The 144179-nt window shown below is 43.2% G+C and overlaps 3 protein-coding genes across 4 annotated transcripts; 1 reads left to right on the forward strand and 2 right to left on the reverse strand.

The window, feature by feature from the left end:
• Positions 1-6030: 6030 nt before the first annotated feature.
• LOC142209671 (P43 5S RNA-binding protein-like) lies at positions 6031-11591 on the reverse strand. The gene is made up of 9 exons (XM_075278699.1): positions 11441-11591; positions 10507-10607; positions 10336-10429; positions 9385-9473; positions 8977-9050; positions 8796-8876; positions 7683-7912; positions 7551-7604; positions 6031-6308 (listed from the first exon to the last, which is right to left on the reverse strand). The coding sequence occupies exons 1-9, from the start codon at positions 11564-11566 to the stop codon at positions 6060-6062; spliced, it is 1098 nt and encodes a 365-aa protein (XP_075134800.1). The 5' UTR covers positions 11567-11591; the 3' UTR covers positions 6031-6059.
• Positions 11592-31740: 20149 nt separating this feature from the next.
• RPL19 (ribosomal protein L19) lies at positions 31741-37810 on the reverse strand. Its single transcript, XM_075278391.1, has 6 exons — positions 37684-37810; positions 35126-35232; positions 34923-35045; positions 33987-34107; positions 32296-32406; positions 31741-31937 (listed from the first exon to the last, which is right to left on the reverse strand). Exons 1-6 carry the CDS (start codon positions 37686-37688, stop codon positions 31811-31813), a joined length of 594 nt encoding a protein of 197 aa, XP_075134492.1. The 5' UTR covers positions 37689-37810; the 3' UTR covers positions 31741-31810.
• Positions 37811-57222: 19412 nt separating this feature from the next.
• CACNB1 (calcium voltage-gated channel auxiliary subunit beta 1) lies at positions 57223-121390 on the forward strand. 2 transcript variants are annotated; one of them, XM_075278300.1, is made up of 13 exons: positions 57223-57420; positions 58524-58607; positions 94157-94276; positions 94365-94487; positions 95252-95388; positions 95869-95942; positions 96671-96825; positions 99619-99699; positions 104561-104619; positions 116591-116700; positions 117465-117616; positions 120031-120126; positions 120475-121390. In XM_075278300.1, exons 1-13 carry the CDS (start codon positions 57334-57336, stop codon positions 120754-120756), a joined length of 1560 nt encoding a protein of 519 aa, XP_075134401.1. In that variant the 5' UTR covers positions 57223-57333; the 3' UTR covers positions 120757-121390. The 2 variants fall into 2 exon arrangements, with proteins under 2 accessions (XP_075134401.1, XP_075134402.1); XM_075278301.1 differs by lacking the exons at positions 57223-57420; positions 58524-58607 and adding an exon at positions 68968-69097.
• Positions 121391-144179: the final 22789 nt, after the last annotated feature.

Consider the following 144179-nt stretch of genomic DNA (forward strand, 5'->3'; position numbering starts at 1 on the left):
GAGCTCTGAGGATGCGATGGTGAGCCTTACAATCCCGCTCTTGTGTGTTCTGAGAGAATCCCTGATTGACATCAGGGATAACTCAGATCACACAGAGGAGTTAGGGATAGCATCCGATCCGTCACAGCTGGAGAGTAGGTCCACACATCTGTCCGCTTCACTGCGTTTAATGGAGGAGGAGGAGGAGGAGGAGGAGGAAGAAGAGTTGTCCGATGATGTGATGGTGATACAGGAGGCTTCCGGGCAACTTCGAATCGTCCCATTGTTGCAGCGCGGATGGGTAGACATGGAGGATGAAGAGGAAATGGAGATTGAACTTTCCGGTGGGGCCAGAGGAGTCATGCCAACTAACACTGTGGCAGACATGGCTGAGTTCATGTTGGGGTGCTTTACAACCGACAAGCGTATTGTCAAAATCATGGAGGACAACCAGTACTGGATCTTTGCTATCCTTGACCCCCGGTATAAAAACAACATCTCGTCTTTTATTCCGGTAGAGGGGAGGGCCAATCGCATCAATGCTTGCCACAGGCAATTGGTGCAGAATATGATGGAGATGTTTCCAGCATGTGACGTTGGCGGCAGGGAGGGCAGTTCCTCCAGTAGGCAACCAAGTTCTCACCGGTCCACACAAACGAGGGGCACACTGTCTAAGGTCTGGGACACCTTGATGGCACCCCCTCGCCAAAGTGCCGCCACGGAGGGTCCTAGTGTCACCAGGCGTGAGAAGTATAGGCGCATGTTGCGGGAATACCTTTCCGACCACAGCCCTGTCCTCTCCGACCCCTCTGCGCCCTACACGTATTGGGTGTCGAAGTTGGACCTGTGGCTTGAACTTGCCCTATATGCCTTGGAAGTGCTGTCCTGTCCTGCCGCCAGCGTCCTATCTGAGAGGGTGTTCAGTGCAGCCGGTGGCATCATCACTGACAAGCGCACCCGTCTGTCAGCTGAGAGTGCCGACCGGCTCACTTTGATAAAAATGAACCACCACTGGGTAGAGCCGTCATTTTTGTGCCCACCTGTGTAAAGCACCCCAACATGAAACTCCATGTCTGTACTCAACCTCTCCAATTCCTCCGCATCCTCATACTCATCCACCATAAGCGTTGCACAATTCTGCTAATACTAGGCTCCCTCCACCCTGATTTCCCCCAACTCTGCTGGTTAGAGGCTCCCTCCACCCTGATTTCCACCAACTCTGCTGGTTAGAGGCTCCCTCCACCATGAATTTGCCCAAACTGGGCTGTTTAGAGGCTCCCTCCACCATGAATTGGTCCAAACTGGGGTTTTTAGAGGCTCCCTCCACCATGAATTGGTCCAAACTGGGCTGTTTAGCGGCTCCCTCCACCATTAATTGGTCCAAACTGGGCTGGTTAGAGGCTCCCTCCACCATGAATTTACCCAAACTGGGCTGTTTAGAGGCTCCCTCCACCATGAATTTGCCCAAACTGGGCTGGTTAGAGGCTCCCTCCACCATGAATTGGTCCAAACTGGGGTTTTTAGAGGCTCCCTCCACCATGAATTGGTCCAAACTTGGCTGTTTAGAGGCTCCCTCCACCATTAATTGGTCCAAACTGGGCTGGTTAGAGGCTCCCTCCACCATGAATTGGTCCAAACTGGGTTTTTTAGAGGCTCCCTCCACCATGAATTGGTCCAAACTGGGGTCTTTAGAGGCTCCCTCCACCATGAATTGGTCCAAACTGGGCTGTTTAGCGGCTCCCTCCACCATTAATTGGTCCAAACTGGGCTGGTTAGAGGCTCCCTCCACCATGAATTTGCCCAAACTGGGCTGTTTAGAGGCTCCCTCCACCATGAATTTGCCCAAACTGGGCTGGTTAGAGGCTCCCTCCACCATGAATTGGTCCAAACTGGGGTTTTTAGAGGCTCCCTCCACCATGAATTGGTCCAAACTTGGCTGTTTAGAGGCTCCCTCCACCATTAATTGGTCCAAACTGGGCTGGTTAGAGGCTCCCTCCACCATGAATTGGTCCAAACTGGGTTTTTTAGAGGCTCCCTCCACCATGAATTTGCCCAAACTGGGCTGTTTAGAGGCTCCCTCCACCATGAATTGGTCCAAACTGGGCTGGTTAGAGGCTCCCTCCACCATGAATTTCCCAAAACTTGGCTGTTTAGAGGCTCCCTCCACCATTAATTGGTCCAAACTGGGCTGGTTAGAGGCTCCCTCCACCATGAATTTGCCCAAACTGGGCTGGTTAGAGGCTCCCTCCACCATGAATTGGTCCAAACTGGGGTTTTTAGAGGCTCCCTCCACCATGAATTGGTCCAAACTTGGCTGTTTAGAGGCTCCCTCCACCATTAATTGGTCCAAACTGGGCTGGTTAGAGGCTCCCTCCACCATGAATTGGTCCAAACTGGGTTTTTTAGAGGCTCCCTCCACCATGAATTGGTCCAAACTGGGGTTTTTAGAGGCTCCCTCCACCATGAATTGGTCCAAACTGGGCTGTTTAGCGGCTCCCTCCACCATTAATTGGTCCAAACTGGGCTGGTTAGAGGCTCCCTCCACCATGAATTTGCCCAAACTGGGCTGTTTAGAGGCTCCCTCCACCATGAATTTGCCCAAACTGGGCTGTTTAGAGGCTCCCTCCACCATGAATTTGCCCAAACTGGGCTGGTTAGAGGCTCCCTCCACCATGAATTGGTCCAAACTGGGTTTTTTAGAGGCTCCCTCCACCATGAATTTGCCCAAACTGGGCTGGTTAGAGGCTCCCTCCACCATGAATTGGTCCAAACTGGGTTTTTTAGAGGCTCCCTCCACCATGAATTTGCCCAAACTGGGCTGGTTAGAGGCTCCCTCCACCATGAATTGGTCCAAACTGGGTTTTTTAGAGGCTCCCTCCACCATGAATTTGCCCACACTGGGCTGGTTAGAGGCTCCCTCCACCATGAATTGGTCCAAACTGGGGTTTTTAGAGGCTCCCTCCACCATGAATTTGCCCAAACTGGGGTGTTTAGAGGCTCCCTCCACCATGAATTTGCCCAAACTCTGCTGGTTAGAGGCTCAATCCACCCTGATTTTCAAAACAAATGTTGGTGCCAACCTCAACTTACTACAAGGGCCAAATTCACTGCTGGTGACAAGCTCTCCTCACTGCAAGTGCCAAATACACATGTTTCAAGGTGTTTTCCTACTGTCAGAGAGGTGGTATTGAGTGTGTAAAGTGTGTAGTTGTTAGGCTGTGATGTTGGGGTAATAGAGGGTCTTTGGTGTGTTAGATGCCCCCAGACATGCTTCCCCTGCTGTCCCAGTGTCATTCCAGAGGTGTTGGCATCATTTCCTGGGGTGTCATAGTGGACTTGGTGACCCTCCAGACACGGATTTGGGTTTCCCCCTTAACGAGTATCTGTTCCCCATAGACTATAATGGGGTTCGAAACCCATTCGAACACACGAACATTGAGCGGCTGTTCGAATCGAATTTCGAACCTCGAACATTTTAGTGTTCGCTCATCTCTAGTGCCCAGTATTAAAATATTTTCTATATGTAATAGGGTTATTAGCAAGGTTAACCAACATCTAAATGTTATATAGACGGTGATGTTGATGCATTACAGTAGGTTCACAGTAGTGTTTGGGTTTTCATCCTTCAAGTTCAGCGATTTTATACTGAAAGTGTGAAGCCAAAATTAAAAACACTAGATAGAGACATAGAAAGTGGCATGTGGATAAATACACTGGGTATTAACAAATGACCCGCTCTGTTGTCTCTGTGGCATAAGAGTTTAAATATCCAGAACATTGTGCCAATGTAATTTACCAAATCTATTATACACTGCTCCAAAAAATAAAGGGGACACTCAAACACGTCCTAGATCTGAATGAATGAAATATTCTCATTGAAATCAAATTAACCAATGGAGGCCTGGATTTGGAGTCCCCTCCAAAAAAAAAATTAAAGTGGAAAAAACACACTACAGGTTGATCCAACTTTGATGTAACATTCTTAAAACATTAAAATGAGGCTCAGTAGTGTGTGTGGCCTCCACGTGCCTGTATGACCTCCCTACAATTCCTGGGCATGATCCTGCAGATGGTCTGAGGGATCTCCTCACAGACCTGGACTAAAGCATCTACCAACTCCTGGACAGTCTGTGGTGCAACGTGACACACTGGAGGCGCTACCAGGAGACAGGCCAATACACCATGAGACGTGGAGGGGGCCGTAGGAGGGCAACAACCCAGCAGCAGGACCGCTACCTCCGCCTTTGTCAAAGGAGAAACAGGAGGAGCACTGCCAGAGACCTGCAAAATGACCTCCAGCAGGCCACAAATGTGCAGGTGTCTGCACAAACAGTTAGAAACAGTTAGAAACCTGTGTTCCTCCTAATGCAGGACAATGCCAGACCTCATGTAGCTGGAGCGAATCAGCAGTTCCTGCAAGATGAAGGCATTGAAGCTATGGACTGGTTCGCCCGTTCTACAGACCTGAATCTGACTGAGCACATCTGGGACATCATGTCTCGCTCCATCCACCAACGTCACACCACAGACTGTCCAGGAGTTGGCAGATACTTTAGTTCAGGTCTGGGAGGAGATCCCTCAGGAGACCATCCACAACCTCATCATGAGCATGCCCAGGTGTTGTAGGGAGGTCATACAGGCACGTGGAGGACACACACACACACGCCTCATTTTGATATGTTTTAAAGGACATTACATCAAAGTTGGATCAGCCTGTAGTGTGTTTTTCCACTTTAATTTTGGAGGGTGATGCCAAATCAAGGCCTCCATTGGTTAATAAATTTAATTTCCATTGATGTTTGATTTTGTTGTCATTACATTCAACTTTGTATAGAACAAAGTATTCAATGAGTATTTCATTCATTCAGATCTAGGATGTGTTATATAGTGTTCTTTATTTTTTTTTGAGCAGTGTATATTTTGATAGGCATTTGCATGTCAAGGTTTTGAAATCCCAATTCTGATTTGGAGGAGCAAGCCTTGAGATACATTGCTTTAAATATCCTCTAGAGACCTTAGACCTGAGAGTGTTAATTCTTATTAAAATGAAGTGTGGCGTGACTCACGTATTGAAGGCCACATGTATTATATTATAATTGGATTCACAATTCTATGACTGGCATGTCTGGAGTGTGAGGAAACCCACACACACAGGGGAGGACAAAGTCCTTGCATTAAATAAACCCCCTGTCCAACCACTCAGGATGAACTTTTTCAACCTTAGATCAGAAACTTTCTGTAGGAAATATGCATGTTCTACCAAAGAAGAAAATTGGTAGCATGCTATAAGCTATGGCAGTCTAATGTAATAGCCAGGGCCTCTTTAACCATAGGCCAAACAGAGCACTTGCACCAGGCACTATGGTAGTGGAGGTTTCCTTGAGACAGGCTATCATTTAGAGTGCGGTCCTGGGCAGCTCAGAGACATGTAATGAGTCCCACCCCCACAGTGACTAAGCTTGCAGGTCTTGTCCTACAACAATTCCATCCAGACACTAAAGCTTCTAGATTTCGATCCCATGCACATGACCAAGTGTGCAGCAGAATGCATCGTGCATTACATTATACAGTCACATCAATGGGGCCTCCGAATTATACTGTTCCAAAGTCACGGACAACTCTAGATCTAGTCCTGCTCCAAGTCATCAGAATGAATCCAAAGCCCCCTGTCCACTTGTAGATGTGAAGGTACTGGGATGAAACAGCGAGTGCATTCCATTGCAAACATGTCTGTTCGAAGACCCTATGCACACAACAACAGCACCACCTGTTGGGTGGCTGATAAAGCAGTCACAATATGTGATTTTTTTTTTTGGTAATTTATTGTTTTTACAAAGGACAGTATAATCAATTAAATGTAGCATTTTTTGCTATAATTCAGAAAATAAAACACTTGCCCAAAAATGTTAAACTGATAAAACTATATATTATCTATATAAACACAAAGACACTTCCAGTAGGAAGATACTGTCCAATATACTTAAGAGTCAGTTATCCATAAAGTTGCAAGAATCTATTGCAGACCTCCACATAATGGCAAATGAGAACCGAATGTATATCGCCCCCAGACCTGTGTCTGGTCAGACAGCTTTTTCAGCCCTGGCACGGGCAGAAGGCAAGTAAAAGAGGCCACTCAGGTTGACCTCAGGTTCAGCAGGATCACGGAGCTGTCGTTCATTGAATAGGCCTGAAAGGTTACTCTCCAACACAGTCTTGTTCCGGAACACAAGTTTCTGGTTAAAGAGGCGACTTAGATTTTGCTCCACAACAGGCAGTGGACGATGGCCTCTCCTCATTCGCTTTCTTGAGGGTTTCAAGTTGAATTTAAGCTGTGAAAGACATACATTGTAAAATGGAGACATCCAAGAAATAAGCTAAGACTATATAGCAAGTTTGGCCACAATCAAAAGTCACCAGGTTAATGAAACTCCTACACTTCGGTTACGGTGCTGTGACTTCAAGGTCAGCATTTTACTTTTTTTGAGGCCAAGTCACAGCACCCTCAGGGTTGCAATACAATGTCACTCATTTTAGTAAATGAGGAGTTGCAGCGATCTTTGGTCACATGATTGACCCTAGTGTAGCCCTAGCCTTAAATCAGTCACCCTTTACCTCCAGGACCTTTGCCTGACTATGCTGATTGTGTACCGACAACCCGATGGACATACAGAACCATATAGGAGAAAGCATGTTGACTAAGTGGTTTGCATAAGGATCCAGAATTCAAGTCTGATTAGAAACATCTGTAGAATCTCATCTGCATTTCCCGGTTTCTCAACCACTCAATAAGGCTCCCTGCACTCCACTTTGTGCCTAGTCTATAATCTAGCTTTATTTTTAATGGCTAGTACACTGACTTTTGTTATGGCCCCATACACATGCCCGTATGTGATCACTGATCCGTATAGGGGCTTTAGAGCAAGGGAGCAACATACACAATAGGTCTAGTGCCTGTATTTTGCAGCCCAGGCTCATTGATGAAATAGTGGGTCCGTGGAGGGCGCATGAACATCCATGTGTGTTACATCAGAAAACTGGCACGCTCTCTTTAAAGTGGTATACACATTTGTCCCAAATAGAAATAGAATATATATATATATATATATATATATATATATATATATATATATATATATATATATATATATGGATCAGAGACCTCAGCCCAGAGGATTTTTCTGGTGGATTATAGCTGAATTAACCATGGAATCCCAAACATTGACCAAGTATTGAATTGAAGCACTACAACTACAATACTAGCATGAAAGTCAGAGCTCAGCAAAATTTGCCGGTTTCAAATGTTTTGGGTCCTTTAAAGATGCACAATGACACTACAGATGGTTTACTGGATTCTTCGGTCTGTACTCATTACCAGGATATACAGGGAATATGACAGCTAAGAGACCAACTTGTCATACCCACCAATATATCATCACCATTACCAGATGTCACGTCAAGAAAAATTGTGCCAAGTTTGTCACAAATCATGGCAACATCTGCTGGAGGTACGGCACAGGCAACTCTGCTACATCTTAAGAGGAGCCGAAGAGTTAGCTTCTATTTGTTCCTACCTTCAGCTTTTTCTTTTCTGGATCATGCACAACAAGATGACGGAGTAAACTTTCCTAAAGGAAGGAGGGAGAATTTTAATGTAGCTTATACTGCAAAGGCAGCTATTCTATAAGCCATTGTTAACTACATACCCTCATTGCAAAGGTGCGGGTGCAGCCAGCATGATAGCAGTGGTAGGGCTGCAGACAAAGATGGATCTTGCGGACATGATGAGTCAAATTGAAGACTGTGGTAAAGGTTTGCTTACAGTCCTCACGGGGACAGGTATAGATGGTAGGTTTGTATGTATGCCTTAGTTTGTGTCTCCGCAGAGCTCCCCTGTTCTTAAAGGGCTTGTTACACTTGGCACACTTCAAGTCCACTAGAGGAATTAAGAGATTGAAATAAGTTAGACCCTTCAGCACTGGGAGTCTAATCTTCAATATACATAGAAATCTAAACTATAAATACGGTCATAGTCTGTCTACCTCAACCCTTGTACTGGAATCGCCCATGATCATGTTTGCATTGGTGCTAATATTTACTACAGGGAGCCACCTCCTAATGCCACTTAGATGCCGTAGTCCCTATTAACTGCACCACCTAAGCGGTTATGGGGGTAGTGAGACAACACTGGAATTGCAGACTGCAGAGACGGTGGTTAATATTGTGTACACTGGAAGTAGAGATCCTATGTGCCAAAGTTGAGTCTACACAAGTCCGGAACTGGTATGAGTTTCGGATATAACTCATGGAAGTTTTCTGGTGTGAGCTATAGTAGGTCTATCAGGATGAGTCTTCCACAGCCACTCTTGCACCAGATAACTGGTGTGGAAGTATCTAGAAGCTTCCCCACTGACTTGTCATGGAAACCATGACCAATTCCTTCCAAAGCCCCACACTTGAATTGACTGTGGTATTGTAACCCATTCAATTTAATAACAGTAAGACAATCCATGTATAGGAGCAGAGTTTTTTTTGTTTTGTATTTTATTATTGCACTGTGTATAGGTCTCTTACAACATACATTTTTGCAAGACTACATGTTTGTATGTTGGTGGTTCTTCTTGAGAAGTAAGCTTCTGCTCAAAATTGCCCTTTCTTTTGCAGTTTGGGACAATGATATATAGTCCATCACTTGAACACTAACCAACATCTACACAGTTGTACCTGTATCTAGTAGACTCCCCTCAGCACCACCAAAATATTTAGAACCATATATAAACATGCAAAACCTTTCATAAGCAGTTGTGTACAGCACTTACATGGATGAGTATTACGATGTTTCTGCAGGGAAGACCAGGTAGGAGATGTAGTTTGACATCCTTGGAAAGGGCATCTGTACCCTAAAGATTTCCAGTTATAGATTTCCTGCCAACCAAGGCCTTTACCTAGTAAAACCTTTTTTTTTTTTTTTTTTTTTTTTAGTAGCCTAGCGTTCCTTACCTCCATGGCGTCGGATGTGACCTGTAAGACTGGCTTTAGAGTTGGTTTTCCAGTCACAGCCAGGTTGGTCACAACTGAAATTCATAAAAAGAGCAGATAACTTACTAGATGTTAGACATACTGCCAGATGTGTTATAGCTCAGGTTAGTTCACTAAAAGGGCATTGACCTAGGACTAAGTCATTGAACGATGTCTATGGCAAGTAGACAGCAGATGGCAAGATTAACAGTATGAAGGAAAGGTTAATGTATTCATTGACACCAGTCTGAGGCAGGTGTAGGTGAGCAATAAGCATATGCCATGGTTCACACAAGGTCACTTTTGCTTCAGTTAACAACCCAAATCATTCCGGCACCAATATTTATGGTACATGCCAAAGAGGAAGGCTAGCCATCATCAAGTACTCACTGAAAATGAGGTTCCCCACTATGTTCTGAGAGGTGCTTCTTTAAGGCCTTCTTCTTTCTGAAGGTCTTAGAACATCCTTCCACTGAGCACTGTGTTAGAAACATTCGTAGTCAACAAGGGATTAAATCACATGATCTGAAGACACGCAATACTGTCACACCCCCTGTTACTTTGGCCACTTTCTTGACAAGTACAATATCCTTGTAGACATTATGGTAAAACAAGTGAACACCTAAAAATGGTATTTTCAGTAAGACAACTAGTTTCCAGATTGAAGTTGGACCAGAGCTCAGCAAGCCCAAATGATCACCAGAAGAAACTGAGGTCTGCACCACATTAACCCTGCAGGTGCTCTTGTAGCATTATATAAGACATGTGGGGGTCTTGATATTAAATACTTGGGTCTACCAGAACCCAAAGAGTCAAGAGCTGGATTCTCCAGGGTTGGCCATCCATATGCAACAACCTCATCTAATGGTCGCCAGTTTTCCAAAAAAATTTGCTTATACTATATAGTCAAATAGAAGTGTTTTAATATATGCCAGAGGGGAAGAAAAAAAAAAAAAAAAAAAAAAATTCATCCCTTTCCACTTCCCCATCCTCACCACCCCCCTCCCAGTTAAACTGAGTTTCACGTGAAATCTTTGCTCAATTTGGTCATGTATTACACGATCAGTCAATGTTGGACCGAGCCTGAACCCTTACCCGATTGGAGTACTTTGTCTAAGAGTTGCTGCATCTCCTTCCAGTGTTCAGAGGTAGTTACCTGTGGTATGGGCACTTTACTATTACAATGCTCTAGTCTACTCAGGTACTAGTTCCAGTCACATAACCTGGTGGTCCAAACCTCTGGATTAGTTGCCAAAACTTACCATAAGTAGTAAGTGATCACAGAATACCTGGTGAATAAGATCAGCCAGTCTAGTTACCTAGCACTGTACCTGCACTCACCTTAAGGGGGTCTGCTGTTGCATGTTTATACTTTTGATGACGTTTCAGTGTCTCCTTGGCCACAAAAGCAGCCCGGCAATCAGCCGAGGGACATCTGAAAATATTCAAGTAAATACAAGTTTACGCCACGCACTTTATAACATGTACTGTACAGTAGAGAATAGGACTTACATGTACTTCTTCAGTCCCAAGTGTTTACGCCAGTGCTGCTGGAGTTGGGTTTTCCGGAAAAAGGCTTTCCCACACCCTGGTTTATCACAACGCCATGGTTTCTAGATTCAGAAAGGGGGGGGGGGGGGGTTATAAAAAAAAAAAAAAAAAAAGTTTATGTAGTGAGAGCAAAGCATCAGGAATGATGAGAATTCTAGCATAAATTACAAAAAAAAAAAAAAAAAAAATTAATACACTTCGCCCCACATTTATGAAGCATTGCCATCAAAAGGTCACAATGTGCCAAATTTTTTACAAACTAAGCCAACTATTAGTTGGTATAAAGAGAGTAGACAGCCCAATATAAGAGATTTATCAAACACTTCAATAAGTCTGGTGCAGTTTAAGACCTTATGCACAAACCTATAGAGCTGGTCTGGTGAAAGACTTTTCCATATAACAGTGACCAGCGGTCATCACACAGCAGTTTAATTACATAAAGGCTTATGGGTCCAGGTCTTTCAAAACAGACAAAGATAGAGCAGACACACTTAAATATTTACCCCCTTGTCGTAGTCAGAATATGTAGTATGCTCTTAGAGAAGGGTTTAGGGAAGTTTCTGCAACAAACTATAATCCCATGTATCAGAAATCCATGTACTTGCTACCAAGACGACCCCACTCACAGTAATAGAACCAATTTTCAGTGGTAGACAACTCTGCAACATGTTACAGCACCCAAAGTAAGGAGCCATATCGAGGCAGAGTTTAGATTGAGAGCCCTTTATGGCACAGTGACTGGCAAAGGCTGTAAAGCCGTGCAGGCTACACTGGCCCTATCCAAGCACTGCAGGCTACACTGGCCCTATGTAAGCAAATTTAATAAACAAGTACACGATCTCTTTAACAAACTAACATTGAGCACAAGAAAACTAGACACTCTCCCAATTCTTACCTGCCCTGTGTGTTTAGCCACATGCTCCTGCAGCCTCACTTGTTTCCTAAACAGAGCCTTACACCCCACAGAAGGACACGTGAGAAGCGGCTTCTTCCCCAGCTTACTAGCCACTTGGTTCTGCATTTCAGCTCCTACTGAGTCCTCTGCTCTGTCCCCTCACAGCTGAGATCCTGCATGTTATAAGCCCTTCTCCTGCCCCAGGTGATCCAACTAATACAAGCTAGGCACTCACATCATCCATGAAGGAGGAGCTGGAATAAAACCTACTTCAAGCACAACATAGCAGATAGCACATTTAACTTTAGGACCCTGTACACCAGTGAGCTATTCAGACTGAGGACTTGTTCAGATTTGTGTTATTCATGGATATGTGCTGTCCATGTTCTTTATAGGTTTGCATTGGCACTATTTTAGATTAGGTGCCACATGACAACTTTAGTGAATGGAGTCATATTATGACCAGAGGGTGTTGTGACTGTTGCAAAAAGGTTGAGCAGTGTTTGACTTTTTTTGTGACTTAGGCTAAAGCCCCACGTTGTGGAAATGCAGCTTTTATTGTTGCAGATTTTTTTGCGTTTTTTTGAGCCAAAGCCAGGAGTGGCTACAAATGGAATCAGAAATATATAGAAAGCTCTTATACTTCTACCTTCTGCTCAATCCATTCTTGGCTTTGGCTCAGAAAAACGGCAACAAAATCTGCAACAAAAAAAAGCTGTGTTTCTGCAACGTGAAGCCCCAGCCTAAAAGCTACAATACTGTAGAATTGTGCGGGCAGTGCGCTGCAAGCACACAGAACCCATTATAGTCTATGGGGTCCATGTGTTTTGACAGCACATCACTTGCAATTGTATTCCGTCTGGGGGGGTCTCCATGCGGACTCTAACTGGACAGAATACATATGCTAGTGTGAACCAACCCTAAGGGCTCTTGCCACAACGTCATGGTTCTCAGACACTAGAAGGTAAGAACATGTCATAACATGAATCCTCATAGCTCTAAAAAAGTTTCAGATCTTTGTCCATATACAGTAAGCATGGCTTTTATCTTGCAATATAAGTTGCAGGTGTTAGAGTTAAGTCCTCCATATTTGTATTTTGGCAGCCATCTTATACTCTTTCACATATAAACTGATTTTTCTGCTTAAGTCAAGGAGGCCCTTTGTTAGACTTTAAGGAATGTGATAATGAACGTTAATGCAGAGGTTGCTAATCCTTATCTCTCAAGGGCCTCATTTTGAGAAGATGCAGCTGACTTTGTATATCTCTTACCTCCTTTACATGATGTATGGACACATAACCGACAAAAGTATTAATTTTATGGTATCTGGGCACTTTGTCATATTTTATGGTTTATGAAGGTCACTTAGAGTTTGTATAGACAGGATCTATGTAGCTTATTGTTAATTAAGTTGGAACATGTCATCTTATCTCTTTTGCCATGATATACACATATAGACAGTCTGGGATGTTAGCTCACACATAAGTAGTTCAAATCCTTCTTTGTTTCATGGGAAAGTCCATCCCAGTGTGGAAAATTATAATGAGCCTCAGCCAATAGCCATGTGCCAGGCTTGTCTTATATCTCTATAACCAATTATGTTGTACCTGATTAGAATAGCCAAGCCAGCTCTTTGTCTGTAATGTATTTAAACTACCTTTTTCTTATAATAAAGCAGAACTCTTTTGATACACTACCATCTTGTGTCTTTAATTAGTTCTCCAGGCTTAAAGAAAATGGCTGCAGGCCATCTAGGCCTGTTAATTAATTATCTAATTTGGAACTCTGCAACATACTCTTATGAGGACACTTTACTGTCCCTAACACAGGCATAGCCAGGGGTCAAACCAGAGGCGTAACTCTGAGGGTCAGCACAGGGGGGTGAACACATCTAAGTGGGCCCCCAACTCAGATATACCGATATCAGGGGCCACACGGTGGCTCAGTGGTTAGCACTGCAGCCTTGCAGCGCTGGAGTCCTGGTGTTCAAATCCCGCCAAGGGCAAAAAAAAAACATCTGCAAGGAGTTTGTATTTTCTCCCCGTGTTTGCATGGATTTCCATCCCATATTCCAAAAAAAAGACATACTGATAGGGAAAAAATGTACATTGTGAGCTCTATGTGGGGCTCACAATCTACATTTAAAAAAAAAAAAAAAGATATACCGATATCATCATTATACGATGACAATATAGTGTTGTATACCGGCTCTATACAGATCTGTAAAGACCTTTTAGGCAAATAAAGTACAAGTACAATGTAGCTGTTTATAGGTGACGTTACTAACTGTGATTGCTCACATTTCTTGTCTCTCCCATCTGGAACGCCAGGTACACTTCTTCCAGCTGTGAATTGTCTCTGTAAAGTTTGTAGCACAGACATCTTTGGCGTCTCCATTTTCTAGGCACCCAACCCATATTGTCCTCACGTACACAACATCCCAATCTTGCTGCTACCCAAGTTGTAAGATTTGCATTATAAAAATTCCCAAGATATTAATAATACCCCCAAGTGCCCTCTTTACATAATAGTGCCCCTCAATGAATAATTACTCTAATTAATAATGCCCTGTGTGCCCCCTTAAATCATTAATGTCTGAATGCCACTTAAAATTAAAGGGGATGTCTGGGATAACCACTTTCTTAATAAGAGGCTGGGGAAGGTGAAAAAAACATACTCACCTGTCCTCCATGCTCTGGTGTTTCCCAGCGCAGTCCAGTCCTGCGGAAGTCCCTGCCGCTCGTGACCACTGAGGTCAATCAATGGCCTGCGCTGGGAGACACCGGAGCATTGGAGACAGGTGTATATTCATATTACAATTATTAATGTGCATTGCTGTCATCCTGTGATGGATGAACGCAACGTACATTAAATATTGGTAGTGTAAATCTACCATATGGGTATTGTCACACTGTCTAGCAATTGCATCTGTCTCCTTGGTTGCTTGCAGTGGACAGTGACTGAAGGAATATGACATGGTATTACCTTCAACTCATGTTGACAGTGGCCACCGTGGACAAATGGATATTAAGTCACACGTGGCTACAGAAGTGTGTGACCATATCCTAAGGACTCATTGAAAGCTAGAACCAGGTGTGCAATATAAAGTGTTGTGATCCACAGGAAAATCATCCCTTCCTGACTTTAAGATATTAGTATCATGAATTTTTTGGAATATCCAAAATCTCCATACAGTCCACTATACTCGATATTCCTTGCCTTTACCTATTGTTCAATTACATGTAGGTTATGAGAACAGAGACGGGAATGTGGTTTCCGCTACAATGTCAAAAAAACAAGGAAGGGTAAAATAGATTTGAGTCATTGGAAAGAAGGATCAGACATGTTGAATTTCAACTTGCCCAGTGCTTTGTTCTCACAGGAGGTAAAATACGTCCTGTAAGCTTTACTACATTGTGCATTCACCTTGTACCAGTCCTTGGTTTTTGGAATATTAATCTTCAGTACAATGACATTATATCTTTAATCCTCAAATATATGTATTTCTAGAGAGCAACTATGCTGAGCAGAAACCCCAGTTACGTCGTCCACTGACAGCTTCTTCAGCAGTTTGTTCGACATGAGATCACCTGTCACCAGGTATATACTATATACTATTGTTAGCAGAACTAACCTGCTTATTTTAACATCATTTTAACAAATTGTGATTGCAAAAGCCAGAGGGTTTAAAGCAACTGGCCCACATTCAGATTGTATTTACGCTTTATTACTGTCTTTTTATTTTTGGACCATATCTATTAACTATTTACACTACAATTTAGAGGCATTTGCTCCTGTATTTCAGTCTGTATAATCAAATTATACAGTCCATAATGTAATATTTTTGGGCTATCTCTTTTATTAATACATTTACTAGATATCATACCACCACTAGTTTTTAGCCCTAGGAAGCCATAGTTGTAAAGTAAACCAAGATGTCCACTTGGGTTTGCAGTCGTGTCTAATGATGTATACAGTATAATCTGCTTATTCTTACCCCAGGCCACAGGAACTATATGGGATGGGAAGATAAGTCCACATGGTACAACCATCCTGTACTTACATGCTTCTCAGAAAGACTTGTCAGATTTCCATCAAGGCCTTGCGTAAGTTGTTCAGATGTTTTCACCTTTTCTCCAGTAACATAATATTTTGTGTATAATCTTTTATAGGACATCTGTAGTTCCATCTATCAAGGTCATGGCAATGTCAATCTTAGCATTGTTCACTATTAGGCTAGGTTATCAGATGAAGCCAAGATGCAGCCAAAATTGTGTAAACTATGGTAAAAGAAACGTAAAGATGTTACTGCCCAAATAGGACATTTTAGAGATGTGTATCTAGACCCAGCTGTGTCTCATAGTGATGTGTATCCTCTTGGTGGACTGAAAGGCTGCATTTGTCAGGTTGACCACTAGTACCATAATCTGTATATGACAATATATCACTGGAAGGCATATATAACTACAATGCTAGTAGTCCCTATATTGGCATACTGTTCGTCCGGTAAATCTGGCCATCACACGGACCAAGTTTTGCGGGTAAGATAGTGGCTATTAAACTGTAAACCAGAGGTTTGCTCACAGCTTAAATGTATATTTATATGTGCATGGAAAGAACTGGACATGTAAATACACCCTAAGCTTATATAGTATCCCCTCCACAGTAAAATGCCCCACTAGTGCCTCCTAAACAGAAATTTTGCATTAAAAAATATTTAAATTGTTATGCACTCGCCATGGAGAAAGTCCCACTGGTCTGTGCTGTCTCTGGCTTGGATTGCCAGGCACAATGATACTAAGTCACAGACAGTAGCAACTGCAGTGTGAATGGTAGAGCAGAGAACTGACGGCTTCCTGCTCTACTATTTGTACTGAGCTCTATCTACAATAATATGTGTATGAGCCATCATTATCAATTATCTAACATTTTCTGTGTGCTTCTCTTGCTTTGATCTTTATGTCCGTTTCTGCATCTTATCACATATTAACTATTATGTATTCATGTCATTTCAGCATATAGTAAGTTATATCAGAGCCTGGAGTTCAGCAGTAGCTGCTTGCTTCATCATATAACAAGTATTGAATACCTGTGGGTGCAAGGACGGCTACAAGATGAGCAGGTATTGTTGGGGGAAGGGTGTTTGTTTTAAGACGTGGACTGGGCATCTACTGAGGAGATGAGGAAGCTGTTTGTAGAACCATCTTGCCACATCTTTGTGTATGCTCTGTGGCACACATCTGTTGTTTGGCATGAACAGCTTTTGAAGTATTGCAAGTGACTGCGCAAGACGATACGGACATTCAGTGGGAAGTGATCTTTGAGGAATTTTATTTTATCTAAGTCTAGATTCACACTAGTGCTCAGTTTCAAACCAATGGACATATCTGTCACCCATAGGCATACTGTATGTTATTCTCACCATGGTGCTAATTCTTCCAAATACAGAGTGCTGATACAGATGTATAAGACCAAGGCGTTCAGAGAGCTGTGCTCCTCTACTCCCAGTCTACCAGACAGAGTGATCGAGGCCATGAAGGGAAAATCCTTTTGTAACAAGTACCAGACTTTTGGAAAGGAGACTACATTGGAAATTTTGTTGATCGATCTCTTCTTGATTGTACCGGCCAACCAGAACCCGACTCTGTAGTGATCAGTAGGGGTGTCTACAAATGGGTGACTCTGGTTTGGCTAATACCCCTAGTCGTGTTTTATACTCTTTAATGGTCAGACATTGACTTGCAGGGCAGCTACATATAGGTTGGTACTAGAGAGATAGTTTTCTTGGAGATATAATTTGCATGGACTGAGATTTTTTTTGATAAATTGCATGAAATATTTCATATTTTTGTTAAAGAGGACCTTTCACCACTTTGCAACCTGTGCAGCTTTCTGCCCCATGTTATAGATGCAGCTGCATATACTGTAGTGCACTTTGAATTACCTCCCTAGCCCCCCTCGTTTTGGAGCTGTGAGCCCCGTAAATTCTGGCGCCCTGTATGGTAATTAAGGCTTTAGTGTCAGAAGGGCGTTTCTGACGATAAAGAGAAAAGCTACGTCAGTCTGACACTGTCCAATTAGCAGTGGACAGTGTCGGAGCTGCTTCTCCTGCCTAATCTCGTGAGTTCTCGTGAGATCAGGCAAACGTCTCTTCACAGGGCTGCACAGAAGACCCGGAGAAGCGATCCAGGCTGAGCACTGAAGTGGATGAAGGAGAACTTCAGTGACATCTTCACAGGTAAGTGAAGAAACCCCTAAGCAATGAGCATAACTGCCCTGTACACCCTGTGGTCCTAGGTCTAGCCCCTATACAACGAGCATTAACCCCTATAGCTCCTATACAATGAGCATTAACCCCTATAGCCCCTATACAACGAGCATTAACCCCTATAGCCCCTAGCAATGAGCATTAACCCCTATAGCCCCTAGCAACGAGCATTAACCCCTATAGCCCCTATACATGAGTCCCCCTTTGACAACAATAACAAAGGATTATGTCCCGCCCTTCCTATTTCCGGTCGAAGATCTCTTTCCGGTTTTGAGAGTTTGCCATGTCTAGCAGGGGTATAGGCATACTGTTTTGTGGTTACGACGAGCCTGCTGCAGAACCTCATTTGCTGAATGCTATACAGTATATATATTCATTTGCCAAATGCTATATATATGTATAGCATTCGGCAAATGAACACTGATTCTGCAGCAGGCACGTCCTTGCTACAGGCAGGCAAGAGTTTTTCTCATTGGAATGAATAGTCCGATGTTAGACTCCGCCTCCTCAGACGAGCCTCTGGCAGAACCAGCGTTGATTGGCCAAATCACTGGCAACTGGCCAATCAACGCTGGTCTATTCATTTCAATGAGAAAAAGTCAACTGCTAACAGCATACTTACCTGCTCGTAGCAAGGACGAGCCTGCTACACAATCAGCCTTCATTTGCCGAATGCTATACACTGTATAGCATTCAGAAAATGAGGTTCTGCAGCAGGCTCGTCGTAACCCGAGGACCATACCCTGAAGTACATACCCAGCCCTGGTTAATTCACTAAGGAACCGGAAGTTTTCTTGCCGCCCTTCCATTGCGCATGCGTCAACCGGAAGTTCGCAGGGGGACTCATGTATACAACGAGCATTAACCCCTATAGCCCCTATACAACGAGCATTAACCCCTATAGCCCCCTATACAACGAGCATTAACCCCTATAGCCCCTATACAATGAGCATTAACCCCTATAGCCCCTATACAACGAGCATTAACCCCTATAGCCCCTATACAATGAGCATTAACCCCTATAGCCCCTAGCAACGAGCATTAACTCCTATAGCCCCTATACAACGAGCATTAACCCCTATAGCCCCTATACAATGCTAGGGGCTATAGGGGTTAATGCTCATTGCTAGGGGCTATAGGGGTTAATGCTCGTTGCTAGGGGGCTATAGGGGTTAATGCTCATTGTATAGGGGCTATAGGGGTTAATGCTCGTTGTATAGGGGTTAATGCTCATTGCTAGGGGCTATAGGGGTTAATGCTCATTGTATAGGGGCTATAGGGGTTAATGCTCGTTGTATAGGGGTTAATGCTCATTGCTAGGGGCTATAGGGGTTAATGCTCGTTGTATAGGGGTTAATGCTCGTTGCTAGGGGCTATAGGGGTTAATGCTCGTTGTATAGGGGGCTATAGGGGTTAATGCTCGTTGCTAGGGGCTATAGGGGTTAATGCTCATTGTATAGGGGTTAATGCTCGTTGTATAGGGGCTATAGGGGTTAATGCTCATTGTATAGGAGCTATAGGGGTTAATGCTCGTTGTATAGGGGCTATAGGGGTTAATGCTCGTTGTATAGGGGTTAATGCTCGTTGTATAGGGGCTATAGGGGTTAATGCTCATTGTATAGGAGCTATAGGGGTTAATGCTCGTTGTATAGGGGCTATAGGGGTTAATGCTCGTTGTATAGGGGCTATAGGGGTTAATGCTCATTGCCAGGGGGCTATAGGGGTTAATGCTCGTTGTATAGGGGCTATAGGGGTTAATGCTCGTTGTATAGGGGCTAGACCTAGGACCACAGGGTGTACAGGGCAGTTATGCTCATTGCTTAGGGGTTTCTTCACTTACCTGTGAAGATGTCACTGAAGTTCTCCTTCATCCACTTCAGTGCTCAGCCTGGATCGCTTCTCCGGGTCTTCTGTGCAGCCCTGTGAAGAGACGTTTGCCTGATCTCACGAGAACTCACGAGATTAGGCAGGAGAAGCAGCTCCGACACTGTCCACTGCTAATTGGACAGTGTCAGACTGACGTAGCTCTTGTCTTTATAGTCAGAAACGCCCTTCTGACACTAAAGCCTTAATTACCATACAGGGCGCCAGAATTTACGGGGCTCACAGCTCCAAAACGAGGGGGGCTAGGGAGGTAATTCAAAGTGCACTACAGTATATGCAGCTGCATCTATAACATGGGGCAGAAAGCTGCACAGGTTGCAAAGTGGTGAAAGGTCCTCTTTAAGGCTTCTGCAGAGGAACTGAGCAGAGGACAGCTCTCATATTCAAAGGGATTATTTGTAATGATGTGCGAACATCCCTTCAACCTCTTGCTGACTGCCCGTTGACTACATACAGGGTGGCCATAATATAACCTCAGGTGTTTGGAGTCCTGTGCAGGCTGACCCAATGGACAGAACTGCCTGAAAATTTGTATGCGTGCTAATCAAGGCATGGGGAAACGGACGGCATGAAAAAAAAACAAAAAAAAACAAACCTAAAAATCATCACCAACTGCTTCCTCGTGACAATGACACCCGCAGAACATTTGTATTAATGTTTCTGGCCAGAGTGGAAGTGGATACCAATTGGCCATGGAATATCTTGTGGAGCGACGAAGCGCAATGTACCTGAATGGAACAGTCAACACACAGAACTGTTGCATATGGGCCACCGAAAACCCGCGTGTGCTCGAGGCGGTTCTGCTGGATTCGCCCAAGGTGACTGTTTGGTGTGGGTTCACCTCATCTTTCATGATCGGACCGTTCTTTTTCGAAGATTTGGACCTAACTGGGGTTGCCACCTGTTCCGTCACAGCAGCGAGGTACCGGACAATGCTGGAAACAGTGGTCGTTCCCCAACAGCAGCAGTGTCTGCAGACGATCCCCTTCATGCAGGATGGAGCCCCTCCTCACATCGCAAATCCTGTGAAGAACGCTCTTCGTGCACATTTTCCCGATGACAGGATTTTGAGCCGCTCATTCCATCGTGGCCACCGCGCTCTCCAGATCTCACTCCTTGTGATTTCTGGTTGTGGGGACACTTGAAGGAGCGTGTTTATCGGGGGAATGTCGAAACCCTGCCTGACCTCAAAGACCGCATCACATTGGAAGTGCGCAGCATCTCACCAGAGATGTTACACGCAAGTGTCGAGCACGTTCTGCATAGGATGACCATGCTCACCATGCATGATGGTGGCCACATTGAACAGTCATGCTAGTCGGTGGTCCAAATAGGACATCCCCAAGTATCGACAGACGGGTTTTGCGCCGCGCGCTCACTGTACAGCGCCACATTATCCCCTGGTGGGGAGTTCTCGTATTAAATATACATTTTTTTTTTTGTCATGCTGTCCGTTTCCCCATGCCTTGATTTGAACACATACGAATTTTCAGGCAATTCCGTCCATTGGGTCAGCCTGCACACGACTCCAAACACCTGAGGTTATATTATGGCCACCCTGGATGTCGTGATGATGGATGTTTAATTCTACAAGAAAGTACCTAAACATCCCTGGAAAATGAGTCCCTGCAGTAGATTGTATAGCTTTAGGGGGAGTTCACATGGAGGAAAGTGGAGCGCAATCTGGCGCGTATACACGTGCCGGCAGATGACGCGCTCAAAATGCTCCCATTCATTTCAATGGGAGTTCGGATCGTAAACGCTGCGTTATTTTGTGGCCGTGATTTTGCATCCACAAAATACCATCACTGTACTCTGTATAGTATATAGCTCCTATGGCCATACCATCACTGTACTCTGTATAGTATATAGCTCCTATGGCCATACCATCACTGTACTCTGTATAGTAAATAGCTCCTATGGCCATACCATCACTGTACTCTATATAGTACATAGCTCCTATGGCCATATCATCACTGTACTCTGTATAGTATATAGCTCCTATCGCCATACCATCACTGTACTCTGTATAGTAAATAGCTCCTATGGCCATACCATCACTGTACTCTATATAGTACATAGCTCCTATGGCCATATCATCACTGTACTCTGTATAGTATATAGCTCCTATCGCCATACCATCACTGCACACTTTATAGTAAATTGTTTATCGGAATGACCTGCTTACTTCTGCGTGCAGGCAGAGGTTAAAGAGGTTGTGCAGAAATCGATCATGTTTTCGGGGCCACTTCAGACACCTGTACTATGCACTGCACAGAACCAGAGGGATCTGTTCCTTGTATAGTGACCCTGCAGCTTTACTGCAGATCTATTAACAATTCACTTCAATGGAAACTGATCTGCAGTACCAGCGCCTTTCAATTATACAGGGCACAGACACATCGGCTTCTGGCTCCCGGGAGTATATAGTAGGGGTATTGGAAGTGGCTATGCACAGATGATCCATGCCGGGCGCAGCTATTCTAGGACAACCACTTTAATATGCTAATTGGCAGTCAGGGGATTAGGGATAAAAGGGGATTATTTGTGTTCCCCATATAGAGGCATGGAGGTAACTCTGACACTAGTGGAGTGGGGGGCATTATGAGGGGCACATTGTACAATAAAAGGAGCTACATGTGGATTATACCATGTGGGTATGGGGAATTCTGTTTCATAGTAAAGGATTGTCATGGCACTATTGGGCCGTGATAGTTAATAACTTTATATGTGTATAAATAATTTTTTGTGCTGGGGAGGACATTTGCCTTGTTGCTTGTGCCAATGATCTTAAAGCCCCGAGGAATGCCCCTGAAAGCGCCAAAGATCAGCGGAACAACCCACTGAATTGACAGTGCTATGTCAGTCCAGGTAGCTGCAACGGGGCTAAGGGATAGCAGTAGGGAATCTCGCCCTGCACTACTCCCACTAGCTATCCCGGTCCCTGCCTCACGGGTGTGGGTCGGCTGTACTCAGGCTAAGCCTGACCCCGACAGCTCCTCTCTCACTGATTCCGTAGGCCTAGAGGGAAGTGGGAGAAGGAATGCCCTATAAGAACTCTAGGGACTGGAGACTAAAGGGGGTCACCCCTAACAAACAAGTGAAGCTGCTACTGACAGGGACTGAAAAGGGTGTGCGCTGACTAACAACACAAGCAGCACACAGGAAAAATGTGGGAAAGGATTCCCCAAACCAATATGGGAAGGAACCATACACTAGGAAACAAACACAGGGAAACTGAGTAGAAATCAAAGGATAAGGCAATTCACTCACACAGTCAATTATACACAGAGGGAGGATTGGTGAACACAGAAAGGAAAACACACAAACCAACTCGTTCACCCAAACCTCCCAAAAATCAACCACGGAACTTCCTCTATCCCAGAACACCACCTACTCCTCCTGCTAAGGCCTAGCTCTGTAAAGAGACACTCAGCACAGAACCATGGGAGGCATGGGTTTAAATACAGAGTAGAGACCACTCCTCCCAGGTGCAAATGGGAGGACAGACTAATCAACCAGGAGATAAAGCTGCCTACCATCAGTGCGCACGTGCAAGTCAGAAGGTGTGCACCAATACTCACGACCGGACAACCCCGCAGCGCCAGGATGCCACCCCAGACACTGCGCAGCCAAAAACTCCCCAGGTAAGAAAAATAGAAATTAAAGAACCTAAATACTCCTAACAGACAGAATGTGACAGTGTTGTAAGTGCAAAATGTTAGCATTTGGGGTCCCACTTTTTAATTTTGCCCAGGGCCACACTTCATCTAAAACCATCTCTTGGCACGGTTTCTTGCCTGTGCCTGGGGCCCATAGTACCCTCACAGGGGTTTTCCAGGCAATTTTTATTTTTTTAGAAAAAGGTCTCTTAGTGCTATTATTGGGTTAATAAGTGCAGCCAAATACCTGTAGGATTATTTTGAGTGATTTCTGTGTTTCTCTGGGAGCTCCTGGCATCTTCTGTATTTGTTTACCTGGTGTCGCTTCCTGTACTTCTATCCTACCATAATGCTTTGCTCCCCCCTCCCTCACAGCCCCTCCCTGTCTCCCTACCTAGCCCGCCCATTATTAGCCCTTCCATCTGGATTTTTTACTTTCCTGATGGAAGAATGCATGCAAAAGTAACACACATGACAGAAGAAAGCGTCTGCCGTGTTGTTTCCATTATAGTCAATGAGAAGAGGCCCACAAGGAAGGGGCTCCACCTGAGTCCGCCACAATATCGCTGTTAGAGTCTGTTACTTTCATCCTATGACGAATGTCAGTAATGAGCATTGACAACAGTAGTGTGAACATCCCCTTATTAATGTGTGTAGTGAGCAGTCCTGCAGGTGGTGTCACCATCACAGTCACTTTCCTCTGGATTTCAGACCACATTGAGGAAATGTACTCATTTATTAGACCACCACATGAACATCCCATAGCAATAAAGACATGGACACAAAGATATAAGGGGGAAATTAACATTTTATTTTTAGCTAATACTGGGGCATACAGGGAATTTACCTAATGTACCTAATGTAGTTTTACTTTTTTTTTTCTTTTATATATATATAAACTAAATTACTATATTTATGTGTACAATATAAAATGTGCTAAACAAAACCTATTTTTTAATGTATTTATATTATTTACGGGTGTCGTTAGCAAAAGTCAGTATCTATCCTATGTATTTTTTTTATTTTCTTTATAAATATTAGTTTTTATTTTTTTTTTCTTTTATAAATGTATACTATATTACTGTGTATATGTGTATGATATAAATTGTGTCAAACTAAACCTATTTATAGACTGTGTTGATCCAGAGGAAGGCGAAAACCCCCCTTGAGGAAAGAGCCAATTGTCCTCATGTAAGGGGGGAAATTCCTTCCTGACCCCAAATATGGCGATCAGAGCAAGTCCCAGGACCAAAAGCCAGTCTGGTGTAAACAAAAAAGTTTAATATTAGTATATAAGCTTTACATTATATGAAATTAAAACTAGTTTTTCTTTTTTTTTATTTTTATATTCTGTTATATGAATTATTACTTATTACCGTAGGATCTATTACACTAAACCTATTTAAGGCTGAGTTGATCAAGAGGAAGGCAAAAACCTTTTTGAGGAGTGAGCCAATTGTCCTCAAGGGGAAAAATTCCTTCCTGACCCCAAATATGGCGATCGGATCATGTCCCAGGCTCAAAGCCGATATCTAAATCTAACATCTATCTATCTATCTATCTATCTATCTATCTATCTATCTATCTATCTATCTGCCTACTTGTATCTGTGTGTATCTATACATATCCATCTACCTATCTATATGTCTATAAGTGTATCTATATGCCTATACTTGTATCTATGTTTGTCTACTAATAGCTAGGTGTGTGTAACCTATGTGTAATGTATGAGTGCTGTGTATAACTTACCTGGCCTGTGCTGAGATGTATACATGCACAGGCCACTCCTGGGGTCGCGGGCAGTCTTCAGGAGGGGGTGATGCCTGATGCCAGCCAGATATTAAAGGATGTGGTCGAGGTCCAGGACAACAGCTTGATGGAAGATCTGCAGCATTGAAATGGCTAGAGAGGATGTTGCAGGCAGCCGAGGTCTCTTCCAGCAGCAGAGGTATGGGTCAGGAGGCACAACGTTCTGGGCATTAGGCACGGTTGATCCGGGTCCAGCTTGGTGACATATACGAGAAATTGGACGCATGGTGATGGGTCTGTTTCTCCGGCCACAGAAGATGTTGATTCTCCAGAACTGCCTTGGGTGGTATAAATGGCGGCTGTGCTCTCCTCTTCTCCAGATCCTCCCAGCAGATGATGTTAAAGAAGGGATGGTATCTGATGTTCCCGGTCACACCCAGCCGCTTCTTAGGATTTCTTTGCAGCAGTCCGGTGAGCAGGTGTTGTAAATTGGTGTCCAGCAATGTTGAATTTTCTGGTTTGATGGATAATTTCACCACGGGGAAGCATCCTGATGACATTCTGTGCACAATAATTCCCAGGCTCCACCAGTCCACTGCTGCGTCATAATCCTCTCTTAGAAGGATCTCTGGGGCCGTATAACGTAATGTGCCCGCCGCTCCACGGATCTTTTTGGAGGAGGTGACATCATCTCGGGCAAGCCCCAGGTCTATGATGTGGATGTGACCATTCCCGTCCAGCATGATGTTGGCTGGCTTCATATCTCTGCAATAAAAGAAGACAGATGAAGTGTAAATGAAAGAGAATGGGAAATCTGTCCAAGGTTGTAGTGATATAAAAGACATGGCATATACCTCAGCAAAACCAAGCATCATTCAGGACTCTGGGAAAACTGGGTACATGATTCCACCATTACAAATGACATCTGCTTACCTGTGGATGATGTTCTGTCCATGGAGGAACTGGAGGCCGCATACCATCTCTGCCGTGTAGAATCTGAGAGAGAGGACAGTGTAGTATCAATGACATGAAATCATTCTCTAGTCATCCCCTAATATCCTGCTATTATCTAAACGTCACCAGCAGCAGCAGACGCTGTGTATGGTCGTCTGTATTCCCTCCAGTCTCTTCTACATCTGACCTGACATGTCACCATATATTTTCCACCCTTCAGTCCACTGTCACTCGTTTCCCACGTCATTCACGTACCTTGTAGTTTCGATGTTCAGACTGCCGCACTTTCTTAGTAAATCCTCCAGTCTGCCACCGGACAGATACTCCATGATGAAGTAGGCTCTGTCCTGAGACTGATGTGCGGCATTTAGATGGCAGAGGAATGGACAGTCTCGGACCTTGTGGAGTATCCGTCGCTCTCTCATTATAATTGCTGCATTGTCCCTTGTTTTGTTGACCATCTTGACAGCCATGAAGATGTTTTGGCTGGGGACTGATGCCAGGACCACCTGAAGAAAAAGATGGAAAAGTTATTGAAAGTGGTCACAGGGGAAATTCTTACATATGTATTACATGGGGGATTTTATCTGCGGGGTCTCTGGCTATTCTGCCGCCAGTGACAGAGGAGTGGACCGAGTGGTCGCTCAGTCAGCTGGATCCAGACCCTACAGATCAGAAGAATATAATGTACCATATACATAGGCATAACTAGAGGAAACTGTAGATAGGAAGAGTGAAATAATGGTCAAGTATATTTACAGATCTAGTGGACATTGGTTGTAATACATGTACAGACGTCAGTATATACATTGTGTTCTTACTGCAACCTACACAGACCAAGGGCAGGTAAATAACAATGCACATTTCTCAATCTCTTCAGTCCCTGAGACCAGCACCCCATCACACGGGATATCCCTTTCTATGAGAATAGACTATGTGGAGGCTTATTACACTGCAGCTCTATAGAAGGAGTCACACATATATATAGAAAGTTATTGGAGGTCCTCAGCACTAGAGATATACAGGACTTATCATGGAGGATGGGAACTTTCTGGACATCCTGGAGAAAGAGTGTATCCAAGAGGAAGCATCTTGCCTTTGCCAAGTGCAGGATCTCGCTACCCGATTCCTGTGAATACAGGTTTTGCCAGGGGTGCAGAGCTCCTCCCTCTGAAGCCACCCCCATCCGAGAGGTAGTGTCGTGGGTCAAAGACTTTGTGTCGCATTCCATGAGAAAGGTGGAAGACACCGTTTCCCACCTGACGAAGAGGCCCCGCCTGCAGTCAACTGAGCCCTCTCTTCCCCCCCTGGAGAAGCTTCAGATCAGGGAGGTGGATTCTTCCTCTGAGGACCCGGAGGATGCTGAGAAGGAAATTTTCCCACTAGAGAGGATGCCTAGGCTATTTAAAATTATCAGGCCTAGAGACCGAGAGGCGGGCGAGGGGCCGAGCCACAGGTCGAAGACCTTCAAAGGCAGCTCGGACCTAATCCGGACCATGGAGGGAGAGTGGAGACGAGAGGGCGTTCATCCCATCTAACAGATTCAGAGCGCTATTCCCTACCTCGGAATCCCATCTGGGGGCCTGGGCTCCACCTCCTAAGGTGGATATCACAGTTGCGAAGCTCTCCCGATGCACGGTGCTCCCTGCGGAAGACAGGTCGGGTCTACGAGATCCTATCGACCGCCGGGCAGAAGGGTCCCTGAGGCGTACATACGCAGCCTCCTCCGCTCAGACCTTTGTGGCCATCGCGGCTAATGAAGCAGTCTCGGGCCTCCAGTCGGAGTTGCGATCCCTTAGCAGGGACATTGATGCAGGAGTTAATCGGGACAATCTCCTGTCAGCGGTGAAGGACATCAACCTGCTGGTTGACCATCTGTCGGAAGCTACGCGGTTCCAGGCAAGGCTGGCGGCTAGAGCAATGGCTCTCTCTACTGCAGCCAGACGTCCCTTATGGCTGAAGCCTTGGCGGGTGGACAACTCATCTAAGTTCAGCCTCTGCTCCCTCCCCTTCGAACCAGGTAGGCTCTTCGGTATGGAGCTGGACAGAATAATGGAGGGCCTCGCTGACTCTAAGGGGAAAAATCTTCCCCAACCTGCTGAGAGGCGAAGATCCTTTCGAGGACGTGGATCTTCCCAGAGAGGCTCCAGAGGTCAGAGGCACGCTGGACCTCAGTCCAGAGGTAGAGGACGTGGTACCTGCCGTGAGCGCAGGAAGACCCTCTGACGGTGTTAACTCCTGCCCCCCAATTCCCTCCGGAGTAGGCGGCCGGCTCTCCTACCATGCGGCTGCCTGGCGCCTGCACACCCAGGATCCCTGGGTCATCCAAACAGTGCAGGAGGGCTACAGGATAGTCTTCACATCTCGTCCTGTAGACAAATTTGTAACAACTCGCCCTCTTCAGGGCCCCAAACAACTTCATCTGGAGAAATCCGTTCAGGAATACGTGGACAAAGCAGCGCTGGAACTTGTTCCTCGAGCTTGAAAAGTCGGACATCTTTACATGCGGACAGTGAAGGAAGGGCACGGAGTGCAAATGAACGCACCTGATCGTCATTTAAATAAATGACAAGTGTCACAGACACAGCTAGTGTCTGCTCCTAATGTCCGCGCCAGATTTTGAGCGGACACTACCTGTCGGACACAGACGGTAGTGTGAACGCCCCATAAGGCCACACATAGTGAGTGGGCTGCAGAAGTATTTAAAAAAAACAAAAAACAAAAAAAACCTGCAGCAACAACTTATTGTGGGGACCTTCTGCTTCCATTATACCAATACTAAAAAGGAGCAGCATTTCTGAGTGCAAGTTTGGTAAATTTATGTCATCAAATGTGTTTCAAATGTAAAAGCCACAAACGTTTCTGATGTGATTTCGTTTTGTAACGTGACTGCAGTTTTCTGGCATACATGTGTGTGATTGTTACATCCTTTCCTGCATCATATCCCTCGTTCTGTGCTTCACTCATTGCTTTTTCTGAAAGTGGGTGATGAACATGAGGACCTGGGCGAGGATCCCTCAGCCTGGCATAACTCATGCCAGGACACTGGGGTTACATAGGAAAGCTACACCAGCTCCTGACTGGCGTATATTTTCATTCTGGTGAGTAGACCCTAAAGACAGAAGAGGTTGAAATCCTGTAAATACTGACTAGAACATGCAGATTTTGCATCAGATTCTCCCAGAATACAAACTTCTGTTATGTGTAAATCTAGGTAGTCTGAATTTAGCTATTTCAGTCAATGAGGTGTAAGTAATAGGTAAAAAAAAAAAAAAAAAGCCTCCCATTGAGTTCAATGGGTAACGCACGTAAGCAGGCACCCATTGAAGTCAATGGAATTCTGTTTTACTGTACTCACTCTGACACGTGTTTGTGTCAGAATGAGCGGTGCGTTACTCATGTGAACATAGCCTTAGACAGAATTAGTGACTCTAATGTGCATGGCAAGATTGACCAAATTTGGTTCATCATTTGCCATTTGGCGCAAACTCAAAAATGTATTGTTCCTGCCCCCAGAATGGTCTCACTATGGCTATGCTGATGAGACCATTTATAAGAAAATTCCAACCAATCCATTGGCGGTATTGTTATCAAGTTATCTTGTATATGACTAGCTGCCAACTCAAAGTTTCTGCTTCTTAAAATTCGTAGACAGCTGCAAGCAAAGTGCAGAACGGAGGATGCAATATAACGGTCGCAAGAAAGGGACGTTCGACAAAGATGCATCACATTAGCACTCACCTACATCAGAAACCAGATGTAGAGGAGGTGGATAAATGCTACCCAACGGTTTCTCAAGTTACCTTATTTACACCTCTAATAAAGAGAAAAGGCAGGGGTATTTACACATCTGACATCTAAAAAGTCAAAAATAGGAATCCCTACTTTTATCCATTTCACAGATACCTCAATACATCAAGAATAGCCATAAATCCAACTTGTAGACGAGAAATGATAGTGCATAACTGGCTTCAGGTTGCCAAAAACAGCTTGGCCATTCTGGAAATTTGCAGACGTTTGGCATGGGCTGGTCAAAAGTAACCTGTTTGTGCAAAATACTTTAACTAAACAGCGGACTCTCTGATCAGCAGGTTTACCCCTCGTTCACATCTGCGTTTGGTAATCCATTTGGGGAGTCCGCATGGGGACCCACATATGGACTACTGAACACCTATGTAAGCAGTGTTCAGTAAAAGCACACGGACCTCATAGACTATAATGAGGTCCATGTGCTTGCCACGAGATCTCTGCACGAGTCATAGGGAAAGGAGAGTAGATTGTGAAGTACCTTCCTGTCCGCATGTTCTGTGCGGAGATCTCACAGCAAGCACACAGACCTCATTATAGTCTAAGGGGATCCATGTGCTTTCACTGCACACCGCTTGTAAATATGTTTGGTATTCTGTTCAAGCGGTCCCCATGCGGACTTCCCTGAACGGAATACCAACAGATGTGAATGAGGCCTTAGTTGTTGGTGTCAATGGTACAAAAATCGCAGACTGCTACATCACAGCTGTCCAAGATTTCAATGTATATGGCCGGCTTTAGGCTTTCAGAAAACCTGCGCCGATACACTAACAAAAACCTGCACATTTCTGTAAGGATTTCACTGTTCCATTTGGTGTTACTTGTAACTGCAGATTCCACCATTTGCAGGACATTCTAGTCTGAAGACCTTTTGGTGTAAGAGAAAAGAGTTTCTTGGACATTCAATTCAGATACTAATGTGAACTGAAGTCTACATTTACAAAGCAGTTTATTTTTTTCAAAAATATTTGTCAACATAAATTAGGAGGGACTTAAAAAAAAAAAAAAAAAAATATATATATATATATATATATATATATATATATATATATATAAAAATCCATTATGAACTCTCAAGGGAGATTCAGTGAAAATGAATGCAAATAGGTTGGCTTCACTGAAAAGGAGTAATACATTGCAGGGCAAGTTTTCAGCAGAAAAGGCATTAGCTTCTGATTTCTGCCATAAATCTCCAAAATCAGTGCCATAAATCAGTGTCTGATTTCTCAGATAGGAGGGTCAAAAAAAAAAAAAAGTTTCAGCTGTCTGAAATTATCATTGAAGAAAGAATCAGTCAGCAGCTTTTCTTCAGGGTATAACCTATTGATAAAATGTGCCAACTCGTGGCCTGGTACTACATAAGATGTTCTCACTGCCACAAACAAATTAGGAAGAAAAAATAAATAAATGCTGAGTGAAAGATCGTCACCTATTAATACTACAGACAACCCAACTAAGATAAAAATGCAGCTTTTTTGCACCAAGTTCACACTGAGTAAACGCTAGCTTATTTTGTAGAGTAAAATTATACTTGTAAATTTTGCTATCCCATTGACTTCAATGATATTTTTTTTACACGTGTAAAAATACGCCTGTAAAATGTCATTGAAGACAATGGGAGTCTTATTTTTACACGTGTATTTTGCAAAAATACACGCGCGTTTACTCAGTATGAATGCACCCTAAGGTAGTAGATTTTGCTGCAGTTTTGAGTTTATGCTTTCTTTACATAATTCCTTTTAAAGCCAAAGCAAGCACTTATACTTTTCCTTTGCTAGATACAATCCTGCGTAGCCTAGGGCATGTGAGAACATATGTTACACAAGAAATCAAAACCATTGTGGAGTTAATATATCTGGGCAGTGTTGCACGTAGTTGTCTATATTCCCTTTCTTTCTAATACACATCAAGATACTCCTTGTATAGTAGACTGATGGCAGAGATGGAGCTATGTAAACCACATGCAGACAACACACTGGAGGGTTGAGGATGTTTATTGAGCTTGCACAGGGCAGTACTCTATATACATGTCATGGGGTGCACAATTTATTTCTTGCTGGACTCCTCTTCCTTTGAGAGTGTCTTGATTATCTCCTCTTTCTTGGCCTGAAGTCTTTCCTCACGGCGCTTCCTTGCCTCCTTTGTCTTGGATCTGCGAGCTTCTGCCTGGTCACTATATAGGAAATAGACAACATAAGGCATTAGAACTGCTGGGGCAACTTTTGCCTAAAAACAAAATCTCAATTTTTTTTTCTCAAGCTTGGGCGATTCTTGATGTTAATCTTAAGAAGTTAAAATCCAGTAAGCTGGCACGGTCATATATAAGATGCAGGCTTCCTCCTCCTACCACCAAACTACTGACTACAGAGAAGATGTTCATCATAGCTTACAGCAGGAAGACAATGCTGAGGCTGAGCTAAGAGCAATTTAACAATTCTAGTGAAAAATCACAATTACTGTTCTCTGAAACGGCAAATTAATATTTGGAATAACCACACGTCCGTAAAAACTATAACACTACAGATACTTACGCCAACAGCTTCTTGCGAGCTTTGTCTGCCTTCAGTTTGTGGATGTGCTCCATGAGAATACGCTTGTTCTTAAACACGTTACCCTTGACCTTCAGGTACAGACTGTGGTACCTGTATAAAAAAAACAAAACAAAAAAAACCGCACCATTAATAAACGCCACTACCACATTGGGATATATTTACACAGCATGAGTTCCACAGTTTTGACATTACACGTTTTCAGCATCAACAAACTGGTTTGCTATAGAAACACAATATGGAACACGTCCGCAGCAAAGCAATAAATATACTCCCAGCAGTGGATTTTACAGTCTACTCTGCATACTGTAAATGAACATGTGGCGCATTAGTAAAAATACCCAAGATGTGGGGACTGATAACCGTAATAATGTCAGGTACCTCTATTACACTAATAGGAGCTAATACAATATTTTAAGATGTTAAGAGAGTTTCACAGCTAGTCCTTCAATCTTAGAAGAGAATCTCTACTTTATGATAGCAGTATCGTATTCTAGATGGTATAAAACCAGAGATACAGCCATCTGAAATAACCATCCTCCTTTTGTAAATGCCTCAGCTCTACATCCGCATTGAGTACAAGTGTATAGACACAGTCTCCCAGGTAGTGCTTAGTTACAGCATTGCTAATAGGAACTTTACAGACTATTCTATTAAAAGGAAATTTGATAAATTAATAAAGTTTATTATAAAAATGCCCCCCCCCCATATAAAAAGGGAGTCATACTGTAAGGCTAAGGCCCCACGGGACATCCCGCAGCAATAAAGCGCTGCGGGAAACATTGAGGTTCTGCCACAGAGCTTTAACAAGAAATTCTGTGGAGTTTTCCTCCATGGACTATGTTACAATTATACCGATGGGGAAACTGCCGGCATTTATGTAGGTATAATTGACATGCTGCGATTTCCAAAACTGCGCCTGCACAGCAGTTTTTACTGCAAAGTGGGCATGGGATTCGCTAGAATCCCATCCAATTTGCCCATACTGTAAAATGCAGCAATTTTTCCCATGGCGGCAAATCGTGGCCCCAACAACGCCTATAGGCAACAACCACTAGTTTAGTGGTAGTTTTAGAAATGTGTGAAAAGGAGGCAGTTATGTCACATCAACAGGACTTTAGCCAATATCCTATCTCCCTCCATTATAATGGAGAGACCACACCTCTCCCCAATCTTATTTTTAGTAGGGGTCCCAGAAGTCACAGTTATTGCACATTCATAACATATCCAATTCAAGCAAGAAGGGGTTACACCTAAATTCTGCCTTAATAGTGGAAAATTTCAAAGGACAGTCCAAGTTAAATGATGAATGAACTCTAAAATGATCTCCAGATCAAGAACAGTTGTGAATTTCTATTTACTAAAACTGTCTTTGGTGTCTACGTGCAGGTGTATTTTTTTTTTTTTACATTCAGCAAAGTCTAAACAGTCCCAAAGCTTACAAATATTTCACTCTGGGGGTCCAACCAGAGCCCAAGATTACAATGAAGACCATTAGTGAATGGGACTGGTGTTACTTTGCACCCAAAAATGCAGACAATCAAAAACGTAGAGTCTGATACTCATCTGTACTAAAAATTTATGCTACTCTTCTAGTGTTTGTTTTTTTTATGCCACAGTCACCATGCATATCATTATATAAACAAAAAAGTAAGAAGATACTGGAGTCTTACATATGCCTGTCGATCTTCTTGGACTCACGATAACGACGGAGCAGGCGGCGAAGAATTCTCATCCTCCTCATCCAGGACACCTTCTCGGGCATACGAGCATTGGCAGTACCCTTTCTCTTACCTGTAAGAAAACAGGGATGTTTAGTCAGCAGGTAAGAATACACCTAGCAAACAGCTTCTCTATTAAAATCTACATCTAAAGTCATCTCCTAACGTGGTGCTGCTTCCAGTCATATGAAACCTTTAAGCTGAAGACATGTACAATATGAACGTAAAGGATAAAAGCCACATCTGCACTTTTAACACTGAAAACCTTACACTTTGTTGACAGCGAAATTAGATCTCCCCAACTCAACATAAGGATTCTCATAATTCATGATCATGCAGAGAAGGAATGGCTTTTTGAAGCAGTTTTACAATTGAGCAGTCTCTATGCCAACCATAGTCATAAAAGATGGCTTGCTTATTTAGGCAAGACAGGTTGCCATTTATGAGCCCTCTGATAAATGATACCAGCTAGGGAAAGATCTGCCATGAGAAATCTTATATTGCACAATACTTTGTGGAGGTGTGACTGGATAGGTTTGGCAGGGGCTCTCTCTCCTCTCCCTACTTAAAACACATATGCTTGGATGAACTGAGCATACATAATATGAATAAATCTGTTGGAAACCCAATAAATTCCTATTGTAAACCAAATCAGTTCTCTCTATGCTGCGCTGATGACGTCCAAAGAGACAGAAACGGTGCCGTCCGTAGCTGAGGAACTGATTTGGTTATAACCTCGCATCATGCAGTGAAGGCTTCTGGGAAGTCAGGCATGTTGTTCAGGGTGCTTGCTATAGAGGGCAGCATAACAGAGGCACTGTCTCCCTGTTTACACCTTGGGAGACAGATTTGCATATTCTTCCCATATTGTATTTATGTAATACTCACCAATGCCCATATGTCTGCCCTTTCTGCGTGCAAGAGTGTTCTTACGGCAACGGGCACGAGAGTGGACAGTCACTGGTTTACGGATAATCAAACCATCCTTAACCAGCTTCCTGATTTGCTGGCCTAGAGGGAAAGCAGAACCAGAGTTAGGTAAGCCGTGCAAAAAATATAACAGCATAAAAGGCATAAGGAAGGACACTTACGGGAGTTGGCATTGGCAATCTCATTGGTTTCATTTGGATCCAGCCATACTTTCTTCTTGCCGCAGCGCAGCACGCTGGAGGCAAGCCTCTTTTGAAGTCTGAGCATACTATTAAAAAAAGAAAAAGAGAAACAATTTAAATTTCTTAAAGCAGACATTGACACAACCAAAATGACTGCACCATTCCTATTACTTCAATAGGAGCTGCGCTGCATGCCCACTAGTAAGTTCCGGCACTTGGAGGCTGCTGTAACAGTTGGTCTGTGAGGGTTCTGGCTGTCAGACCCCACAGAAGAACACATACTGAATCAATTTGAAGCTGGAAAACCCCCTTTAAATCTTCTGAACAAGGCCAAGTAGTGCCAGCTTGCCAATGCAAAACAGGCAATTTTAAGGAAACTAATCCATATTAATTTCACCAAACAGGACATATACCTGCGCTACCGAGAAGTGCTAGACTAGACATAAGAAACTGTAGATGTAAGCTAACTATGGGTAAACGGGACATGTTATTCTTACTGAACCGATTACTAGAACAAACATGGAAACAAACTAAGGTTATGTTCACACCTGCACTGGACTCTCCTTGGGAGACTGTCGCAGTGTCTTCCAAAAACCAGGGGAGGAAATAGTCCTGAACAGAAGAATTTTCCCTCGCTTACAGTTTAAAAATGCTGGATATCCCACAGACCCCAGTGTATAAACGCCATTTTAGCAGTCCACCTTTCCATTGTTTGGGTCCCCTATATGAACCTAGTGTAACTTGTGGCTAACTGTTGCAACTACAACTTCCAGCATGCCCTGACACCCAGTACACACACACAGATATCCCTGAGCTACATGCTCACTATAAACCCCATAAAACACTGAGGTAAATACCTAAAGACACCTCTTACACATTAGATTTTTCTGTCATTGTACACTTTACATGAGAATGATCTAATATCTATCTGGGCTGATTCATGACCCCAACATCTGACAGTATGGTTTCCATAGTGACACTGAAGATAAGGGGCAGCACATGCAAGTGGCAGCCACTTCTCTCTACTTTGCCCAGGAAAACGTCTGCATGTAATAATTTGGCTGGCAGCCATATTTCCTCTCCACAACAACTGAATAATATGATCATCAGGTCAGGAGAGCTGTACAAGTCCAGGCAAGTCTGACAATAAGAAATGCCCACATTGTGAAAGAGGTTAAAAAGCAAAGACCAGCACAGGGGACCTGCATCATGACCCAAACAAGCAGGCCCATCTGGTTTATTGAAAGGTCTACAGTAGGTGACTAGTGGGTTACAACTTGCAGGGACAACTCCCAGCATGTCATGAAAACCCGTGTTACATTTTTTTGCAAGAGCAGGAACATTTATTTAATCCTATATGCAAGTTTTCTGGCATAAAAAATAATTTTGCATATGCAGGTCTTCTGTCAATTATACCAGAAACTAGTTGCTAGATGGGGTAGATTTTAATCCCGGCACCAGTGGAGCACAGGCTAAGACTACCGTCCAAAACTTTGGTCTTAACACATGCCATCCAAGACACATCTACAAATCCTGATCAGAGATGAAGGATACAAGTTAACAAAATTACAATCACATGAACTTCGATGAGAAGGGGAAATTTGTAGTAAATTATAATCTGATGTGGAACCCCCAAATCCAGTCCAAGCTTATATACAAGATTAAAGGGGATCTAGATACCCAAGGCCTATTAGTGGAGGTTTGCTACACTGGCATATTATAGTCTATTGACTCTGAGGATATATTGCTGTCCATTTCACAGTAAATTTATTCTGGTCCTGCAACAGATCAGAAGACCAGATAGGACAATGGAAGTGTGAACCCAGCGTAGTTAGAAAGCCATACACGGTCTCATAGAGGAATGAAGAGGCTGCTGCAGTTATATCAGTATTTGGCCTCTTTACCCAGCCAACTAGTGGGGTACAGCTAGCCGGACCCTGATTAATGTGATACTGACAGGCCAGCCTATGGATAAGTCATCAGTATTCTGATCCTAGTAAACTTATTCAGCTGTGCCCGTTACTAAGATCCGCAATAGAAGACTCTGCTGCAGTCCAGTAGGTCCATGTGCCGCCTCTTCAGTAGTGATCAGCCTATGGAGCTAGATAATAAACATTCACTGCCAACAAGCAATAGGATCAGAATAGTAGAAAGCAGAACTCATAGGACCAGGCTTTATTTAGGTACAGCTTAGGCTTACACAGACATGTCCACGAAGCAGAGGCCTAGTTATAAGGACTGTGTATAGAGAGTATAAGAACCCCCGCCATAGTGTGATCACAGTGCGGCCTATACACAGCAGTGTGACTGAGGGGCACGATGCAGGTCTAGGAGCCCCCCGGCCTCTCACACGTCAGCGGCCTACACCGGGGAGCCGGGACTGCTGAGTCCACACGCAGAACACAGCATGTAACATCACCGCCATCCCCCACCAGCTTCACCACTGACTATGAGCCACATTTACCACTTCACTAGCCCATTTCAGTGTCCCAAAAGCAAACTAGCCGCTATAATATTCAGGTCCCCCGGCCCCTCACCTCATGGCGGCTGCTCTGCTCCAGCTCGGAAAGGAAAGGAAGTAGCTCTGCCAGTACCATTATCACCAGGGGGTGAACCCACTATGCATAAGGGGAGGTGCTAAATTCAGGATGAAGTCGCTATGTTCTGAATTACAGCCGTGAGGAATATAATAATAAAAGCTAACATTTTAGAATAGAAATATGTATTAATAAGCGCGCCATAATAAAGAATTTGTTGCGTATGAGTGCCCCTATGTATTTAAAATGGTTTAGCCCTAGAGGTGCGCATGCGTATTGCGGTGTCTGCGGGTCCCGATCACGTGGGAGGGTAAAGAAAAGCATAAAATGGCGACCAGATGACATGAAATAGAAAAGGGCGGGGCTTGTGTGAGCAGTGGGAGGTAACGCAGTTATAATTTGGTGCTTTATATAGTCCCGTAGTTTACGTCCGGCGGTCCTGGTCTCTGAAGACAGCTAATTGTAAAAATACGGCTGTTCTTCAGAGACCCCCTTGACGCCTCCGTAACGTTTTAACCCCTTGGATGCCGACAGCGGGATCCAAGGGGTTTCGCCAAGTAAGTGCGCCCCGCCTCGCAAAAAAAAAAAAAAAAAAAAAAAAGACGTCCTATTTATCCCCGTACACGGAAGTATAAAGAAAATTACAGGTGTCAGAAAAAATTCACACAGTTTTGGATTTTTGTTAGTGGGTTAAAATGTAAATAAAATCATATAAGGCTGGGTCCCAATGGGTCGGAAACGCTGTGATTTCCGCGGAAAAATCGCGGCATTTTACAGTACTTTGCGGAAAAAATCACAGTGTGGACACGTTGCGGTTTCAGAAAGTCTGCAGAGGAAAACCTTCTGTTCAAAACGCTGCGGGAAGAACTGCAGTGCATTCACGCTGTGGTTGTTCCCGTAGCGCTTTAGCGCTGTGTTTCTGGCCCATGGGGCCTTAGCCTAAACTAGGTATCCCTGGAATCTTACCGAAACCTAGAATACAGGTGACATGTCATTTTGGCTGCTCAATGAACACCGTAAAACCGAAGCCCGTAAGAAAGTCTCATAAATGCATTTTTTCTTCAAATCCCCCCCCTTCTGAATTTTTTTCCTGCTTCCCAGTACATTATACAGAACAATTAATGTGGCATCATAAAGAAAAAATTGTCTTGCAAAGATTAAGACCTCATATGGCTCTGAGAGCGGCAAAATAAAAAAAAGTTATGGGGTTTGGAAGGAGAGGAGTCAAAAATGAAAATCGAAATATGCCGTCGGCAGGAAGGGGTTAATTATACCTAATTATACAACGGCAGTTTCCCTATAGATATAATTGAAACGGAAAGTTGGCACTGGAAATCTCTGCCAACTTTCTGTCTAAAGCGGTGCGGGAAGACCTGCGATATGTTGCTGCCGCGTTTTTCTGCAGCACTTTTTTGCTGCGGAACATTCCGTGGGGCCTTAGCCTCAATGATCTGGACATTTTCAGATGTGGCCATACTAAATATACTTATTTTTATTGTTTTGGGTTTATTACAATTTTTGCATTGCATTTTTTACTTTTATACTTTTTTTTATTTTTTATATTGAATAAAAATGACTTTTTTCCCCCCTTTTTTGTTTATTACCCCTGCAGGATTTGACCATGGAATTTGCATTGAAAAGTACTGTACTTGAGGTACTCTGCTATAGCATTTTTCAGTCCCCCAGGTGTTTTTTTTTGTACTGATGACCTATCTACAGGAAAGGTAGAAACCATAGAAGTGAATGGAGCTGCAGCACATACACAACAAGACGCTTCATTCATTTTTGGGTAAAAGGAACCCCCTTTCTCAGACTCATGAGGGTCCCAGCAGTTGGACCCCACCAATCTGCAAAGTTAACCTCAATCCTATGCTTAGGAGTAAGGGAGGGTTCACACCTGCGCCCAGTCTCCGCTTTGTGGGTTTCCGTCTTCTGCCCAATAACTGGACAGGAGACGGAAACCCGGCAGTCAGTGTCAGCCCGTGAGCGTCTTGTACCTCTCTGCGGCAAAACCATTTTTTTTAACCGGACACAAAGTCCTGCATGTCCAACTTTGTGTTGGGCACAAAACGGGTGGTCACTTTGCAAACCCATTCAAGTGAATGGGTTTGAAAACGGATTGCCGGTCTCCGTCTCCTGCCAATTTCTTGGGCAGAAGGCGGAAACCTGCAAAGCGGAGACCGGGCGCAGGTGTGAACCCGCCCTAACTTGAAACAACTAGAATATCCTTTTAAATGACTACCGACCTGTAGCACTGACATCTCACCTGATGAAGGTCCTAGAGAGACTGGTCCTGACACACCTACGCCCCCTAGTGAGCTCCGCTCTGGACCCCCTCCAGTTTGCCTATCGGCCAGAAATTGGGGTAGATGACGCCATCATCCACCTTCTTCATAGAGCTCTCTCTCACCTGGAGAAACCCGGGAACACTGTGAGGATAATATTCTTTGATTTCTCCAGTGCATTCAACACCATTCAGCCAGGGCTACTGAGGGAGAAGCTGAACCTTGGTGGAGTGGACCATCACCTGCCCAACTGGATCCTAGACTACCTGACCAACCGCCCTCAGTATGTGAGAGCCCGGGACTGTGTGTCTGACACTGTGATCTGTAGTACGGGGGCACCACAAGGTACAGTTCTTGCCCCTTTCCTCTTCACACTGTAAACTGCTGACTTTAGGCACAACTCTATAGGGAATACAGAGACTTAAACCGGGATTTTGTTGAATGGTGCCAGCAGAACCACCTCAGGATTAATGCTGAGAAGACCAAGAAGATGGTGGTGGACTTTAGTAAACAGTGAAGTGCTCCGACCCCAGTGGAGATCCAAGGAACATGCATTGAGATAGTCAGGACCTATACGTATCTGGGTGTGCTCCTCAATAATAAACTAGACTGGGCCGATCACCTGGAGGCGCTGCACAGAAAAGGTCACAGCAGACTCTACCTGCTCAGGAGGCTGAGGGCCTTCAGAGTCCAGGGTCCACTTCTTAGGGCCTTTTTCAACTCTGTGGTTGCTTCAGCCATCTTTTATGGTGTGGCCTGCTGGGGGTGCAGTGTATCAACCAGGGACAGAAATTGACTTCACAGGCTGATCAGGAGGGCCAGCTCTGACCTGGGGAGCCCCCTGGACCCAGTACAGGTGGTGGGTGACAGAAGGATACTGTCCGTGGTGAGCTCCATGCGGGAGAATAAATCCCACCCCATGTATGGGACCTTGATGGGACTTGGCAGCACTGTCAGTGACCGTCTGCTTCACCCCAAGTGTGAGAAGGAGTGCTGTCGCAGGTCCTTCCTTCCAACCGCGACCAGGCTGTATAATCTACATCAGACCAAAATCACTCCATACAGGAAAATAATGATTATGACTATGATGTCTTCCTTCTTTCTTCTTCTGTTCCTTAGCTGCTATGGACTCCTAGTATATCTTCTCTTCTCAGCATATGTGTGTCTACGTCTGTAATATATTACTGTGTATTATCCTGTATCTGTATTATCATTCTGCTGTAACATACTGAAATTTCCCCACTGTGGGACTATTAATGGATTATCTTATTTTATTTTAAAATGCATTCATAGGCCAGTTTTGTCAGTGATGTGTCATTATGCCTTTCTATGCAATATATTTTATAGAGTCTCAATCTTCATCTTCGTCTGCAAACATGGGTTTCCCTCAGGCCCTCCTTTTGCCACTCCAAAAACGTGCAGAAAGGTAACCGACTTCCTGTGAAATTGTTAGCTACGGAGTTTCTGTGTGTGGCAATCCTACAAGTTTCCACTAGGTGGCAGCATTATTAACCAATTACATACAGTACAGACCAAAAGTTTGGACACACCTTCTCATTCAATGAGTTTTCTGTATTTTCATGACTATGAAAATTGTAGTTTCACACTGGACAGCAAAACTGAATTGTCACATGTGGAATTATATAATTAACAAAAAAGTGTGAAACAACTGAAAATATGTCTTTTATTCTCGGTTCTTCAAAGTAGCCACCTTTTGCTTTGATTACTGCTTTGCACACTCTAGTTAGCTGTGTTTGACCAACTTATAAAACTGACCTTATTTGTGTACTATTAGCTGCATCGGGAGCACGCATACAAGGCCAGCGACATAGAAGCGACATCATCTCGCCACTGGCTTTGCATATGAAACCCCGCCCACCAATTGACACAAGAAAACCAGGAAGAAAGAAGAATTTACAGCAGCGAAGACTGGTGAGTAAGGGACATGGGAATACCCCTTTAAGGGCCTCGCGCTTCTAACCCATACTTCCCAACTTTTGGAGATTAGAAAGAGGGATAAAATGTGCGGCGTGCACAGCGTGCCATGGCAAATTTGGCTCTGCCACTTTTATGTTGACTCCGCCTATTCTCATTCATTCTTCATGTGCTCCCACACAGTATAATCCTCCTACAGTCACCCGTAAATTATATGTCCCCCCCTCCATCTCTCCCCCAGTTTCATATACACCCTTCATCTTCCCCTAGTTTTATGTCGTCGTCCCCCTCCATCTCTGTCCCTCTGTTCCCCTAGTTTCATGCCTCCCCGATTCTGCCCAGTTTCATGCCATTCTCCCCCCCTTCATCTGCCCACAGTTTCATGTTCCCCCGTCTTTGCCCCAGTATCATGCCGTTTTCCCCCCCCTTCATTTGCCCCAGTGTCATGCTGTTCTCTCCCCCTTCATCTGCTCCAGTGTCATGCCGTTCTCCCCCCCCTTCATTTGCCCCAGTGTCATGCTGTTCTCTCCCCCTTCATCTGCTCCAGTGTCATGCCGTTCTCCCCCCCCTTCATTTGCCCCAGTGTCATGCTGTTCTCTCCCCCTTCATCTGCTCCAGTGTCATGCCGTTCTCCTCCCCTTCATCTGCCCCAGTGTCATGCCGTTCTCCTCCCCTTCATCTGCCCCAGTGTCATGCCGTTCTCCCGCCCTTCATCTGCCCCAGTGTTATACCATTTCCCCCCCCCCTCATCTGCCCCCAGCTTCATGGGCCCCCTACATTATGTTCCACCTTAATGTTTAACACAAAAAAACACTTACACTCACCTTCCAACGCTCCCCCGCCGCTCTCTCACTCATTTACATAGTTGTAGGCGCGATGAGACGTCATCACATCGTGGCTACAAATGCAGGAGTGCAGCCGTTCTCTCCACCCCCTTCATTTGCCCCAGTGTCATGCTGTTCTCTCCCCCTTCATCTTCCCCAGTGTCATGCCGTTCTCCCCCCCACTTCATCTGCCCCAGTGTCATGCCATTCTCCCGCCCTTCATCTGCCCCAGTGTCATGCTGTTCTCCCCCCGCCCTTCATCTTCCCCAGTGTCATTCCGTTCTCCCTCCCTTCATCTGCCCCAGTGTCTTACCGTTCTCCCCCCCTTCATCTGCCCCAGTGTCTTACCGTTCTCCCCCCTTCATCTGCCCCAGTGTCTTGCCGTCCCCCCCCCCTCATCTGCCCCCAGTTTCATGGGCCCCCTACATTATGTTCCACCTTAATGTTTAACACAAAATACACTTACACTCACCTTCCAACACTCCCCTGCTGCTCTCTCACTCATACACATAGTTGTAGGCGCGATGTGATGTCATCACGTCGTGGCTACAAATGCAGGAGCGCAGCATTAAAGCAGGAGCTGAGCTGTGACAGCTCCTGCTTTAAACGCCTATGTATTCAGCACCTGGCGCCAATAGCGCTGTACTGTGGAGCGGGGAGGAACGCTTCCTCCCTCTGTTCACAGTGCTCGTCCATAGACGAGTATTATCAGGAGGAGAGGGAGGCGTTCCTCCCCGGTCTCACAGTACAGCGCTATTGGCGCTGCTGTGGAGAAGGACGTTCCTGACAGACTGTGAGGAACGCCTTTCTGACTGTGAAGAGCTACGGTACCGGCACCGATAGCTCTTCACCCGGGGCACAGAACAGGAAAGCCTCCAGTGCGCTGAATTCAGCGCACTGTTGACTTTCCAGCAGTATATAGAACTGCCTGTGCCCAAACCCATGAAAGGTCCTCTTTAAGCCCCTAATAAAATAAAATTAAAAAAAACACACAGTTTCCAATTCTTGGCAAACTTTTGTGGCACGCAAGCGATACAGCCAATCAAAGGCTGAGCATTGATCCTCTGTTTGAATCCTGCAGTTTTCATGCTGGCCACTAAGCTTAACCAGAGTGTGCCAGGTTCAAAATGCCTTCCAAACCAATAATTGTGCTATGTAGGGCTTTTAACCCATTCCTGACATCCACTATAATAGTATGGTAGATTTGGGATATTTAAATATGGCAGCCACTCAGGAGCTGAACAGACACCCAGTAACAATGCTTGCAATCAGTGCCTGCACTGATCGTGAGCATTAAGCCCCCCTGATACCTAGGTCTAAGCTGATCGAAACTCCATTTACCAGGCACCGCCATTTTGGGATGGGTCACCAGCCCCCCAGAATGAGTTTCAGGGCTGGCGATCCATTACCATGGCAGCCCTGAGCCTATTAAAGGCTCCCAGACTTGCCTGCCATAGACTTGTATTACAGGCTGCTGTAGGCGGAAATAAAAATATAAAGAACCAAACTGCAGGTTTTTTTTGCTGTTTTGCCACTGGATAAAAAGCAATCACAGCAATAGACATACGCCAAGTTGGTATAAGTAAAAATACATCTGGCCCCACAAAGAAAGATTCCGTATGCATCCCAGTACACAGAAATATTTTAAAAATGATAGGTGTCATAACATGGCTACTCCAAGAATACAGGTAACGTCATTTTGGCTGCACAGTGAACACCATAAAGACAAAGCCTGTAAGACAGTTGCGCAAATGCAGTTATTTTCAAATTCCGCCCCATTCTGAATTTTTTTCTAGTTTTCCAGTACAACATATGGATCATCAAATGGTGCCACTATGAAGTAAAATGTGTCCCTCAAAAATTATAGACCTCTGTGAATGGAAAAAAAAAAAAAGTTATGGCTTATAGAAGTCAAAATAAAAAATTTTCCTGCGGTGGGAAGGGGTTAATTTTAGCAGAAATATACCTTTGGTGGCACAAACTGGTGAAGCAAAGCAGACATAATTTCTATATAGGTATAAAAATCAGTCTGCAAGTGCAACATGGCGGCCCTGCTTTGCAGAATTATTGCTTTGGAAGGTTTTTTGGTTTGACAGACTCTCTTTGATAATTTCCTGACAGTTCTTGTTCTGTCGGAGCTTTCTTTGCAGCAGTCACCTGATTATCAGCTCAGGCAGGATTACAATGACAGGTTGTACTTCTCAACACTGAAATTGCAACACCACGAAGGAAAAGTCTAGGATTTATGGAAATCACAGAATCGATAGACATGTTAATGATATGCAAATGATAAAAAAGGGAAACAAAATATTCAAAACCTCTCAATATATTCAGTAGCGAGTATGAGCTCCACGTGCAGAAATACTCGCACTTCCACACTTTGGTATGTTATTATTGAGGTTATTAACGGTTGACTGAGGACCATTATGCCACGCTGAACGCACTTGGGCACAAGAACAGCTTCTGCCAGCTCCCTTAGCAATTGTGGATTAATGATATCCCAGATGTGCTCATTGGGAAGCAATTCTGGAGACACTGCAGTCCATGGTAGCATCTTCGGGTCATGTAGACTGCGCACAGTAGCACGAGCAACATGTGAGATGGTGCTGTTGTGTCAAAAAACAGTTCCCGGGACACTTTCAAAAATGGCTGTAGTACTGTTTTCGCAACCAATTCAATGTAGTGCCAACTTGTAGTGCACCTCAAATGAAGACTAGAGGGGTCTGACTACTATCCATTATACTACCCCATACCATAATCCTAGGAGTACTGGTGTGATGTTCTCTGGTTAAGTCCCTTCATGCTGATTCCAGATAAGTGTAATAGTACAATAGGAGTTTCACAGTAGGATGTTGTATGAGCCAGATAAAGGTTACTCAGCAGGGGATGCCTCAGCCCCTCCGTAAGCAGTATGAGTTCTATAGTGCAGCGCCGCACCTCCGTCGCATCACCTGAGGTGATGTGACGGCCTCAGGTGGCATTCCGGAGGAGGCGGCAGCCACGGCAATTTTATTTTATTTTATTTTTTTTTTTACTTTTTTCCCCTAAACTAATGCAGGAGAGGGGCCACTCTTAAAACAACCTGAGCAACCCCTCTCCTGCGCTGGTTTAGACCTCTGCATCTTAGCGCAGGCGGCATCATCACGCCACCTACGCTAAGAGGCAGACGTCTTACTGCCAGATGAAGAGAAGGTGACACCGGCAGCAGTAGTGCGGTCGGTAAGTAAAATAACTTTTTTTGTTGTTGTTTTATAATAGGCTGCTACCTGCTGGTGTATCCGCAGCAGGTAGCAGCCAATTTACCTACCTCCCCTTGCCCTCACTTACCCTTGTACTATAGGCTGCGGAGGGCGGCAGTGAGCAGGCCTGGGCCAAGGCCGCGATCCCACTTCCACTATTATTATACTCGGGGGTATTTTCAGACTCCTGAGTATAATAATCAGAGCACCAGGGGAGGTGAGAGAACATAATAAACAATGTTACTTACCTCTCCAGGATCCGATGTTAATCCTAGCAGGCTTTGGGCCTATATGGTAATTTCCCAGACATCACGTAGTCTGGGATATTACTATATAGGCCCAAAGCCTGTGCTAGCAGTACCATATAGGCCCGAAGCCTGTGCTAGTAGTAATAGCTTATTACTGCTAGCACAGGTTTTTGGCCTGTATGGCAACAGGCTGGTACTGCTACCACAGGCTTTGGGCCTATATGGTACTGCTAGCACAGGCTTTGGGCCTATATGGTAATATCCCAGACCACATGACATCTGGGACATTATTATACAGGCCCAAAGCCTGCTAGGCTTAACAATGGATCCCGGAGAGGTGAGTAACACTGTTTATTATGTTCCCTCACCTCCACTGGGGCTCTGAATATTATACTTGGAGTTCTGAAAAGACCCCTGAGTATAGTAATAGTTCATGGGTGTGCAACTGTGGGGCATAATAGTTGGGTGGGCAGCTGTGGGGCATAATAGAGCTTGAAGTGTCCACTGTGGCTCCTGTAACCTCTGTTATGCCCCACAGAGGTCCCCCTGCAACCTCTGTTATGCCCCAGAGTCTATTGTGCCACTGTGGGGCATAGTATAGGCTGCAGGGGCACCTGTGGGACATACATACATATATATATATATATATATATATATATATATATATATATATATATATATATATATTATATATAAGGGTTGGGTGCGTGGAGAAGTGAGAAGTCAAAGATGTCTGTGTTGCAAACTTTACAGTCAAGTCACAGGTGGAAAAAGTGGTCAGGGCGATCCAAAGGGAAGAGACGGGAAATGTGGGAAAACATCTCCTGTGAGTATTACTGCACAAAATATAACTGCATTGTATTTATTGTAATGTTACCGCTAGCACCCCCAACACTCCCACTGCCTGAGGCGGACGATCGAAAGATGAACACACACACCCCCTTTCCTGGACTCAATACCGGGAAGGGGGGGGGGTGTCTTTTGATCATCTGCCTCAGGCAGCAGAGAGACTAGGTTCACCACCGCTATAGTGAGCTACAAGAAAATGGCGCTCGGACATGCGCAGTAGCGCTTCAGAATGGAGTGTTACTGTGCATGACTGGGATTTGAAAGCACAGGAGTGAGACTGGATGGAGGATGGAGGCGGTTACAGCAAGTGAAGAGGAGGGAATAACAGACCACAAGCAACGGAGGGGGCGTGACGGGAATGATGCAGGGGGGTGCTCGCTGGCCCTGGGGAACGCCCAGGGTGCTCAGCGAGCATCATTAGCATATCAGTTTTACCAATATTTAAGAAAAACAGGTTGGGATGGTCTTTTGAAAAACTAGTGGCAGCACCTGATAGAGCCCCTTTAAGAAGAAACATCTGCCTCTCATTGCACAATACTGCCCACCAAAGGAACAACTAATTTTGCCTCTTGTAGTATATAGTATATTAGGGTATATTCTGATGTTGAACTAACCCTCAAACAAAACAGGATTGTTCAAGCTTAAAAAGGACTTTCACCTCTTGGGGCAAATGCGGTGTAATACACCGCTAGAAAGCGGATTTCACGTTCTGTGCCCCCGGTGAAAAGATATCGGTGCTAGTACCATAGCTCTTCACTGTCAGAAGGGCGTTTCTGACAGTCAGTCAGGAACGCTCTTCCTCACAGTAGCATCTATTGTGCTGTACTGTGAGAGCAGGGAGGAACGCCTCCCTACCCTCCTGATAGTACTCGTCCATAGACTTATACTGGAGGGGGCATTCCTCACCACTCAGCGTCATCATGGGGCTCACGTACAGCGCAATAGATGCTATTGTAGCTCTTCACCGGGTGCACAGAACGTGAAAACCAATAGTGCGCTGAATTCAGCGCACTGTTGGCTTTCTATCAGTGTATTACACCACATGTGCCCCAGGAGGTGAAAGGTCCTCTTTAACAACACCTTTAAAGGAGCTCTATCATTGAGAAAAGTCATTTTTAGCTAGGCACATACTTGCATAGGCTTTAGAAAGGCTATTTCACACATACCTTTTGTATGTAAATTGCCTCAGTAGTTTTTGAATAAGTCCGTTTTTATTCATATGCTAATTAGCCTCCTCAGTGCACTCCGGAAGTGTCTGTGATCACAGTCTGCTATTGTCTATGTGTGCAAGAGCACAGAGGCTGCTGCTGCTGATGACTCATCTCCTGCTCTCACACACATAGAGAATAGCAGGGAGTGCACGGAGGAGGCTAAGGGTGGGTTCATACCTTGCGCCCAGTCTCCAGTTTTGGGTTTCCGTCTTCTGCTGAGAGAAATTGGACAGGAGACGGAAACTCGGCGGTCAGTTTTTAAATCCATTCACTTGAATGGGTTTGCAAAGTGACCGCCCGTGAGCGTCTTCTGCCTCTCCGCGGCAAAACAGTTTTTGTTTTTTCTAACCGGACACCAAGTTCAACATGCAGGACTTTGTGTCTGGTTAAAAAAAAAAAAAAACTTTCTGTGAAAAGTACTGTGGAAAAAAATGCAATGCATTGCCGCTGCAGTTTCTCCTGCATCACTTTTTTGCTGGGGTCTGATACATGGGGCCTTAGCCTAAAGGGAGATGGTCACCAGGGAGAAGCAGACCACAGAGTATAAATCAGAGACCCAGGGGAGGATAAAAACATAAAAATCACTGTTAGGGCGGGTTCACACCTGCACCCGGCCTCCAATGTAGCCATCCCATCGGGTTTCTGTCTTCTGTCCTCAGAAACTGCAGAGAGAAACTGGACAGGAGACGGAAACCGGGTGGTCAGTTTTCAAACTCATTCACTTGAATGGGTTTGCAAAGTGACTGCCCATGTGCGTCTTCTGCCTCTCTGCAGCAAAACCGTTATTTTTAACTGGACACAAAGTCCTGCATGTCCGACTTTGTGTCTGCGGACAGGCAGAAGACGCACATGGGTGGTCACATTGCAAACCCATTCAAGTGAATGGGTTTGAAGACTGACTTCCTGGTTTCCTTCCATCCCTTGTACAGTTTCTCGTGGCAGAAAACAGAAACCCGGATTGGCTAAAGCGGAGACCAAGCGCAGTTGTGAACCCGCCCCTACTTACCTCTCCCAGGCTTCAGAGCACTCCCCGCTGATTTCGGCTATCTTCAATGTTGGCACCGATGTCACATGAGCCAGGTCTGCGTCACAATGCATAATGACACAGGACTGGCCCACGTGGCGTTTGGGACGTCACCAAACAGACCCACAGACTGTCGGAGTCCAAGAGAAGTAATTAAGGGCTCGTTCACATGGGGCAAGAGGGGGCGGATTTTGGCTCTGAATCCATGTCAGAACCCACCCCCTCACAATAGAGGTCTATGTAGACCTCTAGCTTATTTTTTCCATGAGCGGCATGTTCCTGCTCACGGAAAAAAGAAGCGAGTTGTCCTTTCTTTAGGCAGATTCTGCAGCTGATTCAGCCCCGGTGTCCGCCTTGCGGCAGCACCGTACTGATTAGGCCCATTCATTTGAGCCTACTCCGGAAGAGGTAGCCGTGATTGTCGAAAGCCGCGACAGTCGTATTTTGGTCCAATTCTGATGCGGCTTCCCGCATCAGAATCAGGACCAAAATACACCATTCCATGCCCTGTGTGAACTAGCCCTAACAGTGGTTTTTATGTTCCCTCACCTCTCCTAGGTATCCAATCATTATGCTCAGGGGCATTATGCTGAGTATAATGATAGCAGTGTCTGTTGGGGTTCGCAGGCCTCAATTACCGACCCCCGCTCCTGATCACAGCTGCATCCGCAGAAGGGGTAGTGCAGGCAGGAGTGAGCAAGAGTGAGGATTGGTAAGTAAATAGGTCCCATTACCTGCTGGAGTTACTCTAGCAGGTAATGGCCTATTGAAAAAAAACCCATCAAGTGTCTGCTGGCCCCTGTGGCAGCCACTACCGCTACTACTATGGTAGCTACGTCAATGTGTGGGGCATAGCAGCTTAGAGCAACAGAACCTCCCTCAATGCTCCAGACTTATTTGCATATCGTGATATAAATGACTCAGCAAAGGAGACAGGAATTTTCAAGGAAACAAAGGCATTACATTCAGGTGAGCCAGCCCTATCTAACTGTACTTCTGGTTTAATATGCTTTACCCTGGTGACAGACTCATTTTAAAAATGCAAATACTGTTTTGTATTTTTTAAAGGGATCCTACCATTTAAACTCAATTTTTTCTGCCTATCACATAGGAATAAAGGCTATTCTTCTCCTACCTTTAGATGTCTTCTCCGGGTTGGTTCGGTTAAAATCCCGTTTTTCGCCGGTATGCAAGTGAGTTCTCTCGCAGCACTGGGGGTGGGCCCCATCGCTCAAACAGCACTGGGAGCGTCCACAATGCTACGAGAGATCTCTCCAGCACCGCCTCCATTTTTTTCATGAACGGGTCTTCACGCGTCTTCTTCCGGGAGTCGTAAGCTGCCATTTTCTTGTGGCCGGCGGGCATGCGCAGTCAGCTCTGCCCTAGGCCTAGAAGTTTGAAGCCAACCCCCAGAAGAAGACACGTAAAGGTATGCTCAGCGGTAGCAGCAGCGGGCCCAGACAGTCAAAGACGGACACCAAAATCAGGTTCAACAGGGTTTTAAACCTGTGCATTTATTTTGCCACAAAAATTTTTTAAAAAATTGGCAGACAAAATAAACAGGCCTTAACTTCAGGCAAAAATAGTAACACAACCACCTGCCCGGCTGGGCGACTAACTAAACAAATGCACTCTAGCTATACGTTTAGCTCGCTTCAGCCACACGGAAAAAATAAACAAAAACAGAGGCAGAAGCTGTGGTGCACACTGGTCTCACCAGATATCAGGTTGTATGAACAGGACCTGGCTCCACCACTCTCCCCCAGGATCGAGGTCTTAAGGGCCCCTTCACACGGAGTTTACGCTCCGTGTATTCTGTATATGCTCCGCTCATTTTGTTCATTTTACACGTGTAAAAATACACGTGTAAAATGTGGTTAGCCATTGAGTTCAATGGCATGTTCGTATAACGCGCGTCTTTTTGCGCTTGCAAAAAGACGCGCGTTATACGAACATGTCATTGAACTCAATGGCTAACTACATTTTACACGTGTATTTTTACACGTGTAAAATGTACAGAATACACGGAGCTTAAACGCCATGTGAAGGGGCCCTGAGAGGCTTATAGACCTGTAATGAGGCCCAGCTTCCACCTGTGCACGAAAGCTCCTTCCTGTGGTAAGATAACAAGAGGTTAAACTCACAGGTGAGGTTTTGCTAAAGCTATGTGATGTCCTAACTCACCACACAAAAGAGAGGTATCTGTCCTTCCAGAACTTTCCCTGACACTTTCTCACATATGAAAGAAGACAGCAACGGACATTAACAATGCTAGTGTAAACCCAGCCTATCCACTCTGCTCAGCTTAGATGGAACATTGCCAAAGCCTCTTAATAAATCAACCATGCCCTGTTCCTGACGGGAACTTTATAAAGATTGGTGTGCAAAACTTCAGTCTTCATAAATCTGCCCCAATGTGTTCCTGTATTTCGTATCTATTTGTGAAACCTCAAAAACTACAGATTATGGCGATGATAGGAACTACTGAGAGTTCCAAAATAAAAAACCGGGACTCTTGCTCCTCACAAACACACTGTGTGTACCGTAATACAAAGTATAAAAGGTTTTATTGGAGATAACATGTTTCGGGGTGTTAATTTCTTAAGAATAGCATACCCCTTCATCAAATCTATACAAACAAATAACATAAACATAGACATGTAAGCGTCCATTCACATGGAGGAAAATGGTGAGGAATTTGGTGTGGAATTTCAGCGTTGAAAAAAAGGCCTCCCATTGACTTCAATGGATTCCTTTTTCTGCTAGCAGATTGAAGTCAATGGGAGGCTTTTTTTCAGCGCTGAAATTCCACACCAAATTCCTCACCATTTTCCTCCGTGTAGATGGACCTTAACTGTATCCATATTAAAAAGAACATTTTCGCCAGAATAAAACATGCTAAAAAATGTATTATCCAAACATATTCCAATCGTATTAGTAAATATATTGATAACTAGCTGGTACCCGCGACTTCGTCTGCGGTGATTGTAGCAGTGGGTATATACAGGCGTGGGTAAGGTTTTCATACTGTGTATAAGGGATGGGATATGAAATGTAACTTTGTATCTTGTTTTTGCTGTAATTCTGAGAATACGTGAGACTTTTGTGTTGAATGTAATTTGTAGTTCAGTTGCTATACGGTGTTGGTATAGGACAGAAGTATTTCAGGTTAATATACCTCGATATACGACATTGTATGATTTGTTATTTTCCGCCAGTACATGTACATTTTGGGCACAGGATACTCTTGAGCAAGCAACATAAAGTCTGGCCCTGTGCATGACTGTTTAGTAACTCCATGTGCCTCTTATTAATAGCAATTAACCCCATAATGTCCCTCACATTAACCCCTGTGTAAGAGTTACTGATATGTGAGAGACTTGGAGGTAATAATTAAGTATCTTCATTATTGAGGTCTTTTATTAGTACCTCCATATGTCTCACATAGTAGTAACCTTTATATGAGGCACACAGGGGTTAATACGAGGGACATGATGGGGGTTATTCCTATCAATGTGAGGCACACGGGTTAATATGAGGGACATGATGGGGTTTATTCCTATCAATGTGAGGCACACTGGTTAATATGAGGGACATGATGGGGTTTATTCCTATCAATGTGAGGCACACAGGGGTGAATATGAGGGACATGATGGGGTTTATTCCTATTAATGTGAGGCACATGGAGTTACTAAGACTAAACTAATAACCCCAAATGCCGGACATTAATGAGAATAGTAATCCTATGTACCTGTGTGTTTTTCAGTTTCACTTTGCTAGCAGCTTCCTCTCCTCCTCGGGGAATCTTTGCAGGATGCAGACCACTACAGCAGGCAGAGACCTGAGTAATTAAGCTCCACCCCCTGGGTTTCCTGCACCCCTCTCAAAGGGGAGTGTCCTTATGCCTCAGCTCTAGCACAGCACTGAAGACTCGGACTTCATTTAACTCTTGCAGGTCCTGTGCTGCTGGCGTGCCAGTCAGTGGCGTAACTAGGAATGGCGGGGCCCCGTGGCGAACTTTTGACATGGGGCCCCCCCCCCCATCCCAACTGACGCCGAAGACCTCGACTGACCCCCTCCTCCGCACTCTATTATGTCCCTTACTTACTTGCCCCTGCACACAGTATTAACCCCAATAGTGTCCCTGCACACACAGTATTAACCCCAATAGTGTCCCCTGCACACACAGTGTTAACCCCTATAGTGTCCCCTGCACACACAGTGTTAACCCCTATAGTGTCCCCTGCACACACAGTGTTAACCCCTATAGTGTCCCCTGCACACACAGTATTAACCCCTATAGTGTCCCCTGCACACACAGTGTTAACCCCTATAGTGTCCCCTGCACACACAGTGTTAACCCCTATAGTGTCCCCTGCACACACAGTGTTAACCCCTATAGTGTCCCCTGCACACACAGTGTTAACCCCTATAGTGTCCCCTGCACACACAGTGTTAACCCCTATAGTGTCCCCTGCACACACAGTGTTAACCCCTATAGTGTCCCATGCACACACAGTGTTAACCCCTATAGTGTCCCCTGCACACACAGTGTTAACCCCTATAGTGTCCCCTGCACACAGTGTTAACCCCAATAGTGTCCCTCTGTGGACACCCATAAACAATTATTATACTCTGAGGTCTTTTCAGACCCCAGAGTATAATAATCGGAGACTAAATCGGGAATAAAAACATTAAAAAAAACCCCACTGTTGCTTCTTACCTGTTCCCCGGCTCCTGTGCTGTGCTGTCCTCCTCTCGCGTCCTTCGTTAATGACGTCGGACGTCACATGACCTGGGAAGCATGCCGGGTTCATGTGACGTCAGAGACGTCAGACAGCAGTAGGACGGAGGCCTGGCAGGATCGCGGAGAGGTAAGTAACAGTGTTTTATGTTTATTACCTCTCCCGATTCGCCGGTCATTATACTCGGGGGTCTGCAAAGACCCCCGAGTATAATGATAGCCTCTGTGGGGCCCGCGGTGTCACTTGCCGATCCCGGCCCAGCCAGGATCGGCAAGTGAATAGGGCCCGTAACTGCCTATTGAAAAAAACCGCAGCGGTAGCGGCTGTCACCAGGCCCCCTAATGGCCCGGGCCCTGTGGCAGCTGCTACTGCTGCTACCACGGTAGTTGCGCCCCTGGTGCCAGTGAAATATGGCAGAAGTGCCACTCTTGGCACGTGTGCCAGGGGTTGCTGACCTCTGCTGTAGAGGGTAATATGAATTTTGTGGCTTGCTATGGTCCAAAGTGTGTGAGATTGCAGAGATGGTGGTGTGAGTTGGGGTTTTGTGGATGTCCTGGGAAAAACGTATGTGTGCTATTGTGACGAAAAATAGCCTATTGCGCAATCCAGTGTAGTAACTATGTTTGTGGAAAATTTCAGCCAAATCGGTGGAGCGGGTTTTGCGTGATTGAGGAACAAACATCCGAACATCCAAACCCACAAACATCCAAACTCACAAACTTTCACCTTTATAATATTAATAGGATACGCATAGTAATAATTTGAATAATACTTTGCATAATAAGAAGACTGTAATAACTAATAACCACATAGTAGGTATTGGTACAACTAGTGACCGACATAAAATCAAAACGTAAATGGTATCATTGTATTAAAACACAACTCATGTCGGTCACTAGTCGTACCAATAACTGGACACAAAGTTAGTAAATGGAGTTGTATTGTAACTTCTTGGGCGCTCCTACTGTGACTTCTAGTCGCAAAAAAATGTGTGATTTTTTTTTGAGACTTGAAGTTGTGATTGCAGCACCTACGTGTTTGTAATACAACTCCGTTCACTAATATCAGTTGACCCAGCAATCTTTGGTTGCGCAACAGCAGTCATGGCCAAAATCACTGTGTAGCCCTAGCCTAAGGCTGGTCTTAAACAACAGTACGTTTTTTTTCCACAAATGGTCCGCAATTGTGGGTTCTCAATTGTGGACCATTTGCTGACACATTGTATTCAATGCGGCCTCTTACACCACCGTGCCGTGACCGAGGTCCACACTGAATACCGCAGGTCCGCAAAGTCACGGACATCACAGCACAGTACGGGCTGTCCCATAGAACAATATAGGCACGTGCGGCTGGACACGGACGTCTGCGGAATGACCTTTTGGAGTGAAATTTTGTGTTGCTGGTCAGCAAAAATCACTACGGTTGTGTAAGACCAGCCTAAAATGTACAGCCCATAATAATAACTTCTGATATATTACTGGGCATGTAGTATTTATAAAGGAACAGCCCAAGCCAAGATGGAACAATGATAAAAACGGTCATCTGGTAAATAAGGCAAAAAATATAACAAAAGGATGGAGATGGTGGGGAGGATATAAAGAATAAAAACCCACGAGTGGTAAAAGAAGAGTGGTTAAAGGGGTTGTCCCATCACAAGGATCCTATCTATACTGCTGGTTAATGTGGATGTAAGACTTTTCCTAAATACACTGCTTCAGCAAAACTGCTTTGTTTGTCCACTATCTTACTTTATTCATTTTTTTTTTTGAGACATCCCTTGACTTATCTGGTCATAAGTCAAGTGATGTATCTGCTGCTCTGAGGGGGGAGGGAGGAGGGGCTAAGTGCACGGGAGCGAGCCTGGAAGGGGGGGGGGGGTAGTTTACCCTTTGGGGGAAGGGGCCACCAAGCGGAATAACAGCATCGCTCCTGCCACTGCTGGCTTCATGCAGGGCAGGAGCATAGCAATGTTGCAGGCACCTGTGCCGGCGTCTAACCCTCCCCGGCATCCGCCTCTCTATTACGGCGGATGCCGGGTCTGTATTCGCATTGTGAAGGCTAGGCCTCACCATCTATGAGCGTGCATGCAGGGCCAGCGGCATCTCGCCGCTGGCTTTGCATATGTAACCCCGCCCACCAATGACGCAACAAAGCAGGAAGAAAGATTATTTTACAGCAACAAAGACTGGTGAGTATGCGACGTGGGAATACCCCTTTAAGTCATGAGATAATTTTGGGACATTAAGGCCGGGGACATAAACGCCGTGATTTGCCCGCAGCGGAGACGCTGCGGGAAAAAATCGCGGCGTTTTACAGTGCAAGCAAAGGGGATGGGATTCATGCGAATCCTGTGCCCACTTTGCGGAAGAAATCGCAGTGCGGACACGCTGCGATTTGCAAAGCCGTTGTGTCGTTGTATATCTACGAAAACGCTGGGAAGTCTACGACGTCTGCAGAGGAAATCTCTGTGAACTTTCTCTTAAAAGCGCTGCGGAAAGAACCGCAGTGCGTTCACGCCGTGGTTCTTGTGCTGCGATTACGGCCCGTAGGGCCTTAGCCTGAATTGAGGAAATGTGTTGAAAGGGAGAAGGTTTCAGGTGAAAGGAGTGTCTGTGCCACCCCGACCTGACATTTTAGTAATACCTATAGGGATATTAAGGCTGACTAGTTCTATGTTGATATTGCTATAATCAGACATTCTGGGTCAGATTGCAGCAATAGCACAAGATATATTCACAGTCTTACATGTACCCCATTAGAAGGGAAGAATATAGTATGCAGTGTAGTTTCTTTACATCCTGTGCCACCCCTGCAGTCTCTTTAAGTGATGTGGGTGTCTCTCTGTAATTCCCTGATCTCTTCCTGTCCTATATCTCCAACTGTCTAGCTCTCTCTTCATCCATGTTTTAATTCAACAGTCTGTCTCTGGCACAGTCTCGCCAGCTGTTGTGTCTCTTCCTCAGCATCACTTGTCTGCTCCTGATCCTATTCTCCCATCATCCCTCTAGTCCCCTAGTGTCTATCTCTTCCTCATTTCTTGCTCCACTCTAGCCTTCCCCATATCCCTGTCATTTCCCAGCCTGTCTTCTCCATTCTGTGCTATCCCCTCCCTGTGTCTGCCTCTGCTCTCCTCCTCCTTGTTCTATCATTCACCCTATCTCTCTCTTTCCTCCCCTCCCCAGTTCTCCTCTCTTCTGCCTGCCTCTCTCATACACACAGTCCTGGAACTGCTGGAGGGATGAGCGCAGGCTAACTGGAGGAAATCTGAGTGTGATAGGGGGGTCTCACCAATGGTCCAGCAGAGCAGGATGGCCAGGACCCCGTCCAGCTCAACACAAGAAATCCAGATGGATGTGTTAGAGGGACACAGTCTTCAGGTGAGAATAACAGAGCTTCATCTACACCCATCCCTATAGCATTACTAATACACAATTCTATTATACATTACTGGCTTTTGAATATATCCTCTCTTCAATATAGATAGATAGATATGTATATATGTACAGTATTTGCACATCCATATCATAGGACGATGAGCATGCATAATGTGTATCATATCCAAATGTCTCAGGGTGATACAATGTATGAGGAGTATTATCATAACACTATTGCTACAACATGTATACAACTATAGACATAATGGTAAATATGGAAACAGATCGGGGTTCTACTCATTAGAAATTGTGGAATAGGAAGAGAATAGATGAATTGTGAACATAGAGAAACAGCTGGTACTGAGCAGGTAAACATAGGATGCATGGGGGAGGGGAGGTGGAAGTGAGAGGGGGTGATTGCTTTTCTGTAGCACTTTAAGGGTTAAGGAAGAAATATTTGGCTCTGGTTGCTTTGGCGTGATAGAAAAGTTGACATATATTTTGCTATATATACAACAATTATTGTTAATTTACCCTGGAAAAATCAATATTTAGATCTATGAACCAAATGATTAAACATAAAAGAAGTTATAGGATTAATTATTTCTGGTGTAATATTAGCATATGGGGAGCACTGGTTATATAATATAGGAGGAGTTAGTGTGGGGGTGCTGTGGTTGGTATACACGAGTATGGTAGCTGATAAGTAAGTGTTAATTGCAGATAGGTCGTTATAAGGACCTGTGCTAAAGGTATACTGTAGCTTTAAGGTTATGAGATCCAATAGAGATCCTGCACCTGGCACCGTCATATATAATGATACCCTGTTGTATAGGACCTAAATGTATTATAGCATGTTACAAAGGTTAATGTGGGCCCCTCAGTGATAGGGCCCCTCTGCTACAAATACAAATAGATACGGATAGTACTAAGTTTATCTAACTTATTAGGTTAGATGATAGGTAATGTGTCACTTGGCTGAGGAATATGCTGCATTACTGCCCAGGACAATATCGCTGGAGATATAATATTATCCGTGATGTAAATCTGACTGTCTGAGCCATTGCTGTATTGCTGCAACATTTACTTTTTATGGCTCTTGGCAGGCTAAATACAAGAGGAAAAGTCGATTCAAGCGTTCAGATGGCAGCACCAGCTCTGACACCACCTCGAACAGCTTTGTGCGGCAGGTAAGTCATGCTTATCATTGCTTTACACTTCGGCCTGGTGTGTGCGGCAACACACGCAGGCCTCGCTAGGCCCTGGTCCTGGGTTACCATAGCAACCAGCACCAGGGAAGAGATGCTCCTACGTCAGGAGATGGAAATGACAAACACTAATTAACTGACTGGAAGAGAGGGAGAGAGGAGATGCTGAAGAATAGTAGAGCGAGCGAGGGAGGTGGATGGAAGAGACAAAGAAACCTACAGAGAGAGAGAGGCGCATTCTGGAAGATGGCAGCTCATGGCAGGGTAAAAGCATAGAAACCATAGCAGGGCAGGGCGCCACCTCCTATCAGCACCTATGGAAAACAGGACTGGGGTAGCTCAGAATCAAAACTGTACATGGACTGGATTGTTGTGAGAAGAAACATTGCATTGTGGGAAATTGATGGCTAGCCTTCCCCTGTGATATTTCTGAGAAGGAAGGCCATTATTGTGCTTTGTGTTATGTAACCAACAAGCAATGACCTCATCTTATACCTTGCCCTGCTTTGCTTATGGTAGTCGGAGTGTTTGTAGTGAGAGCTCTGTACTTTCTACTTTGCCATAGCATCTTAATGTAACCTTGTAAAGGGAGATCACCTGTCTGCTCTTCTCTTCTGCTGAATCTAATAAATAATTGTAACCCTCATGAAACACCAACAATGTTGTGCTGGTCCTCTGTTACACTTCCTGGAAACGTATGGATAGCTCGACAACTGAGCATTACCGATTCCCAATAGGGTGTGGTTATATGTAGTCTGACACTGTCTGCACTGATTTAACGGTGTTCAAGTCTGTAGAGACTAACATGACCTATTGACTAATGGTAGCACCCAGTTTCATATATATATATATATATATATATATATATATCTCTTTTCTTCAGCTTTCCCACAGCATGAAATAATTTAAACCTGCCTTTTTCTTCTAAAGGTTTCCTAGGGCGTTGGGTGTTATTAGGGCGTATTCACACAGTATGATTAAGCCATATTTAAAAATCACATCAGAAAAAAAGCATGTAGTTTTATCACATTGTTCTTAGCATTTGCAGTTTTTTTTTTCAGATTTTTTTTACGCTTCACCTGTAAACTTCCCCAAATATCACAGCATACAGCAACTGATGCATTTTTTAACCAGCCCATGCTGTTAGTTATATGCAGCACTTCTGTCTTGCGTCATTACATGGAAATTGTAATTAATGGATCACAATCTGAGAACTCGGTAGTAATATCACTCATGCCCCCAGAGTCTTTGCTGTTCTGCATGCAAATGTTTCAGCCATTAGTGGGTAACCCAGCACCTGCTCCTCTGTCTATCGTAATAGCACAGACATTGGGATCAATGATCCCAATTCATGATCAATACTCCCAGGAGTGCACTAACTGTGGCCCTTCTGGAGCGATATAAGAAGACTCTGCCCTTACAAGCAGCAGCACCGATCATATGGACATTCCATTAGGATTAACCTTCCTACAAATCTAATTGTGGTCTGACAGCTGTACTGATTTCCTTCCTTGGCCTGTCATAGTGGATAAGTCAATTTGCCAGATTTTTCTGGAGATTATATTTGTTAAAGGCTTTGTGTTTCATAAACATGGAGAAAATATGTGTTAAAGTATTTTCAGAAAATATACATCTACATCAGTACAATATACTACATGAACATAATTTTTATCTGCAATTGTGGATGAATGTTCTGACCCATTCATTTCTATGGGCCCATACACACGACCATATACAAGGACCCCCAATTATGAAGCATGTCTTATTCTTGGCTGCATTTGATGCTCAGACTTTTTGCAGATCCGTGATTGTGGATGACATACGGACAGTTTCCTGTCCAGCAGAAAGATGGGAAGTGCAGTTATACTTAGTAAAACTGTAAAGGACCAGATGTGCTTATAACTAGCTGTGTGGCCACTTTGGGAGTTTTGTTAGTCCTACTTATATGTATTTACATGTATTGGCTGAAAATGTTTGTTAGGCTAATGCCCCATATAGTGGACTGCAGTGAAAAAGCAGTGTAGGAAAAACCACGTCAGAAACACGTCAGGGTTTTTCCCACAGCGTTTTCCCAGAAAGTCCACAGAGGGAAATTGCCAGTTTCTCCATAGGGATTATTGACATGCTGCAATTTCTAAAAATTCTACAGTGTTGGAATTTGCAGCATTTCCTCTGTGTGTATTTTTCTACAATGTGGTGTGGATGGGATTCGATAGAATCCACTTTTCAGGGACTGTAAAACACTGCGGTTTTGTGCCTTAGACCAGGGCCCAACTTTTCGAAAATGCTGCATTTTACAGTACCTGAAATGTAAAAAATCACAGCAGGTCAATTATACTTGCAGAAACGCTGGTATTTTTTGTATATGTATAATAGGGGCAGAAAGTCTGCAGAGCAAAACTCAGCAGAGTATCTGTGAAAAACTCTGCATGAAAAACATTTATGCATTTCCACTGCGTTTTTTCTGCAGTGTTTCTTTTGCTGCGTTTCGCTACATGGTGCCGAAGGGTCCATTCACACGGAGGAAAATGGTGAGGAATTTGGTGTGGAATGTCAGCGCTGAAAAAAAAAAAAGCCTCCTATTGACTTTTAGCAGAAAAAGGAAGGGAGGCTTTTTTTTCAGCGCTGAAATTCCACACCAAATTGGACCCTAAAGGCGAAGTTTAGCAAAGGAAATTATGATTAAAGTACTCAGCAGGTTGTAGGAAAATAAGAAAGAACAATATTGCCCCTCATTCACCCTTCCACTCCCTCCTGTTCTTTGCTTTCTTGAGTCTCACAACACACAGTGACCCTTTCAAGGACGTAAAAGCTTGTGTGACTGGGTACTATTGAACTATATTGGCAGGGGAATTGATAATTGATTATTGTTTTATCTTTTTTGCTGCTGGACAACACATGTAAACCATTAGATTCACTTAGTGAGAGATTAGGGGCTTATTCACACAACCGATCCATCTATAGCATGAAATATTTTTGGACCACCAAGTTAAAACACTCATAGTTTTTCTTTCCCTCTAGTTTTCAGGGGAAAGTTGGAAAACCTATATATATATATAAGGCTAGGGTCCATATTGCAGAAATGCAGCTTTTTTTGTTGCAGGTTTTGTCGCGGTTTTTGGAGCCAAAGCCAAGAGTGGCTACACAAGGAAAGGTGACTATATAGGAAGTTCTTATACTTCTAGCTTTTACTCAATCCACTCCTGGCTTTAGCTCTGTTAAATCCACTCTTGACTGTAGCTCAAAAAGCCGTAGCAAAATATGCAACAAAAGTGATGCATTTTGCCTTAGCCTAAAAATGCTGCGAAAAACGTGCTGCGAAAACACTATGTAATACAGTACCTGAAAAGTGAATGGAATTCTGGATAATCCCATCCACATGCTGCTCGCATTTATGTAAATCGCAGGATGTCAATTATACCCATGGAAATTATGGTGTTTTCCGTATAGATATAAAAGAAGCAGAAAGTTTGCCAAGGAAAACTCTGCTGACTTTCTGTAAAAAACATTGTGGGAAAAAAACGTGGTGCATTTCCGCCGCAGTGTGTTTCTGCAGCGTTTTTAACCTTTGGCTCATTACATGGAGCCTTAGAAATTTATGGCATATTCACAAAATATGTTACATATGTGATAGATGTGGATCCCACTTCTCCAAATAAATGGAGAGAGTCACAGCCATGTCCTATGACCTTTTATATTTAGGTTGGTAAGCTTGTTGGTAAGGAGTAAATGAGTGACGTCACCAGTCCCTCTCCAGTGACCGCCGAGGTCACTGATTTATCATGGTAGTTATATGAGCTTCCCTGCTTCCATCACATTGAATCCCACCACGGGAGACAAAACGGGCCTGGAACAGAACAACAGAGCTCCAGGGATAGGGGAGTATATTTAGTTTTTTTCTTACAAACCTTCCCCCGATTCTTTTTGTGAAAATGTGCCTTTTCATTATACATACTTAGAATAGCGTTCCTCTAGACCAAAAGCTCTGGCTGTGTTGACATCATATTGTCAGCAACCTGGCAGGCTTTAAAAAGGTTTTTGCTTTAAAAGGGTGTATGGACATCATAGAAGGGGTCCTTCACTCAAGATCCCCTCTGTGGGGCAGAATGAAGAACCAATTTGTGGTTGGAGTTAAAGGGCAGTCAGTGATCAGCTGTCATGTATAGGTGAATAGAGCAGTAAGTGTCCTGCTTTCCTACGGCACAACCATAGGGGAAATAACACAATGCACAGATCATTGACATCAATGAGCTCACCATGTACAGCATAGACTTGCTGAGCCCTCCATAACAGGAGGCTCTCTTTGTAGATGCTCTTCACTGAAAGATCATTGTTCTGAACAGAGTACCCCCTCTCCAGTTATTTGAGAATTCTCTAATAGTATAGAACCACTTTAACAAATTCACTTCACTTTAAGCTGTCCATGGACTGTGGACCCTTCGCCATATCCCCCCTAGTAATTCCACAACAAGCTGCGTCCTCCACTCACAAGAACAGGACTGCAGAGCTTAACACTTCTCTCGCTCCACAGAAAAGAACAAACAATTAGCAAGTACAGTTATTTTTAGTCACATATTTGCTGAAAACCTGTTAAACTATTCCGTACTGTTAGAAGATAATGGTCTTCATACAGATATTTTCCATAAATCCATAAATGTGGATGATGCTCTGTAAGGGTTGGCATTTATTTTTTATGCTGTAGGTGGTTTGGTTGTAATGGATATGATTATATATAGGTTAGTGGGTTCTCTGGACACTAGCTATGCTCTCCTATGCTGTGTGTGTGGCTTAGATGTTACCGAGAGAATAGATTGCCTATTGGGCATTGTGTGCCACCATTATAATCATGCACAGCATAGGCAGCAAGGGGGACAGATCGCCAGATATTTCCGCTGTGCAGCTTTTCTTCTTCTCTCATTATGTGTCAATTCTTTGTAAAGCCATGATTCTGATATATTATGTAAGCACCCACAATATAGTGAACCCCGGTGGTATGGAAATTTTAAAATCAAGCACAGTTTAGCTAAAGCAGCAAGTCTACAATATATTATTCCTTCTATACAGAATACAGGATTTTCTGTGCCCAGACTGCAGTCTTTCTAAATCTGCTGCATTTGCCTTCTCTGCCTATGTAACAGAACTAATTGCAACAATCTTGTCATATCTGTAGGGCGGAGGAAGGGGTGCAATGTAGGCTTATATGGTCCAGCAGAACATTGCCCATAATGCCTCAGATGGCATACCTGGCAATCCATATGATGTAAAAGAAAATGTTATTCATCAAACCAGGCCAACGTCTTCCATTGTTGTATGGTTCAGTTCTAATGTTGATGTCCTCTTGTAGGTTCTTCAGTGGTGGGTAGGGGTCAGTATCTACACTCTTGACTGTTCTGTAGCTATGCAGTCCTATGTGCAAGAAGCTGCAATGCACTGTAACACCTTTCTTTCATGAACCTTTTTAGTGATTTGTCCTATTCTTTGGGATCCGACAAAATGTTCTAGTCTTTGCTCTCCATGTACAACAAAGAGCCTGGGCAACCATGGCCCTGTGCCGGTACATTGAATGCCCTTCCGTGGATTGCATTTGATGGGGTACTAACCTCTGCATACAACCCACACAGACATGTTGTGTTGGTGAATTGTCTGATTCTAATGTCAAGCACAATTTTGCCTTTGTTAAACTTTGTAGGGATCTTATACTTGCTGATTTTTCTGACTTCTAACAAAACAACTTTAACAAATGAATGTTGAAGATTTCATTGTCAAGAGACAAAGTGATTTACTAACCTTTCAGGCTGCTTTCTATCATAGTGGCAGCCATATATAGACCAAGCTTTGCCTATATGCAGTCATGGCAAAGTACCTAAATATAGTGGGTTTTTATTTGTTAAAGGGAATCTGACAGCAGAACCCAGCCCCGCATACAGATAGGTTATGGTCACCTGAATCAACCAGTTCTTTCCCCTTGTGAATCGGTACCTCCATTGCTGAGATATATCTGTTTTTGTCTTTATGTACATGAGCTCTTTGGAGCAATGAGGCTGTTGCCATTGGTCTAAGGAGATAAGTGGCAACACCCAAATTGCTCTATCTTTCTCAGGACTGAAACTATAATGTATAAAGGAAGTGTGAAATTACGTGCTAACATAAAGGAAAGGCAGTTCTTGTGAAGGGCCCTGTGTGACTAAAATTTTGCCTTTCTATTATGCCTTTTAATTAACCTGTCAGGCAAATTTTGCTTCCCTGATAGCAGGATATGAAGTTCTTCTATTGGGTCTGGCAGACTATGGAAAAGTCCCCATGGCACTGGCAACTACCTACCTATGGAGTACCCTGGGGGACTTGGGCTGGCTCCAATAATGTGATCTGGGTTGGAACCAGCCCATAACCACCAAGTCAAGTTTGAACAAATGCCTGGAGGAAGTGAGTTAAATTAAAGGGATTCAATAATTAAAATGCAATTTTTTTCTCCCTAAGACGTAGGAATAGCCTTAGGAAAGGCTATTCTTCGCCTACCTTTAGATGTCTTTTCTGCGCCGCTGTTCAGTAGAAATCTCGGTTTTCTTCTGTATGCAAATGAGTTCTCTTGCAGCACTGGGGGCGGTCCCCAGTACTCAAACAGCAATGGGGGCGTTTCTAATGCTGCAAGAGAAATCTCCAGCGCCTCCTCTATCTTCGCCTGGAACTGCCTCTCCCTTCGTCTTCTTCCGGCACTGGCTTCAGACTTTTAGGCATGCGCAGTCGGCTCTGCCGTCGGGCCTCGGGCAGAGCCGACTGCACATGCCCACGGTCATATTCTTACCCCAGCTGTAAGCAGCCACAAGAAAATGCCACAAGAAGATGGCCACTCACACCAGTTTACTGTGTAAGCGGCCACAGGAAAATTGCCACGGGCATCCGCAGTTGGCTCTGCCTGAGGCCTGACGGCAGATCTGACTGCGTATGCCTAGAAGTTTGAAGCAAGCTCCGGAAGAAGATGCAAGAAGAGGCCGTTCCAGGCGAAGATAGAGTTGGCACTGGAGAGTTCTCTTGCAGCATTGGGGACGCCCCCAGTGCTGTTTGAGCTATGGGGACCGCCCCCAGTGCTGCAAGAGAACTCATTTGCATACAGAAGAAAACTGGGATTGCTACCGAACAGCGGCGCAGAGAAAACATCTAAAGGTAGGAGAAGACTAGCCTTTCCTAAGGCTATTCCTACGTGTTAGGGAAAAAAAATTGCATTTTAATGATTGAATCCCTTTAAAGTAAATTGACAATCCCTTTAAGCATATTCTTTGAAAAAGTCAGCAGAGGTTGAACCTGTTGCGCCTTAGATCAATCTATCCATCCATATTTTAGCTTAGTTTATTATTGAGTATGTGAGCATACAATATAAAACAGCACTTGAAGGTTTCCACTTTTGTAGATTTGGAGAAAAACTATTTGGAACTGTTATGTAAATGAGGCAGTTGATGCAGTGTGGGCGGGCATTCAGCTCCCCAAAGCACCTCTCATTCCACTCAGACCCCTACAATATTCTGTCTGGGCTACCTTGGAGTAACAGTTGTTATTCCAACTGCTAGAACATCAACAGGAACAGCACTTCAAGGGCTGAAGACCCGCCCCCGGTGCACCAACTGCTTAATTTGCGTATAACTTCAAAGTTGTTTTTCTCCAAATCTACAAAAGTGACAAACATAAGAAAGGTGTGTTGTTTATCCCTGTAATGTTTTCTGTAACACAGTGGTGACCCTTAAATATGGATGGGGGTGGGTGATAGATTCCCCTTAAATACAGTAAAGAACAAAGCTTAAGAGAAAATTTGGAAAAAGTGAAGGAGAAAACATATGTATCTATTAAATAGCTGACTTTGAGAAGAGTTACAGTACTGATCTTGTCAGCTCCTTGGAATTTCAGCTATGGCTCAGTCAATCTCATTTCCAAGTGTCAAAGAAACCTCTATTAGTAACAGGTGACAATGATGTCACAACACTGATCGGTAAAGAGCCAAGAGAAGGCAGCTCTTAACTTGGACTGAGGCTGGAGATACGGTCTTTATTACCGAACTGTAAATAACAGCGTGCTTCTTATAAGATGCTTCTATTTCTAGATTTCTGCAGAGCAATCAACTTCTCTTGAAGTTAAACAAAAACCAAACACACACAAATCTAAGAATGGGAAATATAACAATGGCATCAAGAAATGTAACCGTTCCTTAGAAAAATACATTGTAATACATTCCAGAAACAGAAATGAAAAGCGATCCATACTTGTATAGATTCATGTTGCTTGCAGGGCCTTAGGCCAAAAGACCAACTCTGACTCCTCTTTATTTCCACGGCCGACTCCAGATCCTGTTCCAACTTGGACAGGGACTTCATAAATTGACGACAGCCTCATTGAGGCCAAAAAAATAAGCTACTGATTGAATTCCTATGAATGTAAATATGTAATAAACTATACATCTAATGAATTATACTGTACAATGCCAGGAATTGTAAAATATAATTAAAAATAATTGATCATTTTATCAGAGTTAGAGTTAAAACTATTTTCCGAATTGACCCAATACTGGCCCCAAGACTTTATTTCCACATCCCTGATTGCTTGGGCCCACCAGAAGAAATCAATCTAAGAGCTTATCCTATGTACATGTCTTCTTCTGGGGCCATTTAGAATTAAGAGCTCATTGTTGTATTAGGCCCTGGACCCACCAATAGATCCTCTGTTACTTTTATGAGCCAGTTTTGACATAGACTTATAGGCTTGAGGTGCCAATCATTTATATATAGGGTAAACGTAGAGAAAGAAGACCTCCAGACAAAATGGTCTCCAAAAATCCTACCTAAAACAGAAATGCCCAGAGCCTTTTGACTCTCCTACTTTCCCATCACACATAGGGGAAGTTGAAAGCCTGACTTCATCTAGGCACCATTATATACTGGATGTGAATTTTTAAAGAGGACCTTTTACTACCTCCATCAACTCCAGTTCTTTGCACCCTGTAATAGACACCATTCCATTAATTCTAGTGCAATTGCAATCTTTTCCTTAGTCCTCACCATTCCTGAGCAATCAGTGCAGTTAATTTTGGTGCTTGAAATGCCAATTGGGCTCTCTACTGTCAAGTGGGTGGTCTTAGGCAGGAGCAAACAAAGGGGTGTGGTTATGAGTACTGACAATGTGCTCCTCTGACTGGATAGAGTCAGAGATCTTTACATCTCATCCACTTGTCTGTTCCTGCTTGAGATCACCCACTTGACAGTAGAAAGTCTAATTGACATATAATTGACAAAACTAATTGCTCGGATTATTCAGGAATGTTGGGGGGCTAGCAAAGAATTCTATCTGCAGTAGAATCAGTGAGGCAGTGTGTTGTAAAGAATGCAAAGAGCTGGAGTTGGTAAAGGGGGTGAAAGGTCATCTTTAAGGAACGAAAAGTTGGGATAAGGTAACACAAACTAGCTAATCCAGTCAATATACTTAACCCATTAGATTATAGGCAAATCCCATAGAATGGCTGGGTGTATTACTGTAAAAAAAAATCATGAATCAAAGGGGTTGTCAAGTTTCAGCAAATAAAGGTTATTGTTTGTATAATAAAAGGTTATACAATTTTGCAATATACGTTATGTATCAATTCCTCACAATTTTATAAATCTCTGCTTGTTGTCATTCATTGTTTACTGTCAGTGGGTAAAAATCAGTCCATGGTCATGTGATCTACAGTCCGTGGTCATGTGATCTACAGTCTGTGGTCATGTGATGGATACACAGGTGCACAGCTGGTTACCAGACAGATGTCAGATTGATGATTTCTGTGCTGTGACTGTAACGAGCCATGCACCAGAATGAATGACAGCAGGCAGAGATCTAGAAAACTGTGAGGAACTGATATAGAAGGTATGGTGGAAAATTTTATAACTTAAAACTTTTATTATACAAATAGTAACTTATTTGCTGAAACTGGACAACCCCTTTTAATAATGGAAAACCTTTGAGGAGTGAGGCCCATGATGGTTTTGATCCACCTGTTGAATTGAGAGCTATATGTTTGGATTCCTTTGTATTCTAAAGAGATACCTGTTTCTTTTTATATCTGGGTGACATGTGGGGTATACAGTAGGTATGAGGTTGGGGTCAGAAGCCTAGGAGTGGCAGATTACAGACTGATAGTGCCAAGTTCTGCATGAAGTATCTGCAGAGTGGAGGGTATCCATAGCTCCTGCGCACCGGCTCCCCACCAGTGCCTCCTGGGTCAGCCCTATCCTGTTATAGCCTGTAAGCCCCCTCGCTCGTTTGCATTTCTCCCTGTCCCCCAAACACTGCTAAATATACCCTGTCAGGTTGCAAAGGCTGCAGGATTTCTGTAACCTGAGCCTGAGGCTCTGAGAGACCTCTCCGAGGAGAGGAGCAGAATGTCTGCTCCAGAGCCTCTCATCGGGGCTGCCTCCATCATGGACGCTACACCTAAAGTCCCCCGTCCTTTCTTGGTGAGACCTCCATATCTGCCTGGCTTGCAAAGATTTCCTTATTTGTGTTTTTCTTGTCTAGATTCCTCCTGTCTGTGCATATTCTTCCAGCATTTGTCTCGCTTGTCCCCAGAGGTCTCATTTACTGCCTTGTGCTCTGATTCTCCTATGCCTCCCTTTCTGTTCCCTTCCCCAGATCACTCCCTCACATCGTCTGCTTGTGTGTGCTTAGGGCATGGGGGAGTACTCCTCTCCTGGGTGTGTAGGTGCTTTCTGGGGTTATATTTAGGATTTCCTTATTTATACCCTCTCTGCCTGTGCTCTATTATGAATGGGGGTGTAGCAGTAGGCTTGGATTGCAGACTTAACATGATGAAAAAATAAACTTTTTTTTTTTTTGTAAGCATTGAATTGTCCATACATTGGGATGGCCATACATAACAGATGTACTGTATGAATTGACAGCTTATTATGCGTTAATGAGGATTAGTCTTTAGGAAATGCAGGGTCAAAGGTTACTGTTTTCTGTTGTGCTCTATAGCGGGGCCTGTTACCTGGATAAGCACTGTACAGAGCATTAATAGCAGGCATATCACACAAGAGGCATTGGGTTTATCTAGGAGCTGAGGTGTATTAGTGGCTGTGATATGGTGTAGTGTATGTAGTGTAACACTGCTCTATGTAGGATTATAACTTATATATACTGTAAGTAGTGTTTCATCTTCTGCCGCTGCAATGTTCAATATAATGATCATTTTTGTGTTCAGTTCAGGATAGTTTATTTTCCTTACTTATATAGCAACAACATACTCCGCAACACTTTACAGAAATTCTCATAGGGGTCACAGTCTAAATTCCCTATCAGTAAGTCTCTGGCGTGTGTGAGGAAATCGGGGTACCCAGAGAAAACCCACACAAACCCCAGGGGGACATACAAACTCCTTGCAGATGTTGTCCCTGATTAGATTCAAAACCAAGACTCCAGCAATGTGAAGCAACAGTACAACCAGTTATTTATGTGTAGCACCCCCATCTATGCAGCACTTCCTATTACCTATTATTTTAATGGAAAGCCATCTTCTTGTTATTTTGTGAAAATATGAAGTCGAACAGTATCTTTTTGTAGCTGTCCATAGACAGACAAAGGTCTTACCAACACTATCCTTTTGCCTTGTGAAGGCAACACATGGTTTATTGTACACGTGGGTGCACTATCTATGAGGCTGGATGAGGACTTACTGGACTATGGGGGACAGTGAGTACTTATTTTCAGTCACTGAATGGGTTTTCTGGACTGGGAGCCATTTTTGTTACCGAAGACCTATCCAAATTGGTGTGGGTCTGATGCCTAGACCCTGCGGAGATAAACTATTACAGGCAGCCTTCAGTACCAGAGACAGAAGCAGAAGGCTCCGTCCACTGTATAGAGGCTATACCAGAGTATTCCAGAGTTGCAGCACTCCTCCTCCACCACTATACAGTGGATGGAGCCTTCTGCCTCTGTTCCCTGTATAGGTTGTGTTGCTGGAAGCTGCCTGGGATAGCTCAGAAACCCCTTTAAGATTGTAAAAGATTTGGTTGTGCTATTTTGAGAATTGGGTAATAGGAAACAGTGCAACACTAATACTGACTTCTGTCTCTCTAGTCATATCTCTGCATATAATGGATTTATGTAGATACTTTTTCGACTAGTTACTGCACACTATATAAACTTTACTGGACTGTTATCACTTCCATGATATGGTGAATGGAGATGTAAGACCTGGTTCACATCTACGTTCGGTATTCCGTTCGGGGAGTCCACATAGGGAAATATATAGGAGGTAATTGCATTTCTAAATTCTGCTCATTCTATTCTTGGCTTTGGCTCATAAAACTGCAGCAAAATCTGCAACAAAAAAAGCTGTAATTCTGCAACGTTGTGCCTTAGACTTAATGTGGACTTGTCAGAAAGTACACACTGTTACATGCCATACATTATATCATTGTTGCTGTCTCTCTAAACAGAAAAATCTGTCCACCCATTCAAAAGATATCACATCTGGAAGGTTATATGTAAATTATCTCTTATTCTCCAAGTTGGTGGTAATCTTTTTTTTTTTTTTTCTCAGAGAAAATAAAAGGTTACTGAGTCCACCACTCACTTGCATGGGAGCCAAGCTTGGTAACCCAAAAGGATTACTACTAGAGATGAGCGAACAGTGTTCTATCGAACACATGTTCGATCGGATATCAGGGTGTTCGCCATGTTCGAATCGAATCGAACACCGCGTGGTAAAGTGCGCCAAAATTCGATTCCCCTCCCACCTTCCCTGGCGCCTTTTTTGCACCAATAACAGCGCAGGGGAGGTGGGACAGGAACTACGACACCGGGGGCATTGAAAAAAATTGGAAAAAGTCATTGGCTGCCGAAATCAGGTGACCTCCATTTTAGACGAATAGTGGATTTCAAATCCGGGTCATATGAGAATGTGAACTTTGTGACTATGAGACAGGGATAGCTGTACAGGCAGGGATAGCTAGGGATAACCTTTATTTAGGGGGGAATGTTATTAAAAATAACTTTTTGGGGCTCTATCGGGTGTGTAATTGTGATTTTTGTGAGATAAACTTTTTCCCATAGGGATGCATTGGCCAGCGCTGATTGGCCAGAGTACGGAACTCGACCAATCAGCGCTGGCTCTGCTGGAGGAGGCGGAGTCTAAGATCGCTCCACACCAGTCTCCATTCAGGTCCGACCTTAGACTCCGCCTCCTCCAGCAGAGCCAGCGCTGATTGGCCGAATTCCGTACTCTGGCCAATCAGCACTGGCTAATGCATTGTATTGGCGTGATGAAGCAGTGCTGAATGTGTGTGCTTAGCACACACATTCAGCTCTACTTCATCGGGCTAATAGAATGCATTGGCCAATCAGCGCTGGCCAATGCATTCTATTAGCTTGATGAAGCAGAGTGTGCACAAGGGTTCAAGCGCACCCTCGGCTCTGATGTAGCAGAGCCGAGGGTGCACTTGAACCCTTGTGCACCCTCGGCTCTGCTACATCAGAGCCGAGGGTGCGCTTGAACCCTTGTGCAGCCTTGGCTCTGCTACATCAGAACCGAGGGTGCGCTTGAACCCTTGTGCACCCTCGGCTCTGCTACATCAGAGCCGAGGGTGCGCTTGAACCCTTGTGCACACTCTGCTTCATCAAGCTAATAGAATGCATTGGCCAGCGCTGATTGGCCAATGCATTCTATTAGCCCGATGAAGTAGAGCTGAATGTGTGTGCTAAGCACACACATTCAGCACTGCTTCATCACGCCAATACAATGCATTAGCCAGTGCTGATTGGCCAGAGTACGGAATTCGGCCAATCAGCGCTGGCTCTGCTGGAGGAGGCGGAGTCTAAGGTCGGACCTGAATGGAGACTGGTGTGGAGCGATCTTAGACTCCGCCTCCTCCAGCAGAGCCAGCGCTGATTGGTCGAGTTCCGTACTCTGGCCAATCAGCGCTGGCCAATGCATTCTATTAGCCCGATGAAGTAGAGCTGAATGTGTGTGCTTAGCACACACATTCAGCTCTACTTCATCGGGCTAATAGAATGCATTGGCCAATCAGCGCTGGCCAATGCATTCTATTAGCGTGAACTGAGTTTGCACAGGGGTTCTAGTGCACCCTCGGCTCTGCTACATCAGATTGCTACATCTGATGTAGCAGTGCCGAGTGTGCATCAGATGTGTAGTTGAGCAAAACTGACTCAGCACTGCTAAGTCTCTGCATTCGCATAGGAATGCATTGGCCAGCCTTCGGCCAATCAGCGCTGGCTCTGCCGGAGGAGGCGGAGTCTAAGGTCGGACCTGAATGGAGACTGGTGTGGAGCGATCTTAGACTCCGCCTCCTCCAGCAGAGCCAGCGCTGATTGGTCGAGTTCCGTACTCTGGCCAATCAGCACTGGCCAATGCATTTCTATGGGGAAAAGTTAGCTTGCGAAAATCGCAAACTGACAGGGATTTCCATGAAATAAAGTGACTTTTATGCCCCCAGACATGCTTCCCCTGCTGTCCCAGTGTCATTCCAGGGTGTTGGTATCATTTCCTGGGGTGTCATAGTGGACTTGGTGACCCTCCAGACACGAATTTGGGTTTCCCCCTTAACGAGTTTATGTTCCCCATAGACTATAATGGGGTTCGAAACCCATTCGAACACTCGAACAGTGAGCGGCTGTTCGAATCGAATTTCGAACCTCGAACATTTTAGTGTTCGCTCATCTCTAATTACTACAGTGTATGGAGCTGTATACCTCTGGGGAAGATTTATGGAGACTGACGTTTTCAACACTAGTCTCTATATCTCCTGCCCCAGGTACAGGTGCTTCTCATTTAGGCTAAGGCCCCACGGGCAGGAACCGCCGCGCTAAAGTACTGCGGGAACAACTGCGGCGTGAACGTATTGCGGTTCTTCCCGCAGCGCTTTGAACAGAAAGTTCAGAGTTTTCCTCCGCGGACTTTCTGTTACAATTATATCTATGGGAAAGCCGCCATTTCCGTAGATATAATTGACATGCTGTGATTTTCAAAACCGCGGACACGCTGCGATTTTTTTTCTGCAAATTGGGCATGGGATTTGCATGAATCCCATCCACTTTGCAAGTACTGTACAAGGCTGTGATTTTTCTTGTGGTGTTTCCGCCACGGCCAAATCGCAGCGTTTCTGGACCGTGGAGCCTCTGCTTTAAAGGGGGTTTTCCCATGTGAGTCATTTATGGTATATCCACAGGCTATGCCATAAATGTTTGACAGAGCAGGACTCATCTCTAAAATGAGCCGAACCTGCCTCCGTGTCCCACTACTTACCTGGCTGCGACCCCGCTGAGAAGACTTTGAGCTAGGGTGCAACTGTGCAGAAGCATTATAGCTCTGATTTATAGAAATAAATGTGAGTTACGGAAACGGCGTAGTTCAGAGCCACACTGTTTCCTTACAGCATGACCATAGCTGAAGGTCTTCTCAGAGGTTGGAGCGAGTTTACTAGTGGGGCACGGAGGTTGTGGGCAATCATTTTAGACATAGGTGTGGGTCCTAGAGATGGGACCTACATCTGTTAGACATTTATTTATTTATTAAATGTAGATTGTGAGGCCCCATATAGGGCTCACAATGTACATTTTTTTTGCTATCTGCATGTCTTTTTTGTAGTATGGGAGGAAATCCATGCAAACACGGGGAGAACATACAAACTCCTTGCAGATGTTGTTCCTGGCGAGATTCGAACCCAGGACTCCAGCGCTGCAAGGCTGCAGTGCTAACCACTGAGCCACTGTGTTGCCCCATCTGTTAGACATTTATGTCATATCCTATTGATATGCCATAAAGGACTTTCGTGGGAAAAAACCCTTTAGGCTGGAGGCCCAGGTAGTGTAACCCCTACGATTTGGCTGTGCCAGAAACTCTGCGGAAAAAACCTATGCGTTTTACAATACCTGCAAAGTGCATGGGATTCTGGGTAATCCCATCTACACATTGCAGAAAAATATCTGCAGCGGAAATGTTGAGTTAAAAAAATCATGTATTTGTAAATTGCAGCATGTCTATTTTCTGTATTAGGGCTAGTTCACATGGGGCTAGTGGCCATGTATTTTGGCTCTGATTATGACGCGGGAAGCATGTCAGAATCAGGACCAAAATGCACCTGCCACAGCTAGCCGCAACTGTCGCGGCTTGCAACAGTTGCGGCTTCCCACTCCGGAGTAGGCCAAATGAATTTGCCTAGTCCGGAGGGATTGTCTTGACACGGACGCCCGCAGCATCTGCCTCAAGAAAGGGCAGCTCGCTTCTTTTCTCCGCGAGCGGGAACAAACTGCTTGCAGAAAAAAGATCGCTAGCGGTCTACATAGACCTCTATTGTGAGGGGGCAGATTTTGAGGTGGATTCCGTGCCAAAATCCACCCCTCTTGCCCCGTGTGAACTAGCCCTAAGTATGCTAGAAGCAGAAAGTCCGCACAGGAAGACTCTAAATGCTGCAGAAAAAAATGTGATTCGTTTCTTTTCCACAGCGCTTTTTGGAGCCATAGCCTAAGACGAGGTAGATGTCTTCTTATAAATCAGGAGCACCTTCTGCAAGGTCAGACATCCACACTGAAATCTATGAAAACTATGAGCTGGTGTAGATTTCAGGCATCATTTATGTTAGTAAACTGCCCCACGTAGTGCAATGCAGCTATAAAATGCTGTGGAAAAAAACACAGCGGAAACACATCACGTTTTTTCCATAGTGTTTTTTATTTGCGTTTTTGCCCAGTGGATTTTCATCCCTTATTAAACCTAAAGGGAAAATGTGTTGGATCAATTTGATACCCTAATTATAGATCATCAGTATCAAAATCCTGGAAAATCCCTTAAAGTATGCTGTAAAGTAAAGCCAACTGAAGACAAACTTCCTATGGCCATGAGATTGCTCTCCTCTCCATTTCATACAGACAGAGTCAAGACGCTTATATTTGTTGTGTTGGTTGTCGGACTCTTGCATTAGACAGTTGTAGAAAACTGGGACCAGTTGATCATCTTGGGCTAGGTTCACAACTGCATTGGAGTCTTTGTAGGAGACTCCGCCACAGATTTTGGCTAAAATTGGCAGAGAGAAAAGTCCTGCATTATAGTCTATAGGGTTTTTTTAGCAGATGGGCTCTCCATCATTCACGTCCCCACGCAGACCCAAATAGTGGAGAGACCAGTGCTAGTGTGAACTTAGCCTAAAGTGTATGGTGGTGTTCTAAGGGCAGTTGTCAGGGAAAAAGAAGAATCTGGCATGTTATCTTATCTGGTTATTTGTTCTCCAGGATAATAAGTTGTGGTTATGATGAGAACACATGAACGCTTAGTTTAGCTGTGTGTGCATGTATTTGGGGGGTTGGAAGCAATAGCTGTTGGCAGGCAGCTATCTAAAGTGTATGGCTAGCTTTACACAGAAGAAACAAGATCTGTTTTGTGTAACAGAGATAGAAATTAATTGGTGACCACAGCATTCCCTCCATGTTAGTTCTGTTAGCAAAGGGACAAATCAATACTCCTTTCTGTGTAACCGCTCCCAATATCTCATCTTCCTGGATCTTATCATTACAACCCTTATTAGATTAAAGGGGTTGTCCGGGGAGCTAAATATACCTTAATTCATCCAGCGGATTCTTCATGATGGACCCAGGGGCTCCAGCTGTTTCTGACCCCAGAGTCACATGATCTGAACCAGCCTCCAATCCTCGCTCTACCCCCTTCCTCCTCTCTTGATCTCACAAGGAATTACCTGTGCTATGGGGACTGACTTTACTATAGTCAGCCTGCTCCCATTGCACAGGTAATTTATCTCTGAGATCAAGAGAGGAGGGGGGTGACATATTGACCCTCAGTTTGAGGGCTGGTTCTGGTCAAGTGCTGTTTGATAAATCTATTGTTAGACTTTCTACTCCTATTAGTTGGTTTAAAAGATTTTGACACTTGTCAAAACTTATACCACACCCTTTCCTGTAAGCCACATCACTTCCCCTCAAGACCATGCCCCTTTTCCGTGCACATCGGAAAAGTGTCTAAAACACTTGATAACTGTAGCGCAACGTGTGCCTATGACAGATCAGAACAATGGGCTAAAAAGAAGCCGATGTGACCTTAGCCTATGAGTCTAACAGGCTATCCTAGTTGCCCTCCAACCTGAATTCAACAATGGAATAGCACCTCAAATACTTCCGATATGAATGTTATGATCTCGCATCTCAACAACCAAGATGTTCACCATACCTTATATCTATATCAGTACAGTTTATTATTTCACAGCATGCGGCATTACCTAAAGAGGATGTGTCATTGAAACTTACAACACCTGAAAGCATGTCTACAGATCGCATGTACGCTTCTGTTATCTATGCCAGTCATCAGAAGTCAATACCATCACAAGTAGCATCATAATAAGGATTACAGCTTCCTCATGACACATTCTATATACTAAAGTAAAAAACAAGATGTCAATGGACGGCATGCAGTGTCATGTAGCTGTCGGGTCCACTTTAATGGAAGTGTTGATTATACAGACAGATATCCTACAAATGCCAATTACATGGGTTGTGGATCTTGGACAGGATGTGCGGAAATTTTGTGCCATCCTTTAATAGACGTGGGAGTGAGCAGTCCACAAGGTCTGTTCATTAATACGCCACTTGTTATTATACATATTCGCACATGATTTCTGCGCCTGTTCTCACATGTAATGGCTTTATTGTGTATGCAGGTTCACACTTGTCATTCAGATGAGATATACTGTATATAGCCATCAAATGTAACATCTAGCATCCTTGTATTACATCTTTATTCACTTATCGTGCAGTTCTTTTTATACTGTGCAGCAAAGAAAAATGTGTTACAACATTTCAGCTTTAACACACGCATGGCTTGTTACTATGAAGATCTCATACCGCAGTTCTGGTATTTGATTATTAGGGCATTACTAGAATACTGTTACTATGGGTCCATATTACAGACCAGTAGGCACCATATTCCCGTATATTTTGTGATATGGTATGCAGTGAAGCATCCCACAGATTCTCATAGAGTCTGAGAACAAACAGGTATAGTGCTTTGCTATCAAAGGCCATGGACACAGTATTATCGGTACAACCATGTACATAGGGCTCTAAAAGGGGTTTTAACACTGCTTTGAATATTATTAAGAAGTAACACTCACCTTTCTGACCCCCCACCACCACCACTCCCATTCTGTAGGTTATCCTATATATGTAACCTATATGTAGAAAATTAAAAGTTAAATATTTTTGCAAATATAAATAATTACAAATTTTGCAGACTTGTAAAGGTTTTTTACAATCGTCTTAGAGGTGACAGTCTGTTGTCTTGATCAGTTTCTAATAGATGTGACCATTAGAGATGAGCGAGTATTGTTCGGATCAGCCAATCCGAACAGCACGCTCGCATAGAAATGAATGGACGTAGCCGGCACGCGGGGGGTTAAGCGGCCGGCCGCTGTCAAAGCGGAAGTACCAGGTGCATCCATTCATTTCTATGGAGCGTGCTGTTCAGATCGGCTGATCCGAGCAGTACTCGCTCATCTCTAGTGACTATGACTGCAGGAACTTTCTATGGTTTGGCCATTATTTCCTTACTGTGGACAGGTTATCTTCTCATACAGTGGTGTAACTAAAGTCTTGTGGGCCTCGGTGTAAACTTTGTCCAGGGCCTCTAACCCCCCTCCCTTAAGCATATTTCTGATAGTAACCACTCTGGCTACTGCAGCGGTATCTCAGATACTTGAATAGGATACAGTTTTAGTACCCACAACCCCGGTTATAACTGAATATAAGTGTTTGGTTTGTTATTTTTACTCACCTGTTCTGAGTAGGCTTCTTTTGGAAATGGGCATGGTGGCATCACATTTCCTCTTTCTATTAAAGAGATGCATAGCATGGATAGTGGCTGAGGAACATGGCTTTCACCGACCACTATCCTGGTGCTGTGGGGCCCTGGTTAGGCACTACTCTTCTTATAGATATAGTGTTCCTGCCTGATAACCTGTAAGGTTAAAGGGAGTCTATCATTAGATCTATGCATTTTTCAATAAGCACATGTTGGAATAGCCTTTAAAAAGGCTATTCTAGTCCTACCTTCCTTCTTCTGTTCCTGTCTGCCGTTTTTGAATCAGATCCTTTTTACTGATATGCAAATTTAGAATTACCCTTGTGCTCCGAGCACTGCATCGTCATGACATGGCCTGCATTCCGCCTCCTTCTCGTCTCAGGTACACCCCCTTGAAAATGAATCCTCTTCGCTGCACTTTCTTCATGAACGAGCGTACTGCGCAGGTGCAGTACGCTTGTGTATTTCTAAGGAACATGCTCAGTATGCTCAGCGCTCCTTTGAACTATATGAGCCACAGTCTGCCTGTGCATGAAGAAAGTGCAGGAAGAGGATTCATTTTCAAAAAAAGGTGGTGTACCTGAGATGAAGAGTAGGCGGAATGCAGGCCATGATGATTCTGTGCCCTGTACTCTGTGAGTTTTTGATTCAACAGCTTCGGATTGGAACAGAAGAAGAACTAGAATAGCCTTTCTGAAGTCTATTCCAACATGTGCTTATTGAAAAATGCATAGATCTAATGATAGACTCCCTTTAAGGATAATCTGTAATGAAATCATGACTGGATTTCTGACAAGTGCCAGACCATAGAAAATTCCTGCATTCATGATTGTATTCATTGGCAACTGATCAAGACAACAGATTGTCACACCTAGGGCCCCTTCACACGGAGTTTACACTCCGTGTATTCTGTACATTTTGCACGTGTAAAAATAGACATGTAAAATGTAGTTAGCCATTGAGTTCAATGGCATGGCAAAAAGACGCGCGTTATACAAAAAAGCCATTGAACTCAGTGGCTAACTACATTTTACACGTGTAAAATGTACAGAATACACCGACCGTACACAGAATACATGGAGACTATCTTCCCTTATTATACCTATATGGAAAATACCAGTGTTTCCACAGATATAATTGACATGCTGCAATTTTCAAAAAGAGGAGCATTTTTGAAAATACAGTTTTTCCATTGTGGATCTTTTTCTGCAATGTGTAGTTGGGAATAGGAAGAATCCCATTCACACTGCAGGTACTTTCCTTGGCATTTCTGCAGCGGTAAAAATGCTGCGTTTTAACAACGTGGGGCTTCAGCCTAAGAATGGCAGTTGAAGACACAGCGTCCATTCCTATCTGTGTCTTTAATGACCTGTTTTCCGCTTCTTGATGCTACCGAGCCCAACATATTGGCATCTGAAGTGATTCCTCTCAGCATGACTCCTCAGAAAACAGGCCAGTATGATTCTTTTCAGCTAACTTGCATACAGACTTCGGAGGTGACTTTTATAGGTAAAAAGGTGATTTTTCACATCAAAGAGTAATTAACTGATGTTGTTGTGGGTTTAGTGGTGAAAATCCTGTTGACAAGTTCCCTTTTATTGACATATGGCCTGAAAACCCCTTATAGGCTAAGGCCCCACATAGCGGGCTGCAGCAAAAAAAAGTGTTGCAGGAAAAACCGGGGAGGAAACGCATAGCTGTTTTTCCCACAGACTTTCTGCTTCATTTATACCTATACTAGCTTTTACCCGCGACTTCGTCTGCGGTGATTTGAGAATTGGGCGGACACAGACGTGTGAAACTGTAAAAGTGTGTATGTAGTAATACAGACAATTTGTTATTTTCAGAGGATTTTTATTTTTTTACTTTCAGCTGGTCTTTGGTAAAGTAGACATGTACATACTGTACCTTTTTTATGCTCTCCGCTGCAAAATCTTTTTTTTTTTTAAACCAGACACAGAGTCGGACATGCAGTACTCTGTGTCTGATTTTTTTTAAAAAAGGGTTTTGCGGCGGAGAGCATAAAACGCTCACCACCACTCACGGCCGGACCGAGTCTGACAGGTTTCCGGCTTCTGCATGCAGAAGATGGAAACCTAATATGGAATGCCGAACGGTAGTGTGAACCCAGCGTCAGCCGCGCTTAGGGGCGAACTGTGTGACAACAGAAGATGGAACCGCAAGAACGGAGAGCAGACGGTGGTGTGAACTGAGTGTATGGGAGCCTTGACACGGAGTGAACGCGTGTGTATTTTTGCAAAATACGTGTGTAAAATTAAGACTCCTATTGACTTCAATGACATTTTACAGGCATGTAAAAAATATCATTGAAGTGAATGGGAGTCTTATTTTGACACGTGTATTTTGGCAAAATACACGCGCGTTTACGCCGTGTGAAGGCTCCCTAAGGGGTTTTTTTGCAACCACAATATGGCGGGGCAAGATTAATGGTAGATATAGCATTCTGGGGAATGTGTATTGGTTAGATGAGCTTTTATTGAAATGATAGTCCAAAGTGTGAACCAAAATGGTGGTTTGTTACATGTGAGTGTGACGTTGAGGGAGTAGGGCAAATAGTTTATTAGTAGACGGGGCATTTTTGGGCGGAATGGCAACTAATATGTATATGCATCACAGTAGTTTGGCGTTTTATATGTGTTGGATGATTTTTTGATTTTTTTTTTTTTTTTATGGTTTTCTTTTTTGTTACTTTTTTCTTCGTTCCACTGAGGGGTGTGAACCTGCAATCATTTGATTGCAAGTCTCCATAGACGGAAATCCAAGTGTATTGCAGTCTATGAGAGTTTGTGTGCCTTACTTTCGCGGCTGTCCATAGCCCAGCTGCGATAGTAGTATTGTAAACACAGGCCTGGGAGCATTCAGTATGGAACAGGTCAGCTCCTGTGAGGTCAGCAGGCAGGAGCCGGTCTGCAACATTGAAGGTAAGGGGAAGGGGTGTTTGAGGGGGAGGGGGGTCAAGTGTTAATGCCTGCAATCCCAGTCCATTTTAATTGCAGGCAGGAGCAATGGGCCTCCGTGTGTAGTGGAAAGCTATATGTAAATGTGAGTGAGTAGAGTGAGGGCTACCCGTGAGGCGACAGTAAGGAGTGTGCAGGCAATGCGAAGCAGTGTGTGTGAGTCTTTAGTTGGGGCTAGGAGTCCTGCTTTTGGGAGTCTCCTGCTAGGAGGCCATGTTGTTTAGTGGCACCAAGAATAGCCTATGTTTCAATCCCAAGCGAAAACTATGTTTGTGGAAAATTTCATGCAAATCCGTCAAGGCGTTTTAGCGTGATTGAGGAACAAACATCCAAACTCACAAACATGCAAACATCCAAACACACAAACTTTGTAGGATGGAAATCATCAGCGTTTCTGCGTATGTAATTGACATGTTGCGATTGCCAAAAATGCAACAGTTTTGGTAATCTCAGCATTTCCACCGCATGTATTTTCCTGCTAAAGGTCACATGTTGCAAATTTTGATGCGCTTTCTTTAGTTAAAGCCAAGAGTAAGAAATGCAAAGAAAGTGCTTAAAATATCTCTTCTCTCTGCTAAATCCACTCTTGGCTTAGCTCAAAAAATGCATCAAAATTTGCAATATTCAGCTCCACTTGTGGGTTCAGTGTAAGGCTGAGGCCCCTCGTCGCAGAAATGCAGTTTTTTTTATGCAGATTTTGCTGCGGTTTTTTGAGCCAAAGACAGGAGTGGATTTAGAAGAAGGTAGAAGTGTAAGTGCTTTCTATATATCTCCCGTTCCTTTTGTAGACATTCTTGGCTTTGGCTCAAAAACCCGCAACAAAATCTGCATTAAAAAAAGCTGTGTTTCTGCAAGGTGAGGCATTAGCCTAAAGGTGTTTTGCCTCAAAGTAAATGGTGGCATACCACTTCAGTCCTTTTGGTCTCTGGATTGGCAGGGTCCCTAAAAGCTACATCAGATAGAAATATCCCTGTAATGAGATGGACTATAGATGTATTAAAGTGTTAACCAGCCCCCCATGCACCACTAATCACTCAAAGTACTAAATAGAGGCACATAATAAAAATAACTGATCTATTAACAGCAACTTGTTTATGGTTTCCAGACAGTAACTGGGGATTAACTGTGAACTAGTCACGTTAAAGCGTATTCACATCTGGAACATTTTTGTCATATCCATTGATATTTATGGCATATCCACAAATAGATATATGTATGTCCCACCTCTGGAATCCACATGTATCTTTAGAATATGAGTTCCTGTAACCCCTTCTGACAGTAGCTGTGGATGGAAAAGTGGCCTCATGTGTGACGCTCTCCATTTAGCTCTGTGGGGGATCAGAGAGGTGCTGGTTCCTGTTCTTGATTCCTGAGGTGAGAGTTACAACTAATAGATATATCCTGTGAATACAGCGGGCTCCACGTTGCAAAAATGCTGCGTTTTACAATACCTGCAAAATGGATGGGATTGTGGCAGTGGCGTAACTACCAGGGTAGCAGCGGTAGCAGCTGCCACAGGGCCCGGGACATTAGGGGCCCGGTGACAGCCGCTACCGCTGCATTTTTTATTTATTTTTTTCTTAATAGGCCGTTACTGGCTGTAGAGAAAAGCTACAAATTCAAAAGCATTTTTGAAAATCGATCGCAGCATGTCAAATATACTTACAGAAATGCTGGCGTTTCACTTATAGGTAACTATCAGGAGGACTCGGCTTCGCACGGGTATATTTATTTATTTTTTGTCCAAGACGTGCGTATCTAATCCTCCGGCATTTGGTACTGTGTGCAGATGTGCGTATCTAATCCTCCGGCGTGTGGTACTGTGTGGAGTCACGCGTATCTAATCCTCTGGCGTGTGATATTGTGTGCTGACCTGTGTATCCAATCCCCTGGCGTGTGATACTTTGTGCAGACGTGCGTATCAAATCCTGTGGCATGTGCATCTGTGTGTAGATGTGCTTATCTAATCCTGCGGCGTGTGTAACTGTGTGCATTGGCATGTATCCAATCCTCTGGCATGTGGTATCGTGTGCAGTGGCGTGTATCTAATCCTGTGGCATGTGGAACTGTGTGCAGACGTGCGTATCTAATCCTCTGGCGTGTGGTATTGTGTTAAGATGTGAGTATCTAATCCTCCAGCTTGTGGTACTGTGTGCAGACGTGCGTATCTAATCTTCTGGCGTGTGGTACTGTGTGAAGTTGCGTGTATCTAATCCTCTGGCGTGTGATATTGTGTGCTGACCTGTGTATCTAATCCTCTGGCATGTGGTATTTTGTGCAGACACGCGTATCTAATCCTCTGGCAAGTGGAACTGTGTGTAGACGCGCGTATCTAATACTTTAGCATGTGGAACTGTGTGCAGATGCGTGTATCTAATCCTCTGGCATGTGATACTGTATGCTGACCTGTGTATCTAATCCTCCAGCATGTGGTACTTTGTGCAGACACGCGTATCTAATCCTTTGGCGTGTGATACTGTGTGCTGACCTGTGTATCTAATCCTTTGGCGTGTGGTACTGTGTGCAGACGTGCGTATATAATCCTTTGGGTTGTGGAACTGTGTGCAGACATGTATATCTAATCCTCTGGCATGTGATAATGTGCGCCGACCTGTGTATCTAATCCTTCAGCGTGCGGTACTTTGAGCAGACGTGCGTATCTAATCCTCCAGTGTGTGGAACTGTGTGCAGACGCGCGTATCTATTCCTCTGGCATATGGAATTGTGTGCAGATGTGCGTATCTAATCCTTCGGCTTGTGGAACTGTGTGCAGACGCGCATATTTAATCCTCTGGCATGTGGAACTGTGTGCAGACGTGCGTATCTAATCCTCTGACATCTGATATTGTGTGCTGATCTGTGTATCTAATCCTCTGATGTGTGTGTCTCAGTTTGTATATCAGTGTTGGATCGTACATGTGGAGTGAGCATGTGTATTGCAGTTGGAATATGAGTGAAAGACTTGCAGGTTTGTTTTGGCTAATGGGGGGTCAGGGTGTTGGGAAAGCTGTATCTCCGGAACGGTATGTCTGAGTGAGTTGGATTCTCGTCTTAAACCTTCCCGGACACCTGAAGTATCTGTGTGCTAAATTTGGTGACGATTGGTCCAGTCGTTTGGTCGCGCATAGAGAACAGACAGACAGACAGACAAGAAATCATTTTTATAATATAGAGAGAAATGGGGGCAGTTTCCCTCTGCGAGCTTTCTGTGAAAAACGCTGCAGCATTGTCTTTTCTGCAGTGTTTTTTGGCTGTAGCTCACTACTTGGGGCCTTAGCCTTAAAACAAAGTAAAAAAGACATGGAAATAAGAAAAGTAAGGCATGTATGTTTCAAGAGCCCATATATTTAATCTAAATCTAGCTCCACTTAAAGTGGTCCTCTGGAACATAAGCACAAGCTGCTCATCTGTGTGAGTGACTGTGTCTGATACTGCAGTTTGGACATAGACATGCAAGTTACTATAAACAATAATGGTAACTCGGCATTGTAGGAGCGCCGCTGCCACCTTATTACGCTATAGGCAGCAATGCCGCAGCTATCAAACACTGATGGCCTATCATGGGACAAAATACTGAATAATGAAATATTGGTTATTATCAGATTCCAACATTTTATGTTTAACCCCTTAATGTTCCAGAATATCTTGGGCTATAAAAGAAAACAAATAACTCTGGTTCTGATCTTGTATTTCTATTCATCAGTAGTGGCTCTTTCATGTAAGCCAGCTTGTAGGTTTAGTGGTCCCGTAAAGCGCCAACTTCCCTTATTAGTGTCACATTTTCCACCAGGAATATTGTTTATTAATGACTGATGAGCTTCTGGAAGACATTCGTGATCTCACCCACTCATCGACCAGAAGGAACAGACTTCTTAAAGGCGAATGAAACCTAAAATCTGCAGCTCATCAATGTAAAGCTTGTAAACAGGGCTGATCATGGCATGTACACATGACACATTAGGGGGAACTTATTAATACACGTATTTCCTCTTGAGGCTAAAGCCCCACATAACATGCCACTGCCAAAAAGCACTGAATAAAATAACAGTGGTGGAAACATATCGCTGTTTTTTGCGCATCGTTTTTTCACAGAAAGTACACTGAGTTTTGCCCTGCGGATTTTTTTGTCCCTATTATACCTATATAGAAAACTCCAGCATTTCCTTGGTATAATTGATGTGCTACAATTTACAAAAACGCAACAGTTTATGAAATCACAGCCTTTCCACTGCTTATATATTACTACAATGTGTGGATGGGATTAGCCAGGATTAGCCATCCACTTTGCAGGTACATTTCCACTGCGGCCAAATCGCTGTGTTTTTGCAATGTGGACCCCCAGCCTAAAGAGGTTTTCTGGCCCCAAATGGATTTTTCATGATCTACCCATAGGATTCTGCAGCTTCTGGTATTTGCAGTCAGTCTGTGCCAGGTCAGGCAGTCAGACCCCCCCCATGGATCACATACTGTTGACTATGGATAGGTAATAAGAATGGAGACTATATTTGGGATCGGAAAACCTCTTTAATAATCTTGGTCTATCTTGATAGCCCCATGTGCCTGACTGCCATAGAAATCAGGTATAACTCATACCAATTTTCTGGCTTGCGGCATAGTAAATCTGTCAGTCCAAGGCATCCACGCCTACTTTAATCTCCGCCCATTTTTCTACAAAGTGGCAGGCCGGTCACAAAAAGTGACATATTTTTGGCATTTTTTTTTTCTTGTGGCACAATTGACCTTTGTACATGAAGCAAACTAGCTACAGTGGCGGAAGACATTTTTTTTTGGAATCTCCTGAAAATATTTAGTGAATGTGGTGGCCCATAGCCATTCCCTGAAATCTTGCTTTTATTGTTCAAGACAAGTAAATGGCCATACTATAGATCCATATGTGGTACTCATCTGCTACGAACCCATACTGTACTTGTATGATTTGATATACACACATTTCTGTAGATTTACAAAGCAAAATGAATCAGAATTGGGGCTTATTATCTGGAAAGGGGGTGGGGCTAAGTGGAAAGGGGTGTGGCTTGTTGGGAAAGTGGATGGCTTAAAGGGGCTCTATCACCTAATTTCAGCAATATGCGATAGACACATATTCTGGCCCCGCTAATCACTACTAAAAAACGTATACTTATCATGCACGGTGGGCATTTCGTGCACTCCTCCATGTCATCCATCGTTGACGCCCTTCTCTGGTTTCTTCTCCGTGAGACATCTTCCTTCTTTAGCGATGATCCTAAATTCACTACACAAAAATGGCACCGGAGAGCTACTGCGCACGCTCTGGCGTCAAGTTAGCCCAACATATGGAAGTATACAGAATGGTCCCATAATATTCTCTAAACTAAGCAATACGTGTATCTTTTAGAGTTTAAAAGTGATTTCCTAGACATATATTGATGGACTATTTTAAGGAAGGCCACCAATATTTGATGTGTGAAGATCTGACTCCCAGCATCCATCAATCAGCTACGTTCACACAGTGGAAATTCCTCTTCATTTTCCGCCTCTGTATTTGACCACAGGATTGCCACAACAAAATGCAGAAGCCCCTGTTTCGGCATTCTGGCTTTCCTATGCTGATTAGACCTGGATGAATCCGTTGCGGAATCCGCGGCAAGATCGAGCAAGGTGCTTATTTTTTTTCATGTCCTGCTGTGATCTGTGTATCTGTGTGAAAACAATGGGAGGTAGATTCGGGGTCTGAATCCATCCCCAAGTCCGGGGCAAATTTCTATGTGTGAAGTACCCTAAAAAGGCTTTCATTGTTTATACTGGCAAAGCACCATATATACAGTTATACCTTCGCCAGGTATTGCAAATCAGTCCCATTTGCTTGAAAGACCTTTAGTATTACAGTACTAAAAACTCCTTTTATACCCTTAGAGTAAGAATGGCCAAGAGAAATGGGAGATATGTATAAAATACTTATACTTCTGCCTTTTGCTCAATTCATTCCTGGATTTGGCTAAAAAAAACACAAAAAAGCTGCGTTTCCGCAATGTGAGGCCTTAGCCTTAAAGAGAACCTGCCACTATGAATATGCTATATACAGTAACCTGCAGGCAGCTTGGTATAGCGCAGAAGGAGCTGAGCAGATTGATATATAGTTTTATACTTTTATTTTATTGTTTCATTCTCAGCTCATTCTGAGCTTAGGAGTCCAGTGGGTGGTCCTGTCAGTGATTGACAACCATCCCTGTCTGAGTGTGTGAGAGTAGGACTGGCTACTAAGCTTAGAATGAGAGTTATAATGAATCATTGCCCATAGCAATATACTGTATATCAATTTGCTCCTCTTAGTCTATACTACACTGCCTGCAGAGTAAACCAAATTGTTATGTGACAGTTTCTATCAGATGGCCATTTTTGTCCCCCCCCCCCCCCCCCCTTAGTGCCCTCTTTGTCTCTGAAGGGGTGACGGAGCAGGGTGTTGGATGTATAATACATTACTAGCTCCTATCCCCATATTATCACTATGCTGTAATAGTGTGGTAACAATGCAGGACAGGAAGGGTTAAGCAGCTGTTATGTAACATGCCAGACAGGTGCTGTCTAGACCAGTGAAACTATCAGAATTGTAAGCGACAACCATGAAATCAATAGAAAACCAGTAATTACTAAATGTTTGACTTCCTCTCCATTGACCAAGTTACCAGAAAACCTCCAAGTGCAAGGAATTCATGAAAGTAACAAATAAACCTATATTTACCTATCTTCCCCACTGACTTGCTTGTCTGCATGAGTGGCAAAGACAATTATTTTAAAGGGGCTCTATCAGCAAAATTTTGCTATATGAGCCCCACATATGCCTATATAGGCTGTAAAAAGGCTATTCAGGCACCGCTAATCTTATTTTAACACCCCCCCCCTCCATTTTAAAATAATACCCTAAAAACAATTATTCAAATGATACTTACCCGTGCACGCTGGGCGGTCCTGCACTGTCAGACTTCATCTTGCTGTCACGCCTTCCTCTTCTTTCTTCTAACAGCGATATCCTCCGGTCCTGGCTCTTCCCCGCTTTGATCTTCTGTTCTTCCAGTGGGTTGTGTTCAAATCCCCCGCGTGCGCAGTACCGCTCCCTCCAGAGCGCTACTGCGCATGCGCCAGCGCTATTTTTGTTGTAGTTCTTGTAGTTCTAAGTAACCCTTAGAACTATGCGAGCGTACTTTTCCAGGAGAAAAGAAGATGAAGGCGTGGAAGAGCCAGGGCCGGAGGGCATCGCCGAAAGAAGAAGAAAGAAGAGGAAGGCGTGCCAGAAGATGATGTCGGACCGTGGATCACTGCCCACCGTGCACAATAAGTATAATTTACATATACAGTCCTATGAAAAAGTTTGGGCACCCCTATTAATCTTAATCATTTTTAGTTCTAAATATTTTGGTGTTTATAACAGCCATTTCAGTTTGATATATCTAATAACTGATGGACACAGTAATATTTCAGGATTTAAATGAGATTTATTGTACTAACAGAAAATGTGCAATATGCATTAAACCAAAATTTGACCGGTGCAAAAGTATGGGCACCTCAACAGAAAAGTGACATTAATATTTAGTAGATCCTCCTTTTGCAAAGATAACAGCCTCTAGTCGCTTCCTGTAGCTTTTAATCAGTTCCTGGATCCTGGATAAAGGTATTTTGGACAAACAATTCAAGTTCAGTTAAGTTAGATGGTCGCCGAGCATGGACAGCCCGCTTCAAATCATCCCACAGATGTTCAATGATATTCAGGTCTGGGGACTGGGATGGCCATTCCAGAACATTGTAATTGTTCCTCTGCATGAATGCCTGAGGATTTGGAGCGGTGTTTTGGATCATTGTCTTGCTGAAATATCCATCCCCGGCATAACTTCAACTTCGTCACTGATTCTTGAACATTATTCTCAAGAATCTGCTGATACTGAGTGGAATCCATGCGACTCTCAACTTTAACAAGATTCCCGATGCCGGCATTGGCCACACAGCCCCAAAGCATGATGGAACCTCCACCAAATTTTACAGTGGGTAGCATGTGTTTTTCTTGGAATGCTGTTTCTTTTTGGACGCCATGCATAACGCCTTTTTTTATAACCAAACAACTCAATTTTTGTTTCCAAAATGAAGCTGCCTTGTCCAAATGTGCTTTTTCATACCTCAGGCAACTCTATTTGTGGCGTACGTGCAGAAACGGCTTCTTTCTCATCACTCTCCCATACAGCTTCTATTTGTGCAAAGTGCGCTGTATAGTTGACCGATGCACAGTGACACCATCTGCAGCAAGATGATGCTGCAGCTCTTTGGAGGTGGTCTGTGGATTGTCCTTGACTGTTCTCACCATTCTTCTTCTCTGCCTTTCTGATATTTTTCTTGGCCTGCCACTTCTGGGCTTAACAAGAACTGTCCCTGTGGTCTTCCATTTCCTTACTATGTTCCTCACAGTGGAAACTGACAGGTTAAATCTCTGAGACAACTTTTTGTATCCTTCCCCTGAACAACTATGTTGAACAATCTTTGTTTTCAGATCATTTGAGAGTTGTTTTGAGTAGCCCATGATGCCACTCTTCAGAGGAGATTCAAATAGGAGATCAACTTGCAATTGGCCACCTTAAATACCTTTTCTCATGATTGGATACACCTGGCTATGAAGTTCAAAGCTCACTGAGGTTACAAAACCAATTTTGTGCTTCAGTAAGTCAGTAAAAAGTAGTTAGGGGAATTCAAATCAATAAAATGATAAGGGTGCCCATACTTTTGCACCGGTCAAATTTTGGTTTAATGCATATTGCACATTTTCTGTTAGTACAATAAACCTCATTTCAATCCTGAAATATTACTGTGTCCATCAGTTATTAGATATATCAAACTGAAATGGCTGTTGCAAACACCAAAATATTTAGAACAAAAAATGATTAAGATTAATAGGGGTGCCCAAACTTTTTCATAGGACTGTATGTGTATATATGTTTTTATGGTTTTATTTTAAAACGGGGGGGGGGGGGGAGTTTTAAAATAACATTAGAGGTGCCTGAATAGTCTTTTTAAAGTGGGGCTCATACAGCATAATTTTGTTGATAGAGCCCCTTTAAGACCTAGTTGTCAATTTATTCATACATCTCCAGGATCAATAACAGAGGAAAGGCACAATGTAGAGTTATAAAAAAGAAGATCCAGAATATTCATTACATTGGGAACAGATATGTCTAGAGGTGACAGACTCCTGTTACTAAGGCTTAGGTCACATCTGCATTGGACTCCGTCACATTGTCCCTCTGAAATTGGCAGTGAAAAAGGACAAAGGACTTCCTCTCTTTCAGTTTCAGTTGTAAAATGACGGATAGCTAATGGACATTACAGTCAATGGGGTCCACTAGATTTCATGCAAAACCGTTATTTCAGAGGTCCACCTGTCCTCTGGTGAACCAGAACAACATAAAGGCCAACACTAATGTGAACATAACGTAAGGTATAATAGGGAATTCTGGCCAAAATATGCTTGCGATGTTACGCTATGTTCATATCCGGGATTTTACTTCCGCCAGCAATTGACGGACACAATCAGAGTTTCAGGGACCTCAATGACTAAAATACGTCCATCAGAATTCTGTTGTTGTGGGTTTTTTTTTGTTTTTTTTAAACTAAAAAATTTGGGTTGCCGCACTTTTTTATATAATCATATACAGCAATGTGTGATGTTAGTAGATACAACCTGTGACATTGTTATATCCAGTGGCTTGTTTGTAAACAGCAATATGTGATGTTATAATATACAGCAGCATATGACATCACTGTATACAGAGGAATGTGATGTCATTATATAACAGGAGCATATGACATTATATACAGTACCATGTGACGTCATTGGGGGTAAGGCATTAGGCCTTGAATCAGAGCGCGGATTGTGCAGGTATAGGTTAAATCCAGTTAGCCCTATGTCTGTTTATGGGCCTTTTGTCCTTTTATTTTTGAAGCTTTGGTTGCTCATTTTTTTTATAAGGGCAGCCGATGTGCTGTCGTGAAGAACAATGCTGATAGCACTTTATTATAGATGTCTCCTCATACAGACACATTGATCAGTGGACGCTGTAGGAGCTCTTTCTTCTGTCAGTGTGTACTGAAACAATGTGTCCGGTATCTCACATATCCTGGTACAATCAGAACTAGCTTTTAAGTTGTTATATAAGGCCTGCCATATGGAGAGATTTTATATAGAAAATCGTGGCTTATGGACACTAATGAGTTTTTCTTGGGGTCTTGTGTAGCATCTATCATTGCAGTCAGGCTTTGCCACATATGACTATGTACCGCCATAGGGAGCCTTCGTATGGCATTGTGTTAGGGGTATAGAGCTGCTTGGGCAAAATACCTCCATAATATGACATTCAGTGGAGCAATAGAAAAGCTTCAGATAGCAATACTGAAATACAGAATGGTACAATAAACCTTTATAGGTCTTGAACTTGTATATTATTTATCAATGTGCATGAGTCTATACATTGAAGAAATGGCTTCAGTTTTGTAGATTCTTATACTTGTTGTCATCACACACACACACACATCACATTTTATTATGGGCATCTGCAATAATGGTGATGGCTGAGTTTCATGATAATGGTTGTTTGAGTAGGTGCAGAGGATGCAGTCGCACCCAGGCTTAGAAACACTTGGGGCCCATAACGTGTTTCTCGGCAATATGAGGAGATCAGTTCTATGAACAATATGTTATAGTTGGGGGGGAGGGGCTTGGTACAGATTTTGCTTTGGGGCCCAGGAGCTTGATGTTACGCCTCTGGTTGAATTTAGTTATTGTAGCTTAGCCACACCATCTGACCCTAACTATTCTTATTTTGACGATATCAGAGGCTCAGTCTGCTGCATTTTCCTAGGGTTTGCTCATCCTCATGTTTTACACTCCAGCTTTGCCTGTTTGAATTGCCAACAAGGAAGAAGCTGTGTCATGTCTCTCCTGACTACTGGAGCACACAATAATTTGCCAGTGACAACTTCTAAGGTCAATGGGATATTATGGCATTTGTCTAATATTAACTTAAAAGTACCCTTACTCAATAGATGAACAGAGGGAGAACTTGATTTTGGTAGGACCATTGACCATTTAATGTGCATCTAATAGAGGTACCCCAACTCCAGATTTCAGCATTCCCAATCCTTTGTTCTTGCTAAAGATAAGACACTACCAAATGTATCCTGGCTTATTCATCACTCCCTATTGAGAACACATATGTGCAGGAGAACTAGCTGGAGGCTACCTCTTAAAGGGGCTCTATCATTGGGAAAAGTAATTTTTAACTAAGCACGTACTTGCATAGCCTTTAGAAAGGCTATTCCACACCTACCTCTTGTATGTTAATCCCCTCAGTAGTTTTTGAATGAGCCTGTTTTTATTCATATGCTAATTAGCCTCCACCATGCACTCCGGAAGTGTCTGTGAGCACCGTCTGCTATTTTCTATGTGTGTAGAGCAAGGAGATGCGTCATCATCAGCAGCCTCTGTGCCCTCACACACATAAAGAATAGCAGAGGGTGCTTACAGACACTTCCCGCTGCACGATGGAGGCTAATTAGCATATGAATTTTTTAAAAAAATGGAATCGTTCAAAAACTACTGAGGCGATTTACATGCAAAAGGTAGGTGTGGAGTAGCCTTTCTAAAGCCTATGCAAGTATGTGCTTAGTTAAAATGACTTTTCCCATTGATAGAGCCCCTTTAAGTTGTTGATGGCGGAGCTATGCTTACCGATAGTTGATGGTTAGTATTGATACAATGAATGTGTCTGTTTGGGCAAATACTTCCTATGGGGCAAAACAAATGCAATGACTGTAACATTGTATCAAGGAAACAATTATACTGAACACAGACTGAAAGCCTAGGATGACCATATTTATATATACACAATGAATTGTCCATATGTGATTTTGATATGTCATCTAAGATCATCTGGATTTGATTTGTTTTTCCTAGGGTTCCCGGGAGTGGTTGTTAGGGTATTTGGGAGGTGGGATCTGAGGTCTGGTAATGAACGAGGTGGGTGTTACAGTATAGTAAATTGAATAGTAGTGGAAGTCACTGGGCTTTGGAAGCGGACACATGTTTTTATCAATCATTGTGTCAGCTTCTTTACTGTCCTGGGCTGTGTCTCTGGCTTCCAAAGCTGCTGGCCACCTGTCCTTAACTCTCCATGGAGAAGTCTGTCACTGCCACTCTGACCTCACTGGGGGTGGGACCGGCAGTCGGAAGAGCAATTTAGGATAGGCGATAGGAAGTGTTTGTGTAACTACATGTTTCTTTGTGTAAATGTTTAAGCCTCTCTAGAACGTTCTCATTTACAAAGAACCTATTTCTGATTTTGGGAGTCTGAGTGCGTGGCTATACCCTTACCAGGGCACATATGGCCTCTTGTAATTGACAGGGAGCTAGTGTTTGGTTAGTACAGCTATCATAGACTGAAAGCAGCACGTAGATTCAGGCAGACATGTATGTATACAGCTTTGATCATGAGGTGAGTATCTGTCCTGCTCTCTTATATGCCATTCCAATATGTTCACCCCCTGTAGTGTTCAGTCCACTTTCTCTCATTCTCCTGATATCTGACTATTTAGAGGTAGATTATTAATCTTAAAATAGCAAATAAACCTTCCTAAGTGTTGGATATTTAACATATTTCTGCCCCCATGATCTTACAAGGCTCAATCTCTTCATCCAGGGGTCAGCAGAGTCCTATACAAGTCGTCCATCTGACTCCGATGTATCCCTTGAAGAAGACAGAGAGGCTTTACGAAAGGAGGCAGAACGCCATGCTCTAGCACAACTGGAAAAAGCAAAGGTAAAACTAAAAAAAGAAGGGTTCATGGGTAAACATACTATATCTTTTGTGGATTGCTGTTGTATTGATCAATTATGTCTATTCACAGACTAAGCCTGTGGCGTTTGCGGTACGGACGAATGTAGGATATAACCCGGCTCCTGGAGATGACGCTCCAGTGCAGGGGATGTCCATCAATTTTGATCCCAAAGATTTCCTTCACATCAAGGAGGTATGATAGGAACATATAGGGGAACATGAGGATGTATTGGCTGCCATTCTTCACTGGTAATACTGAGAAATACAGCTATATATTCATATTATATCTATTGAGATCAGCTCTTGTTACAGACACATCCGAACCATGACGTTCATGGAGTGTATACAGGGTATAACACCTGATTTTTATTCCTTTCTCTATTGACAATCCATGAACAGCATATGTTCTCTCTGACTATAGTATTAACCTACACAAGGCTACTCTTTGAATTATGCTCTAATCTGCCGATGTCTATAATGCATCCTAGCATCCTGTAGCAATGATCCATTCACGTAAATTGAGGCGCAAAGAAACTCAAACACCTTATTGGGTTCATTTCAGGAAGACAGTTTAGTGACTTGGGCTTTATATGTGATATAAGTGCATAAACAATTAGGGTCCTATGACATTACTATCATAAATCAGGAGTCATATCGCCCAAGCCCTGACATGTAGGCACCCACTATAGCAAATCACCTGGAATACACTTCCCACTACCCTATTATACATAATGCTGGTCCACATACAGCCTGACACAAATAACAGGGCAATATTGGTGCACATTAATGTTATTACTGCATTTCATAATGAATCTTTCATATGTCATAATTTACTGAGCTTGTCTCCAAGTAACAAAGGGGGCACATTCTCTTAGCACTCCCTAGTAAGACACTAGCTGTCCATACAAACCATAAGGACTTCCATTAACCTGTCTTTCTATCTGTTACCATTTCCAGAAATACAATAACGACTGGTGGATCGGCCGAGCTGTGAGGGAGGGCTGTGAAGTTGGTTTCATCCCCTCTCCCGTCAAGTTGGAACATATGAGAATGCTACAGGAACAGAAGATGCGACAGAGCCGGCTGAGTACTAGGTGAAAGCTGTGTGCCTGTGCTAGGAAATATATGTTATGGGGTGGAATTTATTAACTAAGCATACCAGCTTTCTGGTGTAAAAGTGGAAGATTTTTTGGCACATGACCATTATGATATTTTTTGTCATTGGCAATTTTTTCACCACACTCAACACCAAAAAAGGGGTTGCGATGAGGCAGAATCGAGTGGCGCTGGGTTAGGGACATTTCAGTCAGACGGATTTACTATAACTTGTGCCAGAAAAGTGGTGCAAGATATAACTGAAACCTATGCCAGTGCCCGGCTGGCAGAGATCTCAGTTTTCGCTCAATAATAATTCTGGCACATCTTCTGCCAGTGAAGGATTTGATTAGAATACCAAACTGAATGAATTCTCCAAATATTGGCTACTGTGGTAGGAGCTGGTTGGACTACACTTAGGTATTTGAAATATTTCATATTTTTGTATATGTCACTTATTTCATAATTTTATCTTGCAGTAAATCCATTGGGAATTCAAACAGTCTAGGTGATGTGGGCGGTGGTACCCGTAGACCAACCCCTCCAGCAACAGGTAAGAGCTACTGTATGTTCTCTTGTTTCCTCTCTAGAAAACTATACCAACAAAGCAGAACCACTGACACTCACTCTGCTTGGTAGATTTTTATTTATACGCACAATATACATTTCTCAAGTCATTTTTGTATATTCTTGAGAGTAAATATGATCTAGAATCAGAGAGTGTTACTATTTAATGAATCAAAAGACTATCAAGGTGTTTTATGGAGACATGGTGTTAGATGTCAGCGTAAATCTGAGTGGGAACTATACAAAGAACCTACATGTATTCAAAATGGACCTAAAACCTGAATCAGGATTAGATGACATTCTAACCCCCCTTTATTTTGTTTACTTATATAGTGTCCACATATTCCACAGCGCCTTACAGACATTGTTGGTTACTGTCCCATATAGGGTTCACAGTGTAAATTCCCTATCAGTATGTCTTTTGAGTTTGGGAGTAAACTCACGCATACACTCGGAGAGCATACAAGCTCCATGCGGATGTTGTCCTTTGATGGTTTCGAACCCAGGGCTCCACAGTGCTGCCCATCATTTCTGCATTTTGAAATTCTTATAATTGTTTCTACATCTTTTTTTTCCTTTTTTCCATAGTTTCATCTCCTTTCTTATCATCTTTTGTTTGATGTTAACACTGTGACACTATCTACTTTATGTTTCTTACTCTTCTATCCCCTCTTATTCTCCTCTACACACGTCTCCCCATCTCTTCATCTTCAGGTCCCCTGGAAAATCAATTAGTTTATGACATAGATGCTGTTGATTTAGAGTATGAGGAGACAGAGCCTCAGCCTGTCCAACAAACACCCCACAGTAGCACGGGGAGCGTAACAACTCCCCCATCCACTACCAAACATCTCCCTTTCTTTAAGAAGGTAACCAATCGCATAAGCCTTGTAACTATTAACCCAACTTTCTATCTGAGGGTAAGTTCACATGGGGATTTTTGGTCCGGAACCTGAGGCGGAGTGCACCGGCATCCAGTCCCGCACTCCGCTCTGGATTAGGCCCAATGAATGGGCCTAGTCGGGCAGGAGTGTCTTCAGGCGGATGTCGCAAGTCGAATCTGCCTGAAGAATGAGCGTGTCACTTCTTGATTTCAATGGGAGCCACCTTTTTGGTCAGGATTTTGAGGCGGATACGGCCTCAAAATCCTGACCAAAAAACCCCGTGTGAACTTACCCTAAGTGTGCAGTTTGGTCAGAGATCCCTAACCCAGGATTTTACAAATTTGATAACACCAAACCTGTGTTTCCAGCATGTTTATATACAGGAAGTGTGTCCTGTGTTCTTGTGGTTTGAGGCTGTCTACGAGTATGGCAGTGGCTTCTTTTTTGTCTAGAAATGCATTGTGCTATGTAGAAATGTATGTAAATTGATGCTGGGTACTTAGAATACAACTGAACTAACAGCCTCAATAACTATGTATCAGTTTATCATGTTATTCTGATATATGAGTAAGTCTATGTTCGGGGGCATTACTTAAGGGGGTGCCTGAGGTGTCTTGTGAGTCATTTAGTGGTTGCAACTATCACCTACAATAGTTTGCCACACCTTAAAGATGACTTGGTCTAAAAAGAGTTTGTCCATGTGACAAGTTAGATTTAATGAGTTCAGGGTGAAGTACCTTGCCAAAATTCATTGGAAAAGTTACTATTCTTTGCCAAAAAACAGGGAATAAATTGTAAATTGAAGCACATTGGAAGGCAGCCATTATAAAATGGTGCACTGGAGTGTGGACCTGGCTTGTATTGTGCAACTATGGGAAGGATTTAATTTATGCAAGATGGGCACGTACTTCCTGCAATAGTCATATACAACATAATGGGGGGAGGGGGATTCATCCAATGGTTTCCATAAAAAATTATGCAATTTGCTCCTAATTTCATTTGTGTTTATTGCCCATATGCATAAATCTTTTATGTTTTTTCCTGTCTAGTAATATTTTTGACTTTTAAAAAGTGGTTGCGGTCTGCATGACAATGAGAAAGTAGTCAAATTCACAAATTGCACTTATTTAAAATCTCGCTTTTCTAGGTGCAAAATCACTCCCCCCCCCCCCCCTTATCCTCTTAAAAGATGCAATAGATACAAATTGCTCCAAAAAAGTCGCAACACCAAAGGATTTGTGCCTAAGCATAAATCACCTCTTAAAATGTGCAATATACTTGCATTGCACTCAAAAGAGTCACAGTACCATAGGATTTGCACAGAGATGTGGTGAGAAATTTTCTAATCTCTTCACACCTCTGGAGTTGTGCAAACCACGACTGACTGGATAAATCACAACAGTTTCCAAAATTCATCTAGTTAATATTCAATGAAGTGGTAAGTACTGTGTGGCTGAGGCTCCACATTGCGGAAATGCAGCATTTTTGTTGTTGCAGAAGTATAAGAGCTTACTATATATCTACTATTTCTTTTGTAGCCATTATGGTCTTTGGCTAAAAAAAAATCCGCTGCAAAATCTGCAATAAAAAAAGCTGCATTTCTTTGGTCTCAGCCTTAAGGCTAAGTAGCTCAACAGGACATCCCACAGTCAAAAAGCGCTGCGGAAAAAAACGCAGAAGCAACGCATCGCGGTTCTTCCTGCAGCGCTTTAAACAGAAAGTTCGCAGAGTTTTCTTCCACGGACTTTCTGTTGCAATTATACCTATGGGGAAACCAACGGTTTTTACCACAAGGTGGGCATGGGATTCACTAAAATCTCATCCACTTTGCCCTGACTGTAAAATGACACAATTTTTCCCATGGCGTTTCCGCTGTGGGCAAATCGTGGCGTTTACATCCCATAGTGTCCCAGCCTAAAGGAGCTTTCCTGGCCATCAATGTATGCTCTGTGGGGGGTCTATCCCCAAGGTTCCCACTGATCAGCAGAATGCACAGGGGGCTAATATGTTCAAGTGGGCCCCAAACTCAGTTAGGCATAGAGGGATTGTCTGAGATTTGAAGAATTTTTTATCTAGAAACAGCGCCACTCTTGTCTATGGACTGTGTCTGGTATTGTTCCTCAGTCCATTCACCTTAGTGAGGCTTACTCTCCGTGCCAGACACATTGCCACTCTTAGTCCATAGGCTGTGTCTGGTATTGCAGAATGAGGCTGACTTGTAATACCAGTAAAAAGGGTCTACTGTTCTCAGACATCCGCTTCAATTATCAGTTGTATACCTGCAGCAACCAATGACACCCATACGCCGTATACCTGTGTGTTCGTTTTCACATGATGTCCCTGTATAATGCATGTTCTATATATGCACATTATATAAATATTGCAATAACACGCATGGTTTGTTTCTTCTCTTCTCTTTATCTTTTACTCCCTTTCTTATCTTCGGACTATTCACCTTTCCATCTCCTTGTCACTCTTCTACCTTTTAACCTCTTCATTGTTTAACCACTCTGTTCTATCCATCACCCTCTTCACTGCTTTCCTGAATCCTTATAAATAGCCAAACAGAGGCAGAAGTCAGTAAGTAACTGTATATGTCCCTGTATTGCCTCTATTTGCTCAATGTCTACCTTAGATGTTGTGTATGCTCCCTGAATTCTGCATGCTGTGATGTGTCTGTGGACAGTAGATTTGGATAAGCAGATTTGCATGATACTTGGAACATGAAGGTACAATACGTGGCAGTAGAAGGGGTATGACGTGGTCTTTCTTTTGCAGACTGAGCACATCCCGCCATACGATGTGGTGCCATCCATGAGGCCAATCATCTTAGTTGGGCCTTCACTGAAAGGATATGAGGTATATGATCTAAGCAAACCATCTATTGATACCAGTGGATCTTGTATGCTCTGGCAACTTATAGCAAAACTACAATACAAATGGAAATGAATAGCAACTACTTACATTTAGTGCTGCTATCACAATAGCAATACCTTGTTCAGCATGCCACTATGTAGCTGTAACAGAAGATGAGGGTTTGTCAGCAAGTAGTGTGACTTTTATGGCATGTCCCACTAGAAAAGTGCACTGGAGTTGTAGGGAGTCTTTCAGGTCAGAGGATACCATGAGGTCAACCAAGATGTGTGTCCTCATACCCCCTGTTGATGTAAGGGAGGGCATATAAATCATCGGCTTCCACCAGTAAGGATCAGACCAAGCAGAAGAGGAGTGCTGACATGCCAGCCAGTGCAAGGCATATTTATATGTGTGCACTGGCCCTAAGGCTTACTTAGGACCATAGTGGAGCAAGTCCAATGCTCCTGACTATGGCTTGGAGTCAGATGACTGCTGGAAAGGGACCTGCATGCGAAAGCCACAGGAGATAGAGAGCATAAGCCTGATATCAGCTTGTAAGAGAGCCACATCAGACAGAGAATGCAAGGCTGTTACCTGCAACAGGCTAAGGACAAGTCACTTAAAGGATTTAAGGCCTGATGCCTGAATGTGAAGGGAACACAGTATTGGCATTTACAGCGAGGGTAGGTGGCAAAGTCCCCATATGACCAGTTGTTGCCTCTTCCCAAGTGTCCCTCTGCTTCTCTGTGGGTTTTCAACAACCATATACAAGTTGCCTCATTGACAGACCCTTGTAACCCTTACAGTTGTTGCCTCTTCTCGAGGTCTTCTATAACCACCAATAACTTGCTTCTTTTTTAGTAAAGTTTGCTTGACTGTTAGTGTTTATCCCTGCTTCTGACCACCATAACCCTCAGGATATGATCCCATGTTTGTTGTGGCATCTTACCATAGAACTATGAGGCTTAAAGCCTGCTGGAAGCAAAAAGGAGTCCACCACCACCAAAATACTGTTGTAAGGATGGTTAGTGACCTTTTTGTGTCAAAATGTAATCTTATTCCTGAGAAAATCAACTTTTATTCCATATGTAAATGACCTTTTTGGGCATATTCACTCCTGCCGCAGCATCCGTTTTCACCTGTGGTTACAGCGCCCTATTATAAAGATTAACAAGTCCCAATGTGTGGATCTGCAGGTAAAATGGGTGCTCTGGCAATCGCAGCTTTACCCCAGGTGCACTGAACGGATGGTGGTGTTAGGCTGAGTTCACACACGGTTTTTAAGAGCGGATTCTGAGGCAGCCTCCGTGTCAAAATCCGGTCCAAAAAACCCAGTGTAAACTCAGCCTTAGACTCTCTTCAAATATCTAAGGGAGTTTATGGCAAAGTTTAACTTAACATTTAATGTGTTAATAACACTATGTTACAGAGTGACTTTTTTAGAATAGGATATCACACTGCAGAAAGTTATCATGCTGCAGAAAGCCTTGTAAAACACTGCTATACCTATAAATCTGCCTAGTCATCCCATATATTCTCAAATAAATTTAGATTTGAAATATAGAACCAGATTTACTATTGTGGTTGCACCTCAACTATGGCATAAAATGTGGAAAAATCTGGTGGAAATTGCCACATTATGGGGGCACCTAGTTTTAGGGTATAGCTGTTATACGCCAAATTACTCCAAAATTGTGAACTAAATTCTGGCCCAATGTAGTCCAAATTTTAGGTAATACAATCATAGGCTAAGGACCCACATTGCGGAAACACAACTTTTTTTGTTGCAGATATTGCTGCGTTTTGGTCAGTTAAAGCTAGAAATGGAATGGGCAGAAGGAGGAAGTATACTTTGCTTTCTAGATATTTCCCATTGATTCGGTAATGTGGGGCCTTAGTCTTAAAGGGGTTTTCTGGCCCGAAATGGATTTTTACTACTGAAAACCTATCTATATATACGTCATCAGTACATGATCCATGGGATTGGTCACCCAGACCCTGCAAAGATCAACTATTCTGGCAACCTCCATCCTATGCATAGGTCATCAGTATACAAAAGCCATTTGGGGCCGGAAAACCCCTTTAAGCTAAGGTCCCACATAGGGAGACACAACCAAAAAACTCTGTGGGAATGCATTGTGTTTTTTTCTGCAGCGCTTCTCACAAAATGTCCACAGAGTTTTCCTCTGTGTACTTTCCGTAGGTATAATTGACATGCTGCAGATTTTTTTTCTGCAATGTGTGTATGGGATTAGCCAGAATCTCATCGACTTTGTAGGTACTGTAAAACGCTGCACATTTTGTTGCAGCATTTCCACTGTGGCATAATTGCGACGTCTACTCTACGTCTTGCCCCAGTCTTAAAGAGGACCTTTCACCATATCCGGGCACAGGCAGTTCTATATAGTGCCAGAAAGCTGACAGTGCGCTGAATTCAGCGCACTGTCGGCTTTCCCGATCTGTGCCCGGTGTGAAGAGCTTACGGCCCGGTACCGTAGCTCTTCTATGGTCAGAAAGGCGTTTCTGACCATTAGCCAGAGACGTCCTTCTGCCTCGTGGCGCCAATCGCGCTGTGCTGTGGAGCTGGGAGGAACGCCCCCTCCCTCTGCTCACACAGCTCGTCCATAGATGAGTATTATCAGGAGAGGGAGGGGGCGTTCCTCCCCGCTCCACAGTACAGCGCGATTGGCGCCGCGAGGCAGAAGGACGTCTCTGGCTAATGGTCAGAAACGCCCTTCTGACTGTAAAGCGCTACGGTACCGGGACCGATAGCGCTTTACACCGGGCACGGATCGGGAAAGCCGACAGTGCGCTGAATTCAGCGCACTGTCAGCTTTCTGGCAGTATATAGAACTGCCTGTGCCCAAAAGTGGTGAAAGGTCCTCTTTAAGGCCTTTTAACACATCCCTATTACCGTTGTTATTATTTACCATTATTATGAGTGATCTTTCCCGATAGTTTGCCTGCTTCAGACTGAGACTCCACATTGTGGAAATGCAACTTTTTGAGCCAAATCCAAAAGTGGATTGAGCAATAGATATACGTAAAGGAGCTTCCTATATAGTTCCTATATATTTCCCACTCTTGGCTTTGACTCCAAATAAAACGCAGTAAGATCTGCAACAAAAAAAGCTGTGTTTCTGCATCATGGGGATGAAATGCACAAAGGATCACTCAATAATTGAGGAAATGCTCAGTTGACAAGTGATCGCTTTTATTTTTACAATTATTTCTGCTGCATCCGCCCATCTAGAAAGTCTGTAGGTGCACCAGATTAATCATCCAGCATCAAGCACTGTGATAAATCTGGTGCAGTTTCAGACTGCCTGTCTAACGTAACATTATCTAACTATTACTAAATTCTTGCCATTGTGTTTCTTACAATCTAGTCCTCAATCCCTAATACTGAATCTGCTGTATATAGGGGGTGCTGTTTATTTGATCAGTATTTCATGCACAGAAATATGTAGACATGATTTACATACAGGAGTGTAGGTAAGGGAGGGAATAGTAGACAAACCTCCTACATTCCATGGAGGTGCCAACAAGCAATTCTACCTTGGATGTGCATTTAGTGGATTCACACGTACTGTCATTTTTGCACCATTGACAAATTTTCACTTCTTTCAGGATTAGGCCCCACGTTGTGGAAACGCAGCTTATTTTGTTGCAGATTTTCTGTGGTTTTTTTGAGTGGCTAAGGCCAGGGCCCCACCGGACAGAAAGGCCGCGATTTGCCTGCGGGGGGAAAATTGCTGCGTTTTACAGTACAGGCAAAGTGGATGGGATTCTAGCAAATCCCATGCACACTTTGCAGTAAAAACCACCATGCAAACACTCTGTGTTTTCCAAACTGTTTTTGGAAATCGCAGCGTGTCAATTATACCTACGGAAACGCCGGCAGTTTTCCCATAGGTATAAATGCAATGGAAAGTCCGGGGAGGAAAACTCTGTGAACTTTCTGTTTAAAGCACTGCGAAAAGAACTGCGATGCATTCCTGCCATGGTTTTTCCCGCAGTGCTTTATTGTTGTGGGGCCTTAGCCTTAAAAAGAAATGGGAAATATATAGGAAGTTCTTATATGTCTACGATTTACTCAATCCACTTCTGACTTTGGCTCAAAAAAAAAAAAAAAAAAAACCGCAACAAAATCTGCAACAAAAAAAGCTGCGTTTCAGCAACATGGATTTTGATGCAGATTTGCTATAGACTTGCTGCAGGTTTCACACCTTGCAACACCACATGTAATTCCACCTTTTAGGCTAAGGTCCCACGGGCCGGAACTGCCGCGCTAAAGTGCTGCGGGAACAACCGCGGCATGAAGGCATTGCGGTTCAACAGAAAGTTCACAGAGTTTTCATCCACGGACTTTCTGTTACAGTTCTATCTATAGAAAAGCCGCCGGCGTTTCCATAGATATAATTGACATGCTGCGATTTTCAAAACCGCAACGGTTTTGGAAATCGCAGTGTGTCCATGTTGTGATTTTTTCCACTATGTAGGCATGGGATTCGCATAAATCCCATCCACTTTGCAAGTACTGTACAATGCCGCGATTTTCCCCACGGCATTTCCACTGCAGCCGAATTGTGGCGTTTCCAGCCCGTGGGGCCCCGGCCTTAGGTATAAAGCCATAGCAGCAAGCTAAATGCTAGCTAGGATCGCTTTGCATTTTCTCCTTTCCTTTCCTATGTCTGTAACATTTTTTGGCTTTTCAGTTGTCTAAAGCTTATCACTTGTTTCTTCTCTCATATCTAAGCACTCGTGTGGTTATCCTAATCATTTTATGCTTCTGGTTGTGTTATTCCTTGTGTTTGGCAGTCACTAGTCTACAGTTCTCCAACATTTCTTTGTATGCCTGCAGGTCACAGATATGATGCAGAAAGCTTTGTTTGACTTCTTGAAGCATCGCTTTGATGGAAGGTATTCAGCATCTTGAATGTTGGTTTGTGAATAAGCACTTATAAGCAGATAAACCTCATAAAACTGAATATGAAACGTTAGTAAAACTAATGAAAGTAATAGAGGATGGCTAAAATGAGGTGACATATGGAGGCCTTTTATTAAAAAATAGACAGGACACATACAAAGATTAAATGGGTTTTCCATTTTTAGACCTATATTGAGATTTCGGTTATTGTTTGCAGTATACACGCAATAATATATGACCTCTCAAAATTGGTCTGTAAGTGGACAACCCCTTTAAATTCAATGGAAAATAATAGTATCTAAAGAAAATAATATTGAAAAATATATTATTGAATATTCTGGCCTGTAAGTGAATGTCTGCAATGTATTCTTTTCCTGACAGAATATTTAGATATGTTAAAGGGGTTTTCTCATCTCAGGATTTCAGCTACCTTCCTGTCTCCTCTCACCCCACTTCCTGGTTTTCAGCTCAGTTTTTCTGTAAATGGCACAGTTATCTCTGGATTTACTTACAGAGATAGCAGAAGCTGCTCAAGAAATGCATCAGTATGCAGAGAGGAAGAGAAGAGAATATGTGTCCCCCGGAGTAGGGACTGTCATCTTACTGACCTGTTTAACAGGTCTGTAACCTACCCAGGCCTGTAAACACTGAGGAGGTATTTATACCTGTATCTGTCAAACCGCACAAGGCAGATAAAACACTGTATTGGGTAAAACACTTCAGTTAGCTTAAGCAAGTCTGCATATGATCCTTGAGATGGGAATACCCCTTTAAGGTGTAAATGTCCTTTCAGTTTTTCCATAATGAATAGTACAGACAAGATTTAGAAACTTTGTAATAGATGTTCTGAACTCCTCACCCCTAAACCATTTACTTCACTACTCTAATCCATGTTGAGAGAATACAGGATGCATCCCGTAAAGAGAGGAGGAGGAGGAGGATGGAGGAGCTTATAAGAGACAGGATACATACCGGTGTAGCTAACAGTAGGTTTTCTATCTCACCAGCAAGTTATATTTACAACAAAACTGTTCAATACTTCTTAAAAGAACTGCTCAAGAGTATTTTTATTTGCAGTAGCACTTCTATGTATGAGTCTCTTCTTCAAGCTATTCCTTCTCCTCCCCTTTCCATAGAAATCAGGGTATTTTTCTCTAGTCGCAAATATTACAAAGCTTCTCTATATTTGCTTATACTATTGAAAAAAAGGTCTGTTAATGCTATTAATCGGTTAATAAGTGCAACTATATTACTTTAGCAGTGTTTTGACTGATTTCTGGGTTTCTCTGGGAAGGTCTAGCATCTTCTGCATTTGTTTACTTGGTGTAGCTTCCTGCTGCAATACATTTTGGTAGTTGTAGGCTCTCACACTATCTCCAGCACCCCCCCCAAACACCCCCTCCCTGCCTGCCTAGATATTCCTCTCACTGTTAGCCTTTCCTTACTCACTCAGCCCACCCCCCACCTCCTCCCTATTTCCCCTTTCCTACTCCCCCTCCCTACCGCCCACTCTATTATACTTTACCTGTCTTCTTCCTTCTGCTGGGAACACGCAGCACTGTGTCCGTAGCCTTCAATATTTCTCTATTGTGCATGCTCCCAGCTTGGGCAATAGAGATGTATTGTCAGCTTCACTGCTTCTATTGTGCATGCGTGAACAACGTCATCAGAGGAGGAAGAACTGTTCCCCCAGGGAAGGAAGCCCAGACAGGAAGAAGATGGGTAAGTATGATGGGGTGGATGGGATGGGGAGTAGTAGTGACGCATTTCCGGAAACGGATCGCCACCAGATAATCAGAATATGTCCCAGGGGTGGTCACTTGACTGCCTCAAGGATATGGGTAACTATACATTTTTGATAATCAATGTTCTTTAGAAAGTAGGAGGGTGTTTAGATTTGTGTAGGGATTTTAGGTTATATCGGACAACCCCTTTAAGTACAGGTTATAAAAAGAATTATTATAGGCAAGTGTTTTCTCCAGGGAAAATAACTGAAGATTCATCTTTTGTTGAAGTCAGGATTTTCTGCTTGCTCTTACTTTCCTGGTGTGAGGATCTTTCATTATTCTTTACCAGGTGGCAGGTGGTTCTAGCTGTAACAACAAAATAAGCCAGCAGCCCTGTCATAGGTCCCCTGAGTGTTTGTATTGGAAATACACTGCCTCATGTATAAGCCTGTAGTAATATGTCAGCACTGACAACAACCAATGACAAGCGAGATGTCTACTTGGGAGAGCCCTTCACAGGGGAATTTACAAAGGGCAAGTTGCGTCAAAATGGGAATGTCCTTTTAAGGGGAGTGGCCTTGATAAATATAAATATATCCAGACCCCATATAATAATATCAGACCCCAGATTGTTACTAGCAAATTAAAATTAACAATTGTGATATTATTATTTAAGCCATTTAGCGATTCCTTTAAATATTTTACACGTTTTTTTTTTTCATACCAAGCTTTTTCTTTCTCTGCATCTCTATGATATATAGAGAAATGTCTCTATATACCAGTACATTGCATATATTTTATTGTATTAGCTATCTGATATACTAATACATTATGTAGGCACAGTACGATACTATTGCAACTTGTAAGTAAAAACCTCTATTGAAACTAATAAACTTTACATTGATAGAGGATTTCCCAGGATCCTCCTCATTAATATTCACAGCACTGAGCTGACTTCACAGTGCAGCAAATAATAATGAGCCTACAGTTAGGTGGAAGTGACTATTCATGGGGTGAATGGGTGAGTTGACCTGAAAACCTGGGAATTCCAGGTGAGTTGACAAGTCTGTAATGAAGCTCTTTATTGCAAGAGTTACGGTAAGTTCAGACGGGGTTTTTTGGACCGGAACCTTCCAGTCCAAAAAACGGGTAGCCGCGGCTGAATGCCGGCGCACTGCACCAGCATCCAGCCACGCACTGCACTGGCATCCAGCCGCGCACTCTGCTCCAGATTAGGCCCAATGAATGGGCATCACACTTCTTTTTTCTGGGAGCCGGAAGAAACGGCTCCTGGAAAAAACTCCTGATTTCAGTGGGAGCCGTCTTTTTGGTCAGGATTTTGAGGTGGATACGGCCTCAAAATCCTGACCAAAAATCTCTGTGTGAACTTACCCTTACATTGTGTTCACTACTTTGGATTGAAAGGGTAGTCGTAAATAAAAGAGGTCTTTGAAGGGGTTGTCTCCCAATCATACCTGATCACTTCTGTCTACACCACTACCACCAGGACCCTGACTGATGACGAGAACAGGCATCACATGTCCGCCTTGGAGCAGTGGTTGTACGTGCACTTTGCCACCCCTTTTATATTTTATGGGACTGATGAAGGTAACTGAATGCTGCACTTGGCTCTCAGTCTCTTCTACAATAAGAGGAGTGTCAGTGCACATAGACAACCATCACTCCATATAATTGGGAGTGAATTAAACCCATGTTCTCATGAACAGTAGGGACCACCAAAGGTGAAACCTTATTTATCCTGTGGATAAAGTGGTGATTGTATGACAACCCATTTGAGTAGAAGGCAATAGAAAATGTATAAAGGAGAGTTTGTCTTATTCTTATTATGCTATAGGAAAGTAATTTTGTGATTAATTTACATTGTGTGAACCAGTTTAGGGACAATGCTTCAAAAAGTTTAGGGGGTGTTCACACATATGAATTTGACGCTATATTTTGCCCTTATTGGGTAGGGCCAAACTCTGCAAGCAGATTTTGACAAATTCCACATTGAAAGAAAAGGTGTATTTTCTACCTCCTATTCAATGGGATTCCCAGGCGGAATCTGCCTGAAGTGCAAATAGGATGCTTATTTTTTCTGCTAAGTGAAAAGATCAGCTACTGCCTTCGAATGAAATGAATGTGAAGCAGATTTCAGGTGAAATTTTAGGTGGATTCAGCATCAAATTCCTACGTGTAAATGCTCCTTTAAAAGAACCCAGTAGAAAAATATTCCTTCAGCACAAGAGGTCTATAGTAAAACTTGACTTTTATTGGAAAAATATAAAAAATAGGTACCAGACATAGGAAAAAAGATGTAGAAAAACTTACATGGTCAATTCCAAGTATGCATGTATGGTTGAAGACAGACAAGCCTACGCGTTTCGGGACATCCGTCCCTTACTCATGGCAATACTACTGCGTCTGTTACACTGGAGCTATAAATAGGTAAGCTCACAGGTGTGAAATTAGCATACAGCTGGCATATAATTAAAAACAAATGTTGACTAAAACAAAAACATGCAGAATAAATATACACACATACAATACACGGAGGACAATCCTAAGCGAAGAGACAAGAAATGGCAACACATCAACATAATGACATAAGGCAAAGATTAATATGGACAAAAAGCCGTATTTAAAAGGACACAAGCAATGGATTAGGTTATAAAAACCACCCCTAACTAAACGTCAAGAGCACTCACCAAAAAGAAAAGATCCACCTGCAGGATCATATAACATCATTGCATGGTGATGAAGAAGTCTTTGTGATCAAAAATCCCAAGGAATATACATATAACCACAGGTTTCTATATGGTGAGAGGAAGGCGTCTCAGTAACTATGGCATCCAAAGAAGACACATGATCCTCCAGTCACATGATGCGAGTCACATGATCGGGATTCTTAGCCAGAATGTTCCACATAGAAAAATATATACATGGCTTGTGAACACTTGGTCTGTGGTTGCATGCCACAGACCAAAGGATCAAAATGCTGTACAAAGAATAATGGTAATTAGCAAGTAAGTATAAAAAATACACGTGTGTATATATATATATATATATATATATATAACAGAACAAAAAAAAAAAATTTGTGAAAAAAAAAAATATATATATATATATATTTTTTGAAAATGTGCACACACATAAAAAATATTGCATCAAACAATTTTTAAATTGTAAAACGGATCATGTTATATATTTAATTTGGTGCAATATTTGCAATTTATTTTATGTGGGGTGCACTATCCGGCCTCTGAAGATTCGAATCTCGGAACACTTGTCTGACTGCAATAAATCTGCTGCCAATAATGTATCTGGGGCGTCCAAACACTTTATTTTGCATCACAATGGCAACACATCATCATTCTGCTTCTGTGCAATTGAGCATGTTAATCGACCAACCCGAGGTGGTGACTGGCGGAGGAAGGTGCTCAAGCGGGAGGCGTTCTGGATTTTTGAGCTTGGCACACGTTTCCCCAAAGGGTTAAATTTCAAATCAGATTTAATATATTTTTATTAAGAAATTTATTTATTTATTTATTTTCCATATATATGTATATATGTGTATATATATATTTATTTTTTTATTTAATTTTTTTTTTTATTATATTTTTAAAAAAAAAAAAAAAATTTGGTACTATTCCGTTATCGGGCCAGCAGCAGCGCATTTCAGCACCAGCTTTCGGGACAGCAGTTCAGTTCAGCAGCGGGAATTACAATGACATCCGAGGACTGCTGGCCCGATGCTTGTGCCCAGTAGCCAGTACATCAATGACCCCCCCTCCATCTCCTCCTCCTTCCAGTGCTGCCCCCCAGCTCTCCTTACATCTACCCCGTACCCTCTCCCCGCCACATGACTAAGCCGATGCTGGCCCGATGATAGAGGCCGTGCTTGTGTGTAGTAGGCAGTACATCGATCGATGCCCTCATCCTCCTCTTCCTTCCAGTGCTGCCCCCCAGCTCTTCTTACATCTGCCCCGTACCCTCTCCCTGTAATAGGCCTCACCGTAAATCTTGAGCAATGAATGCTACTAGATAGCCGCCGGACGCTGCAGAAAGTTTGTCCCTCCGGCTCGCTGTAGCTCACCGTTCCTATAGTCGGCGTGTTTCTTGTCAGGGCCTGGATTGAGCCCCGGTGTCTTTCCTTTCGGTCTCGGTACTAGCGCTGAGGTGAGGCCTAGTCGTGTGGCGGGGAGAGGGTACGGGGAAGATGTAAGGAGAGCTGGGGGGCAGCACTGGCAGGAGGAGAAGGATGGGGGAGGGGGGTCATCGATGTACTGGTTACTGGGCACAAGCATCGGGCCAGCAGTCCTCGGATGTCATTGTAATTCCCGCTGCTGAACTGCTGTCCCGAAAGCTGCTGCTGAACTGCGCTGCTGCTGGCCCGATAACGGAATAGTACCAAAAATTTTAATGTTGTTTTTTTTTGTTTTTTTTATATTTTTATATATTTTTTTATTTTTTTTATTTTTCACAAATTTTTTTTTTTTTGTTCTGTTTTATATATATATATATATATATATATATATATATATATATATATATATATATATATATGTATATATACATGTGTATTTTTTATACTTACTTGCTAATTACCATTATTCTTTGTACAGCATTTTGATCCTTTGGTCTGTGGCATGCAACCACAGACCAAGTGTTCACAAGCCATGTATATATTTTTCTATGTGGAACATTCTGGCTAAGAATCCCGATCATGTGACTGGAGGATCATGTGTCTTCTTTGGATGCCATAGTTACTGAGACGCCTTCCTCTCACCATATAGAAACCTGTGGTTATATGTATATTCCTTGGGATTTTTGATCACAAAGACTTCTTCATCACCATGCAATGATGTTATATGATCCTGCAGGTGGATCTTTTCTTTTTGGTGAGTGCTCTTGACGTTTAGTTAGGGGTGGTTTTTATAACCTAATCCATTGCTTGTGTCCTTTTAAATACGGCTTTTTGTCCATATTAATCTTTGCCTTATGTCATTATGTTGATGTGTTGCCATTTCTTGTCTCTTCGCTTAGGATTGTCCTCCGTGTATTGTATGTGTGTATATTTATTCTGCATGTTTTTGTTTTAGTCAACATTTGTTTTTAATTATATGCCAGCTGTATGCTAATTTCACACCTGTGAGCTTACCTATTTATAGCTCCAGTGTAACAGACGCAGTAGTATTGCCATGAGTAAGGGACGGATGTCCCGAAACGCGTAGGCTTGTCTGTCTTCAACCATACATGCATACTTGGAATTGACCATGTAAGTTTTTCTACATCTTTTTTCCTATGTCTGGTACCTATTTTTTATATTTTTCCAATAAAAGTCAAGTTTTACTATAGACCTCTTGTGCTGAAGGAATATTTTTCTACTGGGTTCTTGCATTGTTCCACCCCAGCCGGGGGTGTATTTTTTCGTGCACTCTTGGTCTAGCTGATTCTCTTTAAGATTTATGGTGAGCTGTGGACTGTGTTTTTTCTTGTGCAAATGCTCCTTTACCCTACACATAAACAAGGCTCATCTGTAATGCTACCCTCTGCCTATGGTAAATAGCAGCGTTGCCTCTGGGAAACAGCTGCCATATTTTCTTAGCCCAGAAAATGCCTCTTCTGGGTGTAGGCAGTGCAGATTATTTTAAGTAGTCACGTTTCTTTTGAATTTATTTTAAAATGTGTGGTAATAAACTTGATGTCATGTGATGAGACAGAAATATCAAGATTAAAATGGCATGGAAATCCCCAAACCTCATGTAATATTCTTGGTGTGGTGTTAGAGAGATAGCGAGGCTTTGTACAAAGTCACCCAGGAACATGAGTAACTCATTCCAGGAGGCGCTCTGCAGGCCACGTTCCCACCAGCTCAGCATAAATCAGGACTATTTATATGCGAATATCAGCGTAACTGCTCTGGACAGTCCATATGATACCTTAATCCAAGGATTATTCAGCTCCTCCTCATTCTGTCTGAAATGAGATCCAAATATCAATCTGGTGTTTAGCGTTAGAAAATAAACTATTAAAGAAATATTCCAAAAACACAATATTTTCCATATTTGTCTTGGAGGGTATCCACAGGCACTGTAATTCTGCCTTTGTTCTACCTACAGCATATCAGAAACAGCCTATGCCATTAAAGTCTGGGTTTGCCTCAAAACTAAAATTTAAAGGTTTATTTATGCTAAGCCCCACGTGGCATCCCGCAGCAAGAAAGCGCAGAGGGAAAACTGTGGCGGCAACACATTGCGGTTCATCCCGCAGTGCTCTAGACAGAAACTTTTCAGAGGTTTCCTCCGCAGACTTTGTTACAGTAGTACCTATGGGAAAACCACCTGCATTTCCATAGGTATAATTGGCATGCAGCGATTTCCAAAACTGGGCCAAATCGTGGCGTTTATGCCACGTAGGGCCCCGGCCTTAAAAGGGAACTTTATGGGTATGTTCAGTTTGCATTCTGCGTGTGAACATTGTGCGCAGCTAGCCACAACAGAATGCTGGTGCAGTGCATCGGCATCCCGTCATGGAATTCCGCTCCGGATTAGGCCCAAATGAATGGGCCTAATCGGGAGGGAGGCTTGCGGCTGATTCAGCTGCAGAATCCACAGCAAGATAGGGCAGCTTGCTTTTTTTTCTGCGAGCAGGAAAAAACGATAACGGAAAAAAGAAGTGAACAGCTCCCATTAAAGTCAATGGGAGGTGTTTTTTTGGAGCCTAATTCGGAGGCAGATTCTGCATCAAAAAACTCTGTGTGAACTCAGCTTAAGGATTGCTTTGGAGGATTTAGAGTGATCCTGCATTTAGGACGACGTTTTACCTCCTCCACCAGCTCATTTGCATCCTTTAATAGGCTCCACTTACTGATTCCAGCACAGTTGAATTTTTTTCTCTGGCTTCCAGTGCTATTAGTTTTGGAAGCTGATATGCTAATCAGCCTCACTACTGTCAAGTGGGCAGTCTCAAGCAGTAATCCCATCCCCAACTTGCGGAAAAATACACACAATACACGCTGTGGTTTTGGACATTGCGGCATGTAAATTATACATCTGTAAATGCCGTCAGTTTCCCTAAAGGTATAATGGAAGCAGAAAGTCCGCAAAGGAAAACTCTGCAAATTTTCTGTGCAAAGTGCTGTGGGAAAAAAACGTGATGCATTGCCTTGACGGCAACAAGCCAGGAACGGAAAAAAAGCTTTGGAAGAAACCTTTCTACTGACAACCCAAAACTAGGCCTTTTCTAAGTGCAAAGCCTTGATGAAAACTCCATTAATGTTAAGGCCCCGGGCCATGGCAAAAAAGCACTGAGGGAAAAACTACAGCGGCAATGCATCACAGTTTTTCCCACAGCGCTTTTCACAGGAAACCTTTGTGGCAGGGGCGTAACTACTGGGGTACCGGCCACCACAGGGCCTGGGACAGTAGGGGGCACGGTGGCAGCCACTACCGCTGCGGATTTTTTTTTTTTTTCAATAGGCCGTTACCTGATGGATCATGGCTCACAGCCACCGGCGCTTATTCTTCTGCGGAGGAAGCTGTAAGCATGAACCTGGATCAGTAAGTAAGGCCGCAGACCAGCAAACCCCACAAACACCGTTCTCATTATACTTGGGGGTCTTTTCAAATATTTGCCTTGGGGCCCCGCCATTCCTAGTTACGCTACTGCTCTGCAGACTTTCTGCTACTATTATACCTATAGGGAAACGATTGGCATTTCCGTAGGTGTAATTGAAATGTTTCGGTTTCCAAAACCGCAATGGTGTTAGAAATAAATGTGTATCCACTGCACGTATTTTTTTGCAATGTGTGGATGGGATTCGCTAGATTTTCAATGACTGTAAAATGCTGTGTTTACACCATGTGGGGCCCCTAATACCCTTTAAACTTTAATATTTCTCATTCATTTCTCTTTTATCTATATATTTACTTTAGAGACAACCCCTTCTAATTTGTTTAACTGCTATAATACTGTGTATCATTTACAGGCTGTTGTGTATTTAGTTGTGAGAGGTCATACACATTTGTTTAACATTGCTGCAGGGATCCTGAGCATTTTAGCAGTATTTTAGTAAAATGTCTATAAATGTGGGTTATGGCTATTATAAAGCACATGCAGAATGTAAAGTTATACCCTATGTAATATGCTTTCTGCATTACCTAACTCCTTTATACATACAAAATGCAGAACTGATTGCTCTCTAACATAAACCTGTATGTGACCACTAGTGGGCAGCAGTGAGCCATAAAGCCAGGACTGAAAGTCAGTCTAAATAATAATAATATAGTAGTAAGCATTTGAGCTATTGCCCCTGTCATTTAAAATTAGACAATATCTCATATGTAAGTGGATATATTTCAGAAAACTAGTGAGAACATCCATCACGAGTGCCATTCTGCATGTCACTTTCATAAAAGACACGACGACGTGACAGTGACTGCAGGCTATTGTGCTGTCGTACAAAAAACAATACAGCTCCCTCTTGGATTCTTAGTTTTTTCTGATGTGTATTTAGGCTGTATTACTGCTATATCCGCACCGTCTATGAACAATTATAAAGGGAGTCTGTCGTATATAAGCTAGGCCCACCTGAATCAAACTGAGTTTTCACCATGCAAATTGCCTTGCCTTTGTTTTTTGTCAATATGCAGATTAGCTCTTTGGAACAACCAGGGCATTGCAGATACTCCTAAGAGGTGATAAATAATGTGCTTGTTGCTCCAAAGAGCTCATTTTCATATTGGCAAAAAGGGCAATGGAAGCCCCGATTTACAGGAACAAAACACATTATGCTTCAGGCAGCCTATCTACCTGCAGGTCGGGGTTCTGGTGAGAGACTCCCTTTTAAGTATGACAATTCTACTATTAATAAATTACCTATATGACTCCTAAGGACAACCCATTGTTAAAGGGATCCTATCATGGATACCCTTTTTTCTGACTAAAACGTAGGAATAGCCTTAAGAAAATTCTTCTCCTACCTTTAGATGTCTTCTCCGCCACGCCATTCGGTTGAAATCCGGGTTTTCTTCGGTATGCAAATGAGTTCTCTCTTCTTCAGGAACGACCTCTCCCTTCCTGAACGGTCTTCTTCCATCCTGGGTTTTAATCTTCTAGGCCTCGGGTAGAGCCAACTGCGCATGCCCAGACCACAAGAAAATGGCCGCTTACACCAGCTTACTGTGTAAGTGGCCACAAGAAAATGGTTGCATACACCAGCTTACTGTGTAAGCGGCCATTTTCTTGTGGCCCGGGCATGCGCAGTCAGCTCTGCCCAAGGCCTAGAAGATTGAAACCCAGGAGGGAAGAAGACACAGGGAGAGGGCGTTCCAGAAGAAGATAAAGGCGTCACTGGAGAATTCTCTCACAGCATTGGGGACGCCCCCAGTGCTGCGAGAGAACTCATTTGCATACCGAAGAAAACCCGGATTTCTACTGAACGGAAGTGCGGAGAAGACATCTAAAGTTAGGAGAAGAATAGTCTTTCTTAAGGCTATTCCTACGTGTTGGTCAGAAAAAAATGGTATTCAATGATAGGATCGCTGTAAACCAAAGCAGTGATCCTGGCTTTAGAAACTCAAACCGCAGCCAGTCATACATGACCAATGTACTTTTACACGGCAGCCATTCAAATAACACGAACATGCTAGTTCTGAAAGAGCGAGTACAAGAGACCCCCTCTATGACGTCCATGTATCCGAATAGGGTATAGTGAAAGGGTTTATCATGAGAAAACTCCTAAAATGCAGGCATAGAAATAGGAGAGTAGTTTCCACATTGTATGAAGCCTTTTGTTTCCAGCTCTGTACACTGTGTAGTTGTAATAACTCTGAGTGACATTAATGAATCACTTAGCAGTAAATGTGGCAATGATGAATTCATTGTACAACATTACAGCCTTGGTAACACAATGCATGTAGTGTGTACACATAGAGGAATACATTCCTTTCAGTTCTTCATTACATCTTGGGCTACAAATAGGGACATTTGTGACCTTTATAACGTCTGGACACATTTGTAAAGTTGTTTATGTTTGCAAAAATGGCAAAATTTTAATGCAACGTGTGCTACATATAAATAAAGTAACACTTCTGACATATAAATCAATCATGAGAAAAGCATGCAAAAATAAAAGCTTGATGCTATATATATGATACATATGCTTGCACTATTCTCTTCTGTGCCAGTTTTGGTCTGCGCCATTTTTAATTAGTATTTATGGTCTTTTAATCAGGATTTCCATCACTCGGGTCACTGCGGACATCTCTCTTGCCAAACGTTCTGTCCTGAATAATCCCAGCAAGCACAACATCATGGAGAGGTCTAACACACGCTCTAGTCTTGGTGAGTGCCCTGGACAATTGAGGAATGGCAGTAAAGATTGCGACGTGAATATATGGACAAAGAGACGTCAGGATTAGGACCCGGTATATGATCTGCAGTAGTGTGGGGACAGGGATATGTAAAATGGTCTATCAAGATTTAGGCCATCAATATCAGTTTTTTCAGCCGCTTGAAGGGGCTGCAGTGCTTGGGAAGATGCTACAGCGCCTTCTTTTCTTACACTGGTTCATACTCTAGAATGCCATACATATATTTATGTTCTTGAAAGATACTTTGTTCTGATGACTATAGACTTCTTCAGAGGTATGCAGTCTATAATCACAAATATACTAAAGATTATGCAGAGTGAAAAGCAGGCCCAAAGCCTGATGCTGTACTACTGGTACAATGTTGTCATAGGAATTTTAAACCCCAAAGCCAACAATATCTACATTCTACTTGGCATTTTTTTGTATATATGATAGCTATGTATCTGGTGATCTGTATTTTCATCATCTGATAAAGATCAACGGGGTTGGGGTAGGGGGCGGCATGTTGTTTGAGAATCTCTCAAGGTATTGAGCCTGTAATTTTACTATATCATATCTCATACAGCACAGACATACGCTAATAACCTTTTTACCTTTTAATTTAGCTAAAGAGCATGTTAACATTTTTTTTCTCCGTTAAGCCATAATATTTCCCATTATTTGTTGTGATGGTATTAAATGCAGTTGTATACTGTAACTGAGACTGTCCTATTTCTCCTTGCTCACCGAGTACAGCGGAGGTGCAGAGTGAGATTGAACGCATTTTCGAGTTAGCTAGGACATTGCAATTGGTGGCACTTGATGCAGACACAATTAACCACCCAGCTCAGCTAGCCAAGACTTCGCTGGCACCGATTATCGTGTATATTAAGATCACCTCTCCTAAAGTGAGTATTACAGAAGGTGTGCCGACAATAAAGTGTTTTATGTGGTAAAGAACAGCTATTGCTGCCAAAATGCATGTATTTCCCTATACATTATTGTTGGATATTGGAGTTGAATGACTGCTGCATTGAATCACACTTGTCTAGTGACTAGCAATGTCTTTGTCACACTCTGTACTGACATAACATCCCATAATGCACCACTCGTACTCCAGTAATATTAGCACTACTATTACTCACCATTATGTGTGATTCAGGTTTCAAAGCAATATTGTCAATGCTATAGCTAAAAAATGGTTTAGCTCAATGAATAATTCATTGTACATTTGCCTATAAATATGTCACCATCACATCCCTCTAAATGCCCTTTTAAAGACCAATGTTTAAAGAAAAAAATTGGAGATGTTTTACAAATATGAGACTTGTGATGTGTTTTTGGAATCTCTATTGAAAGTTTCCAGCATAGTGTTCATTCTGCCCCCCAGGGGGTATCTTTCTGAGACATCAGAGCACTGACCACTTATTTTAGGGTCTCCACTTAACATAGTCCATTATTTGCCTGTTGGAAAATACTAGTTTATAATGACAGTTATGGTTGTATCTCCTCAAGCAGAGATGTTTGCCTGTACGGTAGCACACAGATGCCTTATTGCTCTCAAGTATGGATGTATATGGCCTCCATGTGTTACTATACAGCTGTACTTTTGTATGGAGATATGAAGATTAGAAGTGAGAATACTTCAGTACCAGGGGCGTAACTATCAGGGTAGCAGCAGTAGCGGCTGCCACAAGGCCCAAGACACCAGGGGGCCTGGCGGCAGCCTCTACCACTGCATTTTTTTTTGTTAATAGTCTGTTACTTCCTGGAGTAACTCCAGCAAGTAACGGGACCTATTTACTTACCCATCTTGGCTCCTGCTCACGGCTTCTTCTTTTGCAGAGGCTGTGTGCATGAGCCAGGATCAGTAAGTAAGGCTGCGGGCCGTGAAGCCACCAAACATTATCATTATACTCGGGGGTCTTTTCAGAAAAAAGTTTGTCAAAAGTTCGCCACGAGGCCCCACCATTCCTAGATACACCACTGTTCAGTAGATACAGCATCCAATAGAGCTTCCCAAAATTAGTTCTGGATTAATCCATATTAAATCAGGTTGACATAATTACAATCTAAGAAAACTCAAGAAGCCCCAAAAATTCAGCAGTTATCAATGGGAAGCCATGGATTTCACTCACCATGTCCACTGGAGGGAAAATATAGTATAGTATAGTATAGGATAGGATAGGATAGGATAGGATAGGATAGGATGTCATAGAAATTCATTCACATGGCTGCATGAAGAGCAATTCATGTGCATTGGGCTATTCTCATGACAATTGTAATGGATTGTCAAAAAATATAATGTCCTATTTTTGCCCATTTTCATGGCATAGACTCAAATCTATGGTGAATCTATAAAAACTGATGCCACACAGATGCAACAATGGCTGTGAACCAGTACCATTTTTCCCAGCTACTTTGCACATCAGTCATCTGAATAGAATCTTACATGCCAACCATTATGTGCGAGCTGATCAATCTTCTCCATGACATCCACATGTCTTAACAGGGCAAATCAAAGGTTGTCCTATTAAGACAATCTTTTAATATGGTCAAATGTAGCTAGTTGTGGCAACCTGACTTATCATGAACTAAAACAGACAAGAGTTGTTAAGGCCAGTTCACACAGGGTTAACGCGTTCGCATTCTGACACATATACACGTGTCAGAATATGAGCGCTCAAAACAGATCCCATTCATTTCAATGGGTCATTACGGATGTATAACACACGTAATTTTGCTGCCGCAAAATTGTGCGCGCAAAATTACGTGCGTTATATGCCCGTAAAAAGCCATTGAACTGAATGGGATCTGTTTTGAGCGCTCATATTCTGACACGTGTATATGTGCCAGAATGCGAGCGCGTTAACTCCGTGTGAACTGGTCCTTATAGTGCAAATGGCATTACTAACATACTTTGGCAAGGTCATCTATGGGTGGCAAATGAATAAACAAAGTCTCCAATCACATCTGCACTGAAGGGTTTACTAGGAGCTTCCACTGCAGATTCCATAAAAAATCATGGATAAAAAATTCCTGTATGCTGCACCTCTTTGTACGGCAAAATATCTAACACTGACACAACCCAGCTGATTTCATCATAGTCAGTGAGATTTGTCGGGCTTCATTGGCGACGTTTTTCCATTCCTCTGTTCCTATGACAAAACAGAACAACTGAATGTCTGGCAGGCATGTGAACTCGGCGTTGCATAGATATATTATGTATTTTTTGTCATTTTTCTCTTTAACAATGTATCTCTATTCTTTTATAGAACAGATTCCTATAATGCCCTATATGATGTCTATTCTCCCTCCCCAGGTATTACATAGGCTGATAAAATCCAGAGGGAAGTCGCAAGCAAAGCATTTAAATGTACAGATGGTGGCAGCAGATAAACTGGCTCAGTGCCCTCCGGTGAGTGTCAGCATTCCTGGCAGTCATGCCCGGTAGAACACGGAGTAATGCTCAGCTACTGTGACAAGTTCATGTCCTGCTCAATAAACAAACACAATCTGTTCCTTTAACGTGAATGGATTGTTTCCATTTTAGTCCGCAACATTAGGCCTGGCTAGATAATGCCTATTCCACACTGATCCATAGAAACTTAATAAATGAGCTTGGGATATGAGGCATTACTGCCTTATTGCTATTACTGCCTGAATGACAGCTCTTGAGCACTGATCATTTTTTGTGTCATTATTTGTAGACAGACATTGGAGGGAAGCAATATAATAACGGTATTGACCTCTCTTGCGCTGACAGGAAATGTTTGACATCATTCTGGATGAGAACCAGCTCGAGGATGCCTGCGAGCACCTGGCGGAATACTTAGAAGCCTACTGGAAAGCAACTCACCCGCCGAGCATTAACCCACCCAATCCATTGCTCAACCGCACCCTTGCCACAGCAGCCCTGGCATCCAGCCCTGCGCCCGTCTCCAATCTCCAGGTGCAAGTCCTCACCTCGCTTAAACAGAACCTGGGATTGTGGGGAGGCCGAGGGGAAGCAGGGTCAGGAACTAGGATGGATGAGCATGCTGTGTAGTGTTAGGGAACAGATATGTCAGAGCCAGCACAATATATCTTGACGATTGCCCTGACAGCGACATACCTACTATAAGGGAACGATTATCTCCTAGGTTACAGGGGATGACATCCAAGCCATTAGCTTTCCTCCTGGTGGCTAATGTACGAATAGGCAAACCGTTTACAGAACACATTGCAAGCAATGCCTGTGTAAAGCTACCTTATACTACACAAAGTCACAGATATATACTATATATAAGCCTCTTTATTTATATAATTTATGAAATTCACAAGTAGAAATGGCAGATATTAAAGACGTAGAGTAGAAATACTATTTACTAGATTTCGGTCCTGGACAACCTCCTACTATAGTGGTACTAGTATTGACATTGGTGGATGTTTTTCTCTATATGCATTACACCGCATATATTTCACATGATGGCGGTTGCTGACAATGACTGTTTACCCGGAGAACTTCCTGCTACTGCTCTTAACCCTTATCTTTTCAGCTATTGTTAAACCGCAGTGCCTGACTTCAGCCCCTACCCCATATCTGACATCTTCTGCAGCGCCATCTGGCTTACAACACCTGACAGTCATAGGCTGTTTGTACTTGACGAATATTAAATTCTTCCATGTTTTTGATTATTTAATTTCTTTTTTAATGTGTTTTTATTTAGTTCCTGTCATGGTCATTTAAGTCACTACATACTTCATATTCACATGTGCCTCATAGGATGAATAAATGGTTTGGACATTCTGTCAGGATAAAAGTCTGATATATATGTGTATAGGTATATGCATGTATATAGGTGCATAGTTAATAAATATGAAATAAAACACAAGTACACCCTATAATCCTATATTGTTGGAAGGCAAGAATTAGAAAACACTTCAAGGTAACACAAGGACTGTGTATTAGTCCATCTAATAATTGTAAAATGCCATAGCCTCAAGTGTCAAGGTAGACTTTAAGGCTAAGGCCCCACATTGTGGAAACACAGCTTTTTTTATTGCAGATTTTGTTGCGATTTTTTGTGCCAAAACCAAGAATGCCTACAAATGGAAAGGGAAATATATAGAAAGGTCTTAAATTTCTACCTTTTGCTCAATCCACTCCTGGCTTTGGCTCAAAAAACAGCAACAAAATCTGCAACAAAAAAGCTACATTTCCGCAATGTAGGGCTGTAGCCTAATGTGTGAAACACCATGTTAGGCCAATAGGTCCTATCTAATAAAGGCAATGGTCAGTATATTCCCAGTGGTGCAGATACAATACCGTTACTGTTATCCTTCAGGGTGGATCATTATGGTCCCATTCTTCTTCAGACAGGGTTTTCTGTCCACAGTCAATATATTATTAGCTGATGATGATAAGTAGAACCAGTAGGGTTTTAAGAGGCACAATATTAATTTCTTCTACTAGAAATAAGTAAGGGATACATGTCTTCCCATCCTAATATGTCATGTTGAGATAGTGAAGCAACCCTCAAGAAGAAACTGTTATGCTATGGGGCTTCCATACTTCTATGTTCATCCATTGCATGCAGTGTATTGTCTCTAACTCTTCTGTAGGTTGGATTTGTATGGACAACCATTAGTTGCTTTCTCATAACTTTATATAAAGTTTTTATTAGGATATGGCTTACCATTTTATGTCTACAGCTGTAATATATAGATATAATGCCTGATCATATAGGTATACCCCTGTCCTTCCACTAGCAGCCTCCAGCACCCAAAAGCTGCTGGAACAGCTGATCTGTGTGGGGCCCAGGTGTCAGTCCCAAAAGCTCAATTTGGGGCTGGAAAACCCTTTTAAGACTGCCATACAAAATGATGATCTTAATAAATGTACCCAAGTATGTTAGCAAAAGGAAAGGAATAGATGAAGGTTGTGCTTGTAGGGCTATGCAGGCCTTGTTTATTGTGTAAACCTAGATACACATAGGTCTGCATTGGAGATGTAAAAGATAAAAACTGAGAGTCTTCAGTAGTTGATAACTTTTAACGGCTAACTGATGACAAATAGTAAGCTTTCCAGACTACTTAGGTCTCTTGATACCATGCCTGATGAAGAGACCTAAGTAATGTGGAAAGCTTTCTATTTGTCATCATCTTTCCAGTTGGCCATTAAAAGTTATCAGCTACTGAAGACTTAGTGTTTATTGTATTGGTACACAGATATATCTTTCCTAGAACAAATTGGAGCTGTAGACATAAAACTATAGCATATTCCTAATTAAGATTACATGTAACGTTGCATTACTGCAGTAGGAAAATGATTGCAAAGATGGACAAATCCTTTCAGCAGCAGACGTAATAGACTAAAGCATCTCTAGAGTGAAAGATCTTTTTATACGCCTGCACATTTGGATTACCCAGGCATGCGTGTTCATGTCTATGTAGCTGTGGCAGGAGATCATATGTACTCACCCAACGAGCTGATCTAACTGGAAAGAGTAACAATCTGCTCAACTAAAAGCAACTTATCTGATCATGCTGAAACCACTTACCCGCATGTGTGTGATGGCGGGCATAGAGATGAGATAACAAAAGTCATTCAGTGCCCGTGGGTGGCATTGTTCTGAGAAATGAAGATGATTTAGCATTATTGTTCTTTTCGCTATAGATCAACTCATGTCTTCTTTCATTTATAGCAAAAAGGGAGAAAATATTCCTGAAAAAAAAAAAAAAAAAAAATTATATATATATATATATATATATATATATATATATATATATATATATATATATATATATATATAATCATTTAGGGTAATGTATTACCAGGACCATTGTACAGGAATATCGGATGAAACCTAGTTTCTATGGTGTATTGTGTAGCTGCAGAGATCAGATTTTATATAGCATTGTGATTGTGACCCTTGTCTGGTATCTCGGTCTGATGCTCATTCTTTAGAATAAGTTCTTTCACCAATACAGGGAAATATCTAGCAATCACTAATCTGAAAGTCTATACAATACACAGATATGTGACCCTGGGTGTGATAAAGTGTAACAAAGAATGGATTGGGCTTGGTTCAGACTTGACTGATTGGCTATGATGAGGTCTAGGTCCTAAAAAGGATGTGTGTTTCTGGCTGGTTCTCTTGTATGGTCGACTAGTTGTTCTGTTGTATATACGGTATGTACATAGTCAGATTTGCTTTTAAATGCGTGCGTTCCCAGAGCCATTTCTGATGTGTACATTTGTATCTGGTTAGGATGTAGGTCTGCGGTATATCCAAGTGCTGGCTGACATGTACAACACAGCTGGTTAAGCATTAGCTGTAGTGTATATGGATGGAATAGGCTAAGCACTGAATTTGGTGTATTGGGGTGTGTGCAGATGATGCAGTTGGATGTGGTTAAAACCACACCAAAAACAGCTTGTATTTCTGTAGCAGCTGTATATTTTACATGTGAAACACAATTATTTAGCATAAACATAGGCAGAAAGCAAGTGTACACAAATGTTTTTTCTACAACGTGGTGCCTTAGACGTAGGATAGTTTTCTGGCTACAAATTCGTTCTGAATGTATACATGTGTATGTCTGGCTACCAATAATTTCTCAAGTACATGTTTGTGGTTGCCTAGAACTTGGTTTTGATGTCTGTTCCTTGAAATCAGCTTTAAAGTATATGCACCTTGTAAGGCCGGTGGTTGGTTCTTACATGGGTAGAGTAGCCTAGAAAGTGGTATGTATGTTTGATTTGGTAGGGATGTGTTTGCTCAGGTAGGGATCACCTTTCATGTATATGTGTATAGTTAGGAAGGGATTCATAGTCGTGTGATCTTCTGGTTCTTCTGATCTTCCTCCTCATGCTTACTTTTGAATGGTTTCCCTGCATTATTTTTGCAATGTGTTACCCTTTCCATTCTTGCTATTAAGCAACTAACCTTCTGCTGTCCTGATTTATGTCTTATGTTACAATATATAATAATAATAATAATAATAATATGTATCCCTACTATCCTGAAGATAACATATTTACCTGTTGGCTAACATACCTACTTTGTGTGTGTGCATGACAATAACCAGTGTGTTTCTGTCTCTGCATGCTTTGTTTGTATTACTAACCAGGGTCCATATTTGGTTCACGGAGAGCTGAGATCAGAAGGCACTGACCGAACAGGTGTGTACGAGGATCAACTGCGGAGGGGTCAGACGGGCTCAAGAGTCCTTTCCCGACACGACACACTGGAGTCTGAGACACAGGGAAGCCGGGACTCAGCTTACACAGAGCCAGGAGACTCCTGCATGGACATAGAAACTGACCCATATGAGGATCCAGAACCCAAAAGTCATGGAGGGGATCATGGTCGGCTCCAGCGTCAGGGCTCCTGGGAAGAACTGGGCCCAGATCAGGAGAATATGCAGCAAAGGAGGAGGAGAGAATCACCAAGACCACAAGGAAAGGGGAGAGAGCAGTACTGGCATGAAGGTGAAGGCAGGAACAGGGTTCAGCTGGACAGCTGGGGGAGAGATGTATGTATTCGTTAATGGAGACTCCATGGAACCAGACCTGGAATTAGAATGAGAGGGCATCAAAGACCTCTGGCATATATCAGGTCTGTAGTGTACAGCCTTCCTCCAAGCAAACAGTGCTCCTTCCAGAACACCTTTATGAATACACATTTCTTACATTCCTCATATTCTCATGACCATCATCAATACAGGTCTCGCAGCTCAGCAATGTATAGCCCTACAGCCCTCAGCTGTAACCTCAACAGCTCACACACACACGTAGTTTGTTTCCATTTACTTGCATCTCAGGGCCCTTATAGCAGCTGGGGCGAATAGTACCTGCACCAGGAATAACACTGCCCTTACATTCTCATGGATGCTGCAGTAGGATATGGTCACTGCCTCTCGCCTCTTAAGAGGATACACATTGCTTGATCCCATATTTCATTCATTGGCAGTTTTTATAAATATTTTACACCTTGACATAGGGAAATGTTGACTCCTGTACTGACAAGTGTCTGGGTGACATTTATGTAGCATTCCCATAGATTAAAGAGGAGCAGTCTATAAATACTTGTATTCCCCATGAAATGACAATTCTGTTGCACCTTTACTCTGTGTGGTGCCGATCCTCAGTTATTCCTGCTAGAAATGTATCAATAAATTATTGAACGGGTGTGCGCCTACAGTCTGATACTGTCAGTGCTGATGAGACAATGTCAGACTATGTAAGAACACAACCACAAAGATAACAATTTATTCAAGGCAATATGGGTATGTTTAGACTACTGTTATTATAGTCTATTGCTCTCATCCATCATAGGAATGGACACATCTGCATCAGTCACTCTATCGCCATTTAAGCCTGTTGCTCTCATCCTATGACAGATACTGATAACAGTAGTGTGAACGTACTCTATGGGAGAGTTCACACGGCGTTTTTTGGTCAGGATTTTGAGGCTGTATCTGTCTCAATATCCTGACCAAAAAGACGGCTTCCATTGAAGTCAAGGGGAGCCAGTCAGTTCTTTTTTCTGGGAGCCAGTTTGTTCCGGCTCCCGGAAAAAGAAGTAAGATGCTCATTCTTTCAGGCGGAGACATGTTGCAAGGCGAATCTTCTTGAAGACACTCCCTCCCAACTAGACCCATTCATTTGGGCCTAATCCGGAGCTGAGTGTGCAACTGGATGCCGGCACTGCACCTACCCGTATTTTGGGAACCTGAGGTGGCCTCCTCCTCAGGTTCAGGTCCAAAAAACCCTGTGTGAACTTTCCCTCACAGAGGAACAACACAATACGCATGCTCCAGATTTGTTTTATAATATGAGGAATACAATAATTTACTTAATCAGACCTATCAGGAGAGCAGATAGTTTGCTCAGCATTGCCCTTTATCCTATAACAGACTTGGGCTATAGTTATTTTTTAGTGCTGATCTCTATAGGCACTCAATATTTAGTGCAGTAAAGCCCATACCAACACTAGCTATTAAACTATTGGGCTAAGGTTATTATTATTCCCAACGTCTCCTCGATGTTACCATATCCTAGAAAACTTGGACACATTGGAGAAATGACAGATGTAAGTGGCATTACTCATGACAGATACGTTACACATAATGTTTGTGTAACAATGTCACACAGATACACTGCACTCACTGCCGGTTCTCTGAATCAGTCCTATACCTCTATGGGTCATCCTAGATCAGCCCTGGCACCCACTGAAACACTGCCATCTCATGAATTGTACCAACACTGCCTTCTGACACCCTCACTGCACTTAACACTGCCTTCTGCCCTAGCATTGCACAGGCAATCTTTTTGACTCCCCCTCTCCCCATAAATACAGTATGGCTTCCTTATTTATCCTTTGCTGTCCTGCCTCTCATTGCACTGACTCCTTCACTCCCGGCTTTACTGAGAGAACAGTAAGACTTCCACTTCCTCAGACCTTTGGACTTCATGCTCCCAATTGCTTCTTTACCCCCCACTGGAATGTGCATTAAGGCCAACCCCAGCCTGACAACTGTGGGGGAGTCTGTAGGTTGGGAATTTCACACACCATGTGCCATAAATGTATTTTCTGGAGTGAAGAGAGCTGAATGTATTAACCCCCTCAATGACTAAGGGGTCTACAACATCACCGAGCAACAAACCACTGACCTAAAATGAATATGTTAACCCTACTTTGCTCTCTTGTAAAACCAGGATGTAACGCGTTAGCAAATGCCTGTATACATTGTGCCTGCATATAGTAATATCTTTGCCTGCAGTTTTTATTTGTCATGTCCCATATTTTTTGATTCGAAGACAGTTCCCGGGATCTTAATCCTATTCCCTTCCCTCTTCTCTACACAATGCTCCTTGGTTATCACCCGGTTAGTTCCTTAGCCTTCTGTATTGTTGGTGGAGTGTCCGGAGCTCCAGTCAGGTAGGAGAAGGATGGTTATTGCTCCATCTCTAGGATCCCATGATCAGTTATAGAAACCATTATGTAAAAATGTAGATGGAAAGATTTGCACATTCCCCTAGTGCCAAAGTCAAAGTGTAAAGTAGTAAAGATGAAGTTTCATGGTGTAATCCCTGAGGGTTCCTCTGTATGTTCTATTCACATATTGCCTGTATGGTATGGGAGGGTATACACATGCTGTCTGTGACATGGATACTAACACACACTTTTTTCCTTCAGTTTCGAACAGTCCTGAAACTGAAAGCTGAAAATTTCCCTGATTTCGAGGCTTCTTTTGCTTTCTCTTGTCAGCTTAAAGGGAAATTCCACCACAGCTGATAGTTTATTTCCACCAGTTCCTGGAACTTGCACTGACATAGCAGTCCTAGTGATTCAGCTACAGCAAGGCATGGAGGTTTATGTTATATTTCTATAGGGGTTCTTACTCAATGGCAGCCAAAAAATTGTACTCATAAGGTCTAGATCTGTGCAGAAGTAGTTGTCTTCTTCAGATCATGTACTAAAGGCAACCTGGCACGGTGATCAAGCAGTCTGATCTACCATCAGCATGTCATAGAGCAGGAGGAGCTGAGTACATGGTTTGTGGGAAAAGATGGAGTATAACTTACTGATGGAATTCTCTGCCCATTCAGGACTAGGGAGTCCAGTCCATATCTATACGTATGGTTATACAGGGAAGGCTGGTGACCACCTAGTGGACCACCTAAGTCCAGAATGCTCCAAAATTATGCTACGTTCACATGTGTCAGGATGTCTATTCTGCTATTCTGATGACCGAATAGAACTCAGACGGATCTCGAGGAACCCTATTGACTATTACGGGGTGCGTCAGGTGTGCAGTTTTCAACTGAAATCAATGGATGAAAAATTGAGGCTGGGGCCCCACGCGGCATAATTGCCACAGTTTGCCCATGGCGGAAACGCTGCGGAAAAAATGCAACATTTTACAGTCACAGTAAAATAGATGGGATTCTTGCGGTAAAATACATGCAGTCCGATTTCCAAAACTGTTGTGGTGTTGGAAATCGCAGGATGTCCGTTATACCTATGGAAATGCTGATGGTTTCCCTATAGGTATAATTGAAACAAATAAAGGAAACCTCTGCTAAATTTGTTGTGGGAAGAACCGTGATGCATTGCCGCTGTGGTTTTTCCTGCTGCGCTTTTTTGCTGCAGGACGCCATGTGGGGTCTTAGCCTTACAACGCTTTTTCATCCAGTAATTTCAGAAGAATATGTGCCACACAGATCCCTGGATATGAACAGAACAGTTTTTATAAAATAATAATAATAATCTTTATCTGCTCAGCTTATCCTTCTGTGTAACATAATGCTGTTTAATATCTCATATGCTAAGCCCCATTTGGTCAGAAGACGGTGCATGACCCTGCTCAACTTCCGGGCCCTTGCAGTACTTTTCTAAATGTGACACATCCTCATACCAATCTTGTACAACAGCAGAATAAATCAAGAAGATGGCTGCTAATTTCAACCACAGCAGACTCCCAACATAATGGAAAATTTTCTGGCGTTGCAGAAACTGCATTCACATGCATGGGATGCACACTGCTGCCAAATTTGAAATCTGACAAGTATGAACATGCCCCAAGGTGGAATTTCCCATTACCAACACTATGTATACTTTTTATTTGGCGTATGGCCATCTACTGTGTATCTTGCTTTCATTTTCTGTCTTCCCGTTTTGCCTTTCACAGTCGGGCAGTTTTGATTTACTTTTTGATGTTCTCATCATAAAAACAATTCTCATAGGTGACCAACACAAACCGCAACAATAAAGCAAGATGGATCAAGCAATTTCTCTTGTAAAGTCAAATTTTTAGAGAAGTGTAAGAGCTGAGCGATATCGGGGCCCAGACATGCACTGATATTGGGTATCCAAAATCATATGGCCGCTGTACCCCTATTATCCACAGGTTGACCCTTATATGATATATTTGTATGATCGTGTTTCAGTAGAGCTCGTGTTAAATGTCACGCATTGGATATATGGTTTTTTATTATTGATATCTCAAGGCCAAAGCTCATGCAAAAATGAATCCCTCATCATCATCATCAATGTGTAAGTGATACTTCTTATGGTTAGTCTTTGGGCAAGAAACCTGATATAGATGTAACCACTCCCTGTATACAATTCCTTAAAGGTTAATCTTTCCATTGGGTTGTCTTATCACAGACATTGGTGGCATATCACTGTGACCCTAGATGGCAGACAAAACAAAGGGGCGCTAGTAAATAAAAAACATGTCACTTTCTATTCTGTCAAATCAACTTGTTTTGGGCAGTCGCATGAAATGTCATTGAATATAATGGCAGCCACAGAGAAAAGCTGGCACAGTGGTCTTTTCATCTCCTGCCTATTGGATAATATCGGCATATCCTATTGATAAGTCACAAAAAAGTGACATTTACCGATCTTCAAATTTATATTAAAGGGATTCTAACAATGCATTTCCCTGCTGGTCTCTACTTCTTGCTGCAAAAATGCCATGTTGACACAGGGAGATGTGATCATCACTTACTGAAGGGGTGATCTGCTACAACCAGTGACCGACTGCCATGGTCAATATGTTATCACTGCAGAAGGACATAGAGACTGGTATGGGACTGGGCACCATCAGAAGATGAAATTGGTGGCATCTGTGAGATATTTGTCCTTCATTCCTATTAGTTATTATCCTCTGGGCAACCCCTATAAGCTGAATGTTACCTTTGAAAATGTCAAATTCCAACACCAATACTAATCACACCTATACCCTGCCCTTGTCATATGACACACAAGGCGTTAAAAATATATATGCTGATATACACATTACAAGAGCTGTATGTGGCATTTAACTGAGGGCGGGAATTGTTTTCTGTGCCAGACAGCCTCCATCGCTCTGCTGCATCTGTTTGTATATAGTTATGCAGACATCTAAAGAACCATTTGCCGCAATGGTTTCATTCCAGAAATTCTTGAAATAACAATTTACTGGACAAAGGCCTGGGGAGTCTCTGCAGGAGGTATTGGGGCTATTTCCCATTTGTTGCTTGGTCTTAAAATTTCCAAGGAGGCGCATGTTAGCGCTATGTGTGGTTCTCCTGGTGCCAGTTCAGCATATTGTACAGGGCACAAGCAGCTTGTAACACATTTACAGCATAACACCAGCAGGATAGTGGGTCACTTTCTCTTTTCATGGGCTATTGTGAATTTTCTTCCTTTTCTCTTACTCAATTTTCACTATATAAAGTAGTAATGTCACACTACCCGATTTTCCCCCAAAATAAGTCATCCCCCGAAAGTAAGACATAGCAGAGGTTTTGTTGAATTGCCTAATATAAGGCACCCCCCGTAAGTAAGACATCTCCCAATAATAATAATCTTTATGCATAAAGATGGTATGAAGAAAAACATTGCAGCCGGCTGAACAATGTGTGTGATGTTCCGTGTGCACAGGTATGTCGGCTACTGACGCCGCTGCAATACATTGTACTCACTGTTCCTGCTGCTGTAGGATGAGCTGGGAGATGCCCGCTGTGCATACAATAAGCATCATATGTGGTGGGAAGTCCACTCTCCCTGCTCATCCCACAGCAGCAGGAACAATGGATACAACGTATCGCAGCGGCGTCATCACGCAGTGTTCAGCCGGCTGCAATGTTTTTCTTCATACAGTCTTTGCGCAGCAAGCACATATCAGTGTACTGTAGTGGTGGCAGCAGCACACAAAAATAAAATAAAACATCCCCTGAAAATAAGACATAGCATATCTTTAGGACCAAAATTTTATAAGACACTGTCTTATTTTCGGGGAAACACGGTAGTGGGTATGGCTGGCTTCTTTAAGAGAACGTGTCCTCAGGGCATGTTAGTGTAGATTAGGGCTCCTGAAATGTCTCAGTAAATTCTAAGATTTCCCATATAATAACAATGCTGGAGCATCTATTCTTAGATGACTACATTGTGTCATTCCTCCTGGAACTGTAGTTACCAGACGCGTTCCTGCACAGTGTAATATTATCATCATATTCTGGATAGTGTCACAGTGTGTAGGAACACACCTCAATGGCAAAGAGAATAGATACGCCCAGTAGTCAATTTATTAAGGGGATGTTCACACGGTAGAATTTGCTACTGATTTTGAGGCGGATTCTGAGCCAAATTCGAGCTCTGATTCTGCTTCCTATTGTTAATGATAGGTAGTGACAACTGCTATATTATGGAGATCTTGCACCCACGATTATGATATTGTTGATCCTGTTGATATTGTTGTTTGGCTTTCTTCAGCAGTCCCAGACACCGTCGCTACATTTATAATGGGGGGAGGGGGTCTCAGGACCAGTGTAGTCTAGAAAGGTGAGGGTCTCAGCATCAGATTCTAGCAGTTATCACCCTGTCCATTGAATATGGGATAACTTAATTCCAACCCAAGATCATAATATAGCTTTTGCACTGACATAAATAGGAACATGGTGCACTAGTCACTCCCCATTCACTGGCATGTCACATCTGATGGCTAGCATTTCTTCCACCTTTCAGATTACTAGGTATACGTAAAGTCTGGTGTGGTTCAACCTAGAATTCATGTTACGTCAGTGGAAAATGCCATTGATATCACTGACGTAGTCGGACATTACAAGTTCTCCGTATTAGCTAGCATATTTCTAACCACATGACAGAAATGCTTACCCTTTACAGAACACCTCGAGAGAAAGACAGAGGTAAGGCATGCGAACAGATCACAAGTATTACAGCATACACCACAAAGAAAAGGTGTAGACACTAAGATGTACCACCAGTAAACTGTAGCAAAGTACTGCAGAGGCGTATGGAAAGTAATATGGCTCCCCTTACAGCTACCTGTAGCATCTCTAAATACTTTGGCACCGTTCGTCCATCCTAGCTATTACATTCTGTATTCTTTTTATTGGCTTATAGATATTGTTTACTTATATAGCGCCATCATATTCCTCAGCGCTGTACAGTCCCAAGTAGGGCTCATAATCTAAATTGTCCACTATGTCTTTGGAGTGTGGGAGGAAACCAGAATTCAAGCTCCTTGCAAATGTTGTCCTTGGCTGGTTCTGAACCAAGGACTCCAGCATTGCAAGGCAACAAAACTAAAACTCCATCAGTGTCATACATACAACTGACTAATGTCTATAGGAAAAATGGTAACTCATGGCGCGACTTTGGTTATACCCCATAACAACCAACCGAAACCAAGAAGATGCTGTATACGAGTCAGTGCCTCATGAATACTAGTCATGAAGTGCCTCAATAAAATATATCCAAGCATATGGATAGTTTGCAATGTAATGAATGCCTCCATTATGTGTAGCTTATCTGAAGCTGGTCATATATGAGACAATATGGGGGCTGATGCCACTGTGCGATCTTTCCCTATTCATATGTCTTGCCGTGTATGGCCAGCTTTACTTATACGACCATTGGTCTTCCTATCAAATGAATCAGATGTGAATATTAATGATATGATGATGCTTGGGTATTGGGACTAAAGCCCAGGATGACCATTGACCTCTACATGTGAGTGGCCAGAGGTCTGACTGTCCATATAAGCTGGGAGCAGACACATAATTGTTATGTCATACGGCACCTTCCCCTAAATAATCCCTTTACTACATGAATTATTTCCAGCTGTGTTTTTATGTGAGGAACATAAGTCTATACCACCACCGTGGACTATGGCACTTTTTTTTTCTTTTTTTTTTAAACTGTGCTCTAAATCCGGATTTTATTGCTGCATGTTTATATATGTATGTATGTATATGTAAACTGTTTTACATTTTGACAAGTTTTTGTCAATGTTTTGATAATTACGAGTATGTCAAAGTGAAAGAATTGGGGCTATACCGTGCCTCGTTGTGCCGACATTCTGTTGCTTTTTACCCAATGTAATCCATCACCTGTTCTGGATAAAGGGGCTACTGAGGTGGAGTAGTCTTCCCTGCCACCAAGTATCCAGTGCCAAAATCCAACATGGACAGTGGCGTTTCTTGTATATACCACAAATGCCGTCAAGCAACCGAGCTGCCTACTGCATGACATAGGAGCACTGCATACCTAGGAGGCGCCACATGCATCACCAGTCTATAAAACCCCTGAATAACTCTAGTTGGTTCCCTAGTCTTAGGGATTGTGCTTGAGCACAAGGGGTGAACTAGACAATTGTGCAAAGGCAGCCACATGCGCAAGATTTACCCTTGCAGGGCTCCGACTTGTAAAGTGCTTTCTCTTTTAAATGTGATTAAAAATAAAGACCTTTTGAAATAGCTGAAAGTTTCCTTCTCTTCATTGAGACAAATATAGGTTTAGTCATAATGCCTGAGTTGTCCAATCTTAGGCTAAGATAAGATAAGATAATCCTTTAATAGTCCCACAGTGGGGAAATTTCAGTGTGTTACAGCAGCATAGTAATACAGATACAGGATAATACACAGTAATATAATACAGATGTAGACACACATATGCTGAGAAGAGAAGATATACTAGGAGCCCATAGCAGCTAAAGAACAGAAGAAGGAAGACTTCATAGTCATAATCATTAGTTCTCTGTGCGGAGTGATCTTTGCTTGGTCTGATGTAGATTATGTAGCCTGATCGCGGTTGGAAGGAAGGACTTGCGATAGCGCTCCTTCTCACACTTGGGCTGGAGCAGACGGTCACTTACAGTGCTGCCAAGTGCCATCAAGGTCTCATACATGGGGTGGGATTTATTCTCCCACATGGAACTCACCACGGACAGTGTCCTTCTGTCACCCACCACCTGTACTGGGTCCAGGGGCTCCCCAGGACAGAGCTGGCCCATCTGATCAGCCTGTCAAGTCTATTTCTGTCCCTGGTTGATATACTGCTCCCCCAGAAGGCCACACCGAAAAAGATGACTGAAGCAACCACAGAGTTGAAAAAGGTCCTAAGACGTGGCCCCTGGACTCTGAAGGCCCTCAGCCTTCTGAGCAGGTAGAGTCTGCTGTGGCCCTTTCTGTACAGCGCCTCCAGGTGATCAGCCCAGTCTAGTTTATTATAGAGGAGTACACCCAGATACGTATAGGTCCTGACTATCTCAATGCATGTTCTTTGGATCTCCACTAGGATCGGAGCACTTCTCCGTTTACTAAAGTCCACCACCATCTCCTTGGTCTTCCCAGCATTACTCCTGAGGTGGTTCTGCTGGCACCATTCAACAAAATCCCGTTTTAAGTCTCTGTGTTCCCTATCGTCGCCATCAGTGATAAGGCCGACTATAGCAGAGTCATCGGATTACTTCTGTAAGTAACAGCTAGATGAGTTGTGCCTAAAGTCAGCAGTGTACAGTGTGAAGAGAAATGGCGCAAGAACTGTACCTTGTGGTGCCCCCGTACTACAGATCACAGTGTCAGACACACAGTCCCGGGCTCTCACATACTGAGGGCGGTTGGTCAGGTAGTCTAGGATCCAGTTGGGCAGGTGATGGTCCACACCACCAAGGTTCAGTTTCTCCCTCAATAGCCCTGGCTGAATGGTGTTGAACGCACTGGAGAAATCAAAGAATATTATCCTCACAGTGTTCCCGGGTTTCTCCAGGTGAGAGAGCTCTGTGAAGAAGGTGGATGATGGCGTCATCCACCCCAATGCCCGGCCAATAGGCAAACGGGAGGGGGTCCAGAGCGGAGTTCAAAAGGGGGCCATAGGTGTGTCAGGACCAGTCTCTCTAGGACCTTCATCAGGTGGGATGTCAGTGCTGCAGGTCGGAAGTAATTTAAAAGGATATTCCAGGTGTTTCAAGTTAGTAGTCATTGTAGTCCATTGGGTTGGGTTTCTTTGAGACTGGTACCACACAAGATTTCCACAGTTGAGGTACCACTCCCAGCTTTAGACTCATATTGTATGTGTGCGTAATAACGCCACACAGCTGGTCACTGCACATTTTAAGAACCCTTGCGCTTAAACCATTGGGTCCTCCAGCCTTGTCTGCTTTAATCCTCTTGATTTCCCTACACACTTGAGACTCCTTGAGGATCAGACAGTCAGAATGCAGATGACTGCAGGTCCGTGGGGGTTGGGTCTTGGTGTGTGAGGGGAGGGGGGTTGACTGACATGCCGGTGAAGGGAAAGTTGGTTTGGAGTCAAGTCTATTGAAGCATAGATTAAGTTCGTTAAGCCACTTCCTGTCACCTTCTATCTGAGGACCAGCCTTTTGTTTATGTCCAGATATAGCCTTTAGACTGTTCCACACTTTCAAGATTCTACCTTCCCCTATCTGTAGTTCCATCTTCCACCTGTAGATGGCTTTCCCTTCTCTGATCAGTTCTCAGCTGTTTTTGCACCTCCCCCAGGCCATTTTTGATCCCAGACCTAAAGACTCTCTTTTTCTCCTTCAGAAGGGCTTTAATCTCAGAGTTGATCCATGGTTTGTTATTGGAGAAACGCCTCACCTTTCTAGTTGGTACTGTGCTGTCCACACTGAAATTAATGTAGTCCGTTATGCAGTGTATGAGTCCCTCAATGTCACTTGGAAATGAGTCTTGAAACACTTCCCATAATAGTCCCTCAGAGTCTCGACACTTTCTTCTGAACCAGGTAACCACCGGTTCTCTGTGCACCAGTGGAGTGTAAGTGGGTCACAGATGTACCTGGTTGTTATCCGATCTGCCTAGGGTTGGTAGGTCAGATGAGTGATATGCAGCCCTTACACTGGCAAAGAGCAAGTCCAGCGTTTTGTTGTCTCTTGTGTGGCAGGTTACATACTGTGTGAAGCCTGGTAGAGTGGATGCTGGAGAGACATGGTTGAAGTCTTCCGACACCAGGAGGAGGGCATGGTGGTGAGATGATTGCAGCTCACTCACAACAGCATGGAGGACCTCACAGGCAGTGTCGGCTTTAGCAGAGGGGGGACATATGCAGCTAGCATGATAACATGTGATAGTTCCCTTTGCAGGTAATAAGGTCTCATGCTCACGGCTAGTAATTCAATATCTTTTTCACATGATTGTTTCTTAACTACAATATGTCCTGGATTACACCATCTCTCATTCACAAATATTGCAAGCCCTCCTCCCTTGCGCTTACCGCTCTCCAGCGTCCTGTCCGCACGAAGTTTGAAGCCCACCAAGGAAGCAAGTACTGTATGTCCGGAGAGATTTCAGTAAGCCAAGTCTCTGTTAACAGCATCATACTGCACTCACGAAACTGCTGTTGATTCCTGGTCAGTACTGTCAGTTCATCCATCTTATTCACAATTGATCTCACATTCCGCATAATGATGGCTGGAATCACGTGCAATGTTCCACATTGTGGAAACGGGAGGAATATATCACTCCCTCTATGCCTGATAACTGGTGCAGAGGGATGATATTGAGGTGCATGTTTGGCACAAGGCTCTTTCTTGTGCCAAATGTGTACCTCAAGCCCCTATCTGTGCCTCACCTGCCGTAGTCTGTGAATGGAGGTGTTGCGGGGTGGTATACTAAAACTCAGATAAGTTTCCTGGCGTGAACTCGAATGGAAATCTATGTCAGTGTTTAACTGTAGTAGATTTCCCTCCTGGTGCCAGGAGAGATTTGTGAGAAGTGGTGAACCTAGCCTTTCTGCTGCCTGAGGTGTACAATCAAAAGAGGCCCCCCCCCCTTCCAGACTGAAGACCAGGAGGGGGGTGCTAACGGTAACATTAAAGTGAATACAATGCAGTAATATTTTATTACTTACAGGAGACGTCTTCCCACATTTCCAGGGTCTTGCCTTTGGACCGCCATGGCCACTTCTTCCAGCTGTGACTTGACTCTGTAAAGTTTGCAACACAGACATCTTTGACTCCTCACAGTGGCAGAATAGACTGTGGGGCATAATAGAGGTTGCAGGGGGCTGCTGTGGAGCATAACAGAGGTTGCAGGGGCCACAGTGGACCCTGCAACCTCTATTATGCCCCACAGTTGCCCACCCAACTCTATTATGCCTCATAGTGGCTCACCCCTGAACTATTATTATATTATTATACTTTGGGATCTTTTCAGACCACTGAGTATAATAATCGGATTTCCAGGAGAGGTGAAGAAACATAATAAACACTGTTGCTTACCTCTCCGGGATCCGAGGTTACTCCTAGCAGGCTTCAGGCCTGTATGGTAATGTCCCAGACATCATGTAGTCTGGGACATTACCATACAGGCCCCAAGCCTGCTAGGATTAACACCAGATCGATGTGAGTTGAGTAACAGTGTTTACTATGTTTCTTCACCTCCCCTGGAAATCCGATTATTATACCCAGGGGTCTGAAAAGATCCCAAAGTATGATAATATAATAATAACAGTAGTTGGGATCGCGGCCTGGGCCCGGGCCTGCTCACGGCTGCCCCCCGCATCCTATAGGAGAAGGGAAACTGGGGGTTGGCCATGAGCAGGCCCAGGTAGGTAGGTAAATAGGCTGCTACCTGCTGGAGTATCTATTAAAAAAAAAAAAAAAAAAGTATTCTTACTTACCTACCTTTGCGATCCCTTCCTGCTGCTGGTCCCGAACTGCCTCCTCTCCACCCGGCAAAAGACATCTGTGTCTGAGCGCAGGCAGTGTGATGCGTCAGACACAGATGACCATACCAGCCCAGGTTATGGCTGATCGGTTTGTTTTCAGAACGACCTTGTCCTGGACTAGTTTAGGTAAATAAAAGTCCTGTGGCTGCCGCCCCCTCTAAAAATGCCGCCTGAGGTAGCCACCTCACCTCACCTCATTAGAGGTACGGCCCTAGTAGGCCGCAGCCTCTTCATAAATCTGTCAGTCTCTGAGCCAGTTGAGCCGTTTATTAAGAATGACGTACCATATACCAGACTAAGAAATTTGCTGTAGTGTTTGTGGCTGCTGCCGAAATTTAGCTTAATCCCATCCACACATTGCTGGTGGAAAAAAAAGTGAGATTTTTTTTAAAAAACGCAGCATGTAGCTGCAGAATCACAAGTGTATTCCCTATATATTTAATAAGGGAAGGTAAAATGCAGCAAAAACTCATCGAAAAATGCAGTGGAAAAAAGCAATGCATCTCACTACTTACCAGGGCAATCGGATCTGCAGGAGTGAGATCACCGATGCCCAAACAACGCAGCTCTCGGTATTGTTTACATATCACAAATCACGCTGTCCCATAGATTTCAATGAGATATGACTGCGCTACCTACACTGACTGCTACAGTTTGTACATTGGGTGAACAGCGGGACTCACAGTACGCAAACAATACCAAGAGCAACGCTGTTTGGGTACTGGTGATCTGCGGGGTTGGTTGTCTTTATGCATGCTGAAAATCAACGGACATCTTCTTCTAACTCATCATCAGGCAACTCCTGGCAAGCCACAAAGTACCTCAACACAGTTCATAATGTGCCAGCATGCTCCATCTTGGATTTCTTCTTACACAAGCATACTGCGCAGGCACAGTACATTTGTGTAGTTCCAAGGAAGTGTAAGAAGCAGTGAAGAGTAGAAGTCCCGATTTGAAAAAAGGGTCATTGCTGATGATGCGGGTGTGCTCAGAGAACAAGGGTAACGCCCCCTTTGCTCCAAGAACATTCTTTGCATAGAAGATAAAAAAATTTTGGGGGAAAAACAGAGGAATGGATTTCTTCAGTAGAGGTATGCCTAGAATAGCCTTTTAAAGGCTTGTTTTCCTGGTTATTTGCTCTATGCTGATTTGGCTTTATCTGAGACCTCCCTGATATGACCATGCCATCATGGGCTTCTGATTCCGCTGCTTTCATTTTGGTTATTTGACCCCGAGACTTATGTATTACTCTCTCTGCCTACCAGCGGGTCCTGGTGAATACCTCAGAGGGAACCTTATACTCGGTGAACCAGAGTCTTGGAGGATTATGGTTAAAGAGGACCTTTCATCAGATTGGGCACAGATTGGGAGGAACGTTCCTCCCTGCTTACACTGTACAGCGCGATAGGCGCTGCTGTGGAGAAGGACGTTCCTGACTAATTGTCAGAAATGCCCTTCTGACTGTAAAGAGCTACAGTACTGGGACCGATAGCTCTTTACCCAGGGCACAGTTCGGGAAAGCCCATAGTGCGCTGAACTCAGTGCACTGTCAGCTTTCCAGCAGTATATAGAACTGCCTGTGCCCAATCTGATGAAAGGTCCTCTTTAGCTTGTTTACTTGACAGTTTCCTGTGTATTAGGAAATTGCTTAATTAATTCAATTACCTTTGAGGAATTGCTTAAGCAGCAATTCTATAACAACCAGGTCACAATGCAATTGCCTGTCTGAAGTTTCCAACTATCAGATGATCAGAGCAAAGGACAGAAAGGTTTCCCCTTTGAACTAATACAAATGGGAGACTTTTCATTTGTCTCTATCCTAATTGACATCAATATGAAAATAAAAATATAAGTTCCCTTCAGTCTGGTTTCTGTTTTAGACAGAAATACAAGCTGCAGTCTGTTACTTTGTTCACAGCAGAAAAAAAACATGCAAAAGGGAACTGCAGAGAACACTAAAAATTGGCAGAGAAAAAAAGTCCTGCACCTCTCCGCTGGTTTCAGTATAAAACACCAGAAACCCGATGGACACATAGCGGACCCTATTATAGTCTATGTGGTCCACAGGTGACCACCGTTTTAGCGGCCTGGTCTGATCAACAGAGACCCTTGCGCAGATATGAGCCTGGCCTTATTATTGACATGAAGAGATACAAGTCGGTATCTATTAATAAGGGAGCCTTTTCTTTCAGACAACAGCAGTGTGAACATAGGCTTACAGATATACTTATATTGAAACTGTCTTTTGCTATTTGAGTCACTCACCCATCCCCACACTCAGTAGGTCATACACAGATCAATTGTTTTGTCAAATTAGATGAAAACTGGTTACAACAAATTCACAAATCATGTGGAAAGTCACAAGTCACACAAGGTTGATGTAACCAACACCAGATGTATTTCTGCACCAGCACGTTTCCTGTTTTCACCTGAATTTGCTCTGCTCGTAGTTATTGTTTGTGCAACCAGAAAAATATATTTAGTTCCCTCGGTATTAGAAGCTCACCACATCAGACTCATACGGGACATGAGATACTCCAACACTAACGTGCAGATTAGGACGGCTATATCGCCATGTTGGACACATTTATTAAAGTGGTATTCCCATGGACATGACCAATGACATGATTTGTAGACAATTAAAAGCTAAACATTTTTTCAAATATAAAAAAAAAAATTCTGCAGAGTTGAGAAAGATTTTCGATAACCATCTTAGTGGTGCCAGTTTGTTGTCTTGATAGGTTGCCAGTGGATATGATTATGAATGCAGAAAATTTCTGTGGTCTGGCACTTGTCAGAAGCTTAGCCATGATTTCCTTATTGTGGCTAGATTACCTTTTTATGCCCTGTCCCTGATGCTAACCAGGCCACAACAAGGAAATCATCAGAAGAGGTCTCCTCCCTTCAGGTGGGTCGTATACATTATTTTGTTAAAGTCAAATTGTGAAATCTATATCTTCCATTTTGCCTTAGTTTCTCCTAAGCAGTCTTATGGCCAATAGAAGTAATAGCCTGGAGCTGTCTCATTGAGGTTTATGGGAGCTTTTTCTAGACATGCTCTTTATGGAGAGGGTTTGTAATTAATCTGTGACATGATATATTTATCTATTGTCAGTAGTGGATATAAAAATGGGTCAGTGGTGTTATCTATGGAAGTGTTATCTCCTATTGTAAACCAAGTTGTCTTGTCTTTGATGTAGAGACTAGAGATGAGCGAACACTGTTCGGATCAGCCGATCCGAACAGCACGCTCCCATAGAAATGAATGGAAGCACCTGTGACGCTGACTCTGCCGGCGGCCGGCGTCACAGGTGCTTCCATTCATTTCTATGGGAGCGTGCTGTTCGGATCGGCTGATCCGAACAGTGTTCGCTCATCTCTAGTAGAGACTGCTGCAAAGAAAGCCCCTACAATATTAGCAAGTGTCAGTCTATTAGTCTTATTGGATATAGTGATCATATTACAAAATCATTGAAAAATCTTTAAAAATTATTTTAAAAATAAACATTTGGTTTAAAAAAATAGGTAATTTTCTGGTGACACTTTACCTTTAAAGGGAGATTAACCAAAACAAGTAATTATAATAATAATAATTAATAAAAAAGTTAGAAAGAAAAAATGTATTTGACAGTCTGTAAAACGTCATCTTCAAGTTCATTCTCCAGTAGAAATATGGCAGTGAAATCAGGGTCAAGAATCTCAGTTCAGCGGCTGTTACTTTAAGATTACCATGCCACGCTGTAAAGCTTGTGCAGTTTTCAGGGCTGTCCTATGCTGAGGCAATCAGCAGCTGCGGAGGGCTATTTAAACCCTTTTCCTGCTTATTCGGGTGCCTGCTATTTTGTTGGACTTTAGTGAGGCTCCCATACCCTGATTGTTGAAGCTGGACTGCTCCTTATTGACTTTTGGCTTGTTACAGGAAATCCACTTGTCTTCTGATTTTGGCTCTGACGTTGCCTCTTGCACTGACTTTTGGCTTGGACATGTCAACTCTACTGATTCATCCCCCTAGTTTTCATATGAGCTTATTGTGGGTTCTGGTTAGACCAGTTTGTGGAGTATTTATTTCACACTAGCTTGTGTGCTGATAACTTGAGCCCCTAATTCAGCATAGACTTTGAAAGTAAAACTGGTCTGGGAAGAAAAGGAAATGTGCATTGTATGGGTTTCTCTACCCCAGCAGAGCTGAGAACATAACCACCATATAAATATAACAAATAAGATACAAAGAAGGGTGTAGAGATACGGTATGTGCTTGTATTTCCTAGAATCTGCTGTGTTATCAGGTAGAAGTGCTCTGTAAACAGCACAGACTGTGTGAAAGCATTAACATGAAGGACACATGGCTCTATGCTATGGCTAGCGCCCAGACAACACATGTAGCTACACTTAGAATATGAGCAAAAATCAAGCAATTATTGGGGAAAATATCTGAGCCCTGCATTTACATATAAGGTACAATGAGAACCATTCTGATCACAAACCTTACCCCCTGACAGTACACACAACGCTCCATGTACTTTATACCTACTTATAACATTGAACTTTGTATTAGTACATACTCAGGTCATGTACTTCCATCCTTCCTCTAGTACACAGGACATATAACTCACATCTCTCCCTAGTACACAAACATCAAGGCATCTACCACACATCTACTCCAAATAATAATAATAATAAACATTATTTATATAGCGTCAACATATTCCGCAGCGCTGTACAATTAGTAGGGTTCAAATACAGACAGAAAGAGACATTACAAAGAAAGTCATTTTACACAATGGGACTGAGGGCCCTGCTCGCAAGAGCTTACAATCTATGAGGTAGAGGGGGTGACACAAGAGGTAGCAGGGGCGGTATTGCTTATACAGTATTCAGACAATTTTGTAATAAAGGTGACTGTCATTACACAAACATAAAACTTTATGAGCCATCACCAGTCATGACCTTTAACATGTGGATGGAGCTTGGACCTATAAAGTTAGCCTGAAATGGCATCATATCATGTGGGGAAATGTGGGAGCTGGAACAGAGGAGGGATAGATTTTGGGGATTCTAATTACGGTACGGAAGGGTTTACATTAGGAATTGGGATAGGCCTGTCTGAAAAGATGTCAAGTTTGCGCTTGAAGCTGTAGAAATTGGGAGTTAATCTGATTGTCCGGGGTAGAGCATTCCAGAGAAGTGGTGCAACTCAGGAGAAGTCTTGTATACGAGCGTGGGAGGTTCTGATAATAGAGGATGTAAGTGTTAGATCATTGAGTGAGCGGAGAGCACGGGTTGGGAGGTAGACAGAGATGAGGGAGGAAATGTAGGGAGGTGCGGCATTATGGAGAGCCTTGTGGATGAGGGTGATAACTTTATATTTTATTCTATAACGAATACGCAGCCAATGTAGTGACTGGCACAGACCGGAGGCATCGCTGTAGTGTCTAGCCTGATAGATGAGCCTGGACGCTGCATTCAGAATAGATTGTAGAGGGGAGAGTTTAGTGAGGGGAAGACCGATTAGTAAGGAGTTACAGTAGTCAAGGCGAGACTGAATCAGAGAGACAATAAGTGTCTTTAGTGTATCTCTGATAAGGAAAGGGTGTATTCTGGAGATGTTTTTGAGGTGGAGGTGACATGAGCGTGCAAGTGACTCAATATGGGGAGTGAAGGAAAGGTCTTCGTCGAACATGACCCCGAGGCAGCGGGCCTGCTGCCTAGCAGTTATAGTAAGGCCTGAGACTGCAATGGATATAACAGGGACAGATCTATTAGATGGTGGAAACAGTAGTAGTTCAGTCTAAGGGCTCGTTCACACGTGAGCAAAGGGGAGGTTTTTGACAGTGGATTTCGCGTCAAAAACCTCCCCTTACAATGGTGGTCTATGCAGACCGCCAGGCTTCTTTTCTCCGCTAGCGACGGGCTGCTGCTAGCGGAGAAAAGAAGCGACATGCCGTTTTGAAAGAGGATGGGAAGAATCCAGAAGAGAGAG

This window comes from Leptodactylus fuscus, chromosome 6 (assembly GCF_031893055.1).
Source record: "Leptodactylus fuscus isolate aLepFus1 chromosome 6, aLepFus1.hap2, whole genome shotgun sequence".
Classification (NCBI taxonomy): domain Eukaryota; kingdom Metazoa; phylum Chordata; class Amphibia; order Anura; family Leptodactylidae; genus Leptodactylus; species Leptodactylus fuscus.

Excerpts from the sequence above, each read along its gene's own strand:
- RPL19 (XM_075278391.1), bottom strand. Across the intron at positions 34,108-34,922 it reads GGGCAGACATATGGGCATTG|GTAAGAGAAAGGGTACTGCC; the intron begins GTGAGTATTACA and ends GTTTTCTTACAG. Across the intron at positions 32,407-33,986 it reads AAGAAGATCGACAGGCATAT|GTACCACAGTCTGTACCTGA; the intron begins GTAAGACTCCAG and ends TTTTTTATACAG.
- LOC142209671 (XM_075278699.1), bottom strand. The coding sequence starts at position 11,566 with ATGCAGAACCAAGTGGCTAGTAAGCTGGGGAAGAAGCCGCTTCTCACG. Across the intron at positions 7,605-7,682 it reads CCCGCACCTTTGCAATGAGG|GAAAGTTTACTCCGTCATCT; the intron begins GTATGTAGTTAA and ends TCCTTCCTTTAG. Across the intron at positions 6,309-7,550 it reads CAGAAAAGAAAAAGCTGAAG|CTTAAATTCAACTTGAAACC; the intron begins GTAGGAACAAAT and ends TGTCTTTCACAG.
- CACNB1 (XM_075278300.1), top strand. The coding sequence starts at position 57,334 with ATGGTCCAGCAGAGCAGGATGGCCAGGACCCCGTCCAGCTCAACACAA. Across the intron at positions 57,421-58,523 it reads TAGAGGGACACAGTCTTCAG|GCTAAATACAAGAGGAAAAG; the intron begins GTGAGAATAACA and ends GGCTCTTGGCAG. Across the intron at positions 94,488-95,251 it reads ATTTCCTTCACATCAAGGAG|AAATACAATAACGACTGGTG; the intron begins GTATGATAGGAA and ends TACCATTTCCAG.